This window comes from Cannabis sativa, chromosome 7, assembly GCF_029168945.1.
Source record: "Cannabis sativa cultivar Pink pepper isolate KNU-18-1 chromosome 7, ASM2916894v1, whole genome shotgun sequence".
NCBI classification, from domain to species: domain Eukaryota; kingdom Viridiplantae; phylum Streptophyta; class Magnoliopsida; order Rosales; family Cannabaceae; genus Cannabis; species Cannabis sativa.
This window is the reverse complement of record NC_083607.1, coordinates 60,313,758-60,457,936: the sequence shown is the minus strand read 5'-3', so window position 1 is coordinate 60,457,936 and position 144,179 is coordinate 60,313,758. Positions and strand designations below refer to the sequence as shown.

General features: G+C 31.4%; 15 protein-coding genes, 1 long non-coding RNA gene, 1 other non-coding gene and 1 pseudogene across 22 annotated transcripts in view; 13 read left to right on the top strand and 5 right to left on the bottom strand.

The window, feature by feature from the left end:
• The window catches only part of LOC115697120 (WRKY transcription factor 71), a 2,538-nt gene extending 1,970 nt beyond the window's left edge, over positions 1-568 (top strand). The window contains exon 3 of the mRNA XM_030624026.2: positions 1-568. This exon is cut by the window's left edge and continues 62 nt beyond it. Coding sequence (XP_030479886.2) covers positions 1-356 — 356 coding nt within the window. The 3' untranslated portion in view covers positions 357-568.
• Positions 569-11,896: 11,328 nt separating this feature from the next.
• Positions 11,897-18,035, top strand: LOC115697492 (protein REDUCED WALL ACETYLATION 3). Of its 2 annotated transcripts, none has more exons than XM_030624519.2 (17): positions 11,897-12,217; positions 12,386-12,450; positions 13,571-13,662; positions 14,215-14,352; positions 14,452-14,508; positions 14,617-14,689; positions 15,110-15,268; positions 15,510-15,659; positions 15,790-16,045; positions 16,157-16,272; positions 16,358-16,444; positions 16,535-16,623; positions 16,736-16,798; positions 16,898-16,954; positions 17,051-17,147; positions 17,247-17,406; positions 17,491-18,035. In XM_030624519.2, the coding sequence occupies exons 2-16, from the start codon at positions 12,418-12,420 to the stop codon at positions 17,400-17,402; spliced, it is 1,623 nt and encodes a 540-aa protein (XP_030480379.1). In that variant the 5' UTR covers positions 11,897-12,217; positions 12,386-12,417; the 3' UTR covers positions 17,403-17,406; positions 17,491-18,035. The 2 variants fall into 2 exon arrangements, with proteins under 2 accessions (XP_030480379.1, XP_060957597.1); XM_061101614.1 differs by having other exon boundaries at positions 11,907-12,217; positions 17,574-17,961.
• A 112-nt stretch (positions 18,036-18,147) lies between these two features.
• Positions 18,148-19,757, top strand: LOC115697493 (probable purine permease 10). The gene is made up of 2 exons (XM_030624520.2): positions 18,148-18,366; positions 18,448-19,757. The coding sequence occupies exons 1-2, from the start codon at positions 18,324-18,326 to the stop codon at positions 19,638-19,640; spliced, it is 1,236 nt and encodes a 411-aa protein (XP_030480380.2). The 5' UTR covers positions 18,148-18,323; the 3' UTR covers positions 19,641-19,757.
• A 5,518-nt stretch (positions 19,758-25,275) lies between these two features.
• Positions 25,276-27,047, top strand: LOC115697142 (purine permease 21). The gene is given in 3 exon segments (XM_030624055.2): positions 25,276-25,534; positions 25,710-26,221; positions 26,223-27,047. Coding segments are annotated over 3 exon segments (1,128 nt in total). The 5' UTR covers positions 25,276-25,494; the 3' UTR covers positions 26,799-27,047.
• A 2,484-nt stretch (positions 27,048-29,531) lies between these two features.
• Positions 29,532-57,419, top strand: LOC115698261 (purine permease 21). Of its 3 annotated transcripts, none has more exons than XM_061101613.1 (2): positions 29,532-29,777; positions 56,058-57,419. In XM_061101613.1, exons 1-2 carry the CDS (start codon positions 29,735-29,737, stop codon positions 57,170-57,172), a joined length of 1,158 nt encoding a protein of 385 aa, XP_060957596.1. In that variant the 5' UTR covers positions 29,532-29,734; the 3' UTR covers positions 57,173-57,419. The 3 variants fall into 3 exon arrangements, with proteins under 3 accessions (XP_060957596.1, XP_030479682.2, XP_030481326.2); XM_030623822.2 differs by lacking the exon at positions 56,058-57,419 and adding an exon at positions 29,972-31,162 and having other exon boundaries at positions 29,534-29,777; XM_030625466.2 differs by lacking the exon at positions 29,532-29,777 and adding an exon at positions 55,519-55,918.
• On the top strand, positions 46,503-50,935 carry LOC115698265 (purine permease 21-like; annotated as a pseudogene).
• A 6,193-nt stretch (positions 57,420-63,612) lies between the features above and the next one.
• On the top strand, positions 63,613-65,585 carry LOC115698264 (probable purine permease 10). Its single transcript, XM_030625469.2, has 2 exons — positions 63,613-63,720; positions 64,246-65,585. The coding sequence occupies exons 1-2, from the start codon at positions 63,678-63,680 to the stop codon at positions 65,361-65,363; spliced, it is 1,161 nt and encodes a 386-aa protein (XP_030481329.2). The 5' UTR covers positions 63,613-63,677; the 3' UTR covers positions 65,364-65,585.
• On the bottom strand, positions 64,240-78,640 carry LOC133029136 (uncharacterized). Its single transcript, XR_009683335.1, has 2 exons — positions 78,499-78,640; positions 64,240-67,720 (listed from the first exon to the last, which is right to left on the bottom strand). It is a non-coding gene; the product is annotated as an uncharacterized LOC133029136 (long non-coding RNA).
• On the top strand, positions 69,282-70,996 carry LOC115698263 (purine permease 21). The gene is made up of 2 exons (XM_030625468.2): positions 69,282-69,454; positions 69,704-70,996. The coding sequence occupies exons 1-2, from the start codon at positions 69,412-69,414 to the stop codon at positions 70,825-70,827; spliced, it is 1,167 nt and encodes a 388-aa protein (XP_030481328.1). The 5' UTR covers positions 69,282-69,411; the 3' UTR covers positions 70,828-70,996.
• LOC115698262 (purine permease 21) lies at positions 77,871-79,539 on the top strand. The gene is given in 3 exon segments (XM_030625467.2): positions 77,871-78,010; positions 78,165-78,497; positions 78,500-79,539. Coding segments are annotated over 3 exon segments (1,182 nt in total). The 5' UTR covers positions 77,871-77,973; the 3' UTR covers positions 79,312-79,539.
• Positions 78,950-84,103, bottom strand: LOC115698266 (uncharacterized). Of its 2 annotated transcripts, XM_030625472.2 has the most exons (7): positions 83,928-84,102; positions 83,737-83,826; positions 82,941-83,081; positions 82,694-82,833; positions 81,811-81,957; positions 81,656-81,715; positions 78,950-81,540 (listed from the first exon to the last, which is right to left on the bottom strand). In XM_030625472.2, exons 3-7 carry the CDS (start codon positions 83,077-83,079, stop codon positions 81,364-81,366), a joined length of 663 nt encoding a protein of 220 aa, XP_030481332.2. In that variant the 5' UTR covers positions 83,080-83,081; positions 83,737-83,826; positions 83,928-84,102; the 3' UTR covers positions 78,950-81,363. The 2 variants fall into 2 exon arrangements, with proteins under 2 accessions (XP_030481332.2, XP_030481331.2); XM_030625471.2 differs by lacking the exon at positions 83,737-83,826 and having other exon boundaries at positions 83,928-84,103.
• Positions 84,104-100,961: 16,858 nt separating this feature from the next.
• On the top strand, positions 100,962-102,573 carry LOC115696779 (probable purine permease 10). Its single transcript, XM_061118743.1, has 2 exons — positions 100,962-100,998; positions 101,220-102,573. Exons 1-2 carry the CDS (start codon positions 100,962-100,964, stop codon positions 102,347-102,349), a joined length of 1,167 nt encoding a protein of 388 aa, XP_060974726.1. The 3' UTR covers positions 102,350-102,573.
• A 1,702-nt stretch (positions 102,574-104,275) lies between these two features.
• On the top strand, positions 104,276-113,345 carry LOC115697501 (probable starch synthase 4, chloroplastic/amyloplastic). 2 transcript variants are annotated; one of them, XM_061101612.1, is made up of 19 exons: positions 104,351-104,579; positions 106,374-106,590; positions 106,751-106,799; positions 106,833-106,852; positions 107,015-107,116; positions 107,544-107,625; positions 107,744-108,809; positions 108,889-108,940; positions 109,508-109,630; positions 109,724-109,799; positions 109,875-110,059; positions 110,161-110,355; positions 110,458-110,529; positions 110,620-110,829; positions 111,344-111,469; positions 111,730-111,879; positions 112,016-112,077; positions 112,546-112,621; positions 112,765-113,345. In XM_061101612.1, the coding sequence occupies exons 1-19, from the start codon at positions 104,440-104,442 to the stop codon at positions 112,942-112,944; spliced, it is 3,183 nt and encodes a 1,060-aa protein (XP_060957595.1). In that variant the 5' UTR covers positions 104,351-104,439; the 3' UTR covers positions 112,945-113,345. The 2 variants fall into 2 exon arrangements, with proteins under 2 accessions (XP_030480389.2, XP_060957595.1); XM_030624529.2 differs by having other exon boundaries at positions 104,276-104,579; positions 106,751-106,852.
• A 1,544-nt stretch (positions 113,346-114,889) lies between these two features.
• Positions 114,890-116,048, bottom strand: LOC115696924 (chlorophyll a-b binding protein of LHCII type 1). The gene has a single exon (XM_030623821.2). It carries the CDS (start codon positions 115,838-115,840, stop codon positions 115,040-115,042), a length of 801 nt encoding a protein of 266 aa, XP_030479681.1. The 5' UTR covers positions 115,841-116,048; the 3' UTR covers positions 114,890-115,039.
• Positions 116,049-118,166: 2,118 nt separating this feature from the next.
• Positions 118,167-119,502, top strand: LOC115696993 (chlorophyll a-b binding protein of LHCII type 1). The gene has a single exon (XM_030623889.2). The coding sequence runs from the start codon at positions 118,558-118,560 to the stop codon at positions 119,353-119,355; it is 798 nt and encodes a 265-aa protein (XP_030479749.1). The 5' UTR covers positions 118,167-118,557; the 3' UTR covers positions 119,356-119,502.
• A 1,619-nt stretch (positions 119,503-121,121) lies between these two features.
• Positions 121,122-122,249, top strand: LOC115696945 (uncharacterized). Its single transcript, XM_030623844.2, has 2 exons — positions 121,122-121,298; positions 121,392-122,249. Exons 1-2 carry the CDS (start codon positions 121,248-121,250, stop codon positions 121,998-122,000), a joined length of 660 nt encoding a protein of 219 aa, XP_030479704.2. The 5' UTR covers positions 121,122-121,247; the 3' UTR covers positions 122,001-122,249.
• Positions 122,250-122,641: 392 nt separating this feature from the next.
• Positions 122,642-141,427, bottom strand: LOC115698164 (LRR receptor-like serine/threonine-protein kinase FLS2). Its single transcript, XM_030625344.2, has 2 exons — positions 138,227-141,427; positions 122,642-123,172 (listed from the first exon to the last, which is right to left on the bottom strand). Exons 1-2 carry the CDS (start codon positions 141,396-141,398, stop codon positions 122,844-122,846), a joined length of 3,501 nt encoding a protein of 1,166 aa, XP_030481204.2. The 5' UTR covers positions 141,399-141,427; the 3' UTR covers positions 122,642-122,843.
• A 1,591-nt stretch (positions 141,428-143,018) lies between these two features.
• On the bottom strand, positions 143,019-143,098 carry TRNAL-UAG (transfer RNA leucine (anticodon UAG)). The gene has a single exon. It is a non-coding gene; the product is annotated as a tRNA-Leu (tRNA).
• Positions 143,099-144,179: the final 1,081 nt, after the last annotated feature.

Sequence of the window (144,179 nt, the reverse complement as noted above, 5' to 3'; positions counted from 1 at the left end):
AAGACCCATCAACCGTTATAACAACCTATGAAGGCACTCACAACCACCCACTACCCTCCTCCTTACGTGGCACAGCCGCGGCCGCAGCCGCCATGTTCCCGCCTTCCATGTCATCGCTAATAGGCGGCGCTGCCACCGCCACCGGAATATTCCCTCATCAAGATCAGTACAATACTAATAATAATAATAATAGTCTGTTTGGACAAATGCCTAATTATATAATTAATAATAATAATGTATCATCATCAACAACAACAACAACATCAACGGCTGGGATTTTATCTCATCATCATGATGATTTTGGACTTCTTCAAGATATGGTTTCTGGCTCCATGTTCCTTAAACAAGAGCCATGATATCATGAGTTTTTATATTATTATTATTATTATTAGTTATATTATAAGATCAGAATAGCTATTGTAAATATATATTATGTATAATAATTAATTAGAGAGAGATATTATGGATATTAATTGTGACACAGTAAAGTACGTACGTACGTACTTTACTTAATTATATTAGACATATTTTTATAGAGATAATACATTTTTCTTTCTTTATATATTTAGATTCTATCTCTGGTTTCTTATATATTATAAGTTTATTATTATATAGTTTCATTAATTAATTAGGTTGTTTATATACATAAGTATATATGTAATGTATGTAAAGATTATTAGTACTTGTAGTACATATTAATTATAAGTTATATATATTTGCAGTATTAATATTGTAGCTAGGCCTTTTTATATTGTGGATTGAAAAGTATGAAAGATTATATATAAAATAATAATTAAGTTATTCTTGAAGGAATTAATTAATTATTTATATCAGAATTTGAGGGGATGAGAAACTTATAAATTTGTGAATTGTTAATATTATATATATGTAGTTCAAACTATGTTGATTAATTAATTAGTAATAATATATTATTCTTTAATTATATATAGATAATTAATTATAGATTAATACAAATGGTATTCTTTTCTAGTTAGTTTAACATTTATATATATAATTAATTAGATTTAATTGATTAGAACTATATATATGTATAAATATATTTGATCGCTATAGAAATCATATATGTGCAATATCCTAGTTAAGCCATCTACATTATAATTTATGTATATTATACAATATCCTATTATATATTAATACAAATATATATAATCAATTAATGATATAATCCTTTTTTTTTTTCCATATCGTACCATTCATATTAATATTATAAATATAAAGATAGGGTATAAGTATATGTTACTTTTAATGCTTGGAGAACTTGCATTCCAAGTTTCAATAATAACCAGAGGTATATATATACATATATATACATGTATATATGCAAGAATTAAAATATCACTTTTACCAGCACAGTTCGTTACTGCGTTGATAAAAGTAATTTTACCAGCATATTTCGCAAATTACGCTGGCAAAGAGGTTAAAATTTTACCAGCGTATATTTGTAGTGACTAAAATCTAACATTTACCAGCGCATTTACGCGCTGAAAAAATCATTTTTACCAGTATTTTTTATTTTATGCTGGTAAAAATTCTAATACCAACATTGATTTACCAACCCCCTTTTACCAACACATCACAAGTAAATTTTATTTTACCAGCGTAATACCAACTTTCGCCAACACAAAAATGTGCTGATAAAAGTGACATTTCTTGTAGTGTTAAGAATATAAAATCAAATTATCATTATAACTAATTATATTAACTTCAATTAATACCTAATTAAGTATAAGATTTAAGTATTGTTATTATGCACTAGAGCACAGTAATGTGATAGCCAATATATCATGAGGTGATGTTTTACAAATAATTAGTGATATTTAATAGTTATTAAATTAAATGTAATATGTGGATCAAATACTTAATGTGACAGTCAGTAGTCCCGTGATCCGTAAGGGGATATACTGGGTAAGCTGTGCAATCCCACACCGCCTGGGGAAGGTCAAGTGGGATGATTCAGAGACTGTGTAGGTATGGGACTACACAGTTGAAGAGAGCTTAAATGGATTGATTGGTACTACCTATATCAACAAGGTGCATCTTGTTTTTCGGTAGCCCATCTCGAAAGAACTCCACAATTAAGGGTGCTTGACCTGGGGCAATTTCAGGATAGGTGACCTCCTGGGAAGTTTTCCCAAGAAGCGTGTGAGTGAGGACAAAACACACTGGAAACACTCGTGTTGGTCTGTAGGGTCAGTCATGAGTCCATGAAGCAACCAGAGTGACGTACTAGTGTATAAGAGCCATTCATTCCGTGGGTGTAAGGACCCAATGGAGGCTTGAAGCGGAGACATTACACTTAATTGCACCAATAACACTAATAACGATATAACACACTAAACACCACATATGCCTTTTAACATTTTTGATAAGATTTTAATACAAGATCTCAAAACACTTTGGTTAGGGTGTGTTGGCTTGTGTAATTGGAATCATGTGTAATTCAGACTAATTAAAAGATTTGACATGTTCATTTAATTAGGTAATTACACAGTAAACTATGTAATTTGATGTAATTGAGAGGTCTTAATTACACTTTCTAATTCTCATGACATATGTATAATTACAAATTTGGGCCAAGTGCCAAAAATATCTATTACATGTGTAGCTTTTTTTTATCATATAAATTACTACAAGAAAAATCACTTTTACCAACACATTTTGCAAACTGCGTTGGCAAAAAGGTTAAAGTTTTACCAGTGCACATTTGTAGTGGCTAAAATCTAACTTTAACCAGCGCATTTACGCGTTGGGAAAAGTTATTTTTATCAGTGCTTTTCATTTTATGCTCGTAAAAGTTCTAATACTAACGTTGATTTGCCAACATATCAGAAGTAAATTCCATTTTACCAGTGCAATACTAAACTTTTGCCAACACAAAAATGTGCTGGCAAAAGTGATATTTCTTGTAGTAAATTTTATTTTTGGACGAGTATTATTACTATTGGGTACTTGGTGGTTAGTGATATTTCTTAAAAATTATTGCCTTATATGAAACTCAATACTTAATTATACTAATACTAAACATAATAATTTACACCAAATCGAAATTCAAAGAGTTATGCGATTGCTTAGGCATGACGATCAGCATATGTCGTCGCCACTCCATCAAAGTTACCAGAAACTATAACTTGAAAAATAGAAAAGAGATGTTACATTTTGGTTACCAAAAGGTTACCAACTTGTAACCTTAAAATTAGAAGAGAAAAGTTACACTTAGGTTTCTAAGTTTATTGGTTATATATTAGAGGAGGATCCAAATAAGTATAAAAGCTAAATTGATGGCAACAATAATGTTTGATACAAAAAAAAACTATCTGGTCAAATTATGTAAAACAAAAATGGTATAAATCTACAATTCTAAATTTTAATATGATATTTCTAAAATTAACTCCACTAGACCATTTTTCTAGAAGAGATAATTACACAAGGCACTATTTTTTTGTAAAAAAATTACATTTTAAAGAATTTTTCTTTTTTTACATTTTTATGGTTTTCCATAGAAATAACTTGAAAATAACAAAAAAAATCATAAAAAATAACATCAATATAATAACAAAAAATAACATACATATAACAAAAAATCAACAACAAATTAACAAGATAACAACATAAAAAGACCGTATTTTTTGTAAATAAAATTAAAAAAATCGTAAAAATATTTAAAATTCCGTGAAACAGTATTTTTATAATTTTTTATTGTTATTTTTGTGTATTTGTGAAATTATCCCATTCATAGAATGAATTTTGTGTGACAAATCAAATTTGTGCCACATAGTCGTGTGACTGTGGGCTTGTCAACTTAGGCCCAACTAGCTATGGGGCCCATTTGGTTATGTTGACTTGATCTTCAGGATGGGCCTAAACTGAAGTGAGGTGATGCATATTTTTCCCTTTTTGGAAAATTTACAAAAAATACTAGAATTTGGGTTAACTTTTACAAAAATACTGCCACACGGAATTTTTTTCAAAAATACTGTGTTTTTATAAAACACCAGTAAAACACAAAGCAGAAAAACTCAAAACAACAGTAGAACACTAGTAAAACACCAGTAGAACACCAGTGAAAACTTAACACAGTATACTGCAGTATGAAACTTATAAAAAAACACAGTAAAAAAGTAAAAAATACCGTCTGGCAGTATTTTTATAAAAAAATGGCAAAAATTAGTATACCATGTAAATTTCTCTTATTTTTTTCAGCAAAATATTATTTTAAAAATAATAATAATATTATGAATGCTTCAATGATTTTGAGTTGGGCAATTTTATGATAATTAGCTACAGGCCCAAAATCTACATGTAAACAACTAAGATTTCTCCCTCTCCACGAGTTACTCATTAGTTAGTAAAATTAAATGTGAATGTTACTATTTGTTGGGAAAGCAGTATTACTGGCTTTGAGACTGGTTCATAATTCGTATGGCTTTCCATTAGAATATTTTGCTAAATCTTTGGCTAGTTTTTTCTCTCTTAAAAAAGTTGAAGCATTAGTAATCTCGTATGCTTTAAAATAGTATTTGCAATTAGAGTTTTTCGTTTCTTTTGTGGAGATTGATGCTAAAATTATTATCGGTTCATCCAATTCTCTCTCTGAGGGGGTCTCCAATAAATTAGAAATACCGCTTAGGGTATCTACACATTTAGCCCATGACACTTTAATACCCAATGACCCACAATTATTAAAATGATCACTTTATTTTGGGCCAAGCTTCAAATAGCAATACACTAATATACATATGAGTCCATATTGAGGATTTTAATCCCACAATTAGATCTATTAAGTTATTGTTATCTATATTTCTGGGTGTATGTCTTCAACATATAATGTGAAATGGTAATATTACAACATATGGGTCAATAAAATATGCACTCCATATGAAAAACTAGATTTCTTGGTTGAAAGAAATTCTTCCTAATTATCTAATGACCAATATATTATTTAACTCTCAGCAATATTAGTTATAATAGTAAGAATAATAATTTTTTCATAAATTTTGACAGGTATCAAATTGTGTTATTGATTGGTTGTTAAAAAAAATTTAATTAACTTATTTTTTTAAAAAAAATATATATATATTTTTCAAATTTCTCATTACTATTATGAATTAACTCCTTGACACTTAAGACCGACAATTTCTAAAAAAGAAAAGACTATTTGTATTTGGTGAAATCTCACACGTACGACATACATAAATTTATTAATTATATATGTATCTTGCTTCTAAAAGAAATAATATACATTAATTATTGTTGGCCAAAAACAATTTAATAATTATTGAGGAAAACATCATACGAACGAACCATGTTTTCCATACTCTCAAAGTCAAAAATCATAAATTTTCATAAATATGTACATAATCTTATAATTATATATGCCAAGAAAAATATGTTCTCCATTCATCTATTTCTAAACATAAACTATTATGCAATTTAAATCACAAATATTATACATATTTATATATTGCTCGATCGAGGAAAATGTTATTTGAAATTACAGAAACGTTAGAGATTAAGGTACTGAAAATGAAAGACTTTCAAAAGATTTGGGTGGAGACAAATAACCTTATTGCGCGGTATGAAATTGTTCTATGCCTTTTGTTTAGTGATTTAGGATTGTAAGAGTTTGTTGAAATCTTTGACTAATATTTCTTTACATTTTGTAAAATGTTTCTTTTGTTAATCGAGCTACACATCATATTGTACGCCAATCTTATTTATTTGCTGAGTGTATATTTACAAAGGATAATATACTTTCAGAATTTCAGAGCTTTTAGTTGTTCTTTTGAGAGACAAATGAAGTTAATTTTTATTAAAAGAAAAATACATTGACTTAAGGTGATTTTTTGTAAATTAATAATTTTTTTATTATAGAAAATCTAATGGCTCAGTGTTGGGATGAAAATATATAGAATGAGATTACACCATTAACAATATATACAAATAAATATCCATTAACAATAAATTTATTTAGTAACCATTCATGAGTAATATTCATTAAGAAGTGTTCCATACAAATAAATACCAAAATTACACAAGATAGTGGAAGAAAGATCAAACATTTATTTCAAAAGAAGAAAGAACAACTCGAAAGTTTATTAATCAATTAAGTCACGAACTGCTTTTACATTTACTTAATTCGTTTTCTTGTTGTAATTTTATTTTTGCTAAAAGAGACGTTCTTGCTCATGTTGATAAACTTGCTAAGGATGCTAGATATTTTCATAGTGGTTTTCCCAACTGCAAAGGAGAGGGATTCCCCCTATGAATCCCAATCTCTTTTGGAGTTAATCTATCCCGAACTGAGATTTTTTCAAAAAAACAAAAAATTAAGTCACAAAAGAATTTTATCAAGTCATATATTCTAACCCCCACTAATGCTCTTTTATAATAAAAGTAAAGTTTCTTTGTGAACAAATTGGATAATGTACATTAGGAACAAAGTTGTAAGATGTGTTAGGGGAAAGTTATTGTCCTATATCATTAGCCTCTATCGTAGGTTAATTATGTGAGAACATAAAAAAAGGTTGGACTTTTTTTAGAGCATTGATATTAAGTATTAATGGTGCTTTATATTACCTAGAGGTGACGCTTAGTGATTAATTAGTAATATGTAATAAAATTTATTATATTTTTCTTTGATAAATTTCAAACTCATCAATTATCTCTTAGGCAATTACAAGATTTTAATTTGGTAAAAGAGAATTTTTAAGATGCATTTGAAAGTAATTGTGTAATTAATAAGGTAGTTCTTAAGTACATTGAGGGTCGCCTTTGAATTTTAGTGGCCCGTAGGAAAAAGAATTGGGCCTTTATTTAAAAGGATATGTGGTATTTTTAAAATAAATATAAAAATTATGTGTATTTTTAAATGGGAATTTTTTGGGCTCATGTGTTAGGTGGGCCTACGCACAGGCTTAGCCTATTTATGCTCAAGACTGGGCGTGAGTACACTCTATTTTAAAATACAAGATGTGTTTGAATATGAGATAGTAATTACTTATGAATATTATTAAAGGTGGCATGACCTGTAAAAAAAATATGGGTGGTGCCTAGCCCAACCCATACTTTGAGGTCAGGTTAGTAGGAACCATAAGTACGAATTGTTTGTGTTGGGTTCGTATTTGTGTCATGCTTTAATGAGTTAATCCGTTTATATTAAATAGCCTGACCCGTTTTTGTTAAAGCCATAGTATGGCTGTGACAGTTAGTAATCCCGTGATCTATAAGGGAAAAAATACCGAGTAAACTGTGCAATCCCACATTGCCTAGGGAAGGTCAAGTGTGATGATTCTTAGACTGTGTAGGTATGTGACTACATAATTGAAAATAGCTTAAATGGATTGATTGATACTACCTATATCAACAAGGTGCATCTTGTTTTTTGGTAGCCCATTACGAAAGAACTCCACAGTTAAGCGTGCTTGACCTGGAGGTAATTTCAGGATGGGTGACATCTTGAGAAGTTTTTTCAAAAAGCGTGCGAGTGAGGACAAAGCACGCTGAAAATACTCGTGTTGGTCTGTAGGGCCAGTCATCAGTTCAAGAAGCAGCCAGAGTGGCGTACTCGTGTATAAGAGTCAGGACCTAATAAAGACTTGAAGCGGGGACGTTACAATAGCCTTATTGTAAAATTGGTACCTTTTCTTTCCTATTTTTCAAACCAGTTTCAAATTTATTAAGCATAAATGATAATATTATTGTAATTTTATATTTTAAAATAATTTAAATTTTTCGAAATGATATTTATATAATTTCAAAATAACTCTTTTTTTCTTGGAAGAATATATATGGATTACTAATTAAATTTTTTATATTCATAACTTTAGCTTGTACTTTTATTTCATGTTTTTGCTTTCATGATAATATATTTATGTTTTAATGTGGTGTTTTCAAAATTGTCATGTCGTGCTTAAATTTATAATTTTTGTGTTGTATTCAAAATTCATAATATATTTATTCGTGTTTTGTTAGACTCAAATCTATACTTTCTCCTAACATGATATGATGTGCTCGTGCCACCCAAACTCATGTCGTGTCAAGAAAAGTCGGGCCCAAATATATAACTCTAAATATTATGATATATATATATTTTATTTATAAAGAGAGGAAGAAAAAACTAATCTACTTATAATTGGACTGTCTACTTCTAATAACTAATTCTTAAATCATATAATAATTATTCACCCAAAAAGAAATAAAAAACAATGTTGAGCCTTTTGCAAGCAAAGTGAAAAAGGGTTTAATAATTATATAAATGAATGGATTATGCTAATCATTAATGTGTTACCTTAATTTATACTTCTTAGACAACAACATTGATAGTACTTGTACTTTATACACATCCACAATTTAATTAATTAATTATGTGCGAAATTATTACTCAATAAATCTATAAATATATGTATAATTGTATTGATATTTGTGTGTTAATACTCCCTTAAAGAAATGAAATAAAATAAGTATGAGATAGTATTTATTGACTTAGATGAATAGAAATTAAAGTGAATTGGCTTCAAAATAAGAAAATTATAAGTCTACTCTTAAGTCTTAACTTGTTTGTTGGGGACAAATTTCATCCTATACAAAAACAAATTTAGTTTGGTGAAAACTAGACTAATAGAGAAAGAGAGTCAATGTTCATTTTGTATTTTTTTTAAACCCAAGAAAACATCATTTTAAGAGCACTCACATGAGATGCTCTAAAATAGAGATTCTTTAAAATATTTAAGGAATTAAATTAAAAGCACGCTACATCAGATGTTCTTAAATTTCTTTATTTTAAAGTTTTTTTTGTTTTTGTTTAAAATTCAAGATTCATGCTCTACATAAAACACTATTTATTGCTTTAAATATATTTTATTAATTGTTTGAGATTTTAATTTTGCTTTTTATATAAGAGTATGTGTAAAATTAATAAAATATATTTAAAGCAATAAATAGTGTTCTATAAATGAGATTTTGATTCACAAACAATTTAAACCCAAGAAAATATCATTTTAAGAGCACTCACATGAGATGCTCTAAAATAGAGATTCTTTAAAATATTTAAGGAATTAAATTAAAAGCACGCTACATCAGATGTTCTTTAAATTTCTTTAATTTAAAGTTTTTTTTTGTTTTTGTTTAAAATTTAAGATTCATGCTCTACATAAAACACTATTTATTGCTTTAAATATATTTTATTAATTGTTTGAGATTTTAATTTTACTTTTTATATAAGAGTATGTGTAAAATTAATAAAATATATTTAAAGCAATAAATAGTGTTCTATAAATAAGATTTTGATTCACAAACAATTTAACAAAAAATAACGACACATTACTAAGAGTACTAATTAGGGATGCACACAAAGCGAAGAATTTACAGGAAGTGCTCCCCCCCGGGTCTGGTCCGGTCCGGTCCCCACCCTCGATAGTCGATCTCCACCATGACATCACCTCACCCTTTCTTATTCTTCAGCTGCCCTTCTCATCTACTTAATTTGATATTTAAATAAAATAAAATAATTATAAATTGATTTTGGCTTGTACATGTTTGGTGGTACTAAAAAAAATACTTCCTACTTACTCCAACAACTTTGATATGTCTCAATCTTAAGGGACTTGTTACCAATATATTAATGAATGTTTCAACAAACTTCTCTATAATAACATGTTATAATAATTAATTAAATTATTGTTAAAATTATATTTATACATTTTATTTTATTATTATGTCCCACAACATATTAATATACCTTTATTCAATCTCTTTCTTTCTTTCTAAAACCTATAATTATGTACTTAGTTTCACACTAAACACACTCTAAATAGTAAATAAAATTTAATGCTCTTCAATTTTGATTATATATGTATAAAAGTACAATGCTATGAATACACTAAATTTGTAGTCAAAATTAATACACCATAATATTGTTTTTTTTTTTTTTTAAAAAAACCAATTATAAATTTGTGTGGCTTGAATCTTAATCATGGGTTATAATTATCAACTTATATTAATTTCTAGCTAAAAATGAAAAAAAAAGTCTCTCATTTTTGCTTATGAGAGAAGATGAACATTTATTATTCAATAAATCAAGTCAAAAAGGAAGTTATAGGGTCTAAAAAGAAGTAAGCCTAAAAAGAATTTCATTTAATTGTTTATGTTTAGGCCTATAAACCTAATTTTAATAAATGAAATTTTTCTAAATATTCATTTATTTTTTTTCTTAAAAAAACATTTTATTGAAGGATTCCATTTTTTTCTTTTTAGAGAAAGGATTCCAAACATTGATTTAGATAATATCCATATCAATATTTTCTTTTTCCAAAATTAAATCTTATATAACAATCCAACAATAGCTTTCCAATTAAATATTAAAAAAAAAACTAAAAACAAAAGTTTGTTTCAACAATTATTGATGATTTTGTTTCAACCATTATTATTAATTCCGTCAAAGTTTGTTTGTTTCTTTATTTTTTTTTAGTTAATTATTACCCAAATGAAAACAAAAGCCCAACTACAACCCCATATAAAAATAAAAAAGAAAAGTTTTATTTACATCATATAAAATGATAAGTATACTTTAATATTTTAAAAAAATTAATTTAAAATAATTTTTAAAATTAATCTTAATATTTTTTCAAAAAAAAAAAAAATTGTCACATTTTTTTGTGTTAATTTCAATATTTATTTTCATAATTTTATTTTTATTTTTTTTCTAATAAAATTTTGCATAATTTTTAAATTTTTTTATTTTTTGTTATAATATTTAATTTATAATTTATTTTTGTTTGATAAGTATATTTTTTTAAGAATATGAATTATGTTAAAAAAATTAAAAAAAAACTAATATAATTAATGATATATGTTTTATGTAAAATAAAAATTATTAAAGTGAAGTGCACTTATAAAATTTTGGGTACAAATATTAACATAAGGGTTTATAATAAATAAAAAAAAATAGGTTTTGTAGTTCCTAAATTTATAGCTATCAAAGGTTGTCTTTTTTTTTTTTTTTCTGGTGAGGCCCGTCGGCTTTATTTGGGTTGCAGCTTGGTCAGGATTGTATTTTGCTATAACAATTCGATTTTTGCTATTAGTCTTGTCTGTGACATACTTTTGACTTTTGAGTGTTTTAGTCTTGTCTCTATGACATGATTTTGAGCATTTTAGTCTTATCTATATGACATAGTTTTATTTTATTTTTTTTCGTCGTTGATTCTTCTTTGTTCTTTAATGGTTCGCCATCAAATTATTATTAGTAGTTGGGAATAACAAGTTTTTCACGATTGAAGAGGCTGTTAGTAGTGTAGTTACATAATAGTTGAGTGCTCAAGCTACGAGGTTGAATGAACCTGTTGCAACAGTTTCTACTGTTGTGTCTCCTAAACGGTGGATAAAATAGAATATATGTATCCTTAAGGTTAATTGTAATGTCAAAATCTTTTTATCTGATTTTATTTTAATTCTTTTGTCAAACAATCTAGAAATTAGACGGATGATTATTTGGTTCGTTTTTCTAATTCTATTCTAGTTGTGTCTCAAACGTGGAAAATTTTCCGATGGGATTGTAAACTATTATTTTAGTGAGTATTGCTATTAGGCAACATTGGTGCCCAACACCTTTTATAGATTACACTATACGATTGGTTATCAATATTCCTTAAATACAATTTTTTAAGTTATATAAGACTCTATATTTAATTACACCAATAACGCTATGACACTAAGAAATTTGCTATTTTAATTGATTTTCATTAAATAAAATTTCATGATTTATTTTAAAAAAATTTATATTTTTATGTAAAATAAAAATTATTAAAATGAAAATTTAATAATTTATAAATTGTAAAAATAAAAAAAAAAAGAAAGAGAGAAAGAAAGATAGTAACAACAACCATAATCAACCGCTACAGAAAGAGAAACTTAGAGAGAGAAACAAAGCTAGAGAGAGAAAGACTTTAGAGAGAGAAATCTAGAGAGAGAAACTGAGAGAGAGAGAGTGAGAAGGACGTACCTTCCGACATTTTTCTTTATTCTTTAAGCAAAAGCTTGAATTGAACAACCTCAATCTTCTTCTTCTTCTTCTACTACTACTACTTCATCTCGATCTTCATTCTCCTGCTAGGGTTTCATTTGTTTTTACTTTCTGCTATTTATGTTCTCAATGTTCTGTTGATTTGACCTCTCTACTAATCAATCAATCCTTCTCCAGGTACTCACTTACTATATTCTCATTCTGTTGTTTTTTTTTTTTTTTTTGGATCTACGATTTGAGATATGGATAATGAGAATGGTTGTCGTGGAGTTTGTAGTTGTAGTAGTAATAGCAGTGAGTTTAATTCTATTGTATTGATCTCGAATCGTTGTTTTCTTTTGGCAGCTTTGAATTAGTTTTCGAAGGAAGGATCGACAATGGTGGATTCTGAACCAATTACGCCTGGGCAGGTGTGTGTTTGAAAATAATACTAATAAAAAAAACAGATTTAGAAATTGAAAATTTTGAATGTGGTGAGGTTTGATTTGCAATTTTGGTTGAAGATCTCGTTTACTTGATTGATTGAGATATTTCTTAATGATTTGAAACTTATTGGTGTTGTCACCATTGTTTTCTATTGGCTTGGTTTGAAATTTAAATTTAGTTTCCGTAAAAATGGACTTGTATGCATCTATGGAGTATAGTGTGAAGATTTAAAGTTTGTTTGTTTAGTAGATTTATTTTATGTAGATGAACATGATCTTTGAATGGCTTTCCATCACCACTCCATCATTCTTTTTCAGTTTATTTTTGTATTTTTTTAAGCTAAGTAGCATGAATTGTGAAATGAGAACACTCAGTTTTGTTGGGGAGGACAAAAGCAAAACAATTTCTATACCTGTAGTTTGATCATGCATGTTTTATTGCCATTCAAACTATTTCGATTGCTCACAAGCTAGAATCTTAACTGTGAACCATATTACAAGCATTATGTTTGACATGCAAATATGATTGGTATATATAAACTTAGAGCTGCATGATCTCTCATTTATGGTACAAACTTCTTTTTTTACAATTCATGGTGAATTGGTGGAGGTTTAAGCTGGAGTGGGTAATAAAAACGATTCATATTTTACCATCTAATTTGGTTCTGAATCAGAGTGTTACAGAGGCTTTAACATTAGAAAAAAACAGAGTCCAACTTGTATAAAAGTTTCTTTATTTGCTTGAGTATTGAAACTTTGAATCTGCCACTCCTTTTGACTGGTTATTCAAAACCAGTTTTTGATTTGGGTTTCTTGAATTTCAGTTCCTTATTCTGATATTAATTTTTATAGAGCAAGTATTAATTGGAGATCTCATTAAATCTTTTTATAGTCAGAATTGATTAGAGTGGCGTGACTCATAATTAACCTTAAATTCTACAAGCAATATAAATACACATGCTTAGTCACTATTAAAAATTCAATGTCACTTAGACAGTTCTAAACATTCTTCTCTGCCTTTGACCACTGCTTATTCTTCTTGACTCTTTTATCTTCTGCATAAACATTTTACCGTTTATAATGGAGATTCCGTTAATGTTCCCAGGTGTCATTTTTGCTGGGAATCATCCCGATATTTGTTGGATGGATATATGCAGAGTACTTGGAATATAAGAAATCTTCATCTCCTTACAAAGTGTAAGTCTCTTCTTCTTACTTTATACGGCGGGCGTTGGACTCTATAGCTTGGTGATTGTTTAAGTCTATCTTATCTCTTTTATCCATTTTGGGATTATTAAACCATAGATTTTTTTTTGTTCACTTATTTTGCTTTTCCCATTAGATGAGACTACTTAGCATGATGGAACTGTAAAAATGAGAGAAATGGTAAATGCATCTTTAGCTTTTATCATTATCTTGACTGATGGAGGAACAAGTTATACTTGGATTATTTCGGTCGTTGGTATATTTTGTCTGTATTTGGTATATATATTGAATTGGTTTCCCATTCATCAAATTGTTTTCTGTTTTTACCAGAAATAGTGCACTCCAGGCTTCATTTAGAGTTTGTTTTATGAGTTCTATTGGTTCTCTGTTATGCATTTTGGTTATTATGATATTGAGATCTCAACATAAAACAAGCAAATTATTGGTGTTTATTCTACTAGAAATTCAAAATTTTCACTATTAAAACCAAAATGTCGTGATTCCTGCGTAGTAAAAAATGCTGATGCTTCTCCTGTATTACAGTCATTCAGATACTAATCTAGTTGAACTAGGAGGGGAGGCCATCAAAGAAGATGATCGTGCCGTTTTGTTAGAAGGAGGTCTTGCAAGATCAGCATCTTCAAAGTTTTATAGTTCATCCATCAAAGCAAATTTAATTAGGTTATATTACACATTAAATGTTACCTCTTTATTGAATTTCTTCAAGATAGTGTTATTAAAGGTCGTTCTAAGTTTTTTCCCCTTTGCATGAACTTCTAGGTTTTTGACTTTGGAGGACTCTTTCTTACTAGAGAATAGAGCAACACTTAGAGCAATGTAAGCTGTTTTGTCTCTCTTCTTTAAATTTAGTATTGAACTTGAAGAATAATAATACAAATTTTGAGAACGTGTGATTTTTCCTAATCAAGATTGAGATTTCATCAGGTCTGAGTTTGGAGCAATTCTACTCTATTTCTACATATCTGACCGCACAAGTTTATTGGGCGAGTCTACAAAGGTAATTTTTCCTACTTTTTGGTTTTCATGTGTCTGAATTTCTTTGTTTGTGTTATTATTTAAATGCATGTGCAGCATATTTGATGGATACCTTCTCTTCTCTATAAAATTCTTCTGTCAAGTATATATAAAGTTAATTTTCTGAAATTGGCTTCTTGATTGGATACCATCTCGATAAAGTTAGTTATTTATATGACTGTCAAAACTTTATTTTATGACCACTTCAAATTCTCAGTATGAATTATGATAGTATATATTACCGATAACACCTAGTCTAGAAGTGGCAAGCCTTCTATATTTCTATAGTAATTCCTTCATTAAATGCGGATAATGATTATTCATAAGATGATGAGCTCAGAAGCATTTTGTTGATATATTGATATTGATCACTTTTTTTCTCTGGTTTCTCTCTCTTTGACAGAATTACAACCGCGACCTTTTTATCTTCCTCTACCTTCTTCTCATCATAGTTTCAGCAATGACTTCTTTGAAGAAACATGTTGATAGATCGGCATTCTCTGGTAAATCCATACTGTACCTTAACCGTCATCAAACTGAGGAATGGAAGGGGTGGATGCAGGTAAGAAATCTTGTTAAATTCACTAACTATAAATTTTTAATGAAAAAATCAGATCCTATAATTTTATTTGAACTATAAAATATTCAGTTCTGCTGAGAACTGAGCCCGCAAACCTAGGTTGCTCGGATTTATTGAATTCCTATCTTGAAAGTTTCTCTGTTTTCAGTCACCAATTACATTTTTCCTTTTCTTATTTATATTTTATTTCATGGCCGTGACATTTTTTTTACTCCGTTAACAGGTCCTGTTTTTGATGTATCATTACTTCGCTGCAACTGAAATATATAACGCGATTCGTGTCTTTATTGCCGCATATGTCTGGATGACTGGTTTTGGCAACTTTTCCTACTATTACATCAGAAAAGATTTTAGTCTTGCACGGTTCACACAGGTAATTTATTTTTTTCGTTTCCATTTAATATGTCAAGTCACCTGTTCTAACAATAAAAATTTTATCGCCGAAAATAAAGGGTAGACAAAAACTATTAGCAATCTCATTTATTAATTCTTCACTTGTGCAGATGATGTGGAGACTAAACTTTTTTGTGGCATTTTGCTGTATTGTTCTCAACAATGATTACATGCTGTACTATATATGTCCAATGCACACATTATTTACTCTAATGGTGTATGGAGCCCTTGGAATTTTTCACAAGTATAATGAAATAAGATCAGTGATCATTGCAAAGATTCTCGTTTGCTTTCTCGTGGTTATCTTGGTATGGGAAATTCCTGGGGTCTTCGAGATTCTCTGGAGTCCACTTGCATTCCTTCTAGGTGAGTAATTTGTTCGGCCTTTTAGTTTCAATTCCTAGATTTCGGAATACTGTTGCCTTCCATCTTCTTTATCTCATTCTTGACATATATACTAAATGATAATTATTGCAGGTTATACTGATCCTGCAAAGCCAGATCTCTCTCGGTTGCATGAATGGCATTTCAGATCTGGACTTGATCGTTATATATGGATTATCGGAATGATATATGCATATTGTCATCCCAATGTAATTATCTAATGTTCATGCTCACATGTCTTATAATTCTTTCGCCTTTCGGTTTCTTTACCTGAACAAGATTGTTTTATCTTAGGTTGAGAAATGGATGGAAAAATTGGAGGAATCAGAAACCAAGAAGAGAGTTTCAATCAAAGGAGCCATAGTTGCTGTTTCTGTATTTGTGAGTATTCGAACAACAAGTTTAACATCACGAGCTTTTATGGTTATTTTTTATATTCTTTCTCAAATTCATTTATGATCTTCTGTGTAGGTTGGTTATTTATGGTTCGAGTACATTTACAAGCTAGACAAAGTTTCGTATAACAAGCTCCACCCCTACACCTCATGGATCCCTATAACGTGAGTTTTAAACACGAGCAATAATTTAATAACTTCGATGGCATAAATCAATTTGCATAGATTCACAGGACACTCTTTCAGACTTTAATTTCTCTTCTTTTCTCTTTACCAGGGTTTATATATGTTTGCGGAACTTCACCCAGCAGTTCCGAAATTTCTCCATGACTCTCTTTGCGTATGTGATTATTATACCTCAACAAAAAATTTATTAACCCTTGTTAAGGCTCATTCTTCTAATGTTTTTTAACATATATTTCTGACAATTTATCTGTAGATGGCTAGGCAAGGTTACTCTCGAAACCTACATTTCTCAGTTCCACATATGGTTGAGGTTTGTGCTCTTGATCTTTTCGTTTTGTTTATAATTCTAGGCGCATGTCGTTTTTATTCTCGGTTGCCATTCTAACTTTTCTATGTCTGTCTGCAGATCAAACATCCCCAATGGACAGCCTAAGTGGCTTCTCTGCTTGATCCCGGAATACCCTATGCTCAACTTCATGCTCGTAACTGCCATTTATATTTTGGTAACAAGATAATTAACCCTTCTTTTACAAGCACGAAAACAGTCTTTGCTCGGAGAAATATTTGCACTAATGTCATCACTTTGCCAATTTTTTTTTCAGGTATCACACCGGCTTTTTGAGTTGACCAATACACTTAAAACCGTCTTCATACCGACAAAAGACAATCAAAAGCTATTGCATAATTGTATAGCCGGATTCGTAGTTTTCCTCGCTATTTACTGTTTCTCAGTCATTCTTCTTCTGATCCCTCATTAACTGGGTAAGTATGACTCGCTAATCTTCTTAGCCGTGTCGTTGGTTTTCCACCTAATACTGAATAATAAACGCGTTTAATTTCTTACAGGCTTGACAATTCAAGACCCCTAAGGAGAATTAAATTAGGTTTTTCTGTTGGATTTGCAAATATATATATATATATATATACAGAATAAGAGGATAAAAATCGAAATTCTTGGATAATGTTCGCTTTCAAGTCTACCTTCATGAAGCTAGTAAAATTCCAACAGTTTTCAAGGATAAAGCGCCCCCACACAACACCAGGGCGAAAAAAGCCGAGGAAGACAAAGACAATAGATCGGGGAAGGAATTCGATATATTTTTTTTTTTCGTTTTGGATGGTAATATTGCGCATTGCAAGTTATCCCTTTCTTTATTTTATCTTCTTTTAGCCATTTTGATTCAATCATCAAAGAAAAATGTAGTAGTTAACTGTGACATAGATTTTGTCTACCGTGATCAATCTTCGATATCGGTAACTATTCTGTAATCTGTTTTTCCCACGAAATCGATTCGAAAAGTGAAGCATAAACAAAAACCCTTGTATATTCATTTGAAAATTTTCATTCATGTCATTATTAATCTTTCAAAAAAAAATAAGTGTTGGGACAATATTTTGAGTTTGTTTAGCTATCTTTTTTATTTAATTTTTTTCACGAATATATGGTGTGAAAAATGAGTTAAGAGAACTAAGAATTCTCCTACAAAAGATTACATGCTTTATGAGAAGTTCTTCTCTCTTTGCGTGTTAGGTAATTGATAATATCTACATGCAAATTGCATGTAAATTTAAAGAAAAGAAAATCAAGAAAGAAAAGAAATAAAAGATTTTGCTAATATTATTTGAGTCTTTCTCTTTCTCATTCTCAATCTACTTTTCTGGTTCCTTCAAATTTGGACATGGAAGAAGAAGAAGACCAAAAGCTTAACCTTAATGTCTTTGGTAAGTAACTACTTTTTCATACCTTTACTTCATATATTATCAATGCAATGATTTGTGTATTATCTTTGGTTTTGTTAACAGTTCAGGAAGCTAATGAAGCCAATTCATCAAATTTCTCAAACCAAACTCAAACCAGAGACCATAATTGGTGGATTAGAGTCTCTGTCTACTCGGTTTTCGTCCTCTGTGGCGAATCGGTTGCAACATTATTGGGAAGACTTTACTATGACAGAGGTGGTAATAGCAAATGGATGGCTGCACTAGTCCAAATTGTAGGCTTCCCAATACTCCTTCCATACTATGCAATTACATTACCAAAAAACAACACTAAAACCCCATCAAAAAACAACAATATTGTGTTTTCGAAATCACCCTTGACTGTTTTATCAATTTACATTTCTCTTGGACTTTTGAATGGAGCTGTATGTCTTTTCCACTCCATTGGCCTTTTCCACCTTCCTGTCTCAACTTACTCTCTAATTTGTGCAACTCAATTGTCCTTTAGTGCTTTATTTTCATTCTTTCTCAACTCACAAAAATTCACTCCTTACATAATCAACTCTCTTGTACTTTTGACAATCTCTTCTGTCCTTTTACTATTCCAAGCCGATTTTTCAGACCAATCATCGAAAGTTTCGGGGAGGAAATATCCACTCGGGTTCATCTTTACCATCTTGGCGTCTGCAGGGTACGGTTTAGTACTTTCGTTGACACAATTTTCACTCGAAAAAGTCTTGAAAAGGGAAACATTTTCAGCCATAATGGACATGACAGTTTACCAATCACTTGTGGCAACATTAGCTACTTTGTTGGGACTTTTCATTAGTGGTGATTGGAAGGTTTTGAGTAAAGAGATTGAAGAGTTTGGATTAGGGAGAATTTCATATGTAATGACATTAACATGGGCAGCTATTTCATGGCAACTTTTCAATATTGGAGCAATTGGATTAATTCTTGAAGTGTCTTCACTCTTCTCAAATGTTATAAGTGTGTTGAGTTTGCCTGTGGTGCCTGTTTTAGCTGTCATATTTTTCCATGACAAAATTGATGGTGTTAAAGTCATAGCACTTGTTTTGGCCATATGGGGTTTGATGTCTTATGTTTATCAACACTATCTTGAGAGTAAGAAATCAAAGAATGAGAAAAATATTGATGATGATGGAAAAACAACAACTACTTCAATGGAAGAGATGAGTAGTAATAGTGATCATGGTGATGGATTAGATGGGGTCTCTTTGGTTCAATTTGAGACTGGTTTCTTAAAACAAGTGTGATTTTTATCACTAAAGGTCAATGTGTAATGACTTTGATATTGCTCTTAGAATTTTGTGTACCTCATAAAAGGAGTTTCATTTTTGATACTCTCAACATAACTAGTACATATTATGGTACCTTGCCTTTGTTTTGATCATATAATTATTTCACTCTCTTTGGTATAAAGAAAATAAAATAAAAGAGAGAGAAAATTGGGAGAGAATGAAAAATATTTCTTTCTAAGTTGTTTAAGGTATGATGAAGAAAGAAAATTAATTCATTATAAAATAACTATGTTATCTTAAGGTATGATGAAGAAAGAAAATTAATTCAATATATAATTAAGGGTCATTAATTTTTTAACAAGTTAAAAATTACTATGTATCATTGAAGAAATATTTCTTTCTTCATCATATAATTAAGGGCCATAATTAACAAGTAAAAAAATTAAGGGAGCACACAATGATATTATTATTAGAGCATTTTTTATTTTTACACTTCAAAACAATTTTTTGTTTTTGCATTTTTACGGAATTAGGCATAGAAATCCTTATTGCAACTAGCGCTGCAACCTAAATTGCAACAAAAAATCGTACAGAAACCCCTATTACAACTAGCGTTGTAACCACTTTAGAAACTCAAACTGTAAATTTGAAAAAAAAAAGTTAAAAAAAAAGTATATGGGGTAATTCTCCTTATTATTAAAGGAATAATAAGATAATATATATAATCACAACTTAAATAAGATAAATGCTTAAATACTATTTAGGATTTTTGAATCCTGAACTATGACTTATATATTATTGTGCTAATTTTATTGGTCAAATTTGAATTATCTTATAACAATAAGAGATGTATTTATATATAGTTGTTTAGAATATTTAAAAGGGTATTTTACAATTTTGTATACATTATTTTAATTAATTATAAAATATGCGCCAAAAAACTTATTACTATTTTCTCATACTTTTTTTATACCATTATAAACTTTTTTTTTTTTTTAATTTTTTATAATATATATGGTAATAATTATTGACTATTTTATATCTTTTTTTAGATTACATTATTCTTGTTAAATTAACATAAATACATAATTATTGTATGTATATATATGTTTATTTTATTTTTTATAAATCAAACATACTAATTTAATAAACAAAATAACAATATTCGCATATGTTGACCGAGATTTTCGGCAACTAATAAAATATTATAATATTATTGAGCTGTAAGAAAGTGAGAGAATGATTTTTACGTGGTTGGGGCGTTAATGAGCCTTAGTCCACGAGTCTTTGTTATTTATGGATGTATTTAATACAGAATTTATATTTGGGAGAATGTCACCCTTATAAATACAGAGAATGTTCTTGGTGAGTATTTACTCTTCTTCGATCCCATTTAATGAGCTTTGAGGGGGTATTTATAGTGTTTTTGGTGGGGTAATCCCTAGAATTGTTCTTACAAGTGTATCTGTAAGTATCCATAAAGTTGGGTATTCCCAATGAATATACCATGAGTAAGGCATGGTCAAATCCCTAGGTGCTGTAGGGTATTTATGTGGAATGTCCTTTTTGCCTTTTGATTGACGTGACTCTTCACAGTGTAGCCGTCGCTAGACTTAAATGATCATTACTGTGGCGCTGCTGGTTGGAGGTTGTGCCGTCAGACTTTATTGCGTGTTGCAGTCCCAACACGCTTCCTCCCATGCGGCATTTAATGCGACTTGATTTCTCAGGAGAGGCCTGACACCTCGCGGAGATGCCTTAGTGTTGTGTGAGCCTCCGGGAGCACCTTAAACTCCGGGTGCCTTCTCCGGGGCCTACGTCCGGGATGTTTCCTTATGGCATAAAAGACTTAGCAAATATTATGAATTGCTTGATCCACGTGTCCCTGTCCGGTTGGTCCACGTATATTGGGCGAAAATCAGGGGCAACAGCATAAGTTTATTATATCACTCTATATGTCTCATTTTTTTTTAGAAATTTTTTAAAAAATAAATAATATATATAAAAAATTGTTTATCTTTTACTTTTTCTTTCTTTATTGTGTCATGTTTATTTATTTTAATTAAATAATATTTAGAGTTTATAAAATTATGTTTGTTTATTTATTTTTTGATGTAAGAATTATATTATATTCTTATTTATTTTAATTTTATTTTTAAAGTATGAACAATTCTCGTACTAAGAATAATGGATGCTACAAAAAAAAAAAAAAAGAGCCCTAGTTACTTCTATTACCAATTCAATTAAGAGTAAATTTAACAAAGTAAATTTCTATACTATCTATAAAATAAATAATTATTTAGGAAAAAAACACAAAAATAATTGCAAAATATTACAAAAATATAATTTTATAGAGTTTTTATGATTTTATTTACATAAAATATGATTTTTTGATATATTTTTTTTTATGTTATTGATTTTTTTATTATTTATATATTACTTTTTATATTGTTTTAATATATTTTTCTTACTACTTTCATTTAGTTTTTTTTGTGTCTTTATAGAATACCGTAAAAATATATATAAAAAAATTTTAAAAGTAAAAATGTAAATTTTTTATGTAATTTTTTCTAAAATAAATGGTGCTTAACATATAACATTCTACACCCTCTCTTGCACAATGTGACATTGTCAGATTGGGCCAAAAACACCAATAATGGCCATAGGATCTTTTTTGATACCCTACTATAAAATCTTCCTAATTATTAATTGAAATTAAAAAAAGGGTAAATACCATTTTGGACCCTGTGTTTTGCAAAAGTTACAGATTGGACCCTGTATTTTGTTAAATGACAAAATGGACCATGTATTTTCTAAAATAGTAAAAATAGGATCCCGAGCTTAATTTTTGACAACTTTTTTTTTAATACAACCAACTTGAAGACAATGCTTAATACGAACAGATACAAAAAATGTAAACAGTTTTGTCATAGTACTTTTAGATCGGATTATAATTAAACTTTATTTTGACAAAAAATCAATTCAGGGTCCTATTTGTACTATTTTAGAAAATACAGGGTCCATTTTGTCATTTAACAAAATACAGGGTCCAATTGGTAACTTTTGTAAAACAGAGGGTCCAAAATGGTATTTACCCTTAAAAAAATAAGAATTAAATATATAGTTTGATAAAAAAAACATAAATTATATGAATAAATATTTAGTATTAATAATATTATATTTATAATTTAATAAAATAATTATTATAATTAAATATATAATCAAGTTTGATATTCTGCGGTAGCATGGCACTCTAGTTGTATTTGAACATGTTAGTTCTTTTTAATTTTTTTACATCGAGAGAGGAGAATTCGAATTTAGGATATCTTTTTTATGAAAAGAAGTGTGAAACTACTAAAATATACCTATGATCATAACTTATTGGTTCTTTGAATTAGACAAACACATTTAATGATATTTCATTATTTTTTAAAAAAATAAAAATTACAAAAAAAATTATATGTAATACAACATATATAATAAAATAATCCCACATTGTCCAAAAATAAAAAATCTTAAAAATTTATATATATTTAATAATTAATGAACTAACCATTTGATTCATAAGAAATATTCTAAATTTAACTACAATTGTCCTTGATTAATATGATAACTAAGGTTATGATAAACGTAAGTTCAAATATTGTTTGAACTTGATTAATATTGCTAGTTTGATTTGAATATAACGTCGTTGATTTAAAATTTGAAGGAATTTGTTGACGAAATCGATAAGGTAGAAATTTGTTAGATTTTAACTCTTTTGTGAGTAACTGTATAAAAGTCCCACATTGTTTGTAAATGAAAATTAAACTCATACTTAAGTCTATGAATATGAACCCATTTTACTAGTTATAATCATTTCAAAATTTGTATCTATTATCATAAATAGTGGTTGTTTACTCAATCTTAATCTTGCTTAAATTCTAATTTTGAAGTTCATCCAATATTGAAGTGATTAGCGACGCTTGAGAATGTAGGTAACTTTTGTGTACCGAACTTCGGTAAATTTCTAAAGTTTTGTTTGTTTTTATATTTTGTTTTAGCATTTTATTTCAATAGCATTATTTTTGTAGCTAGCTTAAACTTTTATTCATTAAATTATGAATGGGAACTATTTAGATTAATTTTAGTAATATTTTAAGTGCAATTTATTATTTATGTATGCATATAAAAATAATTGTGTATGCATGTATGACAAATGTTGAAGATTAGTTTCAAATTGTTTGCATGTATGCCATATCATTGTTTTTGTTTCTATATCAAATGTCCCTACTAATGGACACATGGAATTCTTGGATTTGGAATAACTCTTAAAAGTCTAAAACAAAATAAGTACGACCAAAAGAGTATTGTTATTGAGTATTAGTAGTCTTTAGTATCGTCTAAATATGTTGTTTTACGATTAGCTAGCGATACGTTCTAAATATTATTATATTAAATTATATGATACTCGATATTTAGTTAGACTAATAACAATATTAATATATTAAAAAGTACTAAATACCACTAATATCTTTTAATATATATTTTTTTTTTTCAAAATTCACTAGCCCTCTTTAATATCATTGCACATTGAAGTGTGTGAAAATAAACAAATAAAAAATGATTGGAAAGTAATAATGGGTCAATAATTATAATATTGAATTGACTAGTATTATACTCAATAATATATTATAAGTAATTTAAGTACTATTGATTTTTCCATTAAAAAAAAAAGTATTATTGTTTTGTCTTTAAGTAATTCATGTACTATTGATTTTGTCTTTAGGTTCCTAACACACTCTTGGTTTCTATTTCATATTAAAACATTAAACATTTGTCTCTACCAACAAACACAATCTTCTATAGAGTAATTATAATTTTTTATATTGTATAAATTGTAGTTATAGTTAATACTTTATAAAATTTAAGTTTTTATTTTTTTTTTTTGAAAAATTTAAAATAATGAATGCACAATTAAAAACACAGAATGAGAGAAAAAAAAAAGAGATCAATAATTGAATTTATGAACTAAAAGAGTAGATGGGTTGTTGTTATACATTCTAAAAATGCCTCTTTGGTTTAGACATAATTGTGATAGTGGCTCTATTTAGGCTCAAATAATTGTTTGGTAGGGCCTAAGTGTGTCTTTAGAGCTATTCCTATTCAACATGTCAACTTGGTTTCTAATTGTTAATAGGGTTAATTTCACAAATGCACAAAAACAACAAAAAAACAACAAAAATACGGTTTCACGGAATTTTAAATATTTTTACGATTTTTTTGATTTTATTTACATAAAATACGGTCTTTTTATGTTGAAATTTTGTTCATTTGTTGTTAATTTTTTGTTATATGTATGTTATTTTTTGTTATTTTTTTGTTGTTATTTTGATGTTATTTTGATGTTACTTTTATGTTGTTTTCTTGTTGATTTTATGTTGTTTTCGTGTTATTTTTTGAAAAACCGTAAAAATGTAAAAAAATATTCTTTGAACGTGAAAATGTAAATATTTTACAAAAAATAGTGCCTTACGTAATTATTTTATTATTGGCCTTTTGGTCCAATCCAAAATTCAAAATATATAAAAATGTTGAACACTTTTTAATGAATATGGGTACTAAAATAAATCAACTATAAATATTTGAATATTAAATTTTAATCTATAATAAAAAAATTTGAGTATATATACTTAATTTAACTATTTAATTAAAATGAATATAAAAAAATATATCTTTTTCATTTCAATGATGAAAATGACATGTTGATAGTATTTAATGCAATCTAAATCTGCAGTTCTACTTACTACCGAATTCAATTAAAGCCTCTCTCTGTCTCTCTATCTCATTTCACCATTATTGTTTGTGAGAGATTTGTTCATCTTTTGACATGGGAGGTGTTGAAGAACTTCAACTCAGCATCATTAGAGGTAAGTCTTCTTCCTTTTAACTTTTAACTAATTAAGTTACCTCTTTTCAAGAAAACTAAATGAAATGGTTACTAGTAACCAATTTTTTTGGTACTAAAAGAACTCAATTGAATAATTCTTTTCATAAATACCATTTATGTATATGCTAATTATGTATCTAATCTGTTATCTTCAGCAAATGAATCCAACAACAACCAGCCAATAACTTGTTCTTCTCATCAACACAGAAAACTTACAATTTCAATTCGAATCGGAATCTATTCATTCTTTGTTCTTTGTGGACAAGCAGTAGCAACCTTATTAGGAAGATTGTATTATGAAAAAGGTGGAAAGAGTAAATGGATGGCTACACTTGTTCAATTAGTAGGATTTCCTATTTTTCTTCCTTACTATTTCATACCAAATAAAAATCATAAGTTACTAGTTACCAAAACCAAAACAAATAAGTTACTAGTTACCACAATTTACTTTGTTCTTGGCCTACTCATAGCAGCAAATTGTTACCTTTACTCAGTTGGACTTATGTACCTTCAAGTATCAACTTACTCAATCATATTATCATCTCAATTAGCTTTCAATGCTTTCTTCTCATTCTTTCTCAACTCACAAAAATTCACTCCTTACATAATAAACTCCCTAGTACTTCTCACCATCTCCTCTCTTTTGCTAGTTTTCGAACCCTGAATCACAAGACTCTTCTTCTTCTTCTTCTAAAATCTCAAAAGGGAAGTATGCAATTGGGTTTATTTGCACATTGGGTGCCTCAGCAGGGTCTGGTTTGAACCTAAACTTAACTCAATTTTTCATGAAAAAAGTTCTTAAAAATGAGAGCTTTTCAGTTATCATTGATGTTATAGTGTTTCAATCACTTGGGGCAACTATTGTAACACTTGTGGGACTTTTTGCAAGTAGTGAGTGGTCAACTTTGAGGGAAGAAATGAATGAGTTTCAACTTGGGAAAGTTTCATATGTCATGACATTATTATGGATCACTATAACATGGCAAATTTACTTCATTGGAGTAGTGGGTTTAGTACTAGAAGTCTCTTCACTCTTCTCTAATGTCATAAGTGTTTTGGGTTCACCTATTGTCCCAATTATGGCTGTGTTTTTCTTCCATGAAAATATGGATGGGGTCAAAGCTATGGCTATGGTTTTGGCTATTTGGGGTTTTGTTTCTTATGCTTATCAAAACTATCTTGACAATTGTAGTTCCAAGAATGATAATCCAATAAGGAATGGTCAAACCAATGTTACATGCTAATATCGTGCCTATTCAAGTTTAAAATAGTTTGTTTTACTTGAGACAGCTTAAGTTTAATTGGATGGTCTCATGTTGTTTTGTTTAAATTTTCGGAGTAATTAGACATTTTGTTTTTAGTCACTCATATTCTAATTTTGTATGTTTTTAGCTAAGCAATTAATAACTTATTTGGTTTTAGTTAACCTCTGTTCATTTGACTTGTAAACAAAGTTTAATTATGTAATTATTTTATGTACTATTTTTTATAAATTTATGGTTTGAATTGTTTTAATGGTTTTTATGTAGACTGCTGTGTAAATTTTGGTTACGATTTAGATTGTTCCGTTAATTACTATGTGAATTGTTATATGAATTTTCGTAAAAAAAAAAATGCTCTCCCATATACCATTACAATGGTGCATATAAAAGTGTGCATGATACTTGTCTTTGGTCTCATATGTCATCTAGTTATTTTGTTTAAGTTTTAAGTGAATAAGTTAAGAGTTGGAATTAGTCTAGGATTTCTTGTTGTTTTTTAGTGGTACATGGCTTATAAAGATGTGCATATTGTTATGTAGAACTTTTATATATGCTCATTCAATAAAGGCAAAAGACAGGAGTCGAGTATTTCTTAAAAATAAATTTTTAACTATGATGCGTTCACTTTTAAGAAAATATTGTGAATAAAAGTTCTAGATCTTTCTTTCGCTTTCCAAAACATCTTGAATCGTCCAATTCCGAGTAATATTGAAAGAGTTATGACCAAAACATTATCAATCTCGCACCAGGAAGCTCACTACCCGAAAACTTCCTTCAAGAGCTGCGACATGGAAGGCCAATGTCGCGGCCTACTATGATATTTTGACAAAAGTCATGGCTTTTAAACCCTAATTTCGATATTAAAATGGTACATTTGTCACTTTTGAGAACAACACTTTGAGAGACGAAAATTAGAGGCAGAAGGTGGCTCTAGAGATTTTCAACTTTATTTTTTCGACGAGTTCTTTCTTATAATTTATTTTTCATGTTCTTAATTATTAGTCTTAATCAATTGTTCACAATAATCCGAACACTTGTCCCGGATCGACTTTCAAATAATAATTGCTCTAGTGAATAACTAAAGAAAATAGATAGATGGAAAATAGAAGACAAAAAACAACGTCTAAATATCTCTCAAAGATTCACTAATTACTTAATTATTGGCGGGTCTCTTTGTATATGCTTTCCAGAAAGAGGAGGACTTAATAATTATTCGTTCACCGGAATCAAAAGTGAAAATTTTGGTAGATAGGGATCCCATAAAAACTTCTTTTGGGGAATGGGCCAGATCGAGTCATTTCCAGTTAAACTTTCAATTAGGGTTGAAAATGGAGATTGTTTGACACTTTATTTTGATTTTAATGTGATTTAGTTCTTTTCCAATTTTCTATGTGCATCTATTTGTACTTATTTTTTTTTTAATTTTCTGATCACCAATTAACTGTTTTATGATTTCAATACAAAATTTGAGAAGTTATGCTATAGTAAAATAGACACAGATTTCGATATAAGAGTACTTATATGGTCTGTGTAACATTTAAGATTTTTATGTTTGATGCCTTATATTTATTTAAATTTATCACGAGAGTAAAAAATTTACATATAGGTTGAGATTTATATACCCTAACTCGAAAATAAATTTCTTTAGTAAATCTTTTATCACATAAAAATTAGAATTCGTGATTAATTGAATTATACTAAACCATATAAAGTAGATTTGATTCAAATTAATCACCTTAGGCTTGAATCATTGTTAAATTACACTTTAATTTATTTTTGTTTTCTTTTTCAATAATTTTTAATTTTTTTTCACTTATTATTATCACCAAATAGAATTTAAAAATTTAATTATTTGTTAATTAATTACTATTCTTGTAGGATCAACTTTACTCTTGTGAATCTATTATTATAAACGATACGTGGACTTGCATACTAGAAAATCCATAACAGATACATCTATATATATATATCTATATTTATATATATTTCCTCATCATGTATTTTGACAACACATAAATAATATTAACTAATATTGTTAAGAACATATGGAAAAGAAGTTAAAAGAACTCAAGTTCAACTCAGCATTAGAGAAGTCTTGTTTAATTTATGTTTGGCTTACAACATAACTAATTAATCTCTTCATGAGAAATGACACTAAACAATGATTACTAAAACGGCACAAGGCAAGATTCACCATAATTCAAACTCCTCAAACAAGAATATACATTCCAAAAACAAATGCTTTAAAGCATATTAATGCACCAACAAGGGGAAATATCAAGATAAGGATGCCTTGTTTGCACTTAATCATTCACATTCACTTTTCCTAACCACCCAAAGGCTTTGATGACTTTGTTCTCAACTTCCAATATCATTACAAGTGCAAACAATAAAAGAAGTAGCCCATCTACTTTATATATTATAGCTGGATCAATTTTGGATAGCTCGATCACAAGGTACTTTGGATTCACAATGGATCACAAGGGACTCTTTTATGGCTTGTCTTTTTGGACCGACAACGACTCTTTTGGCTCATCTTTTTAGACAGGTGGCACTTTGAATCGGATACTCATTAGAGTTTAATTTGGATCTGATACTATGTTGGAATTTAGGAAATGTGTGATTAAAGTGCATGGGGTTTTATCTCAAAATTATTTGACAATCAGAAGAATAACCCATTTAATATATAAGATATCTAGCTACCATTTTAAAATGGCTACCCAATCATATTACCAATGAGTGAGCATTATTTTTGGTAAAAGATTTTGGATGATTCTATATAAATTTCATTTTCCACATGATACAAACACACACTCAATTCCAACCCATTATCTATAAAATATTACCTAATACAGTTGAGAGCATGGCTCCATCTCTCTTCTCCAACCATTGTTTGTGAAGTTTGTTCACCTATTGACATGGAAAAAGTTCAAGAAATTCAACTTCAACTCAGCATTAGAGGTAACTCTTCCTTGTTTGCCTTACAGATATATATATTTATATATATAAATATATATATATATACATATATGTGAGTGTGTAATACAACTTAACTAAGTGAGCAAGTTCATAAATGAAGCAATTATAGTAAAACATTCTTATTAAAGAAGTACTTATTGATATATATGATGGTGTGTATCTGTCATCTTAACCAGCTGAGGAAGCTAATGAAGGAGATTCTCATGGCTATGCAAATGAATCCAACCAACCAACTACTGCTCAAACCAGAAAACTTGGACTTTGGATTCGAATCGGGTTTTATTCATTCCTTGTTCTCTCAGGCCAGACTGCAGCAACCTTATTAGGGAGATTATATTATGAGAAAGGTGGAAAGAGTAAATGGATGGGATCATTTGTTCAACTAGGTGGCTTTCCAATCCTTCTTCCTTACTATCTCTTCCAAAAAATGAAGTGTAAAACCAAAAACAATCACAACATGAATACTAACACACTTCCTCTTCAATCAAAAAAACCATCTATGTTAATTGTTGCCTCAGTTTACTTGGTTCTTGGCCTAATTGCAGCAGCGATTTGTTATCTATACTCGGTTGGTCTGATGTACCTTCCAGTGTCAACTTACTCAATCATTTTAGCATCACAATTGGCCTTCAATGCTTTCTTCTCATTCTTTCTAAACTCACATAAGTTCACTCCTTACATAATCAACTCCCTAGTTCTTCTCACCATCTCTTCTGTTCTGCTCGTATTAGAACCCGGTTCTCAAAAATCTTCTAAAGTCTCAAAAGGGAAGTATGCAATTGGCTTTGTTTGCACTGTGAGTGGCTCTGCAGCATATGGATTGTCTCTCTCTTTAATGCAGTTTTTCATGAATAAAGTTCTTAAGAAGGAGAGCTTTTCAGTGATCATTGATGTCATAGTGTATCAATCACTTGTGGCAACAATTGTAGTTCTTGTTGGACTTTTTGCAAGTAGTGAATGGAGAAGTTTGAGGGAAGAAATGAATGAGTTTGAACTTGGGAAAGTTTCATATGTCATGACATTATCATGGATAGCCATAACATGGCAAGTTTATTCTATTGGATTATTGGGTTTAATGCTACAAGTTTCTTCTGTCTTCTCCAATGTTATAAGTGTTTTGGGTTTGTCTATTGTCCCAATTATGGCTGTGTTTTTCTTCCATGAAAAGATGGATGGGATCAAAGCTATGGCTATGGTTTTGGCTATTTGGGGCTTTGTTTCATATGCTTATCAGAACTATCTTGACAATCCAATTAGCAATAGTTGAAATTATGAACTAGCTTTGCTTGTTTTCTAAGATCTACATGTAAAAGAATAGGAGAGAATAGTATTTAATAAAATAAAAGATTGTATCTTTTGTTACTCAAGCTAAAATCTCTTTTTTGTAATAGTATGTGATATTTATTGTCCTAATGTTTCTATTTATTCTCATATAATTGTTTTGTAGAGACCAAAGGTGATTTTTTGAGCAATGCACCTATTTTTCATCTTTTTATATTTAAAATTATTAATTTTGTAAAAGTGCCTTTATATCAATTTTGGAAAATAAATTAATATATTAATGCTAGTCATCAACTACCATTATCAATCATTAAAGAAAATGTGGTTATAAGTATGTTTTTGGCAGGAGAATTGCTATTGGGTACCAGTTGTAAATAATGCCTTATGATTGGTTAGTCATATTTTCTAAAAGTTATTTTTTAAATTATATAGGGCTTGATATTTAATTACACCAATTGGTATGACATTGAGGAGGTGCTAGGTACCAGTGATACATTTTAGCAATTCTCTTTTGCCAGCTCTAACATGATCCAATAAGATATTTCTTATTTGTGGAGGTTCATTGAAAGCATTGATATATTGACAGTATTTAATGCAATTTGTTAGAGGGAAGAAATGAATGAGTTTCAACTTGGGAAAGTAGTCATGACATTATTATGGATCACTATAACATGGCAAGTTTACTTCATTGGAGTAGTGGGTCTAGTACTAGAAGTCTCTTCACTCTTCTCTAATGTCATAACTCATAAGTGTTTTGGGTTCACCTATTGTCCCAATTATGGCTGTGTTTTTCTTCCATGAAAATATGGATGGGATCAAAGCTATGGCTATGATTTTGGCTATTTGGGGCTTTGTTTCATATGCGTATCAAAAGAAAAATGCTAGAAGGCATCAATGGTGTTTAGCACTCTCCTACGTGTCAATATCGATATTGGTCAAATTAAGTATCGGTCTCATATAGTTTAATGTAATAACTTTTAGAGAGTATCGCTAGTCAATTACAAAGCGACACAGCTAGAAGGTCTTAGACACCACTGATACCCAATAACAATGCTCTTATCAAAACTATCTTGACAATTGTTATCCCAAGAATGACAATCCAATAAGGAATGGTCAAACCAATGTTACATGCTAAAGTCTATTTTAGTGTGCCTATTCAAGTTTATATAGTTACCTACATATAAAGTAGTTGTCTTTACTCAAGACAGTTTTTTTTTTTTTTTGAATAAATACAGTAGATTCATTAATTAATAATAATATCGTTTATAACAATGATCGCACTTTAGCGGAACAGTCCTCCAACTGAAGCACACGACCTGAAGAGAAACAAGAGTCTCTTACCAAGCAATGAGTCAACTTATTTGCGGATCGTTTTACAAAACAAAAATCAATATAAATGTAAGACGAAAAAAAATGGCGCACATCTTGAACGAGAAGACCAAATTGAGAAGACATAGAAATTTTACTTTGGATAGCTTGGAAGCAGACCAAGTTATTAGTCTCCAACAAAACGTGCCCCAAGAATTGCAAGCAATCCAACTTAAAGCTTCTTTTATGCCTATAATTTCTGCAATTTTAGGTTGGACTAGTCCAATCTTTCCCGTTGTAAAGGCTTCAAGCAGATTACCACAGTGGTCACGAGCTACATAACCCACACCAAACCGACCCTCATGCTCAAACAAAGCTCCATCAACATTAACCTTCAATATTAACAACTTAATTTGGTCATCTTAGGTTGTTTTCATTTAAATTTTTGGAATAATTATTTGATCTTATATTGACATTTTAATTTTACTAATTCATAATCTAAATTTGTGTATTTTTAATTAGACAATTAACTTGTTAGTTGTAGTTATTTAGTTTCTGTATTTTTATGTGATATATATTTTTTTTATTAACAAATTTTTGGTTATGTTTCAAATGTTATAATGTGTTATTGGTATAGTGTAAGACCTAATAAATGGCACAACATAAACAAAAGTTGGCACAAAACAAACTACCAAAACTTGGCTATTAAGACTAATCAATATTTTTTTTGTAAGGAAACTAATCAACTTAAAATTGAACAAACTATGGAAATAAATTTTTTTAGAAAACAATATATAGTTAAATTATTGTTTTATTGGATGTTCTTAAAAAAAATCAAGAATATGTGAAGTTGAAAAAATATGACTTTATATAAATATTTTATGTAATAAAAATATTATTTCAATGCAAAAGAATAAAAATCATAAATGAGTACAATCATTTCAAACTTAAATATTTATAACTGTTAATAATTTAATTGAAAGCAAATTTAAATAATTTGAAGAGATATTTGCAGTGAAACTCTTTTAGCATTTATAGTTGTTATACATATAATTTTAATAAAAAAAAAGTGGTTGTAAAGTATTTTACTTTACGATTTTATTGCAGCCGTATCATTAAAAACCAACTAAACCCATTAAATACCAATTCAGAAACACATGATAACATATATTGGACCATGTATTAAATAAATAAAAAAACTTTTATATTTTTCTCTATAAAAAACTTTTTTTTTTAATTAATTATTGAAAAATTGATTTAATTTTTTATTTAAATTTGTATATTTTTAATTAAAAGATAAAATAAATAATAATTATTTAATATGTGATCTAATATTATGTCATCCTGTATTTTTGAGTTGACACTTAATAAATTTAAGTTGGTACTTAAGGGTATAACTGTAATTAAAAAATTATACTTTTGCTACTATTTTTTATTAGGATCACTGTAAATATTAATGTGGTTTCAAGTTATATTAGACACTATTAATGCTCAGTATTTTGCTACTATTATTTATAAATTGTTATTAGACACTATTAATGCTCAGTATTTTTTATAAGTGATGGTCCTCGATTGATTAGCGATATTTTTTAAAAATTATTTATTTTTTTTCATTTAGGATTCGTTTGGTATTGACTTCTATGAGCACATAAATATATAATATTTTAGTATAAATTAAAGTTTAATATAATATTATATGAAAATATGATATATAATCTAATTTAATATAATACAATGTGACTTAGTAAACGTAAACGAGCTATTAAGCATTTATATATTATAATAATGCATAACTTAGGACTCGAACCTAGGACTTCCAACACACGCTCACCCTTCTATGGCCACATGAGCTAGTCTCAAGTGGTTAAAAGCTATTTTTTTTAAATTATATGAAATTTGATACTAAATTACACTAATAGCAGTATGACACCGAGGAGGATGTTAAATACCAATAATGTTTTTTAGCAATTTTCTTTTTATAAAAGATGAAAGAATTAAATTGTTTATAATAAGATTTGAATTCTTAAGCATTTAACTCTATGAAGAGATTTTTGTAATTTGATAAAAACTATATTAAAAAAAAATCTAATTCTTTACCTCTCACACCTCATAAATCTTCTCAATTACCTAAACTAGTTCATTACAATGCTGAGTGTCACGGGCTCACCTCTTCAGGAACCGGAACACCCGTGCGGCACCTTGACTTTTCTAAGCCAAGGTCAACCTTCCAACCATCCGAGTAATAATGGGCTCATTTTTCGCGCGACCGTGTGCCTCGTGCACACTTCCGTCTCTCGAACAACTCCCGCCAAGTCATGCTCGCAAGCATCCATGAGTGCTTCCATGCATCGAGGCTCTCTAGCCAAGATACTCGCACTGTCCATAGGTTCCCACCATGGTAAGACAAATCCCAACACCGACGCTCACCTTGTCACACGTGACCAAGGTAGCATGTGTGGCAAGATGTCAACACCAAGCTAACGTGCCAACGCTTCTATCATGCCCCATTCGATACTGTCTGAATAGTCTCCCTCGTCGCCCAAGGACTCCCATACGTCCATGGACCAATCCTCAAGGCGCCATGCCTCCACGCATGTTGGCAAGCCCTTAAGACAAGCCACCAACTAGTTGCATACATTAGACCTCTGTCCCTTTTCAACATGGTGCATCCGTCCCATGCGTGCATGCAAACTAGCCCACGAATGACTACCCGTGTCATCTCATGTTGAGACTTGTGGCCAAGGCGTACCACAACGTCTCTTGGAGGATCTAGGCCACGTCCCATGCAAGCGGCATACCGGCAAGCCAAGGGAAACGTACCAGTGAACCTCTGGCAGCTTTCTTCGACGCACTACCGGGTCAGCCCGATAATGTCCATGAGTACTCCAACTCATGAAGACATATGAGTCCCCTCGTGATCCTCATATGCCCGCCCTACTAGCCCCACTGACTAGTAGTAGCTCACTTAGCACCAAGGTGCAAGGGGTGGTGGAGAGCTGACACCAGGGTACCCCCTTAAAGAGCATTCTGAGCTTTTAGCCTTCTACCAGGAACATAGATGATTTTTGCTCTGTAGACATATGGCAAGAACCATATACCAAATCACCTAGTTTCGCCAAATCGATTGCACCATTCTATTTGTAGACCCAAATAAATGGTGAATACCAAGTCCCATCCCGATCCGGATAATATTGAAGATATTTACGAAAATGCCACTGCATACAAACTAAGTATCAGCATGCCACCAGCATGCACCACAACATACGCCACCACTTGACCACTACTTGGCCAACTTGTGGGCATCACTTAGCTTGTAACGTGCTATATTGGACCGCACGTAACACTGAGGGTGGAAGTGTGGTTTAAAAAGTAAGATGAAATAAAGTATACAGTAAAAAATATGAGATTTTATTTCAAAATAAATTGGTAGTGAGTAAGTAATCCATGGTATTATTAATGTTAAGTTTATATGAATGTGAAACTATCTAACAAATATAAGGTATCTCAAAACCAAACATTTATCAAATATATGTACACAACACCACACATACACATATAGCAGCCTTCATGTCCCCCACTCACAAGAGATATTATTAAACAAAACTAAAAATAGAAATAAAGCATAAAAAAACAAGACACACTTTAATTTTGATGAGAGCAACACTACATTTTATTATACACATACATGAAAGACTATAACAATGCAATAAGATATGACTTCAATTTTCTTTTTTGTTTTTCTTTGTTTTTTTTTTAATAAATCATGCAATATTTTTTTTTTTTTGAATAATGATGAAATTTTATTAAATCAAATCATTCAAAACTAAAGATGCATAATCCATGGGTTAACGCATCCCCAAAATAAGTACAATCAGCCTCAACAAGAGAAGATCGCGCAATAGCATGCGCAACCTTATTAGCAGATCGCTTAACAAAATTAAAAGAAACATCATCAACACCCGAACACAAAGTCATACAATCAGAAAGTATATGGCCATAAGGAGAAGCCATATGTTTAAACTTTTATAAATCCCTGATGACTCTCAAACAATCCGACTCCACCACCACATTCGTCCATCTGTTGTCTTTAATCCAACTCAAAGCCTCCTTTATGCCAATTGCTTCCACCACGTGAGGCTTCAACACACCCTCTTTGAGTAAACTCTTAGCTTGTAAGACAACCCCAGCCGCTGTCCTTGCTACCAAACTAATGCCAAAACGCCTCTCATTAGAGAAGATTGCACCATCAACATTAACTTTAATCATAGGAAATTGAGGGGCGGTCCAATGCTCTAGAACTTCAATATCCGAACCATTAACATCATGAGTAGGAACGGTGTTCTTATGAGCATTATACCAATCAATAAAGTTCAACTTAGCTAATGTCACAACCTCACTAACCTCGGGTCTTTTGGAGTTCCAAACTAACTCATTTCGATGCTTCCAATGGCCCAAACTATCATAGAAGCCTCAAGCTTCTAGGACACAGTCCACGCCCGAAGGCCCTCTTCAAACCAGGCTGCAAATGTCATGGCAGCAGCAGCCACGGTAGGAACATGAGACAAACTCCAACAACCTTGTGCAAAAGAGCATCGAACAAGGACATGGAGAGAGGTTTCTGGAGCCGAGTTACAAAAAGGACAATGGGTATCGATGGGCACATGTTTGGTTGAAAGCTGAAATCTCGTTGGAAGACAATTAGAGGTTACTCGCCATAGGAAATCTAGCACCTTTGGAGGAAGTTTCAGTTGCCATAATTCTTTCCAAAAGCCCGAATTAGCCTCCATAGTGTTGCTTCCTTTGATTACTTGTTGCAAAGCGTAAGCACTTTTAACTGTGAACAAGCCATTGTCTTCCTTCATCCAATACCAAGTATCATTGCCAACATTCCTTGTAAGAGGAATTTGCCAAACCAAAGCTTGATCTCTTTCATTTAGAACATCCGAAACAACTTCTCCATCCCATTCCAATGAGTCAATTTTCATCAAAGAGCTAACCATATTTCCCACAAGGGCTGGGTGCCGAGACTCAATGTATGGATTCAAATCATTGGCTAGCCATGGATCATTCAATATGTTCGTTGTAGACCCATCCCCTACCAACTTTCGAACCCCTACCCGAACCAAATCTTTGGCTTCTAACACACTCCTCCAAATATAACTTGGATTGGAGCAAGGTGTAGCCGAAAGGAAAGAACCCGGAGGGAAGTATCGGGCTTTAAAGATTCTTCCCATCAAACTCTCGCCACAAGTGAGAAGCCTCCACCCTTGCTTAGCCAACAAAGCAAGATTGAAATCTCTGAAATCCCGAAATCCCATGCCACCATTAGCTTTGTGAGCCGAAAGCTTATCCCACCTCATCCAATGAATCCCCTTGTTAGAAGTAGATCTCTACCAGAATTGACTAATGGCACGCTCAATATCATTGCAGATTCCAACAGGGATAAGGAAAACATTCATGGTGTAAGCAGGCAAAGCTTGAACAACTGATTTGATGAGCACTTCTTTACCAGCTCTAGAAAGAAACTTGTTGTCCCAAGTCTGAATTCGCTTATGCACCTTGTCCTTCACATAACCAAAGAAAGAATTTTTATTTCTTCCTACCGTACTAGGAAGACCCAGATACTTTCTATGCTCATCCGCCTCCGGAATACCCATCCTAGCACAAATGATTTGTCTTGTTGCTGAAGCCGTATTTGTACTAAAAAACACTGAAGACTTCTCAAAGTTCACTTGCTGACCAGTAGCCATAGAAAAAAAGTTGAAGAAGTTGCAACACACGGGTTACTTCACCATTCGTAGCTTTACAATAAAGGAAGCTATCATCAGCAAATAACATATGAGACACAACCGGAGCACCATTAGCAACTTTGATTCTATGAATCCACTTCTTCTCTTCAAATCTTCGAATGACAGCAGAAAAGCATTCAGCACAAACAAGAAATAGGTAAGGAGATATGGGATCTCCCTGTCGAAGTCCTCTACTTGGCACAATCGGCCCCAAAGTATGGCCAGTTGTCACTATCTGATATTGCACCGATGAAAGACACCCGAAAATAAGTCGAACCCATTTATCAGCAAAGCCCATTTGTCTCAACATAGCACACAAGAAATGCCAATCCACTCTGTCATAAGCTTTACTCAAGTCCAACTTAAGCGCCATGTACCCATCCTTGCCACTTGCTTTCTCTTTAAATAATGCAGAACTGCAAAGCTAACCATGATATTATCAGTGATTAATCTCCCAGGAATGAAAGCACTTTGATTTAAGGAAATAATCTCAGATAATAAGTCCTTCATTCTATTAGCAAGAACTTTGGTTATTATCTTAGCAATAACATTACAAAGAGAGATAGGACGCAACTCACTCATTCGATCCGGCTTCTTCTTCTTAGGAATGAGAACAATATTAGTATCATTCATCCCATTCGGCATTACCTCATTGCAAAAAAAAAATTCTAACAGTATTGATCACATCATTACCAACAATTGACCAATATTTTTGAAAGAATTTAGGATTCATACCATCAGGTCTCGGAGATTTATCAGGGTGCATTTGAAAAACTGCATCTTTGACCTCCTCCTCCCCAACCGACCGAAGCAAGAATTCATTGTGTTCCTCCCGAACTGAAGGACTGACACAATCCAGCACATCCTCCCATCTAGTAGGCTCAGCAGTAAAAAGCTTAGAATAGAAATCAACAATGACATTATCTAATCCACTATCCCATTGGCGCAGAATTCCATCATCATCTTTCAAACAAAAAATCTTATTGTTGCGTTTCCTGGTACTAGCTTTAGAATGAAAGAACTTACTATTTTGGTCTCCTTCTTTCAACCAAAGTTGTTTAGATCTTTGAGATACGATGAAGATAATTTATTAAAATAATAGTATGCAATTTAATACATTTTTTCTTGGAGATACGATGAAGATTATAATTAAAAAAATGAGTTAAATAATCATCCACTTAATTCTCTAATATTTTTTGACAAAAAAAAAACTAAAAATAAAATCAGATTAAAAAGATTACAGCATCACAGTCAGTCTTAGGAACACCTATATTCAGTTTCATCTACCGCTCAGAAGACACAACAGTAAAAACTGTTACAATAGGTTCGTTTAACCACGAAGCTTGAGCACCCAATTATTGTGCAAGGTACGTAACTGCACTACATACTAACAACTCCTTCAGTCGCAGAGAATTTTTTATTTCCAACCACTAACAACGATTTGATGACAAGCAATCTAAGAACAAAGAAGAACTAACTACAAAATCATATCACACAAACAAAACTAAAACACTCAAAACTATTTCACAAAGACAAGACTAAAACACTCAAAATCATGTCACATAGACAAGACTAATCGTAGTAACAAAAATCTAATCGCAATAGCAATACACAACCTCAACCAAGCCATACCTGTTACAGTCAGTAGTCCCATGATCCGTAAGGGAAAATACCGGGTAAGCTGTGCAATCCCACACCGCCTGGGAAAGGTCAAGTGTGATGATTCTGAGACTGTGCATGTATGGGACTACACAATTAAAGAGAGCTTAAATGGATTGATTGGTACTACCTATATTAACAAGGTACTTCTTGTTTTCAGTAGCCCATCACGAAAGAACTCTACGGTTAAACGTGCTTGACCTGGGTAATTTCAAGATGGGTGACCTCCTGGGAAGTTTTCCCAGGATGCGTGCAAGTGAGGACAAAGCATGCTGGAAACACTCATGTTGTTATGTAGGGCCAGTTGTAAGTCCATGAAGCAGCCAGAGTGACGTACTCGTGTATAAGAGCTATCATTCCATAGGTATACGGGCCCAATGAAAACTTGAAGTGGGGACGTTACAATACCTATGCCCAAAGAAGAACAACAGGTATGGCCAAAGAAAAAAAACAACTTCCTGTAGCGTTTTTTTTTACATAAGTGTTTATTATAATCACAGTGAACTTCCGTCAATTTTCCTTTTTTAAATAATAACTTAGGGTGACAAAACATGATTTTAAACTCCCAATATCATTACAAGTGCAAATATTCAATATTCTTAATCATTTAAAATTTTCTAAAAACATGGGAAAAATTATTTTCAGTATCCTATATATTTTTAATAAACATTTCCCCAGCTATCACTTTAAAATGGCTACTCAATCATATTAAAATAACTAGATATAAATATGAGTAAGCATTATTTTTGGCTAAAAGATCTTGCATGATTATATATATACAGTATATATTAAAAATATATTTCCACATGATACATTTGGACAATATTTAATGGCATCTCTAGTATTGACTAATACAAATAAGAACTAGCTCTCCCTCTCGCACAAACACACATTCAATCCCATCCATATCTATATATTATTAGTTAATATAGTTGAGAACATATGGCTCAATCTCTCTTCTCCAACCATTGTTTGTGAAGTTTTGTTCATCTATTGACATGGAAAAAGTTGAAGAAATTCAAGTTCAACTCAGCATTAGGAGTAAGTCTTTCTTGTTTGGCTTATATATATGTATATAAATATATATATATATATATGTTGTTGCCCTTAATTTTGTCCAAAATATGTGGGCCAATGCGACTGCGACACGTGGATTTGAGGAGTATGGCTCTAATATAATTTGACCAAGTCTTTTTAAATCAAGAGGATCAGCCAGAAAAATACCTCCCGGAGAAGGTATGAAGGGTCCACGTACTCTCGGAGAGCAAAGCTATAGCAAAGCACTTCCGGGAGGTATCAGACCCCATCTGAACAGCCATCTCACATTTAATGTCGCATGGGAAAAGGCGTATTGGAACTGCCATAAGTATTAAGTCTGACGGCGTAACCCCCCTTTTGCAGCTATTATGCTATGATTAATAAGCCTAGTGACAGCTACTTTATGAGGGATCACATCATTCAAGAAGGAACAAAGGATTACATCTACCTAACCCCTAAGATACTTAGGGTGTAGAGCATGGATTTCCTACTTTACACTTATTGGGAATGCGTGTCGTTACTGACAAATACAGAAAGATATGTAGCTCGGTTCTAGGGATCACCCTAAAAAACACTATAAATACCCCCCAAACACATTAAGGCAGGGGTCAAGAATTCTGGATTCCATAAGAACAGTAGAGAGAAAAACTACCAAGAACATCCTCTGTAATAAATACTCTCATAAATAAAAAAGACTCGTGGACTAAGGCTCATTAATGCCCCAACCACGTAAAAATCTCATGCATTAAACTTCCTAAAGCTTTCTCATATATTATTATATTGGTTGCCGAAAACCTCGGTCAACATGTGTAAACAATGAATACTAGATTGAATTATTTTCATATATGTAACTTCAAAGTTCATAAATGAAGCAACTATAGTCCTACTGATCTATATATCTAAGGGGATGTTTGGTATGAGATTTAGATTTGATGGGAATGAAAATGTCAAACTAAATTAAATTTTAATGACTAAAGGAGTTTGTGTTTTTAAGTGGATCCTGATTTTTAATTAATCCCCTCTAATACTTGAGTTTTATATTCCCTCAAAGTATATTTTCTCTAACTCAAACTCACATAATAAACTGTTGGGTTTTATACCCTAAATAAAACTCATTTCAATATAATCAGATTTACTTATTAATATAGATCAGAAATAACATTTAATGTTGCATGGTTCACGTGATTTATTTCATGATTATTTACATAATGTATGAATTCTATTTAAGTCCAGAACATATCAATTTGTTAATGATTATAGTGTTGTCAACACAGTGGAATATAATCTTAATTATATGTTCGAAAGTTTATTCCCTGATTTGTCAGTTCACTGGATTTAGACTGACATGATAATCAGCGATAGGTATTCTTACATCTTGGATAAGTGTTATGTCCTTTCCAGGGGATTGGTAAAGTTTACCAACATCGGATGTATGGAGTATACATCGGAAGGGACCGATATTGAACTTTGATTAGATTTGTTAAAATTTATCGTAATATCTATTCAATTCAATATCACATGTTGATCCTAGATCAAATGATTTTAATCCTGATATGTTTAGGTTCGATCTCAAGAGTATTATACATGTTCTTTGATTTGTTAGTTAAGCCTACTTTTGGGTCAGGGTGATACGTACATTTTGGGAACATGATAGTATAATTGAGTGGGAGCGCTAACATAAATATGGAATCTATAACTTCTATAGGAATTTAGAAGTGAAACGATGATATCCTTCGAGCTTGGCTAAACAGAGATAAATGGTGGAGATCTCATTTCACTTCGCTGAAATATCATTTATACATTGAAGGTGTAACGGTAACTTAGTGCCTATTCAATGTAGATCATCTATTAGAGGGTCATCAATCAAATTAAGATTATAACAATGGATAACTAATGACGTATCTATATCGTGGAACATATAGAGTGTTCTATATACTGAGAGTGCAATTCTAAGTTCTATGCGTGGATTCAACGAAGAATTAATAAGTCAGTGAATTTAAGATATAAATTCTTGATCTGCTTATTGGAAGCTCGGTTATATTGACCCATGGTCCCCATACTAGTTGAGACCATACTACTTGTAAGGCTCAGTTAATTGATTTTGATTAATCAATTATAATTCTAAAGTTAAACTATGTCTACTTTGTGAATTTTCACTAAGCAAGGGTGAAATTGTAAAGAAAAGAGATTCTAGGTTTATTCATTAATTATGAAACTTTATATGTCTAATTAATAAATATACTAAATGACAATATTATTTAATAATTAATTTTTAGTTATTAAATAATTAGAATTGACATTTAAATGATTGAATTTAGAAAATTGGCATTTTTGAGAAAAAAGAGATGGAAGAATGATAAAACAGCAAAATTGCATAAGTGAGGCCCATTATCCAAATCCCATGGCCGGCCACACTTATAGGGTTTTATCATTTATTTTTTCATTATTTTAATGCAAAATAATTCTAACCTAAACCTAGGTGGTTACCTATAAATAGATAGTGATGGCTCTTATTCACACTTAACTTTGTCAGATGAAATTGAGCCTCCTATTCTCTATAGCCGAAACCACATTCTCTTTTCTTTTCTTCTCTAAATTTCGAAATCCTTGAGTGAATGAGTGAGTGCCCACACACATCAAGTGGTATCTCAATCATAGTGTGTACGACTGTGGAAAATCAACCAACAAGAAGGAGAATCAACATCAAAGGAAGGAGAGAAAGAGATCCAGGTTTAGATCTTGGTGATGCTCTGCTACAAAAAGGAATCAAGGGCTAGAGATCTGAACGGAAGGAGTCATTATATTCCGCTGCACCCAATGTAAGGTATTCTTAAACTCTTATGTGTTTATTTCATTATTTTAGAATTCATATTAGGATGTTAATGAAACATACTTGTTAGTAAATCTAGATCCTGGTAAAATAATATCCAACATAAACACCCCATTAGGTGGCGTTTGGTTGGAATGGAAACCAAACAAAAGAATGGAATAAAAATTGTTTCCTTTCCATTCCATTTCTATTTCATTACCTCCAAACAAACGCCACCTAACTGTCATATGTATTGATAGAAAACAGTAAAACATTCTAATTAAAGAAGTACTTACTGATATATATGTATACTAGATAGATGTTACGTGCCAAGTCACGTATGTTAATTTTATTTTAGTTTTTAATTTTTTTTAATAACATAAATTTAAAATTAAAAATATTCAATATAATGATAATCATTGATGAGAATATTCTGATATATATATATATATTGGGATGGAACAAGAGAGAGAAGATATGAGATATAAATGGGTTTTGGGTTAATGAGAGTGGAAGTCCTTCTCAGCTAGCTCTTATATAAATTAGAATGAGAATGTCTAAATTGTAATAGGAAAAGGAATACAATAAATAATTAAAGAAAATCAATCGTAGATGTACAAATTGTATTGTATTATATTGTATTAGTATTATTTAATTCGAGTCTCGGTCCGGGGTCTAGTCCAAGTCTAGATTTGGATTCGAGTCGGGGTCGAGGTCGGGGTCGGGGTCTGGATTTGGGGTTCGGGATCAGGTCTGGGTCTGGGTCGGGGTCTAGGTCCGGGTCAGGTTCGGATCAGGGTCGGGGTCCGGGGTCTGGGGGCTGGGTTTTGGGTCCTGGGTCCATCCGGGGTCCGGGTCGGAGTCTGAGTTCCGCGGTCCGGAGTCTAGGATCTGGGTCAGGAGCCTGTTTTCGGGGCCAGGGCCGGGTCCAGGTTTAGTGTCCGGGTCGGGATCCGATTCCAGATTTGGGTCCCAAGTCCAGATTAGAGATTGGTGTTGACCCCAAATCCTTTGTAAATATTATAATACAACCTAATACGAACTATTTGTTATGTATTAAATAATGAATGCACAATTAAAAAGCAATGCTTCACCATACAGATGTAAGAAAGAAGAAAAAAAAGAAAGAGATCAATAATTGAATTTATGAACTAAAAAGATGGGTTGTCATTATGCATTCTAAAAATGCCTCGGTTTAGACATAAGACCATGTTTGGTTGATTGGAATCAAGATTGTAATGGAATCAAAGTCACCATTACATTGTTTGATTTGTGTTTCTAACCTTTGTAATGAAATTCTATTATAATAGATATTACACTAATTGTATGAATTCTCATTATACTCTTACACCTCATGAATGAGGATTAAAATGACAACTAAATAACAGTTTTACCCTTCATCTTTCTCACTTTGAAATATAAATAAATAAATAAAGTAAGAATATTTTTGTCAATTCAATTCTAATTACAATATTCATTACAAAATAAATCAAATATGGTAATAATATTCTCATTACAATTACCATTACATTCTATTAGTAAATCAAACACCACCTAATTATGATAGTGGCTCTATTTAGGCTCAAATAAATGTTGGGTAGGGCCTAAGTGTGTCTTTAGAGCTATTCCTATTCAACATGCATGTCAACTTGGTTTCTAATTGTTAATATTATTGGCCTTTGGTCCAATCCAAATTCAAAATAGTAAGATTTGAATAAAAACTGAACTCAATGATACAAACTACTCAAAATATATATAAGAATATTGATGGTTACTAAAATAAATCAACTATAAATATCAAAATATTAAAATTTTTTTTAATGATAAATAATAAAAAAAGTTTTGAGTATGTATGTTTAATTTAACTATTTAATTAAAATAAATATAAAAAGATATATATTTTTTTGCACTATATTAAAAGTAGATAACCCAAGTTCAATTTTTTTTTTGTCTCTTTCTTGATTGAATACTTTTTTTTGTTTTTTTTTAATTTTTCCAGTCAATGAACTCAGCTTATATGATGTAAAATGTGAGATTTTTTTTTTTAATTAGATAGTAAAACTAAATATAAAAATTCATTTTTTTTTTTAATAATATACATTCATGAGTAATATCTATTAAGAATTCAACATATAAATATATTCATATATGTGTAGGTGAATCTCATTTGACCCACAATGGCTAAACTAATCATATATGTGTTAATTATTAAATCTTATGATTTTTATTAAAAAAAATAATCATATATGTGTTAATCACTTATATATTAGAAACTTAATTTTTATTTATAAAGTTAAAAGATTATAACTATTAGATAAAATTAAGTTGATTTAACGGTTGGAAATCAAATAAAACAAATCGAGTGTAGAGTATATTTTACATTAAATAAAACTTAGGGATAAGTTGAAAAATATTTTTATTTTGTGTCCATTAATCAAAAATACTCTTATATTATATTTCATTGAAATATACCCACAATTATGAGTGAATTGTTAAATATACTCCCACCTTCCACTTAAGTCTAGCATATAATTTATATTAACTTAAGGGGTATAATAAAGACATCATCTATAAAAGTAGGTATATCTTAAAGAAAATAAAAATAGAAGTAAAAATCAAAATAAATAAAGTAAAGTGGGTATACAATGTAATTTCCTCTAAAACTTAGATGAAGTTCTGTTTTTTAATAATAAAGGGACCAAATTCATAGCCAATATATGTATATGTATATCTTTGTTGTTTTTGGCTTTATATCTATTAGATATTTCTTTCTAACAATTCAATGATGAAAATGACATGTTGATAGTATTTAATGAAAAAATTAAATCTGCAGTGCTACTTATTACTACCCAATTCAATTAAAGCCTCTCTCTTTCTCTCTATCTCATTCACCATTATTGTTTGTGAGAGATTTGTTCATCTTTTGACATGGGAGGTGTTGAAGAACTTCAACTCAGCATCATCAGAGGTAAGTCTTCTTCCTTTTAACTTTTAACTAATTAAGTTACCTCTTTTCAAGAAAACTAAATGAAATGGTTACTAGTAACCAATTTTTTGGTACTAAAAGAACTCAATTGAATAATTCTTTTCATAAATACCATTTATGTATATGCTAATTATGTATCTAATCTGTTATCTTCAGCAAATGAATCCAACAACAACCAGCCAATAACTTGTTCTTCTCATCAACACAGAAAACTTACAATTTCGATTCGAATCGGAATCTATTCGTTCTTTGTTCTTTGTGGACAAGCAATAGCAACCTTATTAGGAAGATTGTATTATGAAAAAGGTGGAAAGAGTAAATGGATGGCTACACTTGTTCAATTAGTAGGATTTCCTATTTTTCTTCCTTACTATTTCATACCAAATAAAAATCATAAGTTACTAGTTACCAAAACCAAAACAAATAAGTTACTAGTTACCACAATTTACTTTGTACTTGGCCTACTCATAGCAGCAAATTGTTACCTTTACTCAATTGGACTTATGTACCTTCAAGTATCAACTTACTCAATCATATTATCATCTCAATTAGCTTTCAATGCTTTCTTCTCATTCTTTCTCAACTCACAAAAATTCACTCCTTACATAATAAACTCCCTAGTACTTCTCACCATCTCCTCTCTTTTGCTAGTTTTCGAACCCGAATCACAAGACTCTTCTTCTTCTTCTTCTAAAATCTCAAAAGGGAAGTATGCAATTGGGTTTATTTGCACATTGGGTGCCTCAGCAGGGTCTGGTTTGAACCTAAACTTAACTCAATTTTTCATGAAAAAAGTTCTTAAAAATGAGAGCTTTTCAGTTATCATTGATGTTATAGTGTTTCAATCACTTGTGGCAACTATTGTAACACTTGTGGGACTTTTTGCAAGTTTACTTCATTGGAGTAGTGGGTTTAGTACTAGAAGTCTCTTCACTCTTCTCTAATGTCATAAGTGTTTTGGGTTCACCTATTGTCCCAATTATGGCTGTGTTTTTCTTCCATGAAAATATGGATGGGGTCAAGGCTATGGCTATGGTTTTGGCTATTTGGGGCTTTGTTTCATATGCTTATCAAAACTATCTTGACAATTGTAGTTCCAAGAATGATAATCCAATAAGGAATGGTCAAACCAATGTTACATGCTAATATCTATATAATTAGTGTGCCTATTTAACTTTAAAATAGTTTTACTCGAGTAATCTCATGTTGTTTTGTTTAAATTTTGGGGGTAATTAGATATTGTAAAGTCAATTTTTTGGCAAGTTAGTTGACAAAATATTTTTTCTTTTATGGTAAGATTCTTGTGCATTCATAACCGATTTCTTACCTTGTTTATTCGGTTTGTAGTTGCTCTTTTCCTTGTTAGGAAAGTTGCACTTTTCAGCTGAACTTTCCTTTGTTTGGAAACTTCTTAAAAGAGAAGCAATTCTCTTTCGGAACGTTGTCTTTTTGAGGGAAACTTTGATTATTGCCTTTTTCTTATTGATTTCGATTGTATCTTGATATAATCAGAATATCTAATCTGTTTTTGGCAGGAATCAAGCATTAATAGAGGATCGGACCCGATTATAGCACGTTTCCTGTTTCTTGTCTGATCTGCTGCGTCAGCATCCGAATCTGATGCTGTAGATCGTGTTTTCTTAGGAAAGTTTTTGTACAGCTGTAGATTCGATCGTGCGACTGTCTCTAAGGTTTCTATGTTCTATAAATAGAGCCTAGAGAGCAGTTATTCGAATTATCTCTTCTATTATTCATTTTTTGCACTTATCTTATTTGAGAGAAGAGAGTTTCCTTGTTTTGTGAGAGCCTAGCTGTTCATCTAGGTTCTAGTTGTTTATTTCTGTTCTTGCTCTGTACTATTTTCATAGCAAATGATTCTTTTCTCAGAAGAAATATGAGATTCCATGGGATTTCCCTGATAGCGAGCCCAAACACCAACCCTATAACAAATGTCAGAACGATAAAGCAATCTACCCATCATACTTTGATACAAAGTAGGATCTATCATTACTCATTGTTTATCTTTAGATAATTTCAAGATTGTGCTCTTAGGAGTATTATCATGTTTGGCTCTCTCAAGACCAAACTTCTTCACCAAGTTCTTTGTATAATTACTTTGAAAAACAACTACACCCATGCTCATTTTAAACTCTTGTTGCATTTTTTGGACAAAGTCCTGCATTTCAGAGTTAAAAGTAGATTTAAAAACAAGATCATCATCATATGAAAAAATAATATCAAATTGAATATGTGTGATGAACTGTGTTTTAATAACATTTCCTTTTCTATAATCATGAGAGTGTAAAAACTCAGATAGACGCTCATACCAAGCACGGGGTGCTTGTTCCAATCCATACAAAGCCTCGTCTAAAACATGATCAAGAAGGTGGAAATCCTCAACCACTCCATTTTGTTGTGGAGTTTTAGGAGCAGAAAAATTATGAAAAATACCATAAGATTTACAAAATTTACCATACACAGTATTTTCAAAATTTTTTCCATGATTACTCTTACCACGAACTATCTTACCAATGTTGCAATCTTTTTGAACTTTTAATTTCAAGCAAAAATGCTTAAAAACATCAAAAGTGTCAAATTTTTCTCTAAAAAGTTCTACCCATGAAAAGCAAGAGAAATCATCTATACACACAAAAAAAAAATCTTTTACCATTCAAACTTTCAACCTGAATTGGACCCTTTAAGTCCATGTGTAAGAGTTCGAGAACTCTGGAAGTATTCACATCAGGAACACTTTTGTGAGAGTTTTTCAGTTGCTTACTGAGATGACATGGTCCACATTTTCCTTCAACTTCTTTACCCAATTTAGGTAATCCTCGAACAATCCCTGCAATGGATAATTCTTTCAGTTTTTTGTAATGAATGTGTTTAAGTTTTTCATGCCATAAATCAGTGGTGTTATCAATAACAGAGTGACAAGTAGCATAGGTAGTGATGGTGTAACATTTATCATTAGATTTGAACCCTTGCAAGACAATTTCATCAAGAATATTATACACATAACAATGATTACTATCAAAGCTCACAGTATAACCCTGATCACAAACTTGACTAATGCTAAGAAGATTAGCTTTTAGTCCATCAACCAACATGACATTCTTCAGTCTAGGAAGCCCTTCGAAATTGAGAGTTCCTATCCCTATGACTTTTCCAACAAGACCGTTACCAAAAGTAACTTCTTCACATTGCATTGGTCTAATGTTCTCAAGATATTCTTTTTCACCTGTCATGTGTCTAGAACACCCACTATCAAAGTACCACATGTTAGAAGCAATAGTTTTAAAACAAGAAGAACCTACCAAGCATTTATTTTTGACAACCCATTTTTGTTTTTGTAAAACATGTTTATTTCCAAGGTAATTAGATTTAAACATGTTTTGCATATTAATGCATTTAGGTCGAATGTGACCTTTTATTCCACAAAAATGGCAAATAGGGATGAAACGTCTTCCATTCCTTTTGGAATTGTCAAACTTACCGTGCTGCTTCTTTTCTGTAACAGCAGAGTGCTTCCCTGAAGTGACAGAATCCTGCGAGATAGAAACAGTTCTTCCAGAAATAAAAATATCAGATTTAACAAAAGTGGTATTGAAATCAGATTGAGTAGGACCATAACCTAGACCAGTATGATTAGTTTTGCCAGATTTTTGAATCTTTGCAAAAATGTTAGAACCTGGATTTAACATTTTGATATTCTTTTTAATGTTTTCAGGTTCCTTAGTCAAACAAATAATTTCAGACTCTTTTAAAGACAGTTCAGATTCTCAACATTTAATTTTTTCTTCCAGATCATTAATGTTGTTACACAAGTCTTTATTATCTTTAACCAGGGAACGATAGCACATATTTCCAACCACTTACCAAACATTACTTTGTAAGATTCAGCCATAGAGTTCTTATCAATTTCTGACTCATCTGATTCGGATCCAGCTTCCTCCTTGTTGTCATCGATCAAGGTATTATTCAAGCAAATGATTTTTCTTTTATCCTGCAAATTTCTTGACAAAACACTTGTTAAAGCAACATTTTTATTTTCACTATCTTCAGAATCATCATCACTCCAAGTAACATTAAAACCTTTTTTATTCTTTTTTAAGGTATTGGCACATTCAGATTGAATATGACCGTACCCTTCGCATTCCATGTATTGAATACCTGTTAGGCTATTTTTAGCCTAAGTTTTGGATCACATTTTATAGTTATTTTTCTTCTTTATTATTGTTTTTGGAATAGAATTACGCTTGTTTTCTTTGGTTTCAGGTTTCAACACTTGGAATGTATAAATTGGACAAATTTCGGAAAACAGTGATCTATAAAATAGAGAAAATTTTGAAAGAGAATAAAGCTGAAACTTCAAGCCTAAATTCGACTATGTTTTGATCATATTTTGGAAAAAGTCAAAACATAAAAGTTTTAGATCTCTTTCTTATCTTTCCAACGCATCTTGAATCAGCCCATTTGGAGTTTGTATGAGAAAGTTATGCCCATTTTACTAAAAGATGTCGAAGCTGAAAATTCCATCTCGCCGCGGCGAGAATTCCATGGCCGCGGCTAGAAAGTCTGGGCAGAAACGTAGTTTTTTGATGCACTTTTGGCCGCGGCGAGACCACTTTTGGCCGCGGCGAGCGTCCGTACGGTCAGGGGTATTTTTGTCCGACGAACCCTAAAAGTTAGATATAAATAGAAAACTGCGATTGGAAGTCAAGGGAAGCGATTTGGAACCCTAAAACACAGCAGAAAGAGGCAAGAAGAGCAGAGGAAATCAAAGTGAAGATCCAGAGTCAATCCACCAACAGTTTCTTTCTCTATTCCTCTTTAATTTATTTATGTTGAATATTGCTATAGGAATGGTTATGGATTTGTTTCTGAACTAAATTTCCCATTTAGGGAGGATGATGATTGTTGTTTAATGTTTTGCCTAGTTAATGTTTAATTACCATTCCTCAATTCTTGTGTGTGAAATTATCTTAATTTGTTCTTAATTTCATGTTTAAGATTGATCACCTTGTGCATGTTCTATGATCTCAATTCAAAATCTGAAAAGTGAGAATTGAGAATGCTAAAATTAAGATAATCAATGTTCTATGTGAAACGAAAGTATTTGCATGACTTATGTGACGAGTAGATTATTGCTTAATGCTGATTTCATGTTAGTTTAATTAAGGAATTAATTAGATAACATGTGATTTAGAATCTAGAAGATCTGAAAGGAGCTAGGTTATTTCATAATCTGTCATTCACTCTAAGAATAGGATAGTAATTAAGCATTAACGATTTGGGTAAACAACAACAGGATTCTCCTCCCTATTGTCTCATCTTGCTCAACTTTAAATTGTGTTATTAAGTTTTCTGAATTTCTTTCATATTTTACTGTTTTTAAATCATAATTGCTTTCGATTTACCGAATAGAATCATAAGTATAATTTAGTGGTACTTAATCCAATTCCCTGTGGGATCGACCTCACCTGTGTGAGATTTACTACTTGATTGCGTATACTTGCGTAGTGTTTAAAATTATAGCAACAATACCCTTTTGGTTATTGGGAACAAAAGATTTAGATGCATCGTTACCTTTTGGAGTATTTGAGAAATTCTTTTTATTTCTAATATTTTTCATGTACTTTTGAAAATTTCTTGTTAACAAAGCCATTTCATCATCACTCTCATTATCGGAAAAACATTTTCAAAAACATTAAATGCAATACCTTTGCTTTTCTCACTCAAGAAATTTTGCTTACCCTTTTTCTTGATTTGTTGATTTAACTCAAAAGCTCTTAAAGAACCCATGAGTCCCTCAACCTTCATTTTGCCAAAATCTTTTGCCTCTTCCATTGCTAGCAGTTTTGTGTCAGGAAGCACACGAACAATTTTCCGAACCAAGACAGAGTCATCTAATTTTTCTCCCAAGGCAAAAAACTCATTAAAAATATCAGATAATCTTTCATAAAAATCAGACAAAGTTTCAGTTTCTAACATTCTCAATTCATCAAATCTAGTTTGCAACATGGTAAAACGTGATCTTTTCACATCAGCGGTACCTTCAAACTGAGTTTGAAGGATTTCCCACGCTTCCTTTGTAGATTCACAAGATGAAATTAATTTAATAAAGCCTTCACCAACACCATTAAAAATAGCATGTAAAGCCTTATTATTATACCCAGACAATTTTTCATCTTCAATAGTCCAATTGAGTTCAGGTTTTACCTTAGTATTACCTTCATCATCACTTTTAGTAGGTTGTGACCAGCCTGTAAGTATAGCTCTCCATGCCTTCTCATCTTGTGATTTGATAAATGCTCTCATCCTGACCTTCCAATAAGGATAATTCGACTCATTCAACAGAGGTGGTCGAGAGATAGAGCTTCCTTCTGCAAACAAAGACATCTCACACAAAATAAATTAAACGGAATAACCTCAAGATCTCACTAAGAAATTAGTGACTTGCTCAGATACTAATTGAAATTCTGTATTTTAATATTTCCAGTTTAATTTTTGAATTAAGTGATTAATAAAATGCAGAATAATGAAACTGGTACTGAAAACAGTTTTTCCGTAGTTACAGAATACAACTCTGTAACTCCAGAAGAAACCAGAAAAACAAACAGTGCATAAAAGTAAGAACACACAAGGTTTTTGTACGTGGTTTCAACAATCCTTTCAGATTGTTACTAGTCCACGGGGCCACGCTCAGAGATAAGATTCATTAGATCGGTATCAAAAATACAAAGTAATTGACTTATGCATAAATAGACTCCCTCTATTGTATGCCACAAGCTTGATGTATTCCACCTACTAGCCAAATCTTGATAAAACTCCAAGAGCTCGAAATCCCTTCGATCACCTTGAAGAGTGCTTGAATCCTCCTGATGTAAGACTTAAAAAGTAATCTCTCGAAAGCTTTGTAAAACCTTCTCCCGAAGGTTAAGTGCTTGGATCCTCTTGATGCAAGACTTGAAAAGCAATCTCCCGAAAGCTTTGTAAAACCTTCTCCCAAAGGTTGAGTGCTTGAATCCTCCCGATGCAAGACTTGAAAAGCAATCTCCCGAAAGCTTTGAAAAACCTTCTCCCGAAGGTTGCACTGATGTTCTTCTTCATTGTAGACTTGAATACAAACTCAAGACAATACAAACTACAAATAAACAGAGTAAGAGTCGAACAGCTCTTCTCTACATAACAAAGACACTCTTTCCTTAAGATATGTATACAAATTTAAGTGTATGAAAGAGATACAAAACCTAGCTGCTATAAGGTGTACTTATAATCAATATACACCTTATTGACAGCTTACACACGGTCTGAACAAGACTCCAGCCCACTAGAAACTTCCTTAAAATAATTCTTCAATCAGCTCAGGAATTTCTATTTCTGTACCTACAGAATCGTGGGCAGTAAGTACAACTTTCGTTTTACAGAAAAGGAAAGTTTAGCTCTGGTTTTCTCTTCAAGAAATCTGATCTAAGAAAATGAGAAACTCACACAAGATCAGAATATATAGCTGGTTAGATAAGAATTAATTGTGTAATCAAACTTACCATTTTTACCACAATTTCCATAAATAGGAAAGCTAGACAGCTTTTTTTCCAAGTTTGGATACACAAAATAAGGTAACCAAATTAAACACACCAGCTGAAATTAATAAAAAATAATAAAATATTTTTGTCAATTAAATATGTCAAAAATAGAATTAACAAATAGTTTTTAAACTCCTTTTTCTCAATCATTATTGTCACCAAATAGAATTTAGAAATTTAATTGTTTAGTAATTAAGTACTGTTCTTGTAGGATCGATCTTACTCTTGTGAGTCTATTACTTATAAACGATACCTCATCATGTATTTTGACAACACATCAATAATATTAACTAATATTGTTGAGAACATATGGCTCTATCTCTCCTCCCCAACCATTGTTTGTGAAGTTTGTTCATGTATTGACATGGAAAAGAAGTTAAAAGGAACTCAAGTTCAACTCAGCATTAGAGGTAAGTCTTGTTTAATTTATGTTTGGCTTACAACTTAACAAAGTGATCTCTTCATGAAAAATGACACTAAACAATGATCACTAAAACGGCACAAGGCAAGACCCACCATAATTCAAATTCCTCAAACAAGAATATAACACATTCCAAAAACAAATGCTTTACAGCAAATTAACGCAACAACATGGGAATCACAAGCCTTTGACTTTTGTAATAATGCATTTTATCATTCACATTCACTTTTCCTAACCACCCAATAGCCTTTGATTTTTGTAGGAATAATATAGCGTGACAAGTTAGGGTTCTAAACTTTCAATATCATTATTACAAGTGCAAACAATAAAAGGAGCAGTCCATCCACCTTATACATTATAGCTCGATCAATCTTAGACAGCTCGATCACAAGGTATTTTGAGCTCACAACGGATCACAATGAACTCTTTTATGGTTCGTCTTTTTAGACTAGTAGCATTTTGAATCGGCTACTCATTAGAGTTTAGTTTGGCTCTGATTCCATGTTGGAATTTGGGAAGTGTGCGGTTAAAGTGCATGAGATTTTATCTCAAAACTAATTGACATTTGACAATGAGAGGAGTAACTCATTTACCTTATGATATCCAGCTACCATTTTAAAATGGCTACTCAATCATATTACCAATAAGTGAGCATTATTTTTGGCTAGAAGATTTTGGATGATTGTATATAAATTTAATTTTCCACATGATACATTTAGTATTAACTAGGGTAAATAGCGGCATAAGTACTCAAAGTTTAAAGTTTGTAAGTGGCATAATCCCAATGTTTATTTTTAGCGGCATAAGTACCCAATGTTTATAAAACTGTAATTTTTCTCTAATTTTGTCAGTACAAACTCTATTATTTTCTTAAATAGGCCACATATAAGGTCCAGATTCTAGATCATTGGGTCTAGACAGAAATATATAGTATCGGTTACTTCCAAATATTCCTTTAATAAATTCAAATCAAAGTCTGTACTGACAAAACTGGAAGAAAATTACAGTTTTATAAACATTGGATACTTATGCCGCTATTTACCCTATTAACTAATACAAATAAGAACTATTTCTCTTTCTGACACAAACACACACTCAATCCCAATCATTATCTATAAAATATTACCTAATACAGTTGAGAACATATGACTCAATCTCTCTTCTCCAACCATTGTTTGTGAAGTTTGTTCATCTATTGACATGGAAAAAGTTCAAGAATTTCAACTTCAGCTCTGCATTAGAGGTAACTCTTCCTTGTTTGCTATATACATGTATGTGTGTAATACAACTTAACTAAGTGATCTCTTCATAGATGTAAAACATTCATATTAAAGAAGTACTTACTGATATATATGATGGTGTGTATCTGTCATGTTAACCAGATGAGGAAGCTAATGAAGGAGATTCTCATGGCCATGCAAATGAATCCAACCAACCAACTACTCCTCAAACCAGAAAACTTGGACTTTGGATTCGAATCGGGTTTTATTCATTCCTTGTTCTCTCAGGCCAGACTGCAGCAACCTTATTAGGGAGATTATATTATGAGAAAGGTGGAAAGAGTAAATGGATGGGATCATTTGTTCAACTAGCTGGCTTTCCAATCCTTCTTCCTTACTATCTCTTCCGAAAAATGAAGTGTAAAACCAAAAACAATCACAACATGAATACTAATTACACTCTTCCTCTTCAATCAAAAAAGCCATCTATGTTAGTTGTTGCCTCAGTTTACTTGATTCTTGGCCTAATTGCAGCAGCGATTTGTTATCTATACTCGGTTGGTCTGATGTACCTTCCAGTGTCAACTTACTCAATCATATTAGCATCCCAATTAGCCTTCAATGCTTTCTTCTCATTCTTTCTAAACTCACATAAGTTCACTCCTTACATAATCAACTCCCTAGTTCTTCTCACCATCTCTTCTGTTCTGCTCGTATTAGAACCCGGTTCTCAAAAATCTTCTAAAGTCTCAAAAGGGAAGTATGCAATTGGCTTTGTTTGCACTGTGGCTGGCTCTGCAGCATATGGATTGTTTCTCTCTTTAATGCAGTTTTTCATGAACAAAGTTGTTAAGAAGGAGAGCTTTTCAGTGATCATTGATGTCATAGTGTATCAATCACTTGTGGCAACAGTTGTAATTCTTGTGGGACTTTTTGCAAGCAATGAATGGAGAAGTTTGAGGGAAGAAATGAATGAGTTTGAACTTGGGAAAGTTTCATATGTCATGACATTATCATGGATAGCCATAACATGGCAAGTTGTTTCTATTGGATTATTGGGTTTAATGCTACAAGTTTCTTCTGTCTTCTCCAATGTTATAAGTGTTTTGGGTTTGTCTATTGTCCCAATTATGGCTGTGTTTTTCTTCCATGAAAAGATGGATGGGATCAAAGCTATGGCTATGGTTTTGGCTATTTGGGGCTTTGTTTCATATGCTTATCAGAACCATCTTGACAATCAAAGTTCTAAGAATGACAATCCAATTAGCAATAGTTGAAATTATGAACTAGCTTTGCTTGTTTTCTAAGATCTACATGTAAAAGAAAAGGAGAATAGTACTTAATAAAATAAAAGATTGTATTTTTTGTTACCCAAGCTAAAATCTCTCTTTAGTATGTAATATTTTTTGTCCTAATGTTTCTATGTATGCTCATATAATTGTTTTGTAGAGACCATTGGTTTTTTTGAGCAATGCACCTATTTCTTTTTCTCATTTTATATCAAAATGTATTACTTTTTTAAAAGTGACTTTTTATCAGTTTTGGAAAATAAATTAATATATATTAATGCTAGTCTTCAACTACCATTATCAATCACTAAACACAAGTAATTGTTTTTTACCAGGAGTATTATTATTGGGCATTAGTTATACATAGCGTCATATAATTGGTTAGCGATATTCTCTAAAATTTATTTTTTAAATTATATAAAACTCCATATTTAATTAAACTAATAATAATATAACATCGAGAAAGATGTTAAATATAAGTAGTGCCTTTTAGCGATTTTCTTTTGTTGAACTCTAAAAAAATCCCATATAAGATATCATATTTCTATTTGTAGAGGTTCAATGAAGACATTGATATATTGACAGTATTTAATGTAATTTGTTAGAGGGAAGAAATAAAGTTTCATATGTCATGACATTATTATGGATCACTATAACATGACAAGTTTACTTCATTGGAGTAGTGGGTCTACTTCTAGTAGTCTCTTCACTCTTCTCTAATGTCATAAGTGTTTTGGGTTCACCTATTGTCCCAATTATGGCAAATTATGGCAGTGTTTTTCTTCCATGAAAAGATGGATGGGATCAAAGATATGGCTATGGTTTTAACTATTTGGGGTTTGTTTCATATGCTTATCAAAACTATCTTGACAATTGTAGTTCCAAGAGTGATAATCTAATAAGGAATGGTTAAACCAATGTTACATGCTAAAATCTATTTGTGTGCATGTTCAAGTTTATATAGTTATCTACATGTATAGAGAAATGTTAGAAGGTACCAGTGGTATCTAGCACCTTCATATGTGTTAATATCGCTATTGATTTAAATAAGTATCGGGTCCTGTATAGTTTAATATAATAACTTTTAAAAAGTATCGCTAGTCAATCGCAAGACAACATATCTAGAAGGTACCAATAGTACCTAACACCTTCATATGTGTCTAAATTTTTGTATCTTTAAATAGATAATTAACTTGTTGTAGTTATTTAGTTTTTGCTTTTTTATGTGTTGATATATATTTTTTTATTAACAAATTTTGGGTTATGTTTCAAATGTTATAATGTGTTATTGGTATAGTGTAAGACCTATATGACACAACATAAACAAAAGTTGGCACAAAACAAGGCAAATGAAAATTCGCACAAAATAAACCATCAAAAATTTGCTATTAAGAATAATTAATATTTTTTTTGTTTTATTAAGCGGTCAGCTAATAGAGTCGCTTATGAGTTCGCAAGAGCGTCTTTATTTTACCCTGATTGTACTTTCAGTATGGAAAATATTCCAACTGAATTATTGTCTATTTTGGTGACTGAATTTCAAGATTAATAAGTTCGATTATCCTTTCAAAAAAAAAACTTTAAAGTTGAACAAACTATGGAAAGAAAATTTGTAGAAAACAATATATAGTGATCAAATTATTGTTTTATTGAATGTTCTTAAATAAATTAAAATCAAGAATATGTGAAGTTGACAAAGAAATGAATTTATATAAATATTTTATGTAATAAAAAATATTATTTCAATGCAAAAGAATAAAAATCACAAATGAGTACAATCATTTCAAACTTAAATATTTATAACTTATAATAAATTTTTTTGACCTATAACTCATAGTAATTTAGTTGAAAGCAAATTTAAATAATTTGAAGGAATATTTGCAGTGAAACTCTTTTAATATTTGTAATTGTTACACATATAACTCTAATAAAAAAGTGACAGTAAAAATATCTTATCTTTCGATTTTGTTACAGCTGTACTCTTAAGTGCTAACTAAACATATTAAGGACCAACTCAAAAATACATAATAATATATATTGAACCACGTATTAAATAAAAAAAAAATAAAAAAATAAAAAAAAAAACCTTTATATTTTTTCTATAAAAACTTTTATTTATTTAATTTAAAAAAAAATTGTATATTTTTAATTATAAGATAAAATAAATAATAATTATTTAATACGTAATTTTTGAATAAAATGTATATAGATAAAAATTAAATATTGTTCCAAATAAATGAAACACTAATACGTAGTCTAATAATATATCAGTTAATATAATATTTTTGCTACCATTTTTTTTTATTAGGATGGTATACCACTGCTAACATTTATTATTTTAGAGTGCCTATTCAAATTTATATAACTATCTAAGTAGTTTGTTTTATTTACACATGTCAATTGGGTGATCACAAATTATTTTATTTAAACTTTAAGAAAACTCATTATGATTTTGTATATCTAATCAATCAATGAGCTTGTTGGTAGTAATCATTTTGCTTTTTTTACTTTATGTCATTTCACTTGTAAAGAAAAGAAAATTATAAAAATATTTATATACAAAATCTCATTTGTGTTAAATATTAACTAAAGTTATTTCAGATTTTTTATTGAGAACATTGCTGTTAATATCTCAAATATTATATTTATATGGTGCTTTATGATTAATTAGTAGTTTTTTATATTATTTATTAAATTAAATTATGTGAAATTTAGTATTAATTTATACTAATAATAATATATCACTAACTATTTTTTATAATACTAAAAAAAATATTATAAAAAGCTTACTATAATATTTTATAATGCATTGAAGAAAGTTGTGTTATCATAGATCACGCCACTTTTTGTAACAGTTTTTCTCACTTTTATTAAAGTATTATCAAAAGCTCTATCATAACACAATTTTACTATTATTTTGATATGTTTAAATGAACTAAGGGTGAGCATAAAATCTAGAAAATTAAAAAAAATCGTTCAAACTGACCTACCGAATACCGGTGGAACTGAAATCGAAAACTAAAAAAACTGCTAACGGTTAAAACCGCCATTGAACGGTCGGTTTTTTTTGGATAATAAATCGACCGAAAAAATCGAAACCGACCGTTATACATATATATATATTAATTTATTAAAAAAAAAATTGCATGTATTATAGTTACTAATAATATATAAAAATAATATATTATTTTTTTTATTAATATTAAAGTTAAAAGAATAAGATAATTAGTTTTTAAACAATTAATTTGTATGTTTGTAGTTGTAAAATATAGAATAATGTATTTATAGAATAAATTGGATCATATTTTTTTTTTAGAAAAAAAAAAAATTTAGAAAAAAAAAAGTTCGGTTTGGGCAGTTTAAACTGACCAAACTGAGATTCAAAACAGTCGATTTTAAGATAGGTTCTGGATTGGTCGGTCGGTTTTTCGATTGCACCAATCCAAACCGAAAACCGAATTTTAGATTTTTATATAGAAAAAAATTGACCAAACAGACCGATGCTATCTTTATTAATTTTCATAACTAATACAATTTTACTATTATTTTAACACGATCTTGTGATGCTAGACACCAAAAGGTGTCCTTTTTTAGCTTATTCTTTTATTTTAGTGTTTTATGTAAGTTTTCTATACAAGACTGTAATGTTCCTACTTTAAGCTTTCATTGGATCTTTACACTCACGGAAAGAATGACTCTTATACACGAGTACGTTACTCTGGCTAATTCATGGACTAACGAGTGACCCTACAGACCAACACGAGTGTTTTCAGCATGTTTTGTCCTCACTCGCATGCTTCCTGGGAAAACTTTCCAGGAGGTCACCCATCCTGAAATTGCTCCAGGTTAAGCACGCTTAACTGTGGAGTTCCTTCGTGATGGGCTACCGAAAAACAAGATGCACCTTGTTGATATAGGTAGTACCAATCAATCTATTTATGCTCTCTTTAACTGTATAGTCTCATACTTACACAGTCTTAGAATCATCCCACTTGACCTTCCTTAGGCGATGTGGGATTGAACAGCTTACCCGATATTTCTCCTTACGGATCACGGGACTACTGACTGTCACAAAGACTTATGAAATTCTAATCTCTCTTTTTCCCTCTCCCATCTTTTATTCTTTTCTATTATTCTCAAATAATTATCAAAATTAGAAGTAGTGTGTAAGAATAAAATCACGTGTTTATTATGCATAATTGTGTTTCTAAATTTAGTTTCCATTACAACCTCAAAATATATATATATATATATATATTATATATAGTTTCTGTCATGTTCTCCAACTTTAATGGGAATTCTCTCTGCCTCACCCATATTAGGTAGGTAAGGCTAGTAGAAGGGTTTGAAATTGAATGTGGGAAGCAAGTGGGGATAACTCAATAATGAATATTATATTCTGTGTGAACATGGTTCATTCTAATTGACTTTTTGATGGGACATATGATGAAATTTTTAAATTATTATTGGGCACCACTTTGGTGCTTATTTTTTGTAACTAGGGTTTCACGATTGATTAATAATATTCTTTAAAAGTTATTTTTTTGTATTTAAGCATTTATGTATTATAACGATGCATAATTTAGGACTCGCATTCAAGACCTCCGACATACACGTACCCTTCTATGGCCACTTGAGCTAACCTCAAGTGGTTAAAAGCTATTTTCTTAAGTTATATGAAACCTGATATTTAATTGTATCAATAGCAATGTGAAAGGTACTAAACACCAGTAATACTTTTTAACAATTTCCTTTTTATAAAAAATGAAAGAATTAAATTTTTTATAATAAGATTAGAATTCTTAAGCCTTTAAATTCATGATAAAATTTTAGTAATTTGATAAAAATTATATTTAGTGTGATTTTATGAAAAGAAAAAAAAAATATTTGAATTATACCTTTTACAGATCAGAAATCTTTTCAACTACTAGCTCATTACAATGCTCGGAACTGTGGTTTAGAAAGCAAGAAGAAATAAAATATATGGTAAAAAGTATGAATTTCATTTCAAAATCAATTTGGTAGTAAGTAATCCATGGTATTATTAATGTTAAGTTTCTATAAATTATGAATGTGAAACTATCTAACAAATATTATCTCAAAACCAAACATTTATCAAATAGAAATAAACAAAACTAAAAATAGAAATAAAGCATAAACAAACAAGACAATAGCACTTTAATTTTGATGAGAGCAACACTACATTTTATTATACATATACATGAAAGACTATAACAATGCAATAAGATATGACCAATTTTGTTTTTTATTTTTGTTTGTTTTTTTCCTAATAAATCATATCATTTTTCTAATAGTAATTAATTAAAATAATAATATGCAATCTAATTAAAATATTTTTTCGTTGAAAACATAATTAGGATTAAAATTAAAAAAACAAATCAAATAATCAATTACCTAATTTTTAAATCATTTGACACAAAAATTAAAAATAAAATCAAATTAAAAAAATTACAGCATCACAGTTAACTTTAAAAACACTTATATTTAGTTTCATCTACCGCTCAGAAGACACAACAGTAAAAACTGTTACAGTAAATTCGTTCAACCTCGTAGCTTGAGCACCCAACTATTGTGCAAGGTACGTAACTGCACTACGTACTAATAACCTCTTCAGTCGCAGAGAACTTGTTATTCCCAACCACTAACAGCAATTTAATGACGAGTTATCCACGAATAAAAAACTAACAACGAAACTAAACAAAACAAAACAAAATTATATCACACACACAAGATTAAAACACTCAAAACTATGTTATAGAGACAAGACTATAAAACACTAAAAATCATATCACATAGACAAGACTAATCGTAAAAGTAAAAATTAAATTGCAATAACAAAACATAACCCCGACCAAACCGTACCTATACCCAAAGAAAAGCAACGAGCTTGACAGTAGGAAAAAAAACAAATTCCTGTATCTATTTTTTTTTTTTTTTTTACATAAGTGTTCATTATAATTACAATGAACCTCCTTCGATTTTCCTTTTTTAAATAAAAATTTAGGGTGACAAAACAAAGATCTAAACTCCCAATATCATTATAAGTGCAAATAATCAATATTCTTAATTATTTAAAATTTTCTAAAGACATGGGAAAAAAATTGTTTTCAGTATCCTATATATTTTAATAAACATTTCTCCAGCTACCATTTTGAAATGGCTACTCAATCATATTAAAATAACTAGATATAAATATGAGTAAGCATTATTTTTGGGCTAAAAGATCTTGCTTGATTATATATATATATATATAAATATATATATATATATATAAATATATATTTCCACATGATACATTTGGACAATATTTAATGCCATCTCTAGTATTGACTAATACAAATAAGAACTAGCTCTCTCCCTCTCACACAAACACACATTCAATCCCTTCCATATATATATATATAAGTTGAGAACATATGGCTCAATCTCTCTTCTCCAACCATTGTTTGTGAAGTTTTGTTCATCTATTGACATGGAAAAAGTTGAAGAAATTCAAGTTCAACTCAGCATTAGGGGTAAGTCTTTCATGTTTAGCTTACATATATATATGTGTGTAAACAATAAATGCTAGAGGTTTTGAACAACAAGATTGAATTATTTTCATATATGTAACTTCAAAGTTTATAAATGAAGCAACTATAGTCCTACTCTATATATTGGGAATGTTTGGTATGAGGTTTAGACCTGATGAGAATAGAAATGTCAAATTAAATTAAATTTTAATGACTAAAGGAGTTTGTGTTTTTAAGTGGATCCTGATTTTTAAATTAATCTCCTCCAATACTTGGGTTTTATATTCCCTCAAACTACTCTCTCTAACTCAAACTCACATAACAAAACACCTCATTAGGTGGCGTTTGGTTGGAAGGGAAACCAAACAAAAGATTGGAAGAAAAGTTGTTTCTTTTCTATTCCGTTCTATTTTATTAACTCCAAACAAACTCCACCTAACTGTCATGTATTGATAGGAAAACAGTGAAACATTCATGTTAAAGTACTTACTGATATATATGTTAGTGTGTATCTGTCATCTTAACCAGCTGAGGAAGCTAATGAAGGAGATTCCCATGGCCATGTAAATGAATCCAACCAATCAACTAGTCACCAAACCAGAAAACAAGTATTTTGGATTCGAATCGGGTTTTATTCATTCCTTGTTCTCTCTGGCCAGGCAGCAGCAACCTTATTAGGGAGATTGTATTATGAGAAAGGTGGAAAGAGTAAATGGATGGGATCACTTGTACAGCTAGCTGGCTTTCCAATTCTTCTTCCTTACTATCTCTTCCGAAAAAAGAAGTATAAAATCGAAAACAATCACAACAGTTACATGAATACTAATACTCTTCCTCTTCAATCAAAAAAGCCTTCTATGTTAACTGTTGCCTCGGTTTACTTGGTTCTTGGCCTAATCGCAGCAGCGATTTGTTATCTATACTCTGTTGGTCTGATGTACCTTCCAGTGTCAACTTACTCAATCATATTAGCATCCCAATTGGCCTTCAATGCTTTCTTCTCATTCTTTCTAAACTCACATAAGTTCACTCCTTACATAATCAACTCCCTAGTTCTTCTCACCATCTCTTCTGTTCTGCTGGTATTAGAGCCCAGTTCTCAAATATCTTCTAAAGTCTCAAAAGGGAAGTATGCAATTGGTTTTGTTTGCACTGTGGCTGGCTCTGCAGCTTATGGATTGGGTCTCTCTTTAATGCAGTATTTCATGAATAAAGTTCTTAAGAAGGAAAGCTTTTCAGTAATCATTGATGTCATAGTGTATCAATCAGTTGTGGCAACAGTTATAATTCTTGTGGGACTTTTTGCAAGCAGTGAGTGGTCAACTTTGAGGGAAGAAATGAATGAGTTTCAACTTGGGAAAGTTTCATATGTCATGACATTATCATGGATAGCCATAACATGGCAAGTTTTCTCTATTGGATTATTGGGTTTAATACTAGAAGTCTCTTCCCTCTTCTCAAATGTCATAAGTGTTTTGGGTTTGCCTATTGTCCCAATTATGGCTGTGTTTTTATTCCATGAAAAGATGAATGGGATCAAGGCTATGTCTATGGTTATGGCTGTTTGGGGCTTTGTTTCATATGTTTATCAAAACTATCTTGACAATAAAAGTTCCAAGAATGACAATCCAATAACCAATGGTTGAATTTATGAACTAGTTTAGCTTGTTTCCTAAGAGGGCTATACATGTAAATGTAAAAGAATAAATTAAAATGAAAGATTGTATCTAGTTACTCACAAGGTAAAATCACTCTTTAGTATACAATATTTATTGTCTTAGGGCTCATTTAGTACGCCGTATTGTATTCTATTGTATTGTGTTGAATTGTATTTTATTGTATTATAATAGTATTATTTAATACAACATTATGTTTGGTATTGACTTGTATTAATAAACTGTGTTGTATTATATTATATTAGTATTATTTAATTCGAGTCTCGGTCCGGGGTCCGAGTTCGGGTCCAAGTTCAGATTTGGATTCGGGTCGGGGTCGGAGTCCGGGTCGAGGTCCGGATCTAGGGTTCGGGATCGGGTCTGGGTCTGGGTCGGGGTCCAGGTCCGGGTCGGGTTCGGATCAAGGTCAGGGTCTGGGTTCGGGTCCAGGTCCGGGGTCTGGGGCCGAGTCTTGGGTCCTGGGTCCATCCAGGGTCCGGGTCGGAGTCCGAGGTCCGGGGTCCGGGTCGGAGTCTGATGTCCGCGGTCCGGGGTCTAGGATCTGGGTCCGGGGCCTGGTTTCGGGGCCGGAGCCGGGTCCAGGTCCAGTGTCCGGGTCGGGGTCCGGTTCCAAATTTGGGTCCCAAGTCTAGATTAGAGATTGGTGTTGACTCCGAATCCTTTATAAATATTATAATACAAGCTAATACGGACTATATATTAAATAATACAACATACATTGTATTAAAAATTTTGGTCGTAATAATTAATACAATACATTGTTTTATCCAAACATAATATTATTTATTATTTAATACAATACGACCCTTACTAAATGAGGCCTTAATGTTTCATTTATGCTCATATAATCACCTCTATTCTCCTCAACATATCAACTAATGTAATGAACTTTGCAGGTTGGTCCAATCAAAATTCATAGTGCATATCATTTATGTACAAAACACTATTAAGCTAAAAGAGAATGTTTGACTTGCAAATGATGCATTATTAGAAAGATATATGATATAATAACTTACGTAAATATAAAAAAATATAATCTAAGTGGATTACTTTTTTATTAATTTTTATGAATGACTTTTCATATGTTTTAGAGAATAAATTAATATGTTAATGCAAATCTTCAACTACCATCATCAATCATTGAATAGTCAATCGTTATTAAATACCAAGACAACAAAATGTGGTTATAATTGTTTTTTGCCAGCTCTAGCATGATCCCATGAGATATTTCTTATTTGTAATGCAATATTTAATGCAGTCTACATCTATAACAGTGCCTAGTACCTGAATACAATTAAGGCTTCTTTCTCTCCATGTTCCAATCCAACCATTGTTTGTAAAAGTTTGTTCATCTTTTGACATGGGAGAAGCTCAACAAGTGAAACTCAGCATCAGGGGTAAGTGACCTGTTTGGTTTTGTACTACAAACTCAATTGAATTGATTTCATAAATATGTGTATATATTAATTAGCATTTTTGTTTCTTAATTTTTTACACTACCAAGATGTACCTCTTATAGTACACAGCTTGTTAATAATACCCTTCAAAATATAACCTTTAAAGTAATGCAGTTCTACCATTACATTTTATTCAATTTTATTGTAAAATGAGTGAAGTGGTGGATGGTAGTTGATAAATTTATCTAAATTAAATACCATTCTCACTTTTTACGTTAATGAATAATAGAATAAAAGACTTTTTCTTTTTATAACAGTTTATATTGTTATTTTTAGTTTTTGGATCATTAAAGTAGAACGAGTGAAATATATTTAATTAGTATTCATTTATTAACTATCATTCACCACATCACTTGTTTCACAATATAATTGAATGGAATATGATAGAAGGAGTGAAGGACCACATTACTGTAAAAATTATATTTCGAGGGATATTATTACCGAGCCGTATAGCGGCACAACTTAATAATGTAAAAAGTTTAGGAGGCAAAAATGCTAATTATTCATATATTAATTACTAAAGAAGTACTTACTAAAGTAAAGTATATGTATCTTCACCAGCTGAGGAAGCTAATGAAGGAGATTCTCATGGCTTTGCAAATGAATCCAACCACTCAACTGGTACTCAAACCAGAAAACTTACAGTTTGGATTCGAATTGGGATTTATTCATTCCTTGGTCTCTGTGGCTAGGCAGTAGAAATTTTATTACTATGAAAGAGGTGGAAAAAAGCAAATGGAAGACTACACTAGTTCAGCTAGCTAGCTTTCCAATCAAAACACTACTAATAACAATACAAAACCAATAACAACACTACTAATAGTACTACCCATCACTCATTATGTCCAATCAGAAAAACCATCTACCTTACTTATCACCTAAATTTACTTGGTTCTTGGCCAAATCACAGCAGCAGATTGTCATCATAGGTACATCCCAATTGGCCTTTCTCCTTCTTTCTCAACTCATAGAAGTTCATCCTTACGTAATTAACTCCCTAGTGTTTCTCACCAGCAGATTGTTTGTTTTTCATGAGAAAAGTTTCTTAAGAAGGAGAGTTTCTCAGTGATCATGGATGTTATAGTGTTTCAATCACTTGTGGCAACCATTGCAATTCTTGTGGGAATTTTTACAAGCAATGAGTTGTCGACTTTGAGGGAAGAGATGAATGAGTTTGAACTTGGGAAAGTTTCATGTCATGACATGGCAATGAGTTTGAACATGGCAAGTTTTCTTCATTGGAGTAGTGAGTTTAATACTAGAAGTCTCTTCCCTCTTCTCTAATAGTCTAATGTCATATAAGTGTTTCAGGTTCAACTATTGTCCCAATTATGGCTGTGTTTTCCTCAGCTCAATTTTGACAATAAGGAATGGCCAAAATAATGGTTCACTACCACACATAAGATTACATCTACATATAATCACTCTAACAACTATTTTAGTGTGCCTATTCAAGTTTATATAATTATCCCAAATTGATTGGGTGGTCTCAAATTGTTTTTCAATTTAAAATTTTGAAATAGCTTGGTTTTATGTTCATCGTTTTGTTTTTAACGAATCATATTTTGATTTTGTATATCTTTAATCGGACAATTAGCTTCTACTTCTATAAAAATTATTTTAGTGTCAAAGATAAATATTTTATACGAAATCTCATTCAAAGGAGTGTGTGAAAGAAAATCACATGTTTCTTATTTCAAATTTTATTTTTTGTTACAACCTTAATATAATGTATATTATGTTGTCTTTATTTCAACTAATTATCTTGTAGTTTTGGCTTTTGTCATGTTGTCCAACTCTTCACTTCAAATGGATTCTCTCTTTCTACCATCTCCCTCACCCATATTAGGTAGGGATAGAAGAATGACATTTGAATGGGATGTAGGGCACAGATAAGGATGATAAATCCCGCGAACATGGTTGTCTCGATCGGCTTTTAAGAGGGCCATATGACAAAATTCAAAATTTAAATATAAAGAACTTAATTGTTTGAGTGAGAATAAGGTGATGTGTATAGTAAGAAGTATGAAGTTTTATCTCAAAACTAATTCGTGATGAGTAAAGTACAATAGTACTAATGCTTCATCCTTTTTTTTTTCTTTCCAATATGTCAACATAATTTTTACTTGTGAAGGAACTCAATCTCATTATTCCTTTAATAGTAAGTAGCATGGGGTCCAACCCAAATTCAACTTAGTGAGATTTAGACAAAAGTTAAGTAATGCTTGAAAACTAATACATAAATATATATATTAATGATTTCTCCAGCTATCATTTAAAATGGCTACTCAATCATATTAAATAGCTAGAAAACAAAATGGGTGATCATTATTTTTGGCTAAACCTTGCATGATTCTATATGGACATTATTTCCACATCACATATTTTCACAATATTTAAGGCCATCAATATCAACAGAATTACCTAATACAATTAAGAAATAACTCTCTCATTCTCACTCAATCCCATCCATATATATAAAGTACTACCTAATACAGTTGAGAATATGGCTCTATCTCTCTTCTCCAACCATTATTTGTGAAGTTTGTTCATCTATTGACATGGAAGAAGTTCAAGAAACTCAAGTTCAACTCAGCATTAGGGGTAAGTCTTGTTTGTTTGGCTTATATACATATGTGTGTGTGTGTGTGTGTGTAATACAACTTAACTAAGTGATATCATCATGCAAAATGACAGTATACAATGATTACTAGAGATTTTGAACTAATCTAAACACACTCAAAAGTTCATAAATGAAGTCATGTATTGATTGATAGGAAAACAGTAAAACATTCTTACTAAAGAAGTACTTACTGATATATATGATGTTGTGTATCTTGTCATCTTAACCAGCTGAGGAAGCTAATGAAGGAGATTCTCATAGCTATGCAAATGAATCCAACCAATCAACTAGTCCTCAAACCAGAAAACTTGGACTTTGGATTCGAATTGGGATTTATTCATTCCTTCTTCTCTCTGGCCAGGCAACAGCAACTTTATTGGGGAGACTGTATTATGAGAAAGGTGGAAAGAGTAAATGGATGGGATCACTTGTTCAGCTAGTAGGCTTTCCAATTCTTCTTCCTTACTATCTCTTCCGAAAAAAGAAGATTAAAACCGAAAACAATCAAAACACTACTACTAATACTAATACTCTTCCCATTCAATCAAAAAAGCCATCTATGCTAATTGTTGCCTCATTTTACTTGGTTTTCGGCCTAATCATAGCAGCAATTTGTTATCTATACTCGGTTGGTCTGATGTACCTTCCAGTGTCAACTTACTCAATCATATTAGCATCCCAATTGGCCTTCAATGCTTTCTTCTCATTCTTTCTAAACTCACATAAGTTCACTCCTTACATAATCAACTCCCTAGTTCTTCTCACCATCTCTTCTGTTCTGCTCGTATTAGAACCCGGTTCTCAAAAATCTTCTAAAGTCTCAAAAGGGAAGTATGCAATTGGTTTTGTTTGCACTGTGGGTGGCTCTGCAGGGTATGGATTGGTTCTCTCCTTAACTCAGTTTTTCATGAACAAAGTTATTAAGAAGGAGAGCTTTTCAGTGGTAGTGGATGTCTTATTGTTTCAATCACTTGTGGCAACAGTTGTAATTCTTGTGGGACTTTTTGCAAGTAGTGAGTGGTCAACTTTGAGAATAGAAATGAATGAGTTTGAACTTGGGAAAGTTTCATATGTCATGACATTATCATGGACAGCTATAACATGGCAAGTTTTCTCAATTGGATTATTGGGTTTAATACTAGAAGTCTCTTCCCTCTTCTCCAATGTCATAGGTGTTTTGGGTTTGCCTATTGTCCCAATTATGGCTGTGTTTTTCTTCCATGAAAAGATGAATGCGATCAAGGTTATGTCTATGGTTATGGCTGTTTGGGGCTTTGTTTCATATGCTTATCAGAACTATCTTGACAATCAAAGTTCCAAGAATGACAATCCAATAACCAATAGTTCACCTTAGGAAAAAATCAATGGTTGAATTTATGAACTAGCTTGTTTTCTAAAAGGGCTATACATGCACATGTAAAAAGAAGAGAGAAAAATATAATATAATAAAATAAAATAAAAGATTGTAATGTTTTATTCCTTGTCCTAATGTTTTTATTAATGCTCGAATAATTGTTTTGTAGAGACCAATGTTGGTTTTTTTGGAGCAATGCATCATCAGTTCTCCTCAACATATTCACTACGTTTCAAATGTTTTTAACTTTGCAGCTTGGTCCAATCAAAATTCATACTGAGATGTGATTAGAAGTTAAAACTAAATCGTACAAAGTTAAAAATTATTAGCTTTGGAGGTGTTTTAACTATATTTTAGTATTTCCTAACAGTGTGATCATCTTTACGTTAGTTTTATGATTGAAAGGGATTAAAATACATAATTGCATCTTCATGGAAGTGTAAATAGGTGGTGAAAAGCTAAAATATAGCTCATTTAACAAAAAGTATGCTCCAATGGTGTGCCAAAAAATGATCTAAATTTGGCACATAACAAATTTTGTGTCAAATTTAGCACAACATTTGTTATGATGTAAAATTTCTGAAGATTTTTGAATAATGGCTTGAATTATTTTATTCACCAAAGAATTACATATAAATAGATAGATTACAAAGCTATACAAATAACTTAGGTCCACTAATCTCCTAAAAATCAAGGATATACAATATATATTAAAGAATAAGATAATTCTAATTCCTAAATAATTGATACATAATAAATATAAAATATTTACATAATTCTACACTCCCCCTCAAGTTGGGTAATGTATATCAAACATTCCCAACTTGCACACTAATTCATCAAAGACAATTCTGGGAAGGGCTTTGGTAAGAACATCGGCTGTTTGCAGTCTTGATGGAGTATAGATAGTTTGAATTGTGGCATTTTCAATATTCTCAGTGATGAAATGTCTATCTATCTCAATATGTTTTGTCCTGTCATGATGAACAGGACTTTTAGCGATACTAATAGCACCTTGACTATCGCAAAGCATTTTAATGGACTCTCCTGCAAATAGTCGTAGTTCACTCAGTAATCGTTTTAGCCAAATCCCTTCACAAACACCTAGAGCAAGAGCTCTAAATTCTGCTTCAGCTGAACTTCTTGAAACCACTGATTGTTTCTTACTTCTCCAAGTCACTAGATTACCCCAAACATAAGAACAATATCCTGAAGTACTCCTCCTATTTGTTACGTCTCCTGCCCAGTCTGCATCAGTGTAGACTTTGATCTCTCTGCTATCACTTTTCTTAAATAGAAGACCTTTCCCAGGATTCATCTTGAGGTATCTTAAAATTCTAGTAACAGCTTCCATGTGTTCTTCAGTGGGATTGTTCATGTATTGACTGACAACACTAACTGAAAAACCAATGTCAGGTCTGGTATGAGATAGGTAGATGAGGCGTCCAACTAACCTTTGATATCTCCCCCTATCTACTGATGTCATGTCCTTTCCTAAACCCATTTTCTTGTTGGAATCCATTGGAGTTGGGGCAGGTTTGCATCCAAGCATTCCTGTTTCCTTCAATAAGTCTAGAACATACTTACGTTGAGAAACAAATATGCCATCTCTTGATCGAGCAATTTCCATGCCAAGAAAATATCTAAGATAACCAAGATCTTTAATCTCGAACTCCTTAGATAAGAACTCTTTCAATCTCTCCATTTCCTCCTTGTAGTCACCTGTAAGTATTATGTCATCCACATAGATAATTAGGATAGCTATCCTTTTATCTGACGAGAACCTAACAAACAAGGTGTGATCTGCTTGACACTGAGTATACCCAAACTGTATGATTGCTTTAGTGAATCTACCAAACCATGCCCGTGGAGATTGTTTGAGACCGTACAAAGATTTCTTGAGTTTGCACACTTTGTTCTGATTTGAGGAGTTCTCGAAGCCTGGTGGAATGTCCATATAAACTTCTTCTTCAATGTCGCCGTTTAGGAAAGCATTTTTCACATCAAGTTGATGGAGGGGCCAATCTTTATTTGCAGCAAGGGATAATAGAACACGTACAGTGTTAAGCTTGGCAACAGGCGCAAACGTTTCTTGATAATCGATTCCGTAAGTCTGAGTGAAGCCTTTAGCAACAAGGCGAGCTTTAAACCTCTCAACGCTCCCATCTGCTTTATATTTAACGGTGAAGACCCATTTGCAACCCACTGATCTCTTCCCAGGTGGTAGAATCGTGATTGTCCACGTATTATTTTTCATCAAAGCACTAATCTCATTTTCTTCTGCTTCTTTCCATCGAGGATCTATCAGAGCCTCTTGAATTGTTTGAGGAATCAGTATGTTATCAATAATAGAGACAAATGCTTGATAGGATGGTGATAATGCTTTGTAAGATACAAAATTACCAATTGGATGCTTTGTACATGCGCGAACTCTCTTTCTCAATGCAATTGGCAAATCTAAATCATCATTTATTTGCACAACCTTATCATGGTTAGAATTACTTAAACCTGAATGAGTTTCTGGGGAATGAGGATCCGGTTCCGATGCATGGTGGTCCTCCAGATGTGTTGTGTGCTCTATATCTTTACCAGATTTTTTCCTTCTTGTATAGACACGAATTTCTGGTTTTTTACAAGGTGCAAGAGCAATGGCTGGATTTGGACAATGTTCAATGATTTGGGAACCCATGAGTCTAGAGGAGGACGAAACTTGACTTTCTATGACTTGAGAGTCGGAAGAATTCTAATGGTGAACACTAGGAGATGAAGCATTATTAATACTCGGAATAGTGTCCCAAAGATGAGATTCACCTGCATTCTCCCCCTGAATCTCAGATTTGTAGTAAGCATGATTTTCAAAAAAGGTGACATCCATAGTGTTATACATTTTCCGAGTTATAGGAGAATAACATTTATAACCCTTTTGATGAGAGGAATAACCAAGAAAAATGCATTTGATAGATTTAGGGTCTAGCTTACTACGATTTTGAGAATGAAGATGAACGAAGGCGGTGCAACCAAAGATCTTAGGATCAAGAAGACTAATGAATTTTGTATGAGGGAATTCTTTCAAAACCGTGTGACATGGAGTTTGAAAGTTGAGTACTCGAGATGGCATTCTGTTGATTAGATAGGTGGCTGTAAGAACGGCTTCACCCCAGAAATGTTTGGGGACTTGAGTAGAAAACATGAGAGAACGAGCAACTTCTAAAATATGTCTATTTTTCCGTTCAGCAACCCCATTTTGTTGGGGAGTATCAACACATGAGCTTAAGTGTAGAATGCCTTGTTGTGTGAGATAAGGATCGAGAATAGAATTGAAGAAATCTTTGGCATTGTCAGTCTTAAGGATTTGAATTTTAGTAAGAAACTGAGTTTGAATCATAGAATGAAAGTTTTTAAAAATTTCACTTACTTCTGATTTTGATTTCATGAGAAACACCCAAGTTAATCTAGTATGATCATCGATAAAAGATACAAGCCATCTATGTCCAGTTATATTGTTTACGCGTGAGGGACCCCACACGTCACTATGGATCAATGAAAAAGGTTTGGAAGATTTATATGGTATTCTAGAATAGGTACTTCGAGTGTGTTTTGCAAATTGACAAATTTCACAACAAAAAAGTTTCGGATTTTTATTAGTAAATAAAGATGGAAACATTTTTGACAAATATAGAAAATTTGGATGACCAAGACGATAGTGCCACAACATAATATCACTATCTTTATTTGAAATAGATTGATTATTTAAAGAAAACAAACTGAATTTCGGAGTTATGCTAACGGAAGGAGTATAATCTTGTAGGATGTAGAGCCCAGAACACATCTTAGCACTGCCAATCATCTTCCTCGAATCCAATTCCTAAAACACACACAAATTTGAGTAGTCACACAATTTAGGTCACGAGTAAATTTACTAATTGATAGTAAATTACAATCCAGTTTAGGCACATAGAGAACAGAAGTGAGAGTTAGATTCTTATTTATGTTGACTGAACCCAAACCCTCAACCTTAGAGAACGTGCCATCTGCAATTTTCACTGTATGATGCTCTGGACTTGTGTGAAATTCAGACAAAATATTTGCATCTCCTGTCATATGATCTGATGCCCCCGAATCAAGAATCCAAGGGTTAGTAGTTCTTTTATTGACAACAAAAGCTACTGAAAGGTTACCTTGCATGGCCAAATGTCCTGTACCAGGTGTAGTATCAGGCTTTGCAGCGATGTGTGACTGACTTAGGAGTTTTTGAAGTGCCTCTAACTGCGCCTTAGTGAACGGTGATGAATCAGATGTGTCCCCATTTCCTACAACAGCAGCAGTATTTAGAGTGGCAGCGACGTTTCTGTGACTCTCTTTGTCTTTCCATGATTTCAGCTTCCAATCAGCAGGCTTTCCATGAAGTTTCCAGCAAGTATCTCTGACATGTCCGGGTTTACGACAGTGATCACACCATGGTCGACCCTTCTGCTGTCCTCTTGCAGCAAGAGCAGAGGATTCTTGAGTAGGAGGAAGAGAAGCGCCCATCATGACCTTCTTTCTGCTTTCTTCATGTCGAACCTCTGAGAATGCTTCTTTGACAGTTGGAAGTGGCTTGATACTCATGATTCTACTCCTGACAGCATCAAGTTCCTTGTTGAGACCATGAAGAAATTTGAAAGTTCTCCTTTTCTCTACAATACTCCTGTATAGAGCAGTATCATCTGCACACTTCCAAGAATAAGTTTCAAACAAATCTAATTGATGCCAAAAACGAGTAAGAGTGTTAAAATATTGTGACTGTAGTATCTTCTTGGCGGAGATCATAAAGAGCAGCTTCAATCTCAAATAATTCTGATGTATTATCAGAACTAGAATAAGAATCTTTGACAGCATCCCAAAGTTCCTTGGCTGTCGAATATAAGAGAAAATTTTCTCCTATATCATTATTCATTGAACTAACAAGCCAAGATTTGATCATGTGGTTATCTATTTTCCAATTTTTATACTTTGGACCGTCTGGTTTTGGAGTCTCAATCTCTCCTGTGAGATATTCTTCATTCCCCTTTCCACCGATATACATCATTACTGACTGTGACCATTGAAGATAATTATGGCCATTGAACTTGTGGCTGGTGACCAGAGAAACAGCATCATTGTGAGATGAAGAACCTGTTGATGCATGTGTATTAGAGAGGGTTGATGGATAGGAGGATGCATCTGAGTTTAGGCTGTCCTTTCCAGTAGCCATGAAGAATGTGATGTGTTGAAAAGATGAGAAGGGCTGGTGCGAATTTAGGGGCTGGTGCGATTTTAGGCTGGTTAAAAAAAAATGCGACTGAGATGGGACTGGTGCGATTAGGGGAGAGAAGAAAAGAAAAAAAAAATTAAGCGATTAGGGCATAGAAATTTTTAACCGGCTCTGATATCATGAAGATTTTTGAATAATGGCTTGAATTATTTTATTCACCAAAGAATTACATATAAATAGATAGATTACAAAGTTATACAAATAACTTAGGTCAATTAATCTCCTAAAAATCAGGGATATACAACATATATTAAAGAATAAGATAATTTTAATTCCTAAATAATTGATACACAATAAATATAAAATATTTATATAATTCTACAATTTCCACCATAATAAATGCACTACTTTTTTATTTACATTTACGTCATTTCTATTATTTTAATAATATATTTAACTATCACATTAAATTATGAAACCTTTATATTATTTTTTTATTGTCTTACATATTAAAATAATAATAAAATTGATTATAAAGTTATTAGATTTTTTTTATATATATAAAACATTAATTAGATATTAAATTTTACATCAAAATTTTGTAATTGTGCATTGGAGCACAAAGCTAAAATTTGGTGTAAATTTACCACAAAACTACTCTTTGTGCCAAATATAGCACAATTTTTATTATATCTCCCATTAGAGATGATCTAATGTAACGGTCATTACAATGCAAAGCATTTACCGAATTTTAAAAGTTAAACTAAACAATGTAATAGTAGTAATGATTCCATTACGATTGCCAAGCAAACATGACTTAAGGGTAGGTATGGCCCATATGGGGCTTCTTAGGAGGAGATAGGACGAAAGTAAGGAACATAAATAATAATTAACTTTTAATATAAATACTATAAAGAATATATATAATACAAATTAAATAAAATATATATAATCAAACTAAATAATTTTTTTTATATTATATATATAAATAAGAGTAATTTGTGGCGAAACCTCTTTATGTTTTAATTTTTATACACTTAACCCCCTTATTTTTTTTTGGTGGCAAAACTCCCTTATATTTTAGTTTTTATACACTTAACTCTTTTATTTTTCTTTTAGTAGCAAAACCCCTTTAAGTTTATTTTTCTTTGCAAATTTAAAGTTTTAGTTAGATATTACCGTTAAATACTAATTGGATTACTACTGTATCGACTTCAAGGTTTTACTGTTACATATACATAGGTGTATACAGTGGTCATCCAGTTGATATTTAACGTTAATATTTAACTGACGTGTCAAATTTGCAAAGAAAAATAAACATAAAGGGGTCTTGCCACAAAAAAAAAAAAAAGATAAGGGGGTTAGGTGTATAAAAATTAAAACAAAAGGAGGTTTTGCCACAAAAAAAAAAAAAAGATAAGAGGATTAAGTGTATAAAAATTAAAACATAAGGGGGTTTTGTCACAAAAAAAAAAATAAAAGAGTTAAGTGTATAAAAATTAAAACATAAGAGAGTACCAATAATTTTTAAGAATGATTATTTATCAGTTTTGGAAGATGAATTAATATGTTAATGCTAGTTTTCCACTACCATTAACATTCATAGAATAGTCAATTAAGATAGGACCACAAAAAGATGTGGTGATAATCATCTTTTGCCAGCTCTAGCATGCTCATATAAGATATTCTAATTGGTAGAAATTTAATGAAGAGACACTGATATGATGACAGTGCCTATTACGTAAATAAGTGTCATACTGTATTATAATTTGTGTAATTAAGTACTAGGTTCCTAGGATGCCATCAATAAAAGATGTTGAACACCACTGGTGTCCATTAGCAATGATTAAATATAATTAAGAGGCTTGTTTCTCTCAAAGCTCCAACCATTAAAAATTTGTTCATCTTTTCACATGGGAGAAGCTCAACAAGTTCAACTCAGCATCAGAGGTAAGTGACCAATTTTCATGAAACTATTGTTTTATAAAAGGTTTTGTACTACAAACTCAATTGAATTGATTTCATAAATATGTTTATATATATATATATATTAATTAATTACTAAAGAAGTACTTACTAACTAAAGTATATGTATCTTCACCAGCTGAGGAAGCTAATGAAGGAGATTCTCATGGCTTTGCAAATGAATCCCACCACTCAACTAGCCCTCAAACCAGAAAAGTTACGGTTTGGATTCGAATTGGGATTTATTCATTCCTTGTTCTATTTGGGCAGGCAGTAGCAACTTTATTAGGGAGATTATACTATGAAAGAGGTGGAAAAAGTAAATGGATGGCTACACTAGTTCAGCTAGCTGGCTTTCCAATTTTTCTTCCTTACTATATCTATTTCATCCCAACCAAAAAGTACAAAACCAATCACAACACTACTAATAATACTACCATTACTCATTCTGTCCAATCAGAAAAACCATCTACCTTGTGACCTCAATTTACTTGGTTCTTGGCCTACTCATAGCAGCAGATTGTTATCTTTACTCAGTTGGTCTTATGTACCTTCCAGTATCAACTTTTTCAATCATATGTGCATCCCAATTGGCTTTCAATGCTTTCTTCTCATTCTTTCTCAACTCACAGAAGTTCACTCCTTACATAATTAACTCCTTAGTGCTTCTCACTATCTCTTCTGTTTTGCTAGTTTTCGAACCCGATTCTGAAGAGTCTTCTAAAGTCTCAAAAGGGAAGTTTGCAACTGGGTTTGTTTGCACTGTGGGTGCATCAGCAGGGTATGGTTTGGTTCTCTCCTTAGCTCAATTTTTTATGAACAAAGTTCTTAAAAAGGAGAGTTTCTCAGTGATCGTGGATGTCATAGTGTTTCAATCACTTGTGGCAACCATTGCAATTCTTGTGGGACTTTTTGCAAGCAGTGAGTGGTCAACTTTGAGGGAAGAAATGAATGAGTTTGAACTTGGGAAAGTTTCATATGTCATGACATTATTATGGATAGCCATAACATGGCAAATTTTCTTAATTGGAACGGTGGGTTTAATACTAGAAGTCTCTTCTCTCTTCTCTAATGTCATAAGTGTTTTGGGTTTACCTATTGTCCCGGTTATGGCTGTCTTTTTCTTCCATGAAAAGATGGATGGGATCAAAGCTATGGCTATGGTTTTGGCTACTTGGGGCTTTGTTTCATATGCTTATCAGAACTATCTTGACAGTTACAGTTCCAAGAATGAAAATCCAATAAGCAATGGTTCACCACAGAGAGTGAAAGAGATCAATAGTTGAATTAATCAACTAGCTTGTTTTCTTATTAGTTTACATAAATACAAAAATATCAATATGTAAGATATTCCATTTGAATAAGTTTATAAAACAAAAATCAAATGTAATGGGCATTATAGTTTTGTCTTCTATTTGTCATGCAATAATAGTATGCTCATTTAGGTTTATATAAAATTGCTTTGCAGTGTAGAATATAAATATCAATATGACTATGATTATATTTTTGTCTTCTATATCATTCCACTTAAAGAATGAAAGCTTTGTCCGCAAGTCTTGTTTAGAGAAGATCTTCTTCCCGATATACTTCACTCCCAATCTCATCAGAATTTTTATATTATTATTATATATTGAGAACGAATGAATAATTTATTGTACTAAAGTTCTATGTAATATTATACTAATACTAAAAAATATACAATATAACATAAAATAATACTGGTACAAAAGCAATATTATACCACGTACCAATTGTGCCCCTAGAAGTAATCTTCTCCTCTCCTCATTTGCACTGAATTTCAATCACTTTGTACTGAATTTAAAGATTGAAAGAATTTAGGTGGCGTTTGGTTAGAGATAATGAAATGGAATGGAAATAAAACCATTTTATTTCCATTCATTTGTTTGGTTGCATTTTAAAGTATCGGAATGTTATTCTATTAGAATGGTTTTTCCATCATTTTTGTGGAATGACTATTTCATTTTGAAATGGAAGGAATAACCATTCCAATACAAGATAAAAAAAATAATAATTTTTTTATCAATTTTTTTTATACATATTAAGTTAGATTCTATTTTATTCTTATTCTTATTCTCATTCATATGCCTATATTTTCCTTCCTCTAAACCAAACGCTACCTAATTACAAGTTTATAACATAAATTTTGGTTGGTTGGGTGAGTTTCAAATTGGCAGATGCAACCCAACTATGGGATTGAATGGAGAAAGATCCTCCAACCAGCCTAACCCAACTAATGAACAGCACCAGATACACATTGAAGCATCAAAAAAAAAAACACAATTTTACCCCAAAATAGTTTTCCAATCTTATTTTGTTACAATTTTTTTAACAAGTCACAAGCTAGCTCAATAGTGAGTGAGGAATAAGCTTCGGTTCGTACCTAGAATTTTCTTGTTGTTTTTCTTCTGTTGGGCACCAAGTGTGCCGAACATATCATCCACCAAAAGATCTTTCTCCTTTCACCAGCTCAGTAAGCTGATGAAGAAAATCACCCTGGTCAAACAAATAAATACAGAAGCAAATTAGCAATACTATTGTATTAAGAAAAAGGAGGAAAGATAAAACTGAATGGGAGCATTATTGCAACTTGCTTCTCACTTACCAAGCTTGCTTCATTCCTTGGTACTTTAAAAAATGTTACTAAAATATGCAAAACTGTAACCAAGTAACCAAAGGTAGCTTAAACAATTAAAGCATGTGATTTGTTCCCACAAGATCTAATCTTCAAGTCTCTCTAGGTGAGGAGAGTAGTTTTTCATTTTTAATTTTTCAAGAAAGAAAAAAGACAAAATATATATATATATATATATTAATAAAAAAAAAATAAGTGGTACAATAAACGATACTGTTACATTTTTCAATGACACAAATGATTGGATCCATTAGACTTGTACAGAAAATATAAGAACAAACTACAGAAGATGATGAAAAAGTGTTTTACTGAAGAAACTACCAGAACATTACAGTAAGAAAATGGCTGGTGTTCAAGAGATCGCCGACTCTCCACAATGGCTTGTATTCGAGAGACAGCCAACTCTCCCAAGAAAAAATGCTTTAATTCTATCAACGAACTAGAGTTATTAAGACCCTTTTCTCTAATTCACCCATCAATTTCATAATGGTCCTCCTTTTCATATCTTAGCATAACACAGATAATTCTTTTGTTAATTTCTGTTGTACATACATACATGTCATAGTCTATTTGTATTTACTTCATGCGAGAAATAAATGCTTCTCAATGGGAGCCAAAAATCTTATGTGAGAGAAAGAACTTGAAAACCTTTGAGTAGCTTAGCAAACTCAAAATTTTGATCACACTACATTAGACATCCAACATAGTGAGCTCGGGGGTATTTTCTTTGCAACTGTGGCCATTGCACAAAGAACTGATCAGAAATGTTTAACTTGTAAAGAATCAAGCCACTAAGAGATAGCCTTTGCACTCTTGCTATACTTTCAACATAAAAAATAGATGACCATCTAATCCCAATAATCTGCACACAAGAGTTTTTAAATAAAAAGAAACTTTAATATCAACTCAATAGGTGAATTTCAAGGTTTACTGTGTATAATAAAGAAAGAAAAAGGTGAAAAAGAGTATCTCTAGACCTTGAATAAGTAGGCGATTACGCAAAGAGGAATGCAAGTCCCGGGACCATTGCAGAGGATCTATGATTACCAAAACGTTATTAGTGATTGGTTTAAGTTAGAATTGCAGTACTGAAAATTGTTGAGAAATTTCGAAGAGTGATTAGAAGTAGTACCACTTCAGGTCTAATCTTAATCATTAGCCAGAGTGCATGAACCATTGCTAGTAAAGTTGTCCAAATAGAAGTTATATATGATTGGCCGACTTCCCTACTTCGATAGATTTGCATAAACTGAGAAGTTTCTGCCACCTTATGTCTAGTCTGCAATAAATAAACAAGTCTCAGAAAAAACTTACACCAATAAACCAACAGATATAAAAGAAGCACAGCCACTCCAACTCTCAATGCCAGACAAATAAAGTGAAGCCCAAATATTTATGCACTTTACAAGAATATGCAAACCTCTATCAGATAAAAAAAAAAAAAAAGAAAAGAAATCACATCTCTATAACAAACAAAAAGACCGAAAGAATAAAGAACAAGAAAAGGAAAACCCAACTTCCCAGCTCTTAAGAGCAAGAATGATCCAGTTGTTAAACAAAGAATCATTACAATGATTAACAAACGAAAAACTTATCACCCACATAAAAGAAATTTAGTACCTAACATTGACACATTAAAGGGTAGAATCCTCAAATACGATTTCAATCCCTCCTGACAACTGATTCCGCTTCAAGCGAATAGGGAAAAGTTCTTTTTTAGATAGCATCACAGAACTTAACAATTGACCATAATACTAGTGTAGTACTGATCTACTGCTAATACTGCAGGTAAATATGACACACTATTAATAAGAAAACATTTCAATGACAGAGAAGCAGAAAAGGAGCACAGACATCCACAAGGATTCCTACCCACCTAGGCAAAGTTAAGGTCATATGTGCAGCAAACAGCAATAGTAAGCATTAGTATAAAAACTTTCCACAACCACACGAATGGTAAAGAAACAATCATACACCAAAATAAATTGTAAAGAATATAGTGTTTAGGAATCAACCTCGTTAACTAAGGAGGACTCAAATGAGCGAGCTTTTTGGAGACTCATATTGTCAGTAGCAGCCGCAATATAGTATCTTGGATAGAACCTTTCCTTTTGCAACACAGCTAACAGGTTCAGCATCTCAGCAGTGTGACCTCCTATGAAAAATAAAATCCCAAACTTTGATTGAATATCCCACATCCATGAAAGAAAGTTACCATTGTCAGAACCAGCTTTCAAAAAGACCAACTAATTTTGAGCTCACCTGAACCTAAGACAATCAGGGTACTGACTGGTTCACTGCGTTTTCCTTTCAAAGGCTTACCACTTTGGCATATCACGTAAATGACACGTATCAGCACAACACCGATCGTTAAAAGACTGATAACTACTACCAGCGACATGGCTGCAAAAGAATAAAAAGAACCTCAGTGTAATTTACCAAATTTAGAGGCCTAAAACAAAACATGGAAACTAGTCTAGCCCAAATATAATTCAAGAATGTTAGGGTGATAAAATTAACAAGGAGAAACTTGATTGTGCCTAGAATTTTCAACAACTAAAAGTAGTATAATCCAGACTCGAATACATTGGCCTTGATTTGATAAATGCAAATTGAACATTCTATTAACTGAGTCCCTAATGGCTAAGAACTTGATAGACAAAAAAAGAAAAAGAAATACCACTGACTAAATTGTTAACATTCGAATATTAATGCTAAAAAATAACAATGATTACTAACAGATAATTTGGAGAGAAAAAATTACAATTAATAATAATAAATAAAAATACAAATAAGCACATTAGAGGTTAATCCATTCCTAAAGGCTAGAACTCCATTTAAAACATGGAGGAATGAAAATTGGTTTATCAAAAAAGTTCACTCACTAATTAAGATGACAGATTATCATCAAAATTCAAACCACAACCTCAAATTAACAGCAACACAGATTCAAATTAATGAGTAACACTAATCAGAACATAACAATACTATTTCAAAAATTTCAGATTCAGCAATAATATAATGATTAACTGATTAATTAATAATCGAGAAAGCTAACCAGTGACAGAGCTATAACAGAGCCTAGACACCACAATAATGCCGTACCAAAACAGATTAGTTCGAAAAATTCCGAACAAAATTTCAGTCACTGGTAACAAACAGATTATAATTTCAGATCAAATTTTCAGTTATTAGTAATAAACATATTAAAAATTTCAGATCAAAATTTCACAACAAACGGATTATTACCGTGAGGTAGCTGCTGAGATTAAGAGCAAGGGACAGAGGAGCTGGCAGGTCGACGTCGACGTCGCGGCAGGCGTGCAGCTGAAAGTGTCGCCGTCGGCCGAGATCGGTGAGAGAGAGAGGAGTCGAGAGATGAGACGCTAGAAAGAGGTGAAGAAATGTTCGGAAAAATAATAATAATAACATCAATTCGTTTTTTTTTAATTCATAATTTCTAAAAAAAAAATAATAATGGGATTATGTATTTTAAATATTATATAGGCACAAATAATAATAAAGATGATAAAAATTGGGTTGTACGAAATTTTAAATTTTTTTATAATTTTTATGATTTTATTTAAAAAAAAAAATGATTTTTTGATGTATTTTTATATTATATTCTTACTAATTTGCTGTTGATGTTTTGTTTGTTTTTTTTTTTTTGAAAGATGTATATTCAATCAAAAACAACTACAAAAGTTTAGGCAAGTTCGCCATTATATTGGCAGACGCACAAGAAGGGTAATTCCCCAACCACAACTTATTACAATTAAGAGAGATAGCCAATTTGGCCAAGGAATGGGCAACCATGTTGCATTGCCTGCTGATGTGAGTCACTGCCAAGCAATGAGTGAACTCCGTAGCTTCACGAACTTCATCCAGCAAAGCCCCCCAATCTGATTTTGCTTTGAAGTTTCCTTTGATGTACTCAACCACCCGAAGACAGTCTGATTGAATGATGAAAGGGGTTGCTGCAATTTGGACAGCCAGAGAGATCCCCATTCGAAGAGCTAAAGCTTCAGCCAATTCAACCGAGAAAACACTTGATTTATACTGAGTTTTTGCAGCAACTACCTCGCCAGTATGGGCCCTTAAGACCACTCCCAGGCCGATTCTTGCCTCAGTACATAGCACACTTGCATCACTATTAATGCAGAAGCTATCCATGGGGGGAGGCTCCCAGCCGATATGCTGAATTGGAAGGGTGATCTTGCATCTGTCTACTGATAGATCATGGTGCATTAGGTAGTCAACTTCCATGTGAGCCCATTTTGTCCAAGACTCGTTTGAAGGGACATGGTGATTAAGTCGTTTCTTATTCCTTCGATTCCACAGCAGCCAAGACATAATTATGAAAAAACCAAAATCCTCATTCGCCACCTGCCGTTTAATGTGAATGAGGATATCAATAATGGTACCTTTGCTCTGTTTGATTATCTTCCAAATTGAATAATTCTTCGAGATCTGTTTTTGAAGAGGGGCAAAACCATAAGCAATGTTCAATGGTTTCTTCCTCTTGCCCACACCAGGAGCAATTGGTATTAATTTTCATTCCGCGATGCTGCAATATAGTGTTCACAGGGAGCCAGCCATTACACAATCTCCAAATGAAGTTTCGGATTTTGGGAGGGGCCTCGATCTTCCATATGCCAGTCCACCAGTTTTTTGTTGTTGCTTCTGAGGAGGGGCCTGCAATGCACTTATTTGCATCGGCTATCTTATAGCCACTACTTACATTATACATTCCATCCGGGGTGAAGTGTCACACAAAGTCATCATTGGAGTTTCTATTGCAAGGGGTCATTCCTAATATAATAGGAATATCATCATGATGGAAACAATCTTTAATTAGATCCTGATTCCATTCGCCATTCTCCTCCTTTAGTGTATCCACCGTTGTTCCATTGGGGACCTTTGCCGGAGTGCGCAATGTAAAAGTTAAAGGACGGGGAAGTCATTTGTCTTCATTTATTCGAATGTCTTTTCCTGATAGAACCCTCCATCGTATTCCTTTTTCTATGATTTGCCTTCCCCAAATTACGCTGCTCCAAACGAAAGATCCAAATCCTCCTATTTTAGCCTCCAAAAAACTAGAATTGGTGAAGTAGCAAGCCTTTAATACCCGAGCCATCATTGATTGGGGGTTATGTAGAATTTTCCAACCTTGTTTCGCCAATAAGGATTGGTTAAATTTTTCCAAGTTTTTGAATCCCATACCTCCTTTCTCTTTAGGCTTGCATAATTTGTGCCATTTCCCCCAATGGATTTTATGTTTTGAATCCGAGGATCCCCACCAAAACCTGGCCATCATTGCATGAATATCTTTTATTAATTCCTTTGGAAGGCGGAAACAACTCATGATATGAGTAGGGATCGCTTGGATTATTTCTTTGAGAAGAATTTCCCTTCCCGCTTGAGAGAATAGACTGGCTTTCCATCCTTGAAGTTTGGCTCTAATCTTAGAACGAATGTCCTCAAAAACTTCCTTTTTCTTTTTCCAATTGTCGCTGGCATCCCCAAGTACTTTGTGTGGCATTCCACAAGTTTGACTCCAATCACTGCCGCAAGATGCTTACCCTCTTCCTTTTTAATCTTGCAGCCAACACATAATTCTGACTTGGTGAAGTTAATTTTCTGACCCGAGAGCATGGAATACTCATCTAAGACAGCTTTAAAACTTCTTCCCTCCGAAGGTTTTGCATCTACAAATATGAAACTGTCGTCAGCGAAGAATAGATCGGATAATTTGATACCTTCTTTTCCAAACTTGAGCCCGTGAATCTTATCGGCTCTCTCCGCTTTTTGGATAAGGCAAGAAAGACCTTCCGCACATAGCAGAAACAAGTAAGGCGAGAGAGGGTCCCCTTGGCGAATCCCATAATTAGGTTGAATTTGGCAGCAAACTTCACCATTTATGAGAACTGAGAAGGAAACCGATGTGATGCAATTCATAACTTTGTTTACCCACTGCTGTTCATACCCCAAGCAAATCATCATCGCTTCAATGAACCGCCAACCCACTCTATCATACGCTTTTGACATATCCAGTTTGAGAGCCATCTTTTTCCCATTCCCAAATCTACCTTTTTTCATGCAGTGAAGACTTTCAAAACCCAAGATAGCATTGTCCTGAATTAGCCGACCTCGTATAAATGCACTTTGGTTTTCAGATATGACTTCTTTTAGACTGTCCTTCATTCGGTTGGCAAGGCACTTTGTAATTATTTTATAGCTGACATTGCAAAGGCTTATCAAGCGAAAATCAGCAACTTGTTTTGGGCTCTTTACTTTCGGAATTAGACATAGAAGTGTTTTGTTGATGTGCCTGCAGTCGATGTGGTTATTGAGAACATTCAGACATAGCCTAGTAATATCCTTCCCCACCACATCCCAATGGTGTTCATAAAAAAGTCTAGGCATTCCGTCAATTCCAGGAGCCTTCATGGCATTAATTTGGGACAAAGCACTTTTTATATCCGACTCAGTAAACTTAGAAAGTAGGAAATCATTTTGATTTCTACTAACTTTAAGTGGTACGAATCGTTGGAGATAGGCAATCATAACTCCCTCATAGTCTTTGGCTGAAAAAAGCTCTTGAAAGTGGTCACAAATGGTCATCTCTACCTCTTCCTTTGTGATTATCCACTTCATTTTTTTATCAAATATCCCACGGATTCTATTCTTTTTTCGCCTCGAGGATGCTTTTTGGTGGAAGTATTTGGTGTTTCTATCTCCATGGGCCAACCATATTGCTCTGCTTCGTTGTTTCCAAAAGATTTCCTCCTTTGCCAGGTACCCATTGATATCTCTTTCTTTCGCCTTGAGGCAAGAAAAGCCATGAGGAGTTTGGTCTCTGGATAACTTTTCTATATCTTTTTTCAATTCTTTTATTTTGGCTTGATTGTCCCTCCTCTGCTTATGATTCCATTGTTCCAGTAAGTTGCCACATAGCTGGATTCTCTCTCCAAACTCTGTAGCTGACCCACTAGTACATCCATGTTGCCAATTTTCTTTGATGATTTGTTTACATTCCTCCATGTCTGCCCAGACCTTTTCGTAGTGGAACCGTGAGCCCCATCTTTGTTTATTCTCCTCCTCATTCGCCATGGAATTAAAGGTGACCAATAGTGGGCAATGATCAGAACACCATCTACTTAAATGTTTCACTTTGGCTACTGCATATATCTTCCACCAATTGTTATTTACCATGACTCTGTCAAGACGCTCGAACACCATATTCGCTGCCCTTCCATTACACCAAGTGAAATTGCTGCCTTCCACATCTAGTTCTCGAAGAGCACATTTGTCAATGGTTGTATTAAAATTCTTCATTAGGTAACCCGGTTTCCCTCCTCCTCCAAGTTTCTCATTAATGCCTCTGATTTCGTTGAAGTCACCCCCACACATCCACAGCCCAAAGTTGTTTCTTGCAAGCCTTTTCAGAAGAGTCCATGAGTGTCTCCTTTGAGAAGGATCAGGATCCCCATAGAATCCCATAAAGCGCCAATTAAGATCGTCCTCCGTATTGATCCAAGCATCAATATGGTAGTCATTGAAGGACCTTAATTGAACCGAGAAAGGAGCCTTCCAAAGGAGGGCCAGCCCCCCACTTTTTCCTTTGGCATCCACACAAAAGCACCCCTCAAACCCCAACCAAATACGGATCGACTCCATGTAATGGCTTTTCGAACGTGTTTCGGAGAGGAAAACAATACCAGGATTAAAGTCTTTCACATGAGTGGCAAGAGCATTCACTGTCCAAGGGTTGCCAAGCCCTTGGACATTCCAAATAAGTGAATTCATTGTCCTCGGCGACCTTGCTCCGCAGAGTTCGCCGCTTCATTAATCTGCTCAGAGGTTGAATCATTTGGCATAGAAACTTCCCCTATTATAGCATCAAATCTGGTACCCCATTCTTTAGTCTCCGTTGCTTGAAACTTGGAACGAATCCCCGATTTTGGCACAAATTTTCTTCGCTTTTCCCGCTGCCTTTTCTGCTGAATGTTTTTCCCAGCATCAAAGGTCACGGGGACATCAAAGAGGATTCCGCTCGATCCCAACTCCACACTTTCGGCCTCACTGATTCTGGCCTTGCAAGATCTATTCATGTTTGGACTCATTGTTGCCTCATTTCCCATGGCTGCTCCCATTCTTTTCCTGATGGTCATTTCGGTCTGTTCCTGGTTGATATTCATGGCTTTTTGGATGTAATCCTCATCCCAAGTATTATAAGGAGGAATAGAGTTGATGGTTAGAATAGTTTCATCTTTGTGTGTAATAGATTGTTGATAATTATTAATGTAAGGAGTATGAAGGGGGTTACCTTTCATTTGGTTTGCTTGTTGAATTGAATCCTCTCCCTCTTTGGAATTTTGTTCTATCACCCGAAATGGTGGTATGTTGTTTATTCCTTGGCCATTGGTTTGATTCGTCTGATGTGTCTCTCTTTTGTTATTTGATTCTATTCTCCCCTTCATGTCTACTTTGAGCCACACACCATAAGCCAGAGCCACTTCTCCATTTTCCTTTGTCACAGTAGCTCGAATTTCAGAGCATTGGCGCAACTCATGCCCAATCTTCCCACAATTGAAGCACATATAGGGCAACCGATCATATTGGAATTGAAGCCATCTACGACGTCCTTCATGAGGAAACAAATATCCTGGGAACATTTTGGATTGAATGGAGTTCTTTACTATGAATTTAAAGAATCAATTAATTGTGATACGATTGATATCCGGTTCTTGTATGTCCATCACTTCTTCTGCCATACCGGCCAATCGGAGCATATTAGTTTTCGTGATTGCTTTGATTGGTAAGTTCAACACTCGCCCAGAGATGGTGAAAGAAGTCAATGTCGTCTCCCAATCCGTGGGTATTCCATTCATTCTTTCTAATATCAGGAACCCAGCATTCAAAACCCATGGAGTTCTTCCCAAGATCCTTTCTAACGTATTGTTCTGTTTGAAAGAGAGGATCAAGAACAGAGCTTTGTCTGTTATTTTCTTGATTTTCAGATCCCAGTCAAGTTCCCCCAAATTCCATAGCCTGCATAGTATGTTCTTTAGTAAAGAACGGGTGAATGGTTTCATAGTGCATAGTCGCCCATTGAGACACAATTTTCCTATATCCTGAGCCCCATCTTCATTGATTTCCCATCCTTCCTCATCTGTGACCGTTAGTTTGCTTGTTCGGGATAGCAGATCCTCCATTTGAGCCATGCTTTCAGAGCACCCCTCTGTTGAATAGGCTCTTCCGAAGAGAGCATGGGAAATCGCCAATCGCCATGTCCATATTTTTATTTTAATCATTTATGTATGCATTTTTTATTATTTTTATTTACGGTGAAAAGTTTAAGTTTGTGATGTATTTTGAAATTGAAAACTCACGTTTGAATGGTCATCTAAATTTGATTAATATAATTTTGAAAATATATTAAATGATTTCTAAATAAAACTCACGTTTGTTATTTTTTGTTAATTCTATGTATTTTTTTATTATTTTTGTGTTATTTTTATAAAATATTGTAAAAATATAAAAAAAAATATTTTTTTTAATCATGGGTTGTACTTTCATAATAATAATTTGTAAATGAAATCTCTCTTCATGTTTTTTAATTTCTTAATTTTATTTTTTGGTTTTGTTATAGTAATAAGAGAAAAAGGCAAATAAAGAAGAATGGTCGCAATTGCAAACCAACTTGTTTGTGCAAGTAAGATTAATTGTTTTTGTTCTTTTTAATTGTTTATATTTAATTTATAGTTCTTTTTAGGTTTTTTTTTTTTATTTTTATAATTTACAATTTAACTTAATTCATTTTTTTCATATAGGAATTGTGGATGCCATCGCGAACTCAAATTTTGCATCGACAATTGTTGTTGCAATCCTAATGTCCTAGATGGTTGTCGAAATCGGCCGGACATGAGACAGAACTACATGCTTCCAGTAATTACTTAACTATAATTTTTTTTGATTAAATTTTATTAACTCATAACATTGATTCAATTATCAAAATTTCAGGAGAGTTTTGTATTTGCGACGATGATTTGAATTGCTCTGACCAAACATGTCACTGGAGAGTTTTTACAACAAATAGAGTTTTATTGACAAGTGATTTCAATTTTGGAGAGTTGCTCACCAATGTGGTACAAGTTTTAATGTCTCCATAGACTTTTCATCTCATAGAACAAAAGTTTTTGGCTATGGACAACAATTAGAGTTTTTACCTTGAAATATTAGTGGATAATATTGCCTATTTTTGGTTTAATGATATTTAAAGAGTGAAATATGAAAATTTACCATTTTGGTTTCTTTTATCTATCAAGCTTGAACATAAGACTTTGAAAGCCTCCTTGAGCATATCGAAACTCCAAGATAACGAAAAGGCAATTGACTTCTAGTGAAACCCGAAGCATCCAACAATCTTTGTACTCCCCTTTGCATCATCCTGAAACAATAAATTATTGATTTTTCTTCACTCGGTTGTAGCCTTGATGTCTATGAAAATAATTTCAATCCTTGTAACAACCGGTAGGCTAATATAAAATCTCCATAGCAAAAAAGAAGAACATCATCGGTAAAACAAAGATAATTAAGCTTTAGACCCTGACATCTCTTATAATACTTGAAAGTTCCTTAGTCTCAATTTTGTCCATAATACGAGACATGTATTCCATACCAAGAATAAAGAGGAGAGGCGACATAAAATCACCTTGATGCAAACTCCTTTTAGATTCAAAATATTTATATGCAAAGTCTCGTTAATCATTAAACTAAACCTTCGAATTTTAATGCAAGCCATAAACAACAGTTGAATGAAATCATTGATAATGAAATTCAAAGGCTTTAAGTTCCTCCTCAATAAAATTTTATTCTATTGTGTCGTTGATGTTGGAAATATTTTACCAGGATCTAGATTTACTAACAAGTATGTTTCATTAACATCCTAATATGAATTCTAAAACAATGAAATAAACACATATAAAGTTTAGTAAACCTTACATTGGGTGCAGCGGAATATAATGACTCCTTCCGTTCAGATCTCTAGCCCTTGATTCCTTTCTGTAGCAGAGCATCACCAAGATCTGAACCTGGATCTCTTTCTCTCCTTCCTTTGATGCTGATTCTCCTTCTTGTTGTTTAGAATCTCCTACAGTCTTACACACTATGATTGAGATACCACTTGTTGTGTGTGGGCACTACTCTATCACTCAAGGATTTCGAAATTGAAGAAGAAAGAGAAGGGAAGTGGCGGCTATAGAGAAAGAATAGGAGACTCAAATTTCATCTGACAAAGTTAAGTGTGAATGAGAGCCATCACTATCTATTTATAGGTAACCACCTAGGTTTAAGTTAGAATTATTTAGCATTAAAATAATGAAAAAATAAATGATAAAATCCATTAAGTGTGGCCGGCCATGGGCTTTGGATAATGGGCCTCACTTATGCAATTTTGCTGTTTTATCATTTCTGCATCTCATTTTCTCAAAAACGCCAATTTTCAAATTTAACCACTTAAATGTCAATTCCTATTATTTAATAACTAAAAATTAATTATTAAATAATATTGTCATTTAATATATTTATTAATTAAACATATAAAGTCTCTTAATTAATAAATAAACCTAGAATCTCTTTTCTTTACAATTTCGCCCTTGCTTAGTGAAAATTTATAAACTAGACATAGTCTAACTTTAGAATTATAATTGATTAATCAAAATCAATTAACTGAGTCTTATAAGCAGTATGGTCTCAACTAGTATGGGGACCATGGGCCTATATTTCTGAGCTTCCAATAAGTCGAACCGAATTTACCAAGTAAATTTCCTAACTTATTAATTCCTTATTGAATCCACACTTAGAACTTGGAATTGCACTCTCAGTCATATAGAACGCTCTATATGTTCCACGATATAGATACGTCATTAGTTATCCATTGTTATAATCCTAATTTGATCAATGACCCTCTAATAGATGATCTACATTGAATAGGCACTAAATTACCGTTACACCTTCAATGTATTTTATCCTTAAAACACTTAGCTCCGTATAAATAATATTTTAGCAAAGTGAAATGAGATCTCCACCATTTATCTCTGTTTAGCCAAGCTCGAAGGATATCATCGTTTCACTTCTAAATTCCTATAGAAGTTATAGACTCCATATTTATGTTAGCGCTCCCATACTATCATGTTCCCAAAATGTACGTATCACCCTGACCCAAAAGTAGGCTTAACTAACAAATCAAAGAACATGTATAATACTCTTGAGATCGAACCTAACCATATCAGGATTAAGATTATTTGATCTAGGATCAACGGGTGATATTGAATTGAATAGCACATGCAGCCATTTTTATGGTAAGAGACTATGATCCAACCACTCGATACAATATTACGGTAAATTTTAATATATCTAATCAAAGTTCAATATCGGTCACTTCCGATGTATACTCCATACATCCGATACTGGTAAACTTTGTCAATGCCCTGGAAAGGACATACCACTTATCCAAGGTGTACAAATATCTATCGCTGATTATACGATGCCAGTCTAAATCCAGTGTTCTGACAAATCAGGGAATAAATTTTCGAACATATAATTAAGATTATATTCCACTGTGCTGATAACACTATAATCATTAATAAATTCATATGTTCTGGACTTAAATAGAATTCATACATGATATATATAATCATGAAATAAATCATGTGAACCATGCAACATAAAATGTTATATCTAATCTTTATTAATAAGTAAATCTGATTACATTGAAATGAGTTTTATTTAGGGCACAAAACCCAACAGTTGACCCTCCTTATATCCATCTTAATCATACAGTTAGGCCTAGAATTTGCTCGTCTATAGTACCTCACTAAGTCTTGACACACCATGATGTTGTAAGCAATGCATCTTCCTTCCACAAAACCACTCTGATTCTGTGATATGATATCCAGTAAAATAACTATTAAGCGGGAACAAATGAGCTTAATTTTAACTTTATAAATTACATTACAACAAGCTATTGCCTGGAATTCACTCACATTAGTTGGACACTTGTTCTTTGGTACCAAAGTTACTACACTAGCCTTTATTTCTTTCAACAACTTCCTTGTACGTAGGAAATCAAGTATATCACTACTTAAATCTTCACCCACCAACTCCTAGTTGTCTTGAAAGAAGGCACTACCAAAGCCGTCAGGACCTGGAGCTTTAATCCCCGTAATAGCAAAGGTTGCAGTTTTTACCTCTTCCATTGTGTATTATGCCATCAAAAGATGTTTGTGCTGGTCTGAGAGACTCGACCCTTAATCCTGGAATAACAACCTTCCTTGAAGTAATCTTGGTCTTCCCTTCATGTTTGTGATAGAATAAATTCTATTAATTGATCTCATAGTTCTGAGTGAAGCATGGAATATAGTAGTATTCTCATCTCTTTCCTTAAGCCAAAGTACTTTAGCTTTTTAGTGAAGAAAGAAGAGCAATGCTTTATGTGTAAATTTTCACCATTCAAAAGTACTTAGATAGAGATTTCCCAATTTTCACCTCGGGATAGATTGTTAAAATTCTAGGACTATGATCAAAGTTCCTTTCGGAAAGAAACACCACTTCAGCTAAAGTGTATTTTTGTAACCACATCGAATTTCCCATATTTATGAAAAAAATTATTTTTTTCGGAATTATTTCATAAATACTCAAAAATAGCAATAAAATTTACGTTTTTACAAAAATTTGATTTTTTTAATAATTGTACGAATTTTTTCTTTCTTACAAACTATTATTTTAAAAAAAAATCTTATTTACATATTATTTTTTGAGTAAAAACCATTTGGAACTCTGTGTTTTGCAAAAGTTACCGATTAGACTCTATGTTTTGTTAAATGACAAAATTGATCCTGTATTTTTTAAAATGGTAAAAATAGGACCCTGACTTAATTTTCAACAATTTTTTTTTTAATATAACCAACTTTAAGATAATTCCTAAGACGAACAGATACAAAAAATGTAAACAGTTTTGTCATAACAAATTTAGATCGGATTATTATTTAATTTTATTTTGACAAAAAATCAGTTTAGGGTCCTATCTTTACTATTTTAGAAAACACAGAGTTCATTTTGTTATTTAACAAAACAGAAGATCCAATCGATAATTATTACAAAACAAAAGGTCCAAAATAGTATTTACCCTTATTTTTTTTTCTTTTAGAGAATTTTAGTTTTTTAGGTTTCTAGGTTATATTGTTTGCAAAAATATGGTTTTTTTTTTTTTTGGAGAATTAATTTTAGTTTTCTAGGCTTCTAAGTTATATTGTTTGTAAAAATATGGTTTTTTAGGAGGTAAATAAAGATGATTATATTACTTCTCAGCCAATTATGTACATCATCGCTATTACAAGAACATAATTTAATTACTTTCGTCTACCCTAAGTACATCAATTACTACAAATTATATATGGTTATAGTTTACACATGAGATAAATGTTGTAAGTAGTGTTAAGTAGACTGCATCTAGGTTATTAAATTTTATTTTTTAAAAAAAAGATTACTTTAAATGTACTAATTTATTTAAACCGATAATTAAAGTTATGTATTTATGTCACAAATTACTCTCAAAACTTTAATAAATCCAAATTAATAATATATACTTTATATTTTTGGATATAGTCTTCGAGATCCTTTAACAACTTCCTTGACCAATTTTAATTAAAAAAATATATTATATTTTGATTATTTCTTTTATGCTATTTTTATTACCTTAAAATATCTAATCTAATCTCAACTTAATTTAGTTTAGAATTTAAAACAACAAAATGTAATTTTAAACCAACATTATTTCTTCTGTTCTGTTATAATTTTAATGGTTCTTTTTTTCGCCGAAAATGGCAGTGGTGGCTATGTTTTTTGTTATCCTTTTTTGTATTTTTGAGTTTAATATAGCAATTACTCTTCAAATAACCCTACAATAACTTGAAAATTATTTACATATATTTAATTTGGGATATATTTTGAATTTTTTATTTTATTTTTAGCCAAAAATTCAATAATAATAATGTATTGACTATTGAGTGTGTATTTTTTAAAATGTTGTTGAGATGTATATATTATGATTTATATTTAATAGAAATTTTTTAAAGTAAAGTAAGATTTGTTTTTCATCACATCCATTTTTTTTTTCTTTCCTTCTAATTTTGTAATTTTAGGTCAAAATAATAAATTTTGTTTTGTGTGTATTTGATTAAAATATTACTTATATAAATATATATTTCAAAATAGCTAGGTAGAATCTTAATTTGAAAAGTTTATCTTTTCTCAAACAATTGTATTTTTTAGATATATGTATATGATTTTTTTTAAGTGATATATAGTATATATTGTATTGATTAAATTTTTTCTTACACAATTGTGTAATAGTTATTTTAGTGTAATTTTTATTTTAAAAGTTTTTATTTTCTTAGTTTATTAGCTATGTAAATATGATATGATTTAGAAACTTTTTTTAATATTTTTTGTGTAGTGTAGGGTGAAACTATGGCTAATTTTTTAATAATTTATTTTCTAGTTATAGTAAATATAATTTGTTGATTAAACTTTATTTTTTTGTGTAATTTATCAGAATTGAGAAGTTTGAGCTTGGATATGCACATTAGTTGTTAAAATGAAAAGTTTGGTTTAAAAAGTTTAGAATGTATATTGCCTCAACAAAATTTTAATATACTTGATATTGTAGGTTGTGGATTTAATTAGCAAGGAACAACTTTACAAAATGAAATGAAATTTAATTTCTTGATGATTCACTTATTAGAGGTATGTAGAATCACTCATTTATTTGCAAGGAACAACTTTACAAAATATTTTTTTACAATATTAGCATCCTCTCTCTCTCACCCTCTCTTTTCTTCTTCTTCTTTGAAGAAGCAATTGATGGATATTGCTACGTCTGCTCCTCTACCTCCTTTTTTTTTTAAATTTTTTTTCTTCTTTTTTTCACATGATTTAGGTATTATATGCATGCATATCGTATTAATTATTATTTAATATATATATAGATAATTATATCTTGTAATTTAGATATTAAAATTATTTTTTTAAGTTGTAAGATTTCTTGTTTTTTATATATTTATTTTTATAAAAAATGCAGGATGGAAGGGGTTGTGATAACCACTGCTCACTTGTACTGGCTGCATTAATCCAAATGAGAGAAGACCATTTGACCTGAACTAAGAGCCAGTACAGTTTTGCATTTGTGACGACGCTTTAAATTATTTTATGATTTTTATTCAATGAGCTTTAATTTTGCAAAGCAAATATTAGAATTTAAAAAGTTTTGTTTTAATTTTTTTTTATACTTGCTCACCAATGTGGTATTCTCATTATAGTTTCTCAATGATTTTTCTCTCTAGCAAAGGAAAAAGAAAAAATGAAGTTTAAATCCAATTGGGATAAGGCTTGTTGATCATAAAATTAAGATATCTTCAATTACCATAATTAAGACGGCCAAGATTACATAATCAATAACGGAAGGCATGGCTTGTCGAGATTGCTAGCAACAATGGCAGACTTGGACCACCGAGATAGACCCATATTCAACCTCGGCACTCAAATTAACGACAGACATGGACTGTCGAGATAGAGCAATAACGAGGAATCGAGCCCGCTGTGATAAGCCTTTTTTTTTTTTTGTAGTTGCTATATTTTTGCCCCAAGTTGGACTAATCACAACATATGCATCACTCTTTCACCATATATCTCTCTTTTTTCTGTAAGTAAGTAAATTTTATTTCTATCAAACAAACAATACAGCCAACACCAAATTCCAGACAAAGAACCTGTACTAAAAAGGCAAAAGCCAACACCCAACTATACATGTAACTCCTCAACCCAATGTCTATCTACAACACTGATTTTGTTATCTGTATGTTATTTTTTGTTATTGTTTTGATATTTTTTTCTTGTTACTTTTATTTAGTTTTCTTGTTGTTTTTATGTTATTTTTATAGTAAAAGTGTAAAAAAAAAATTGAACGTAAAAATATAAAAAATCTTTTGATGTATTTTTATGTTGTACTCTTACTAATTTGTTGTTGATATTTGTTATCTGTATGTTATTTTTTGTTATTGTTTTGATGTTATTTTTCTGTTACTTTTATTTAATTTTCTTGTTGTTTTCGTATTATTTTTATAGTAAAAGTGTAAAAAAAAAAAAAATTGAACATAAAAATATAAAAAATTTACAAAAAAAAAATAGTATTTTATGTAATTATCTCAATAATAATTAGGAGTTATGCACTATTACTATTTCGGCATTAGCAAATTTTTAGGACCCATTTTGTAACGTCGTGCCTGTATTTAAAAATTTACTAAACTCAAAAGTTAATTTGATATACTATAATTATATAAACATATAGGTCGGGATCCCGAGTATCAAAATACATTTTTAAAAGTATTTTACTAATATAGAGTTTACTAGTATATACATATACATTTTTTTTATACAAATACGTGATCAGGCAACTCAAAACACGGACTCAAAATAGTAAAAGACCGAAACCCTCCAGGTTGCACTGCCGTGATATGTACAATCTTCGCCGAGCTCCATCTCACTGCTCCTCCAGCTTCACTTTTCCTTTACCTACACCAGGTAGCAAACTGATGAATTAACAGACTCAGTAAGATAAGCAGGACATGCATATACAAGTAATGCAGTGCCAGCTTTGTGTTTAAGCCGCCCTGAGCTCAATAATTGAGCTCACCAAATGAATAAGAACGTTCTTAAGGGAAGTACGACCTCTGTACCAAATGCACCATAGTACCAACTCTGTACTCGTGTTGGTAGAGTCATCAATGTACTCCCGGGAATTACTAAGTGTTGTACCACATGCACGACGTACCCCCTGGTACTCGTGTTGGTAACACCGTAATCACACTGATATCCTACACTATACTAACACTCTTAAAATCATATAAACAATTAGTGTTAGTAGTGTAGATAATTAACAACAAGCATGTATTCATATATATATATATACATTCTTATGCTATCTTACCTCGTTCCGTGCTCAAGTGTGTCGGTCAGCCTGAGTGGAAACGCAGCTCGACGCTTTACAGGGCCCTAAACCATAACAGTCAAAATTCGATGAGAGACACGCTAAAATTCTTATCGGGGATTTAAAATCAAAACTAGAGATAACCCTATCGATAAATAGGATGCTAACACCTTAAATAACACAAAAACAGGGAAAATTAGGGTTCGGGAAAAAAGCCCCAACCGGCAGATCGGTTCCCAACCGGAACCCCGGTTCCCGGGTACCAACCGGTCGACCGGTTCTGTGCTGGGAACCCTAAAACCGATCCCCCTAACTCCAATCAATCCCAAATCTTCCCAAAACTTCCAGAACACCTGCACATACCATAATGAACCAAAACTAAGCAGTAGAACTCAACAATTCACACCAAATTAAAATCCCCAAAAACAGCATAAAACAACTCAAGTAACCTCAATTAAACTTCAGAACTTCAATTCAAACAATAAACTCCAACACAGCCTCCCAATTACAAAATTCAAGAATTTATCTAACTTAAGCTTCAAAGAATCAAAAGGGGGTAGAGCTAAGGAACACTACCTTGGATCAAAGCTTCACCAACACTGCTAGAAACCCCAAAGAGCAAGCAAATCCAACCCTAGACTGGGTTCTTGATGCTTCGAAAATGAGAGAGAAAGAGAATAGGTGAGATGATGAATTTCTATGTTATTCTTATAAAAGAATAAACCTTCCTTCTTATAATATTAATGTTATTTTCAGCTAATAACATTCTCACAAAAGGACAAATTCCAATAACAAAAGACCTATATACCCCTAAAGTAATAAAAGTAACCATATGCATCATAGGCAAAATGGTCAAACCAAATTCCCGACAAAATTCCAACACCACCAATACCCAACAATGATACCCCGATAATAATATTCTAAACATATAAAATGTGACTCTCTAAAGGCCCAACGTCACATTCCACCGCTTCCGAGCACAAACACAGAAATTGAATAATTTACATAAAATAGCACAATAAACATATATGATATTAAATATATTTCCAAATATGCATTTTAACTAAAATCTCATACATAAACCCTAATTATTCAATAATCCATAATATTAATCTTAGGCGGTCTTTACACATTTGGTATAATTTTTGAAAAAACTAAAAACTACTTTTTAAAAAAATTGTGATAAAAAATATTAGATTATATATTTATGATTATAATAAACTAAATTATAACATTATCATTGTCATTATAATAGAATTTTAATAAGGCACTTTAAAATTTATAATTTACCAAATACTCAATTCGGTTTTTTCCACAATTCTACGTAACACTATTTTTTTCTCACAGCACAGCTACAACTATTTTTTCTCCACAACACAGTTATGCCAAACTAGTTCTTAGTCTATTTTTTGTATATACTCGTGTATGCTGTAGCTGACATCTTATAAAATTGTGAAAAAAAAAAATTTGAATTCATTTACCATTTAAAAAACAATGTTCAAATAGTCCATACAAAATAAAATAAGTATGCATGTAACAAACAGTTTAAATCGTATTTTCAGCTTGTTAAATTTTTTTAAATTTTTTAAATTTTTACAAAATGTTTTAAAATAACAAGAACGAACACGATCATATAAAAAAAGACTAAAAAATACTTTCGAATTTTCCATAATTATTAATTATAGTTTAGAAAAATACATGAGACTTAATAATTATTAATAAATTTGACTTAATTTAAAATATATGATACAGGTTCAATTTAAATATAATGTATATTTAATTATACCAAATGAATTGACATGTTTACACCCTATATATTGGCATCCTAATATTAAAAAAAAAAACTATATTAAATTAATTTTTAAAATTTACTTAATTATTTAATTTTCCACCAATAATTTTATATGTTTTCTTATTTTAATGTTTTTTCTTTAAAAATATATATAATATATATGTGATAATGATTTTATTAATAACTAATTCATGATACAAACTAAGATAATGCACCATCAAACATAATATTATAAGCTATTAAAGAAAAAGAAAAAACTTAAAATTGTAAGATCTTTCTTCAACTGCCGTTTAAACACTATTGAATCATATAAGAAGACAAGGAGTGAAAGTCACAAATGAGCATTATAACTATGTTTCCAAGAACTTAATCAACAACAATGCCAAAAATGTTAAATGGTTACATTACACATAAAAAAATTTCTCTTTAACTTAAGAAAAACATGGAAAAAGATGATCATCTCAAACTCAAAATCATGGGTAAGTCTCATAATCTCATATCTAATTTAGAGTTACACTTTTTTGTTGATATATTTTATTTGATTTCTTAAAGGAAATGTAGTTTTTTTTATACATAAATAAGAGTAATGATATGTGCACCAAAATATATTACATACAGTGATTTAGTTAAGATAATTTCATTATATACACGGGTACTCTTTCTGATTAACATGATACCATAAAATCTGCAATCTTTTCAGCTAAGGAAGTGAATTTTGTTGGCTCTAATAGTAACAACAAGTTCGAATCGATACCAAGTTCTAGAGGTAGGAAGTATTTTCAATGGCTTAGAGTGATTTGTTATGTTTTTCTTCTCATATCTGGCCAAGCATCAGCAGTGCTATTAGGAAGATTGTATTTTGCCAAAGGTGGAAATAGTAATTGGATGGCAACACTAGTTCAACTAGTTGGCTTTCCAATCCTCCTTCCTTACTATTGTTTCGCAGGGCGAAAGAGCGAATTAAGTACCACTTTTAGTAACTCATCACCAAAATCTCTTTTAATTCTTGTACTAGTTTCTATCTTTCTTGGAATAGTTTTAGTTGTGGATTGTTTCTTGTACTCCGTCGGCCTTTCTTACCTTCCAATCTCTACATACTCTCTCATTTCGGCCTCTCAATTGGCCTTCAATGCCTTTTTCTCCTTCTTTCTCAACTCGCAAAAGTTCACTCCTTTTATTGTCAATTCTCTCGTGTTGCTCACCATATCTTCTACTCTCGTTGCTTTTAATGATGATTCGGAAGAAGGTGCACATGATATCTCCTCCAAAAGAAAGTTTGTGATTGGATTCATTTGTACGGTGGCTGCATCCGCGTTGTACGGCTTGTTGCTTTCTGTGACACAATTTGTTATCGCAAAAGTACTAAAAAGAGAAACTTTCTCTGTTGTTATAGATATCACAATCTTGGAATCATTACTAGCAACAAGTATTTCTCTAGTGGGACTCATTGCGAGTGGAGAATGGAAAGATTTGAGTAATGAAATGTATGCATTTCGATTAGGGAAAGTGTCATATGTCATGACATTAGTTGGGACATCTATATCATGGCAAGCTTTTTTCCTTGGGACAATAGGATTGATTCTTGAGATGTCTTCACTCTTTTCTAATGCCATAAGTGTTTTGGGCTTGCCAATAGTACCAATCTTAGCTGTGTTTTTCTTCAAAGAGAAAATGTATGGAGTGAAGGTGATTTCATTATTGTTGGCTATTTGGGGTTTCATTTCATATGTTTATCAAGATTATCTTGACAGTTACAATTCAAAAACACACAATGAAAATGCAAATGGAGAAAATAGAGCTTCTCAAGAGGAAGACACAAGTAGTGCTTGACTTAATTTGGTTATGTATTGAAAACTTTCTTTGTCAATTTTAATTTTACATATAAAAAAAAACAATATTGGAAGCTTGCTACATGTTTGGCTCTTTTTAATTTCTTTGATTAGGTTGGACTTCTATACAAATTATCATTCATGTGTTTAATAGAATACTCAATTGGCCTTTTGTAATTAAATGATCACTAAATTTGATGTTTTATATAGTGATGAAATTGATATCACGTGTTAAATTTAAGTCAAATAATTTTTTAAATGTAATTAAATTTAAATTTATTATTGGACATATTAAAAATTAATTGTTTATTGTAGTTTATCTTTTTAGTCGGGTTTCTCAATTTATTCTGTAATATTCATTTCTTAATTGATTTGATTGTATAAAGAAAACTAAAATATTTTTTTTTTTTTAATAAAAGAAGAGTTACACTTATTGGTCACGATTTTATAGGTACAGAAATAAACTGATTAAAAATCTTTTTTAGGGAAGTTTCTTCTAAGTTATGGTCTTGTTTAAACTGTATATGAGTTGTCTATAATATGTATATTGATTATAAATACACGTTATAACAACTAAATTTTGAATCTCTTTCATATCTTTGTATTATACTCATATTTTATAAGAAAGAGAATCTTTGTTGCGTAGAGTAGAGTGTGTTTGTGTCTTCTTATGTGTTTATATATTTTGTATTGTCTTGAGTCTATAATCAAGTTTACAAAAGAAGAAGAACAACAGTGCTACCTTCAGGAGAAGGTTCTACAAGCTTTTGGGAGATAGCTTTTCAAGTCTTGCCTCGGGAGGAAGCCAACGTACTCTTCAAGGAGATCGAAGGAAGTTTGAGCACTTGAAGTTTTAGCAAGATTCAATTAGAATGTGGAATACATCAAGCTTGCGGCATACAATAAGATAGAGTTTATTTATGCATAAATCAATTACTTTGTAATTTTAAGACCTATCTAATGAAACTTATCTCTCGACATTAATTGTTGATACCACGTATAAATTTTTTGTATTTTTATTTTTCTGCACTGTTTGTTTTTTGATTTATCATGCAGTTACAAACTTGTGTGTTTATAGCTACAAAAGAAGTACCCATATTATTATTCCACAATTAATTAAATTAATTAATAATTTGGTAATATAATACACAAAATTTTAGAGCAAAAGCACATTTAACAACATTATGTGCCGTAAAATTACAAAATTTAGAAATAAAATAGAAAATATAACCCAAGAATAAATTAGAGAGTTTGTTACCAGTACCCCCAATTAAAACAAGTATTCCCTTCAGTGCTTTGATAATTGTCTCAGAATCACTCTCCATCATCACAAAGAGGTGCTTGAAAAAAGTTATCATCTCTATAGCTAACAGATAAGCCACAACTATGTCAATAAGGGGATTAGAAAAACTATAAGTGTGTTGGTAATCACCTACAAAACTGTTTTCAAATGATCTCTAGCCAACACACTACACACATAGTCTCACTCCCTACTTAATTAATCTTAATCCAAATTTCTGAGGGTGGGTACCAAAAGAGGGAAACACCAAATGGGAGATAGAAAATAAACATGACTTATAATCAGCATAACAATGAGTGATATAGTTTAATATAAAATTTGATGCTACCCAAATTATTATTATGTAGCTTATTGTTACATAAGAGCCTAAAATGATATTTTATTTAATTAATTAATTAATTAATTTTTAAATACCATTGCTTGGAGTGAAAGGTGGTGTTTGGGTTAAAGAATAGATTCTCACAGTCCCCAAAACCATTTTTATACTAAAAAAACCAAACAGACCTTAATCATCATCATCATGTGAACTTGATATCAGTCCACGAATTCTAGACCGTCCGATCTAGATAATTTAATTTTTAATTATTATTTTATTTTTTAAGGGACGTCGTACAGTTTCCACAAGATCATGCACTTTTTCTAATTTATTATTTATTTATTTATTTTTAATATAAATTTTTGAGATTTAATCGAAGATTCGTTTGTGGAGAGAAGAGAAGTAAGTTCAAAAAGAGCTTTCTCTCTCTATAATCTCTAGAGAGAGAGAGAGAGAGAGAGAGAGATTGGAAACAATGGCGGTGAGACTATCGACGTTGTTTCTGAACCAGGGATTGAGTGGACTCAGCTGCAACCATTCTAATGGCCGTCTTTCTTTCTCTTCTTCGTATCGTTTGTTTCCTGCTTCTTGTAAAATGCGACAACGTAATCTCAGGTAATCTCACTTTATTATTATTATTATTGATTTCATTTATTGATAGAGGTGATGATTTGGTTAGATTGTGATTATGATTCTAGAAAGTGAAAACTGGAATGATTGGTTCGACTTACTCGCTATAGAGTTGAATTAATGGTTTTGAATTTTGATTGGAATGAATGGCTCCACTTATTGTGTTATTGAACAGATTTTAATTCAATGAGTTGATTATTGGTTTTGTTGGATTGTGATTATGATTTTAGAAAGTGAAAACTGGAATGAATGGTTCTACTTGCTCGTTACAGAGTTGGATTGGATTAGTTGATTGATTGTTTTGTTAGATTGTGGTTATTGTGGTACTAGAATGTGAAAACTGGAATGAATGATTTCAATCACTGAGTTCTTCAACAGAGATAAAATGAATCGTATTGTAGTTATTTTGGTTGCATGTAGAGATTGAATAGTGGTTTTGTGAAAATGGAATGAATGGTTCCACTCATTGAGCTCTTGAACAGAGTTTGAATAAATTATACAGTAGCTATTTGGATTAATTGAAGAGATTGAAAAATGGTTTGTGTTAATCTTTTGAGTTTAATGGAACGGGTTGGTGGTTTTGCTCGATTATGATTATCATCCTTGAAGAAAGTGAAAATGGAATGAGTGGTTCCAATCACTGAGTTCTTGGACAGAGTTGTAATAAATCATATAGTTGTCGTTTGGGTTGCTTGAAGAGATTATGTTATGTCTCTAGAAGACAATATGAAGTGAAAGGATTGTGCTCATTAAGGCAATGCTAATGGTTATTTGGGTTGCTTGAAGCAAAGAAGAGTGGTTTTGGTTCAGTCTTGAAATGGCTGTCAGATTATGGTTTGATATAGAAAATCAAACTAGACAAATGGTTAAATACTAATAGTTATTGCTTGAAGAGGTACAAGAGTGACTTTGTTTTAATCTTTCATGGATAGAAAGTGAAATCAGAATGAATGGTTGCTTAAACTTATTAAGCTCTCTTGGGTTATTGGTCTTGGAAATTCAGATTTTCTGCAAATTTCGAAGTTTATACAATCGTTGCATCTTAAGCTTTGGATAAATTCCATTTGCCCTTTGTTTGTTTAGTTTCAGATGTCATGAAATCTGATTATTTAATGGTTTCTTTAATTATAGTGTGTGGCCTGAATGCTATCAGGATGAGATGAATTAGAAGGTGATGAAATGAAAACTCCCAATAATATTAAGGATCTTTAACGCCTATTGTTTGTGTAATTGGAAGGTCAAATTGTAAAAAAACAACTCAAGTTTTTTTTGCATTTAGGCCCGCTTGCATTGCTATTTGAATGTTTGCATTGACTTTATGCAGTGGTGATGATAATGGGACCAAGCATTTAAAATATATCATTAATGATGTTGTGTCAGGACATTTGCATTTGCATCTGCATCATCTGTGTGCCTAATCTTTGAGTCCAAATAATTATATCCCATTCGTCACCAGTTTGAAGTTTGTCTATGTTCTAGAGAAAACAAAAGTAATTGGCTCAAATTTTATTTTTTCTTCTTTTTATTAAGTTTTCTTGTATTCTAGCTATCATTTCCAATGTGTTTCTGTTTCTGAATGAAAACAGAAATGCCAAACATTGATTTTTTTTTTTTTAATTTTTTTGTCTTTTGGTAATAATTTTTGTGCTCTCTGATAACTACATTGGTGGATATTGATTGTGACTGGCTCACAACTTCTACAGTAGTTTGTGTAATAGGTGGCTCGAATGTTCTAGACATGATCTTTTATTAATTTGAGAAGTTTATTGGAATTTGCAGTTCCCCAAATAAGAGACAACAGTCAAAAAAAGCCTCTCATGAGCCTTTAATAAGTGGGGATTCTGACCTGGATGCTGACATTGCTTCAACGGCTAGTTCTCCAGTTTTGAATCAGGAAAGCATTTCTAATGATAGTGTACCCGATAGTATAGCCAGGAAGAATGGTGATGCAAAAGAGTTGAACAGTGTAAATGTCACTAATGAAACAAAATCTCCGGTAAACTACTTTACCCATATTTTACATTGTGAATACAAATTCGTATTCAGAATCACTTTTACTAGTTCTTTTAGTCTTTCATAGATTTTATTGTTTCTTTATTATTTATGTTCTTGTATGAAAGGTAATTAACAACATTGATTGTTAAATTTTGAATCAGGAAAGCATTTCTAATGATGATGTACCCAATAATTTAACCGTGAAGCATGATGATGCAAAAGATTTGAGTGATGTAATTGTCACTAATGAGACAAAATCTTTGGTATTCTGCTTAACCCCAAATTTTACAAGGAATACAAATCTGTATTCATAATCACTTTTAGTTTTTTTTTTAATTAGTCGATTTTGTTCGTCCTTCGTTTTTTATGATTTCATTCTCATATGAAAGGAAATTAAGTGCATTGATGATAAAATTTTGAATCAGGAAAGCACTATGAATGATGATGCAGCCAATAGCACAGTAGTGAAGCACGATGATTCAAAGGATTTGAGTGAAGAAATTGCTTCTGATGAATTAAAATCTATGGTATTACCTTTACCCTGATTTATACAATGTGGTTACAAATATGAATTTAGAATCACTTTTATTATGTGATGTATTCTACACATAGATATCTTTGTTTCTTAAACTTTGATTCTGATTTGTGGATTGTTATCTCCTTTTGATTTTGATTTTAGTACTTCTAGTGTGGCCATTTTAGTTTGAAGAGTCTTTTGCTTTTTGATCTATTGAGGGACTGGGAGTTTGTTATGTAATTTTGTGTCATCATCTTGAATGTGGGATTTATACTGGATTGTTCTTTAAAAGTGATGTGATATAGTTTATCAAAAAAAAAAAAAAAAGGAAAAAAAGTGATGTGATATAGGCTCCCAGCAGTTTCCTTTTTCTTTGATCAGAATAACATTTCTTTAAATTATTGTCTCCTTTCATTTGACTAGTCTTTGTCATCTAGGTTCTCAATGTGGATGCAGCAGAGACTGTTTCGGATGTTAAACTTGAAGATTTGATTGGAATGATAAAAAATGCAGAGAAAAGTATGATATACTTATGCTATTTTATGTAGCTTCTTTCTATATCTTTTTTTCAGCTTAATACTTTTCCATGAACATAACCTAGAAATGTTTTCATCATTTGTATTTGTTCTTGATATAGACATCCTTCTTCTCAACCAAGCTCGGATTCGAGCACTTGAAGAGCTTGAAAAAATTCTTGATGAGAAGACAGAGTTACAAGGACAGATCAATAACTTAGAACTGAGATTGGCGGAAACTGATGCACGAATTAAAGTAGCTACCCAGGAAAAGGTACATGTGGAACTCTTGGGGGACCAGTTACAGGAGCTTCGAGACTCACTCACTCGTAGGGATGGTGGTGAGAATCAGAATGATGGATTAAATGAAGTCTCTCTGCCATATGAAAGTAGCATAACCAATCTTACTGCTGAGCTTGATTCATTGAGGTTAGAAAATCTCTCTCTGAAGAATGATCTAGAAAAACTTACGGAAGAACTTGGTAATGTAAAGAGTACTAACGAACGGGTTATGATGCTGGAAACCGAACGTGCATCTTTGGAGTCTTCTCTGAAAGAGTTAGAGTCTAAATTGTCAGTTTCACAGGAAGATGTATCAAAGCTTTCTACTTTAAAAGTTGAATACGAGGACTTAGTGGAGAAAGTAGAAAACTTGCAAGTACTGCTTGATAAGGCAACCAAGCAAGCAGACCAGGCCATCACAGTATTACAGCAAAATCAGGAGCTTCGAAAGAAGGTTGATAAGTTAGAAGAATCACTTAAAGAAGCCAATGTTTATAAGCTTTCATCAGAAAAAATGCAGCAATATAATGAATTGATGCAACAAAAGATAATGATGATGGAGGATCGGCTTCAAAAGTCTGATGATGAGATACATTCTTATATTCAATTATATCAAGAATCTGTACAGGAATTTCAAGATACACTCAATAGTCTGAAAGAAGAAAGCAAGAAAAAGGCTCTTGATGAACCTGTTGATGATATGCCTTGGGAATTTTGGAGCCGCTTGTTGCTATTGATTGATGGTTGGTTGCTAGAAAAGAAAATATCATCAAATGATGCAAAGCTCTTGAGGGAAATGGTGTGGAAGAGGGAGGGCCGAATATGCAATGCATACATGGCTTGCAAGGAAAAGAATGAACGAGAAGCTCTGACTACATTTCTCAGGCTGACTTCATCACCAACAACGTATGTTATCATATTTTAGTAGTAAATTACATAGATATTTCACTTGCAGTTGTATAATCATTCATTTATTTTTCTTTAGTCCAGGATTACATGTCGTTCATATTGCAGCAGAGATGGCACCAGTAGCTAAGGTGAGTTCAGCTTAGCTTTTGTCTTCTCATCGTTTCTCTCTGGTTTACATTTTTATGCCTTGTCAATCTTCTTGCTTGTGCATGCTTCTCTATTCACAGTTTTTGCGTATGCACAAGAATGTTTTCATTGTCATGTGATAGGCTTCATTGACAGGTGTATGAATTTTGTGACATCTATTGTCTTAGTTTTACTCCTTGATTGCAACACTGTGATTTCCCTGGTCTTCAATTTCTTCTATTTTCATTTGTTATTCTCGCTTCATTCATGCACAGGGATTGGGTTGTATCCGCTTTCTCAGTTGAGTAATCTTCTTGTTCATTTACTTAATGTGGGATTTGAACATGCACAATAGTGGCATGTATTTAACTTTTAATTGCTCTATTGTTTGTTGTTTGTCATTTTCACTTGTATTAAAAGTTATTATAGACCTTACATGGGATATTTCTCTTATATTGCTTAAGACAACAAATGTACCTGCTTAATTATCAACTTCTCGACTTAAATATTTGATTTCAGTTTTCTTTCTTTATTTCATCTCTAATAAGCGAGTGTTATTTATTTTGCAGGTTGGTGGTTTGGGTGATGTTGTGGCTGGTCTTGGTAAATCACTGCAGAAGAAGGGGCACCTTGTGGAAATCGTTCTCCCCAAATATGATTGCGTAAAATATGAACTGATTCGTGACTTAAGAGTGAGTTTGTTATTTGATACTTCAAGCAAATATTGTGTCCGAACCTGGATTCATGAAATCATATTTATATTTAGAAACCATCAACTTGTACAGGAACTAGATACTGTGGTAGAATCATACTTTGATGGTCGACTATACAAAAACAAAGTTTGGGTTGGCACTGTTGAAGGTTAAGAAATTCAAAATTCAAGTTTTTACAGTATTTTTGATTTACGTCGCTCTTACTGTTGCTTTGTTTGTTTAGGTCTTCCTGTTTATTTCATTGACCCTCTTCATCCTGATAAATTCTTCTCAAGAGGACAATTTTATGGAGAACGGGATGATTTCAAACGTTTTTCCTTCTTCAGCCGAGCTGCACTTGAGTTGCTTTTTCAAGCGGGCAAAAAACCAGACATAATCCACTGCCACGATTGGCAGACAGCTTTTGTTGTACGGATTGTTTACATCTGCAATTTGGTCTCTCTAAAATTTGACATTTTTTTTTCCTTTCCTCTTAATGTAAGCAATTAACATCCTAACTTCTTTCTTAGGCTCCTTTATATTGGGATCTATATGCTCCAAAGGGGTTGAATTCAGCAAGAATATGTTTTACCTGCCACAACTTTGAGTACCAAGGGACTGCACCTGCTTCCGAATTGGCATCTTGTGGTCTTGATGTCCATCAGCTTAATAGGCCAGATAGAATGCAGGACTACTCATCACATGATAGGGTGAATCCTGTAAAGGTACAGCAAAATATGGATTTATATGTTATCAGTCACATTCATCTCGAAGCAAGTTTTTCCGAGCTTATTCGTTTTAAATTTTATAATGACCTCATTTTGCAGGGTGCAGTTGTGTTCTCTAACATTGTCACAACAGTATCACCTACCTATGCACAGGAGGTGAGGACTGCAGAGGTAAGATCTTTCAATGTAGATTACCTAAATCTAGTTTCACAACAAAATAAGAGAAAATGTCGTCTTAATAGTTTACAATATGATTTGCAGAGAGGTCATGGGTTACATTCAACACTTAATTTCCATACCAAAAAGTTCATCGGCATTCTTAATGGAATTGATACTGATGCATGGAATCCAGCTACTGATGATTTTATCAAAGTACAGTATAGTGTTAACGATATTCATGGAAAAGCAGAAAACAAAGAAGCTTTACGAAAGATGTTGGGTCTTTCTACGGCTGATCCCAGAAAGCCTTTGGTAATTATATTTTAGGCTATTTGCGTTATTGTTACTACTCTTTTCTCCTTTTTCATTTTCACTCATTCATTCATTTCCTTCACATGAAATATCTATTTTTCCTAACTTTCTCAAGTTGACATAAGTAACAATTGTATTAAAATAAATAGCAATTGATTTTCAAGCTTCTATGTGGTGGTTGTTGTTCTTTCTAACCTTACAAAAACAGCCTTGAATCCCTTATGGGGTGTTTGGTATAATTTTAGTGGAGAGCTTATGTTTAAGTGGGGCCCACTTTTAAGTTTATTTTTAGGTAATCTCAAACTCTCTATTTAAATACTTGATTTTGAGATTGCCTTAATCTCACCCCCTCTCAACTAAAACCCACCAAGTAAAACTCTTACACCAAACGCCCCCATTACAAATATGGTCTTTTTTTTATAATTTCATGGTTGTCAATAGTATTCATATTAAGTATAGTTGATGAGAGTTGTTAAATGATCTAAAACTCTACATTATATTTTTGATTATTTAGGTAGGTATCATTACAAGGTTGGTTCCTCAAAAAGGTGTACATCTTATCAGACATGCGATATACAGAACACTCGAGCTGGGAGGACAATTTGTACTTCTGGGTTCAAGCCCAGTGCCACATATTCAGGTACTTTCAAATAAACGACTATAACGCGGAATATTGTCAAGTAAATAGATTCTTTGTCAGAATATTTATTTAGTTAGTTTGCTATTTTAAATCCTTTATTTTGATTCAAAATCAGGACTCTGTCAAAAACAAAACAAAAAAATCACGTACAATGTCATTGCATCACTGAGTAAAGGGACACAACAAAAATCAGGACTCAGGACTCATAATCTGTTTTATATTTTTTGACAAGTTATTTTTTACCTTTTTTCTTTCTGTAGAGGGAATTTGAGGGCATTGCAAATCAGTTTCAAAATCATGATCATATTCGGTTGATACTAAAATATGATGAGGCCCTTTCACATTCCATATATGCCGCTTCTGACATGTTCGTTATCCCCTCTCTCTTTGAGCCTTGTGGCCTTACACAGGTAAAATATGCTTCCCTTCCCAATAAATAATTATTTCTATTTTCCTTCAACAACGACTTCATCAAAATTAGTTTGAATTAGTTTTGAAATTCTTCACAATTTTGTATATTTTTTTTTCATCAATGGCTTTGTGCAGATGATTTCAATGAGATATGGTTCTATACCTATTGTAAGAAAAACTGGTGGTCTATATGATAGGTTTGTACCCAATTTCCTTGACCTTCATATTTATATATAGGGTTAATACTATTTTAGACCCTGTATTTTGCAAAAGTTACTACTTGGATCCTTTATTTTGTTAAATGATAAAATAGATCTTGTATTTTTTAAAATTGTATAAATAAGACCCTGAACTAAGTTTTTGTCAAAATGAAACTTAATAATAATCTGATCTAGAGATATTATGATAAAACTGGTTACATTTTCTGTATCTGTTCATGTTAAAAATTATCTTAAAGTTAGTTATATTAAAAAATAAAATCGTTGAAAATTGAGCTCAGGTCTTATTTTTACCATTTTGGAAAATATAAGAATCATTTTGTTATAACAAAACAAAAGGTCCAATTAATAATTGTTATAAAACATAGGGTAGAAAATAGTATTTATCCTATATATAATAATACAATATATATAAATATATATTATTGATTTGAACTCATCCTGCAGTGTCTTTGATGTTGATGATGATACCATACCTCTCAGATTTCGAAATGGCTATACATTTTTGAATCCCGATGAGCAGGTAAAATCAACAGAATGATTCCGCTTGTATTATTATCATCCTAAACATACCTACAAAAATTTTCACATTTCTTCGAAATTCGATTCTCTCGAAATCCCTTAATCTGAAAACATTTTTCGTTTACTTCATCATTGTAACAACAGGGATTGAACAGTGCATTAGAGCGTGCATTAAATCACTACAACAACAACCGCGAAAGGTGGCAACAACTCGTTCAGAATGTCATGAACATGGATTTCAGCTGGGATTCTTCAGCATCTCAATACGAAGAACTCTATTCCAAGGCTGTTGCTAGAGCAAAGTCGACAACAAACCGCGCTTAAACTTATTCAGGAAAAGGAGACTCATTTGCCTCTATGAAAAAGTTAGAGCTGACAAACAAACAAACGTTTAAATCGTCGAGTTGATTCGGCTACTGAGCACAGAAACAGCTTCAGATGAAAGTTTTAAGGCTTGAAGCTGTGTTAATGATGTTCTCATTCTTTATAGACAAATTCATTTCGTTCACATAATTAGTACCACAGTTTTATATGAAAGGCTTTCTTTTTTTTTTTTATTTATTTATCCCTATTTTTTAGAGGCTTCTGAATGTTCTTTAGTATATTATATTTAGTTATTTACAATAACACATGTATATGTTTTGAGTCATACAGAAGAAGTCAGTGTAAAGAATCTTGTAATTGGTTAACAAATAAATTAGTGTATGGTTAAACTTATTAGCACATTTTTTTTTATGTCTAGTTGTTTCGTTTTGTTTTAATCATTGTATAGAATGAAAAATGGTCATTCCTAAGTGGATACAATGTTAGCGGCATAAATATTTAAGTTTATTGTTGGGGTTTTTTCATTAGTGTACAACAAAAATAATTATATTACAAAAAATGTGCAAAAAAATACAATTTTAAAAATATACACATTTGAAAATATATTTACAAAAATTCATACATATTTTTAATTAAATTATAATAGATATATTAATAATTCAACTTTCTATATTTAGATTTATATAACTATTTTTTATGACTAATTGATATGGTATTAATGAGTAAGCCTACTAATTAACAAAATTTATATATTAATAATTAAAAAACATAATAAGATTCTAATTATAAATAATAATATTTAAAATATACAGATGTAATATTTTAAATATAAGATAAAAAAATAATTAACGATTAAAAATAATAAACAGTTTTAAATTAATAATAAAAAGTGAAAAAAATACATTAAAAAAATAAACAAATACAACCCATCAAGTTTAACAAAAACATATATAAATTTAAAAAAAAAAAATACTAAAAACAAATAAACAATATTAAAAAAATATTACAACACGATACACAACAAAACATAATAAAAAAACCACAAAATAACAAAAGAAAAAAAATAACTAACAAAGATAAAAATACCAAAGAAAGGACATTTATAGATGGAGCATGAATAATTCTTCCACCAAAAAAATACATTAAAAAAATAAACAAAAACAACCCATCAAGATTAACAAAAACATATATAAATTTTTTTAAAAAAAAAACACTAAAAACAAATAAACAATATTAAAAAAATATTACAATGCGATACACAACAAAACATAATAAGAAACACCACAAAAAAAACAAAAACAAAAAAAAAAACAACTAACAAAGATAAAAATACAAAAAAAAAAAGGACCTCTATAGATGGAGCATGAATAATTCTTCCACCAAAAAAATACATTAAAAAAATAAACAAAAACAACCCATCAAGTTTAACAAAAACATATATAAATTTAAAAAAAACACTAAAAACATATAAGCAATATTAAAAAAATATTACAATACCATACACAACAAAACATAATAAGAAAATAGTTATACAAATCTAAATATAGAAAGTTGAATCATTAATATATCTATTATAATTTAATTAAGAATTTGTATGAAATTTTGTAAATATGTTTTCAAATATGTGCATTTTTAAAATTGTGTTTTTTTGCACATTTTTTGTAATTATATAAAAAAAATGTATACATTTATGTAAAATGCCCATTATTTTTTTACTTAAAGTATATTTAATTTTAACAAAAAATTTAATGACCTGAATTATCACATCACAATTTACATCACTTATTAAAAAAGTAAATTTAAGTATTTATGTGGTAATTTTTATTTTTCATTAATTATCTATTCTAAGTCTTTCATTAATAAAAAGTTCAATGATGACCACAAACCAAATACATAACAAATAAAGTGACATTAAAACGAGAAATTATATTAGCACACGACAAGATTCACAATATGATTTTTCATTCATTGATTCTCAACACATTTACATCATCACCAAACAAAGAAAAGATAAAACCCATAACATTACCAATATGAACAATACAAACTCTTCTCTTTCTCTCATTCTCTCTCTCTCTTTCTCTTCCTAAACTCTTCACTTTCCAGGGACAAAGTTGGTAGCATATGACCAAGCATTGTTGTTGACTGGGTCAGCAAGGTGGTCAGCCAAGTTTTCCAAAGGACCTTTACCAGTAACAATGGCTTGAACAAAGAATCCAAACATGGAAAACATAGCCAACCTACCATTTTTAAGTTCCTTAACTTTAAGCTCAGCAAAAGCTTCTGGGTCATCAGCAAGGCCCAATGGGTCAAAACTACCACCTGGGTAGATTGGGTCAGTGACCTCACCAAGAGGCCCACCAGCAATACGGTAACCCTCAACAGCTCCCATTAAGATCACTTGAGTGGCCCAAATAGCTAAGATGCTCTGAGCATGGACCAAACTTGGGTTACCCAAATAGTCAAGCCCACCTTCACTGAAGATTTGTGAGCCAGCCTTGAACCAAACAGCCTCACCAAACTTAACACCATTTCTTGACAATAGCTCTGGGAAAACACAGCCCAAAGCTCCAAGCATGGCCCATCTACTGTGGATCACTTCAAGCTCACGGTTCTTGGCAAAAGTTTCTGGGTCAGCTGAAAGCCCAGCAGTGTCCCAACCATAGTCACCAGGAAATTCACCAGTTAAGTAACTTGGTGGCTCACCTGAAAATGGGCCCAAGTACTTAACTCTGTCTGGGCCGTACCATGGGCTTCCTGAGGAAACTTGCTTTGAGGCAGTTTTCCTCATGTTGACTCGTCCGCCGTTCGACATTTTGTTGGCGGCGGGCGCCAGCTCGACGGCCTTACCGGCGAAAGCCGGGGAGGAAAGAGCCATGGTGGAAGAGGCAGACATGGTTGGTTGAGAATTTGAAAAAGAGAGGAAAAAAATTTAAGAGTTTCACCAAATGTGTTTTTTTTAGGGGGTTGGATATGTGAGAAAAATGTTGGAATGAGAAACTTTGGTTAAGTTTTGTCACATATTAATAGTAATTTTACTCTTATCTTATGGTATCTATATCTTCAATCTCATTGGATATCAAGATTTTTGGTTTTGTTTTTTGATGCCTATATGGCTTTCTCTCGTCCACCAACTTGTTGGGCCCACTTAATAGATTACAACCAATTAATGCTCTCCACGTGTATTTCTTTAGGATTACACTCATCTCATATTTATCTCTTTCTTTTACAATTTTTTCTTTTAAAAATAAGATTTTTCTTTCTTGCCTAGCTTTTATGTAACAACTATTCATTCAAGCATGATAAAATATCATAGTCATAACATGTAGTGTAGGGTTCAATTCAAACTATTTTTCCAAGGACAATATTACTCTTGATCTTATTTCTTTGTATGATTTTATTATTAATTTTATGAAAATTAATGAACAATGTGATTGATGTTTATGTGACACAAAACATGGAGACTATATGAAGAAATATATACATATACATATGTAATATATTTTGCACTCTGAGTACAAATACAATTATGCTTTTGGGAGAAAAATATTGAGATTCATAGAATAATTTAGTTATTTTATTTATATTTATTTATTTTTTTAACAAAATAATAGTTTTTGATTTTTTATATAAAGTTTTTCACTATAAAAAATTGTAAAAAAAAAATAAAAGAATGTATAAAACATAGCAAATTTTCAAATTTATATAATTATTCTGTTAAAAAAATTAACTGAAAAGAAAAACTTAATTATTGTTTATAATTTTGGTCTACATGTACCATCTCTCAAGTTAAGTTAATGGACACTTTACTCTTTAGCATGTCTCTTTTAGTTTTCACTTGTCTGATTTCGTTCAACTCCTTTCTCAACTCTAGTTTAATAATTCCGAACATCTAGTCAGACCTAGTATCAAAGTCGAGTGTTACCCTTGAGCTTTGAAGGCTTAATAGGCCCAAGTCTCAAAAAGTGTCACCTTCTCAAGTTAGAGAGAAGTTTTGAAGGACTCCATAAATCCATCATGGGAGTAGATTATCTCTAGACTCTCCATAATCAATGTCTTCATAATAGTTAAAAATTAAAAAAATAAAAAATAAATAACTAACAACTTATTTTAACCCTTCAATCATCTTCTTTATAACTTAGCTATAAATTTAGAGATGCATTTGTACAAACTCCAATAAAATGTATCTCTACATGTAGCTATGGAGAGAGTGAGCAAAATTTTTTTTATTAGTTTTATTACTTTATTAACTTTTTACAAATATATATAATGTATAATATAATATTTTGTTTATTTTATATATTAAAAATATATTTTAACGATGTAGATAAAAATATAGAGAAATTAACATATGGTGTAATGTAAATATGTGATGTAAAATAAAAAAAGTAAAATTTTAGTGAGTTATTTTATAAAATAAAATAGATAAGCTCATATGGATGCTAATGCTTATCAATATCATTATGAGATAAGATAGGGTAAATGCTAGTTACATACTCTACAGGCAATGGGTTTGAGAAAATTGCATTGTATACCCATATTATTTTATTTGTTTTAATTTTTACTTTTATTTTCTTATTTTTTAAGATATACACGCTTTTATAGATGATATCCCGTTATACCCCTTAAGTTAATGTAAATTATGTGCTAGACTTAAGTGAAAGGTGAGAGTATTTTGATTAATGGATATAAAAAAGAAATATTTCTCAACTTATCCCTAAAACTTTTAGTTAGGAAATTAGTTTATTTTAGCGGTGTAAATCCTTCAATAGTGAGGTTAATGGTGATTAACCTTTTATTGGGCTTGGTAAGTCTTGTAAATGTATTTTAATACAATTTAATATCGAATCTCATATATTTTAATTTGATAATTAATTGTATAGATAATGTTGAATACCCTAAAATGTCTAATATCAAGGTCAATTTTTAGCATATGCATTTTATAAATAATTTGAATACAATTTATATAGTTTTTGAAAGGTAATACAATTTATTAGTGTAGAGATGTAAACATATTGAAAACTCATTTTGTATTTGCATTTTTTTTCCAATATAATCAAAGTTGTCAATTCTCTATAGGTCATTAGGAGATATTTTAAGTGATCAACAAGTATTCATAACAAGTGTCTTGAAATTACTATCATAAAAATTGACATTCAATCTTGAATACAACTAACTATATATCAAAATATCCAAACAATTTTTAAATTTTTTTTTGTTGGGTTCTAACGTATCTATTTTTGCATAGAAAAATTTCCTCCACACATATAAGTGGTCCTACTAATATGTGGTTCTGTTTATTAACACAAAAAATAATAAATAATTTTTGTATTTATTCAATTTTTCCCAAGATAAATGTTATATATCCAAAGTAACAAGTGTCCAAATCCCATTGGCCAACCTATCAAGAAACATTGACACATAGACAATGAAAATCACACTAAAAAAATCTCACAACCAATGAGATTAAAGATATTAATCTCTTAAGATAAGGACCCTTTAATCTATTAATATGTGACAAAATTTAACCAAAGTTTCTCAACCAAACATTTTATCCTCACATATCCAACCCCCAAAAAAATACATTTGGTAAAAAATCAAAAAAAAAAAACCATGTCTTCTTCCACCATGGCTCTTTCTTCCCCGGCTTTCGCCGGTAAGGCCGTCGAGCTGGCGCCCGCCGCCAACAAAATGTCGAACGGCGGACGAGTCAACATGAGGAAAGCTGCCTCAAAGCAAGTTTCCTCAGGAAGCCCATGGTACGGCCCAGACAGAGTTAAGTATTTGGGCCCATTTTCAGGTGAGCCACCAAGTTACTTAACTGGTGAATTTCCTGGTGACTATGGTTGGGACACTGCTGGGCTTTCAGCTGACCCAGAAACTTTTGCCAAGAACCGTGAGCTTGAAGTGATCCACAGTAGATGGGCCATGCTTGGAGCTTTGGGCTGTGTTTTCCCAGAGCTATTGTCAAGAAATGGTGTTAAGTTTGGTGAGGCTGTTTGGTTCAAGGCTGGCTCACAAATCTTCAGTGAAGGTGGGCTTGACTATTTGGGTAACCCAAGTTTGGTCCATGCTCAGAGCATCTTGGCTATTTGGGCCACTCAAGTGATCTTAATGGGAGCTGTTGAGGGTTACCGTATTGCTGGTGGGCCTCTTGGTGAGGTTACTGACCCAATCTACCCAGGTGGTAGTTTTGACCCATTGGGCCTTGCTGATGACCCAGAAGCTTTTGCTGAGCTTAAAGTTAAGGAACTTAAGAATGGTAGGTTGGCTATGTTTTCCATGTTTGGATTCTTTGTTCAAGCCATTGTTACTGGTAAAGGTCCTTTGGAAAACTTGGCTGATCACCTTGCTGACCCAGTCAACAACAATGCTTGGTCATATGCCACCAACTTTGTCCCTGGAAAGTAAAGAGTTTCTTTCTTTTTTTGGGGGGGTTTAATAAATGTGTTTTAGTCATTGATTCAAGAAAAAAGAAAAAAAAAAAACTTAATGTGAATTACTTGTATGTTTATTGTTGATGTGACTAAAATGAAATTTCTCTTTCTTTTTTTCCAAGGTTTTGAAATCTTGTTTTGCATTTGGTGTTTTTGGTATTTTGTTTCTTGATGACATGATAAGGTTGTGTTTGATTTAAAAAAAATAGATAAATTAGTGAGTTTTGCGGTGTAAATATTATAATTTAACTTTTGTAGATAAACAGTTAAGTTTAATTTTTAACGGTAATAATATCTAAGCTATATTTCTAAAAAATTTATAGGTATCTGGCTATTAAGTGTCAAGTTATTATCTACATGTTATTTTTTTACTGGTCTATTTAAAATAAAAAAAAATTAATAAGGTGGACCAATCATGGGCTGCCATGTGGTCATTGACTTAAAATTAATAAGAAAATGACACGTGGATAATAACTTAATATTTAACATTTAGGTACCTACAGAGTTCTAAAAATATAACTTATAGGTATTATTACCGCTAAAAATTAAACTTTAAGTATTTATTTACAACCGAGAATTAAACTTACATATTTATGCAAATTACTCTTTTTTAAATTTACTCTCATATCCCCAAACCAATCAATGTTATTTCTGCAAAATTTTCTTAAAAAGACGGTAGTTTTACAAAAAATTACATATGGCTGAGGTTTTTCCTTTGGGATTATTTCACAAATACACAACAAATAAAAAAAAATTACAAAAATGCAATTGTACAAAATTTAAATAATTTTACTGTTTTTATTATTTTATTTACAAAAAATACTGTCTTTTGATATATTTTTATGTTATAATTTTGTCAATTTATTGTTATTGTTTCAATATTATTTTCCTGATACTTTTATGTAGTTTTTTTATTGTTTTCGTGTTGTTTTTATATATATAAAAAAAATCTGTAAGCGTAAAAATATAAAAAAAAAATTACAAAAGATAGTGTTGGAAAATTCTATAATGTACTTTCATAAAAGGGATGCATCGGTGCACGCCCATTTATTTCGTAATTCAAAAGAAATTTTTAGTCCAATTTTTTTTGTATTTGTGTATATTGTAATTATTTAAGACATTTTAAAATTTTTTGAGAAATTCTATTAAAATTTAACATATCGAAAATAGAATTCAAACAATCTGTTACACGCGTATTTTTTTTATTTTATACGCGTGTGAGATAAATTGTTTAAATACTATTTTCTATATTGTAAATTATATCACAATTTTCAAAATTTTACAAAATATTTTGAATAATTATAATGTACACAACTATAAAAAAAAAAATTATACTCAAAAGTTTTCTTAAATTAGGGGTTGCATTAATAATAGGGTAAATACCATTTTGGACTCTCTGTTTTGCAAAAGTTACCAATCGGACCCTGTGTTTTGTTAAATGACAAAATGGACCCTGTATTTTCTAAAATAGTACAAATAGGACCCTAAATTGATTTTTTATCAAAATAAAGTTTAATTATAATCCGATCTAAAAGTGCTATGACAAAACTCTTTACATTTTTTGTATCTGTTCGTATTAAGCATTGTCTTCAAGTTGGTTGTATTAAAAAAAAAGTTATCAAAAATTAAGCTCAGGTAACTATTTTTACTATTTTAGAAAATACAATGTCCATTTTGTCATTTAACAAAACACAGGGTCCAATCTATAACTTTTGCAAAACACAGGATATAAAATGGTATTTACCCTTAATAATACCCATTGTGTGTTTTATGTAAATATATTTATTTTAAGTTTTCTTCAAAGAAGAATAGAAAGAAAAATTATAGTGTTTTTCTCACTTCACAATTGGGGGAAATTGCCAAAATATGAGACCACATCCATCTCTACACTCCAATTTTTTCTCCTCCCTTAAACAGGTATATCAGATTTTGCTTTCTTCATTCTGTAATTTGTGTAAAGTTTTCTCCTTTATGTATTCTTCTTTTGATTTCAACCCTAATTAATTACAGGTTGAGAAGAGACTCAAGTTAGAAGAAGAACAACAATCACAATCACAATCACAATCACAATCATCACTAAGCTCACCTATATATCTCCACTTTGACCAATCAAATCACAACAATCAAAACTCATCAACACCCCAACAAAGCAGTGAACTTCCTCAACAATTTCTCTCATGTTCCCCTGATTTCCCACTTCCAAAACCAACCCAATCTGACTCAGTTTGTGATATTGAGAAGCTAATTCAACTTCTGGGTTTGTCTGAAAATTGTTCAAATGAGAGGCAAGAAGAAGAAATAGAAGAAGAAGAAGAAGTCTCTTCTTGCCATTGTGAAAATGGGTTTTACTCAAAAATTGCTCAAGTGAAAGGACCAAAATGTGGGAAGGAAGTTGAGAGGTTAGAGGGTTGGATTAGATATTTTTTGAATGGTGGTGGGAATGGTGGGAAGGTAAAGATTGAACCTTTTAGGTTGTCACTTTTGATTTTGGGAAAAGCTTCTTTTGTTTCTCAAGGTGGTGTTGATGATGATGATGATGATAGTGTTTTTGGTGGGTTAGAGTTCCCATCAACTATTGAGGAATTTTTGCTCAATGATCCTCCTCCAACAACAACTTAGGTTAGGGTTTGGTTTGGTGTAATGGAATGGTAATAGTAATAATAATTCAGGTGATTATTGGTTTCGTGGAATATAATGGAATAAGAGTAGTAATGAGAATCGATTACGATATTTAGTTTGTTAAATTGACAAAATTACTCTTACAATTTTTTAAAAAATTATATAAAGAGAGATTATTAGAATTATTTTAATTTACAATAGTGTGTTTAAGAATGTTATGATTAGAATTGAATCTAAAGTTTCTAGCCACATAGTGAGCTATACTAGTTTAAGATTCTTTTTTATAATTTTATTACATCACTTAAAACAAACATTATTTGGTTCTTTTTTTAAAAAAAATGAAAATGAGAATGGATAGTGTATTAACAAAAGTATCATTTTGATAATGGATGATATAGGGTATAAAATAAATTTTATTTTAAAATAAATGTTGTAAATTGTAATGGTGATTATATAAGTGTAAAGTTATAATCTTTATTCATATTAATGGTGATTACATTGTGGAATTATAATGATAATTTCATTATGATTATGCCAAAGCCAAACATGGACTTAGGCCTTACATGTCTCATGTATTATTATTATTGTATTCTGTGTTTTATGCTCTTCTATTTTCTCTTTGATGTATTAAATTTTGATTATTTTTCATTATTCATAAAGAGAAGAAATGATTGTCACAACCCACAATCTCTAATTCCCTAAATTTGAGCTAAAGAACACAAAGCTTGAATCTTGACCTCAAGAGAAGAACTATGTCATCAGATTACTCTTTAGAAATCTCAAGTTGAAAAGCAAAGAAAGACAACTTTTTTTTGAACTGATAAACATGATTTATTACACCCTTCATATCTTTGAAAGTATTGTCACAACATCTTTCATGTTGGGGCGATTTTCGGGGTTCGAGTTGGTGCAAAACAAGGCTAATTTCAACAACTCTTCTAGTGTTTCATTTTCCTTTTTGGAGATGTTCAAAACCAGCTCTGAATCTAAGATTTGAAGCACCTTATCTCTTCCATTTTCGAGCGCTCTCTCGACCAGTTGGCGCAGACTGATTGGTAGCCCGCTCTCTTCGATAAATCCTGTTGGTCTTTGCTTTGTTAAAAACTCCATTACTATTATACCAAAGCTGAACACATCCACCTTTGTTGTGACTTTGCTCATATATGCAAATTCTGAATAAAGACATGTTTTAGTCAATTCATATTGATGAAAGCAATGAACTACATTGATAAAAAGTTTACACATTGAAGAAATAAAAATAAATTCAAATAGAATAAATATGATTTTTATCCCCGAACTATGACACTGGTAAAATTTTGTCTCTAAATTATTTACTTTTTTTGTTAAAAATAATTGCATTTCATTCATTTTTTGAGATTATTTATTGATGTGACTAAAAATTACTTGGATAATTATAATATGAGAGCATATTTTGTTAGACATTTATATATATAAACTGAAATGTATATGTTTAAGTATTAAGTGCGGAATTAATCAAACATATATACACTATGAATAAGGATCGAAATACCTCCAGCCATTGAATCTTGAGCTTCAAACCCACATAAGCTTTGATCTGCAAAGGAAATTGACTACCATGGGTAATCGGGCTTCCTCGCTCTCTCAACTCTCTTTAGATGGAATTTGCTGTTATGAACAGAATGAGTGAGGAGCTCGGGGACCGAGACCCTATATTTATAGGTGAGATACTCCATCAGTATCTATGCCACATTAATTGTCAGAATATTTTGACAATTAATTCAGGAAATCAAATCAGGTAATGAATATAGAAATCTGACCATATATAGAATATTACGTAATTGATTCTGTCAAGATTCAATGAATATAAAATATTCATTTATCAGAATCAATAATATTATTTTATTTCCTTAATTAGAAATATTCTAATATTCTCCCACTTGGTCAGCATTTAAACTAAAACATTCAAACCCAAACGTTCCTCATTATATAATAAACATACGAATCATAGCGACATGTCCTCATTATAAGTCGAGTATTATCTTCCATGTATTACGATATATTTATTATATAACAATGTACTTTATGTGGCAATGTACTTAAGTGAATAAACCCTAACCCTTATGTTTATTCAGGTCCTCTTACGATAATTTTCTCAGATGAAATTAAGGTGCACATAAATATGAGAAAATATCGAAATTAGAGTTTCATTAAATAATTTTTGGTTGTACAAATAAAAAAACTGCATATGGGTTAACTGAATCCCATATTTACTTTATGATCCTTGAATTTGTGTTGCGGCATGCCTTTAGTCAAGGATCTATGCGATCACCCAATTCAGTTTGCGTGATTAATGACCACTTATCACGCCTTTTTTATGGCTAAATACTTAATGTCGATATGCTAGCTTCGACCAAGATCTCTTAGAGTTATTAGCCATAAATATTGTAGCCGAATTTATCGCAAAATTTTCTTAATGGCCTAATGAAACCGTAATTCGAACTCTGTGCCTACTATGAAACTCTATAATACATCATACGAGATGTATCCTCAAAACAATAAATGAATCTGACTTCTATAGTGAAATAACAATCAAGATTCTCTACAATATAACTTACTGGTAATCTTAAGGACGTAATAAAATATTGATTTACGTTAATAAATACAACCAGTGAAGTATGTTAGAATCTAATTGGTTAACTATATTTCCAGATGGTCAATTCATCTTAAAATATGTATGAATATAATTTTTAGTATCTTAAAGATACCTCATCACTTTGTATGAAAAATAAAGTGGTCTTAACTTTAGTTATTCTGATACTACTTAACGATCCTGAAACAAATGTAATGCAAAGTCTTATTCAGACTCTTAGGCATACATTAGGCTTCTAAAATAGAAGCAAATGAATGTTCTTAATTTATTCTCACTCCGCATCATTTTTCGTATGCCGGTTCGAGTTGAATTTATCACACTTAAAGATAAAAGTTATATCAGATGAATAATACATAATTTTATTTAATCAGAGATGCTGTGGCTACTCTCTAATTAATTAAAATTATATATATTATTTATATTCCTTATCTCAAAATAATAATTTGAGATATGAATTATTTCAACTTATATAGAAAACTTTTATTATCATTTGCAAGTAACATATTGTCTACGTATAAAACAAATATTACTCCCACTAACCTTCTGGTATATAATTATTTCCATAATTCTCTTTTCAAACCTAAAGGAAAAGATGATATAATACCAATTTGTGAGATGTTTGTTTTAATCTATAGGTAGACATCTTAAGCTTGCATATGTTCACCACTATTAGAGAAAAATCTTTATGGCAGCTGTATACCTTCTTCTCTAGTTCACTGTTTGGAATTGATTAATGAATTGAAACAAGCAACAAATGCCAAGGTCTATAATAGAATCTTTTATAAAAACAATTGAGAATGTAAATCTCCTTTGTTATTGATTCTTAGTTCAAAATGAACTTCTTAGCAATGAACATTCTTTTATATCTTTATGTTTCTCAATGTTGCCTAATGAATATTATTGGTGAAAAAACTTATGCTTAATTAATGTTCTCCACCCCATTAGGCAACTTTACTAAAGATAAACTTTATTGCTCTTTAAGATATTCATTTCTTCATTCATGGCATGTTGTACTACAACTTCAATTCTTTATCATTCTATAATTTAATTTGTGTCTCAAATTAATATTGTAGTTGAACTCTTGTTGTACAAAATGTAATCACTAGAAAACATTGATCTTATTATTCTAATAAATCATCTTAAGGATGGACCAACAAACTCTTAAAAGAGCAAATGGTTCAATATGCATGTTATTTTAGCAATTACTAAATAACATAACTTATTAGAATTTTATCAAGGACTTGTAGATTATTAATGATTAGTTATGAATTCTCAATAACCATTAACCTTAAGGGTTGTTGTGAATCATAATTAATCTAACACTTGAGGTGGAAGTTTGAGAAAATATGAATGATCTTTCTCAGAAACTAGGTTCCTAGATTGATCACTCCCACTGATCAAGTCAATTCTTAATTCCACAATTCTAGTATTGTGAGATGGATAATAAAATATGTAACCCTTAAACCTTATAGCTTTTCAAATGAAATATGCTCATTTATGGTTTAGGGCCCAGATCTTTTCTTTGACAATTGTACTCTAACTATATATGGGTATTTATAAAATGTGTACATGTCATCAAGTCGGTTTTCAACCTTATCACAACTCAAAATATGTTTGAGAAACAACTTTGGTTAGAACACGATTCGATATGTACACCCCATTGTTGAGTATCAATAGACAAAGATTTAGGAAAGATTGGAGTTTGCTATGTAGGCTCCACCCCATGTCCAAAAAATGCTTAGTTTCTTAAATCTGTTACACACTATAATTTGGGTGTACCAAGCATATGTATCGGGCAATGAACCCATGCTTTTAAAGAAACTTTACAAATACACTGGGAGTTTATCCATACTCACGAATTTTGATGTAGTATTCTCCATTTTATATTTGATCTCACTATCTTAATATGCAAAATGCACCATTTCTCTACTTAAGATTTAAATGTCTTTGAAACATATAAATCTATACTTTTGTAGAAAAATTATTTATGTGAGTAATCGTTAAAAAAGAGATGCAAAATTTGAGTCCATGTCTTCAAAATTAATTGACTTGTATGATTTCTAATGTGATAGAATTCTAGTATGCACCGATTTTGACTTGTTGGAATACATATTCTTAATGAAATTCACACAAGTTCTAAATAAAGTTAGTAAAATCTAGTGTAATGAAGATCCCCACCATTTACTAACATTTATTCTATTTATGGAGATATGTTCCATAATTTTTGGTGCTATAATGTAGAAGAATTCTTTATTAATAACACATTTCTTATTGTCAGATTGAACTTGCATATCTTTATGAGTGACATCATTTGTAGTAAAGACCTCTAAATGTGTCTAAATCAAGTTTCAATAGAATCTTGGAACATAAAGATCTTTGCCAATTTTAAAACAAAGTCACTACTATATTGCTTGTTCCTTAAACTTCTAAATGTGAGAAGTTATCTTGTCTGTGGATAAGATTTGCTCACGATTCTATCGACTTTCTTAGGTTTATTTGTAAACCTTGCAAGAAATTATGAATGTGGAATAACAATCTAAAATAATCCACTATGTGTTAATAATCACATTAACTATATTAGAATGAATTCATACACAATAAATTAAAATTTATTGGTGATAATAAAGTGTGATTTATTTTTCTTAATTATACAGTAAAAACTGTATATGCTAGATGAAATTATCAGAATAAATTTTGAAAATTTCTACTGTTATGGAAGGAATTTTCTACTAGTATGGAAGAAATTTATGAATAGTGATGTAATAAAATTACATATATAGTTTTGAGGTTTAAATGAATCATGTTTTTACCAATGAATAAACATGCTTAAATATGAAATCTTATTAAACAAAAATTGCCTGTGGGCTAAATTTTTAATTTAATAAGATTAGATTTAGATGTAGATTATGATAGATTTACACAATTTATGAAAAACTTAAAGTTTAATATTTCTATCTTAATGAAAGGTATGAAACACTTAATTATTTATAAATGTTTCAAAATTTTATACTTTATGATAAAATTATTAAATTAAATCTACATAATTTCCTGTGGGATAAATTAAGAGAATTCAATTTAACATATTAATCATGTGAATATAATAAGATTCCGTAGGGTAAGATTATTATGTTCACATAATTCATGTCCATTATGTGATCTTAATCCACTTAATATATATAATTTTATATAATTAAGGATGCTGTGGCTACTCCCTAATTATTTAAAATTATGTGGTTCACTAGACACCAAAGTATAAATCGAAGATTAAAATTTTACTAAATCCAAAATTGCCTCGTGGGCTAAATTTTAAATTTAATAAAATTAGATGAACTTTATGATAGATTTAATTAAACAATTAGTTTTGGAAAATGAAGGTTTATTATCTATCTTTAATTAAATTTGTGATAACACTATTAAATTAAATCCCCATAACTCCCTGTGGGGTAAATTAAGAGAATTTAATTTAACATATTATCCTAATTAATTATACAAATATAATAAAATCCCTGTGGGGTAAAATTATTATACCTATATAATTAATTACAAGTTATGTCCATTAAGGTGAATTTTAATTAATGTATAATTTTATACAAATAAGGATGCTGTGGCTACTCCCTAATTATATAAAATTATATTTTCACTTTGACATTAGGTATTGGGCTCTACCTAAAAGTAATTTCGTTATTAACATAGTAGACAATCACTGAGATTAGTGCTCCTAGTGTGGTCGTCCGAAGATCATTAAAAACCGTTCTAGATATGAGCATTTGTCCCAAGTTCATGTTTTCTTATGTCAAACCACAAAATTACTTACATTTTATTCATATTTTATTCATTTTAGGAAGTTTTATGAATATTTTATGAATAATTTTATGAAGTTTTATGAAACTTAATGTGCTATATAAAATATTCAACCTATCTTAATGTTTGAATATTTCTAAATATATCTAGCACTATAAAAGGAATTTATGTATAGCATTTAAATCATACAAATCTAAATTAATTGCATTAAACATAAATTTGCCAAATAAATACAAATTAATACAATTATTGTATGATAATAAATTAAATGCTTAATTCCATAATATATAATTAATTATGCATTTATGACCATATAATATCTTAAATATTTATACTAATAATTAATTTGTATAAATAAGGTAATTATACAAATTAGTACAATTAATTATATGGAATGAATTAAATGCAAAATTAAAGACTATACTTAATGGCAGATTTTTTTAAATTTTATTAATTTAAACAATAAATTACATAAATTTGGTAATAAATAATTAAATGCACAATTATACAAATTGCACAATTATTACATGCCTAAATAAATCATGTAATTAATTACCATATTAAAACAAATTTCCATTTTCAGTTTATACTAAATAACATATTAATTCTAAATATATGTATTAAATTAAAAATGGAAATTAATGAATGCAATTTATTGACTAAATTAACAATAGGAGAATAATTTATATTTCCAAATAAATAAAAAATATATAAAAAAAAAATCGAAATTTTTTTCCCTTTTTTTTTTTTTTTTGAAAAATACACTGCCATAAACGACATAATAAAATTTCCTTAAACTTCCAAAAATCATGAAATCAATTCCAAATGAATCTAAATGCAAAATTAAGACATTCATATAGATTTTATGCATCGAAAATACATAAAACAAAGACTTTAAAAATCACCAAAATTTTCTGAAAAATAATTTTGAGATTTCTTTGTTTTTTCAAAGTGGATTTTCATGCTTAGAACAATCTATATTAATATATGAATGTATTAATACATATACAATATATATATATATAAATATATATACAGAAAAATAAAAATACTGTATGTATATATATAAACATGAAATGTATATATGTATATATTTGTATATAGCATTTAGATATATAAATAATGTTAGACTATATATATAGTGTATGTAATATAGCATATACAATGATATGAAATGCGGAAAATAAACTGTAATCATATCTATAATATATGCAATGAAAGGATCGATGTACCTCCAGCCATTGATCTTTGAGCTTCAATCCCTGCGATAGCTTCGGTATTGGAGTTCGGGCTTCCTCGCTCTCTCAACTCTCTTTAGATGGAATTTGCTGAATGGATTCAGAATGAGTGAGGAGCTCGGGGACCGAGACCCTATATTTATAGGTGAGATACTCCATCAAGATTCGCGCCACATTAATTGTCAGAATATTTTGACAATTAATTCAGGAAATCAAATCAGGTAATGAATATAGAAATCTGACCATATATAGAATATTACATAATTGATTTTGTTCAGATTCAATGAATATAAAATATTCATTTATCAGAAAATCAATTATTTATTTATTTCCTTAAATAGAAAATCATTTCCTTAATTAGAAAATAATTTCCATATATAAAATATTCTAATATTCTCCCACTTGGTCAGCATTTAAACTAAAATATTCAAACCCAACGTTCCTCATTATATAATAAACATACGAATCATAGCGACATGTCCTCATTATGAATCGAGTATTATCTTCCATGTATTACAATACATTTATTATATAACAATGTACTTTATGTGGCAATGTACTTAAGTGAATAAACCCTAAACCTTATGTTTATTCAGGTCCTCTGAAATTTTTCTCAAATGTAAAATTAAGATGCGCATAAATATGAGAAAAATCAAAATAAGAGTTTCATTAATAATAACTTTATTTGTACAAATTACATAAGGGAACCAAGTCCCATGTTCTCTACATGATCCTTGAATTTATGAGGTGGCAAGCCTTTTGTCATAGGATCGGCAATCATCAATTCAGTGCTAATGTGTTGAATGACCACTTTATTTTCCTTAACACGTTCTCTAATAGCTAAGTACTTAATGTCGATGTGCTTGCTTCGACTTCCACTTTTGTTGTTCTTAGCCATGAAAACAAGAATTGAATTGTCACAGAACATCTTTAGCGGCCTTGCAATGGAATCAACCACTCTAAGGCCTGAAATGAAACTCTTTAGCCATACACCATGTGATGTAGCCTCAAAACAAGAAACGAACTCAGCCTCCATAGTAGAAGTAGCAGTCAAAGTTTGTTTGTTACTCCTCCAGGACACAGCTCCACCAACAAACATAAACACGTAACCAGATGTAGATTTACGTGAATCACCGCAACCAAATAAATCTCGAGTCCGAGTAGCCAACTACTTCTAGATTTTCGGTTCGTTTGAACATCGGTTTGTAATCCTTAGTACCACGAAGATACCTCATTACTTTCTTTGCGGCTTTCCGGTGGTCTATCCCCGGTTACTCCGAAATCTTCCTAACATTCCGAATGAGAATAAGCAATGTCGGGTCTTGTGCACACCTGAGCATACATTAGGCTTCCGATAGCAGAAGCATAAGGAATGTTCTTCATTTGTTCTCTTTCAAAATCATTCTTTGGGCACTGGCTCAAATTTAATTTATCACCCTTCATAATTGGAGCAACGCTCGGTGAACAATCTTTCATATGAAATCTTTCTAAAACTCTGTTGATGTAGGCTTCTTGAGATAAACCTAAGATACCTCGGTATCTATCTCTATGAATCTTAATGCCTATGACATAGGATGCTTCACCCATGTCTTTCATCTCAAAGTTCTTTGAAAGAAATTGTTTCACTTCACGTAGCAACCCTTTATCATTGGATGCAAGAAGAATATCGTCCACATATAAAACAAGAAAACAAATTTTACTCCCACTTTCCTTCAGGTATATGCATTGGTCCATGACATTCTCTTCAAATTCAAAGGAAGAGATGACATCATGAAATTTTAAATACCATTGGCGGGATGCTTGTTTTAATCCATAGATGGACTTCTTGAGCTTGCATACCAAATCCTGACCTTCACTAGAGGAGAATCCTTCTGGTTGTTTCATGTATACCTCCTCCTCTAGATCACCATTCAGAAAAGCAGTTTTTACATCCATCCGCTCCAACTCTAAATCAAACTGAGCAACTAATGCCAAGATGACTCTGAGGGAATTTTTTTTTGATATAGGAGAAAAGGTACTTTGTATAGTCAATTTCTTCTTGTTGAGTAAATCCTTTAGCAACAAGTCTCGCTTTGCATCTCTTAGTGTTACCTAATGAGTCCTTTTTAGTTTTATAGACCCATTTACGGCCAATGGCTCTCGCCCCATTAGGCAACTTTACAAGTTCCCGTACTCTGTTGCACCTCATAGAATTCATTTCATCATCCATAGCATTGTACCACAATTTTGATTCTCTACTGTTCATAGCTTGTAAAAACGTTTCTGGATCATTTCCAATTCCAATATCAGATTCTAATAAATACACAACATAGTCTTTGTAAATCTTTGGTTTGATAGATCTAGTAGAACTTCTTAAGACTTCACCAACAGGCTCTTGGGGAGCAGCAGCAGGTTCAGCAGGTTGTTCAACAGTTGCAGGCAACTCTTGAACATTTTGATCTACTGGATTATCATTACCAACTTGTGGATCTTCAGTGATTGGTAATGGTTGTTCAACATTCGTTTGAACTACAGGAGTGTTAACCATTATCAATCTTGCTTTTGAAGTGGAAGGTTCTGAAGGATCTTTCTCAGGACCTAAGTCCTTTGATTGATCACTCCCACTGATCAAGGCATTCTCAAGAAATTTTGCATTCCTTGATTCCACAATTCTTGTACTATGAGATGGACAATAAAACTTGTAACCTTTAGACTTTTCAGCGTACCCTATAAAGAATCCGCTTATGGTCCTTGGGTCCAATTTCTTCTCTTGTGGATTATATATTCTGACTTCAGATGGACATCCCCAAATGCGTACATGATTCAAACTTGGTTTCCAACCTTTCCATAATTCAAAAGGAGTTTTTGAGACTGCCTTTGTTGGAACTCGGTTTAATATGTACACGGATGTCTTTAATGCTTCAGTCCACAAGGATTTAGGAAGATTAGAGTTGCTACTAAGCATACTCCGCACCATGTCCATTAATGTTCGGTTTCTTCTTTCTGCAACACCATTTTGCTCGGGTGTACCGGGCAAGGTGTAATGGGCAACAATCCCATTTTCTTCAAGAAACTTCGCAAATGCACCGTGTGCTTGTCCATCTTCTCGTGTATCTACCATAATACTCACCTCCTCTATCCGATCTCACTATCTTAATTTGCTTGTTGCATTGTTTCTCTACTTCAGCCTTTAAATATCTTAAAGACATCTAATGCTTCACTTTTATTATGAATTAAGTAGATATACATGTAGCGTGAGTAATCATCTATGAATGAGATGAAGTATTTCGACCATGTGACTCCATATCCGGACTACATATATCGGTATGTATGATTTCTAATATTTCGTAACTCCTATGGACACCGCTTTGACAGACTTGGAGGTTTGCTTTCCCTTAATGCAATCCACACAAGTATCAAAGTCGATAAAATCTAAGGTATTGAGTACCCCATCTTTTACCAACCTTTTAATACTATCAATGGAGATATGTCCCAATCTCCGTGCCACAATGTACAGAATCCTCTTTCATAACACATCTTTTAGTGCCGGCGCGAACATGCATAACATTATTAGTGGTATTATTTTGTAAATTAAGGCAAGAAAGACCATCAGACAAAATACCATTTCCAACACATTCAGATTTATAATATAAATTAAAATATTTGTCTGAAAATGTAAAGAAAAAACCAAAGGGTATAAGTCTTGAAACTGAAATCAAGTTTCTAGAGAAACTTGGTACATAAAAGGTCTTTTCTAACTTTAAAATAAAACCATTACTTAAAACTAAATTGCATGTTCCAATAGCTTCCACATGTGAGCCCATCTTGTTTCCAGATAAGATGCTTTGCTCACTTGCCACTGGCTTCCTTAGATTTTGAATATCCTGCAAGGAATTTGTTATGTGAATTGTTGAACCTAATCAATCCACCATGTGTTAAGATTAACATTAGCCATATTAGATTCATAACATACTAAGGAAATTGGATTACCTTTGTCATCCATCCATTTCTTGAACTGGCTGCACTCCCTTTTGGCATGTCCCTTTTGTTTACAAAAGAAACATTTGATGGAATCTTTCTTTATGGCAGCCTTGGGAGCCATGGGCTTTTTCCCTTTGTTCTTCTTGAATGGCTTGCGTTTCTTAGGTTGAGTGGTCAGGTGAACACTTTCTCCTTGCTCCTGTAGGAGCCTGGCTTCCTCTTGAACACACATGGTCATCAATTCATTGATAGTCCATTTTTCTTTATGTGTGTTGTAGGAAATTTTGAAAGGCCCATACTGTGGAGGAAGATTGTGAAGGATGTAATGAACCAGGAAGGTATCAGGAATGATAACGTCGAGTTTCTTTAAATGAGCAGTGATGTCCCTCATTTTAGAAATGTGTTCTCGAACTCCTTTAACACCGGTGAGTTTTGTGGACGAGAACTCTTGGATGAGGTTGATGAACAAGGATTTATCTGAAGTGTCAAACTGCTCATCCATAACTTTGATAAAGTCTTTCACCTTCTCAGGTGGCTCCACCGATCCACGCATTCCCATAGGAATTCTGGACATAATGAACATGATGCAGAGACGATTAGATTGCTCCCACTTTTCACGCAAAGGCAATCTCGACGAAAGTGCTAGTATCGGTGATAGCACTCGGTTCATCTTTCCTTATTGCATAATCCATGTCAGTGCAAGCTAGGTGGAGAAGGACTCGTTCCTTCCAGATTTTGAAGTTGTCACTCCTAAGCTCAGGGATTTCACTAGTGATTTCAGCATATTTAGAGGTGGATGAAATAGCTGCTAGAATAGGATTACAAAAAATTTAGATGTTAAAAGAATTGAGGCTTTAATGAATTCATGTTTTACCAATGTAGAAACATGATGAAGATGAAAATTTTATTAAATCTAAAATTGCCTGTGGGCTAAATTTTAAATCTAATAAAATTAGATGAACTTTATGATAGATTTAATGAAGTATTTAATTTAGAAATAATGGAGGAATGAAATCTATCTTTAATTAAAATTTGTGATAACACTATTAATTCAAATCCTCATAACTCCCTGTGGGGTAAATTAAGAGAATTTAACTTAATATATTATCCTAATTAATTATAAAAATATAATAAAATCCCTGTGGGGTAAAATTATTATATCCAAATAATTAATTACAAGTTTTGTCCATTAAGGTGAATTTTAATTAATATATAATTTTATATAATTAAAGATGCTGTGGCTACTCCCTAATTATAAAAAATTATATTTTCACTTTAGACATTAGGTATTGGGCTCTACCTAAAAGTAATTTCGTTATTAACATAATAGACAATCACTGAGATTAGTGCTCCTAGTGTGGTCGTCCGAAGATCATTAAAAACCGTTCTAGATATGAGCATTTGTCCCAGGTTCATGTTTTCTTATGTCAAACCACAAAACTACTTATGTTTTATTCATATTTTATTCATTTTATAAAGTTTTATGAATATTTTATGAAGTTTTATGAAACTTAATTGCTAAATAAAATATTCAACCTATCTTAATGTTTGAATATTTCTAAATATATCTAGCACTATAAAAGGAATTTATGTATAGCATTTAAATCATACAAATCCAAATTAATTGCATTAAACATAAATTTGTCAAATAAATACAAAATAATACAATTAATGTATGATTATTAATTAAATGCTAATTCATTAATATGAAATTAATGGCAGATTTTTCAAAATTAATTTAGGCGATAAATTGCATAAATTTGGTAATATATAATTAAATGCACAAATTAGCACAATTTTTACATGCCTAAATAAATCATGTAATAAATTACCAAATTTAAACAAATTTCCATTTTCAATTTATACTATATATATGTATTAAACAAAAATGGAAAATTAACTAAATGCAATTTATTGACTAAATTAACACTGAAATGGGAAAATAATTAATATTCCAAATAAATAAAAATTTATAAAAAAAAAAAAATTCGAAATTTTTCCCTTTTTTTTTTTTTTTTTTTTTTGAAAAATCCATACTGCCAAACGACACGTCGTTTAACCAAAAAAATGAAGGGGCTGAAAATGCAGAAGAAAACGACACGTCGTTTTCCCTAACAGAAAAACGACACGTCGTTTTACTCAATGCAGGGCTGAGGCATAAAACTATAAACGACATGTCGTTTTCCACAATGTGAAAAACGACATGTCGTTTTTCAACAACGACAGCTAAACTGAAGGCTTTCAAACGACACGTCGTTTTTGACAAACGACACGTCGTTTTGGGCAAACGACACGTCGTTTTTTGGCAAACGACATGTCGTTTGCGTCGTCTTCTTCAGCCAAACCGGGTCGATTTTGACCCATTTTTCTGCACGCGGGTCCGTCGAACCCGACCCAAACCCGATCGAAAATTGCATTTCCGACGACCAAATTTCGTGTTTTCAAATCTAAATGGTTCTAAATCAAATAATAAAGAGATCCACATAGATTTTATGCACAAAAACACGAAAAAATATATACTTTAATATCACGAAATTAATCGGGTCCGAAAAAGTTTTAACTGAAAATTTTTTCCATCTTTAAGTTTTTCAATGGATTTTCAATGCTTAGATCGATCTATAATACTATACGAATATAGTAATGTATATAGAATTCGAAATAAACACCGAAAAATGAAAAAAAAAAAACAAAGGAAAAAACAAAACCATGGACCGATCGTGATTATATATACGCATGTATATATATATGCATGTATATATCACATAATAAAAATGAATATTATGATTATTATTATGTGATAAAACATATATATAATATACAATATATATAAACATATATATATACACGTAAATATACCAAAAACAAAATGAAAAATGTATGTTTACTGTATATACGTGTATGTATTATATATATATATAAATGAACGGTAGGAATAAAACTGTATATATATATGCGTATGAAAATATATATATATAAACGGGATTGTATGAATATGAGTATATACACCAACAACGAACCAAAATAAATATATATATATGAACAATATATGTATGTATATATATATATGAAACTCAAATAAAATCAAGGCAGAGATAAATCCGCTCTGATACCAACTGTTAGACTATATATATAGTGTATGTAATATAGCATATACAATGATATGAAATGCGGAAAATAAACTGTAATCATATCTATAATATATGCAATGAAAGGATCGATGTACCTCCAGCCATTGATCTTTGAGCTTCAATCCCTGCGATAGCTTCGGTATTGGAGTTCGGGCTTCCTCGCTCTCTCAACTCTCTTTAGATGGAATTTGCTGAATGGATTCAGAATGAGTGAGGAGCTCGGGGACCGAGACCCTATATTTATAGGTGAGATACTCCATCAGTATCTGCGCCACATTAATTGTCAGAATATTTTGACAATTAATTCAGGAAATCAAATCAGGTAATGAATATAGAAATCTGACCATATATAGAATATTACATAATTGATTTTGTTCAGATTCAATGAATATAAAATATTCATTTATCAGAAAATCAATTATTTATTTATTTCCTTAAATAGAAAATCATTTCCTTAATTAGAAAATAATTTCCATATATAAAATATTCTAATAAATAATATATATATATACAACATATATACGTAATGAAATGAAGAAAATATATATATATATATATATATATGAATATATATATATATGAACTGAATGAATAAACAAGTATATATGTATGAAAATATATATGTATATATATAATTGGGATTGAATGAATATGAATATATAAATATATACACAAACGAAAATAAATATATATATCAATACTGAATTAAATATATATATATATAAACACTGTATATACGAGTATATATATATATATATGAAACTCAAACTAAAATCAAGGCAGAGATAAAAACCGCTCTGATACCAACTGTTAGACATTTATATGTATAAACTGAAATATATGTATGTATATATAAAAATGCGGAATAAACAAATATATATACACTATGAATAAGGATCGAAATACCTCCAGCCATTGAATCTTGAGCTTCAAACCCACATAAGCTTTGATCTGCAAAGGAAATTGACTACCATGGGTAATCGGGCTTCCTCGCTCTCTCAACTCTCTTTAGATGGAATTTGCTGTTATGAACAGAATGAGTGAGGAGCTCGGGGACCGAGACCCTATATTTATAGGTGAGATACTCCATCAGTATCTATGCCACATTAATTGTCAGAATATTTTGACAATTAATTCAGGAAATCAAATCAGGTAATGAATATAGAAATCTGACCATATATAGAATATTACGTAATTGATTCTGTCAAGATTCAATGAATATAAAATATTCATTTATCAGAATCAATAATATTATTTTATTTCCTTAATTAGAAATATTCTAATATATTTAACTAACTTAAGCTAATTGGAATCAAATATAGTAGTTTTAAACATTCAAATATTAAAAAGTGAATTTGTAGTTATTTTTATAGTTAGAGGAGAATTTTTAACGAGCAAAATCTTATAAAAGTCATAGTTCGAAAGGTGAAAATCCTATTTATAATAGTTTGGTTGTGAAAGTGTTACCTGGTGCCATGTACCCAACAGTGCCTTCAAAAGCTGATGATGATGAAACACTTCCATTCTTCTGATGAACACCAAGAATTCGAGCTGTCCCGAAATCACTCACATGAACCACCCAATTCTCATCCAAGAGAATGTTAGAAGGTTTCAAATCACAATGCACAATGGGAAAATCATGACAAGAATGTAAGTATTCCAATGCATTAGCAATTGAAGTGAAAACATTCACTCTTTCTAGTAATGTCCATCTTGATTGATCATCAACTCTATTGCTATGAATAATCCTATCCAAGTCACCATTTTCCATGTATTCCAAAACTAAGGCCTTTAATCTTTCACTCTCCCAAGCATAGCCAAGTATCTTCACCAAATTCCTATGCCTTAGTTGGATTAAAGTCTTCATTTCTCTATAGAACCATTTATCTGATTCTATAGAAAATTGCTTCAAATTCAATCTCTTTATAGCTGCAACTTTTTGATCTTCCATTTGACCCTTATAGACAATGCTCAAATTGGTTGAACCTATCACATTGTCTTCACTAAAGAAATTTGTAGCAACTTCTATATCATTTCGATTGTACCTCTTAAGGGGCAACACTAATGTGTCATCTTCATTTGGATCTTCAACCTTTGTGGCCTTATGCATCTTTGTATGTCTAACAAGGAATAGAGCAACTAAGACTAGAATTAGAAGTAGAGAAACCGAGCCAAGTGCAGCGAGAATCGCCATAGTTTTCTTTGAAAACCGACGTGAAACTTTCATGCTGCAGTCTTTCAAAACTTTAGCTCCACAAAGATTTGAATTCCCTTCCAAACTTGATGCAGTTAAGCTCTTGAAAATTCCTGTTTCGGGGACATGTCCTGCGAGTTGGTTGTGAGACAGGTTTAAGTGTTTCAAGGAGGAAAATTTGGTGAAACTTGAAGGGATGTTTCCTTTGAATTGATTTTGAGAAAGGTCAAGAGATTTGAGGTGTTTTAAGGTTGCCAAATTTGAAGGTAGTTCACCATCTAACCGATTACTCGAAAGGTTCAAGTTGGTTAGTGTGTCTAACTTAGCAAAAGCTTCCCCTGGAATTGGACCTGTGAGATTGTTTCTTGACATGTCAAGTGAGAATAGATTCTTACATCCTTTGATGGATTTAGGAATGACCCCAAAAAGTTTGTTGTTTGAAATGTCAATTTCTTGCACCATTTCCATCATGCCAATCTCTTGTGGAACACTTCCTTGGAAGTGATTGAATGAAAGATTTAGATACACTTGCATTCCTTTAAGATTTGTGATTAGAGAACTCGGGATTGACCCCGAAAAATTGTTATGGGACAAATCCAAAACCGATAACCTACCATTACTTCCCAAGCTTCTTGGTATTGTTCCATTAAGCATGTTTTCATGCAGGTACAGTCCTGTAAGCCACTCGAGTCTCGAGATGGCTTCTGGGATCTGTCCTGTAAATTTGTTGCGCTGCAAAGCGAGCAATGTAAGCTGTTTCAGCTCAGAGAATTGCTCGGGTATGACTCCTTCTAAAGCATTGTCGCGTAGAGAGAGGCCTTGGAGTTGAGTGAGCTTGAAAAGCTCTTGTGGAATCTGTCCCGAAAATCTGTTATCAGCAAGTGTCATGGTGAAAAGTTTGGTCAAGTTACCAATCTGTGGTGGGATTTTTCCAGTGAAGGAATTGGAAGAAATATACAAGAGTTGAAGATTGAAGAGTTTGCCAACATTTGGTTTTAATGATCCACTAAAATTGTTACTTGACAAAGATAACTTGACAAGATTTGAGCAAGAAAAGAAGTCATTTGGGATTTCACCAACCATTTTGTTATTTTCCAAAATGAAAGCTAAGAGATTTTTCAACTGTCCTAAACCTTGTGGAATTTCACCACTCAAACTATTGTTTGCTAAATCTATGGAAACAAGTTGAGTACAATTAGCTATACTAGATGGAATTGGACCCTCAAGAAAATTGACAGGCAAGCTCAAGTTCTTTAGATTCTGCAACAATCCTAAACTCAATGGAATCTTCCCACTAAGGAAATTGTTTCCCATACTCAAGCAAGTTAGATTTTTCAACTTTGTTATTGAACTTGGTATTTCACCACTAAACTTGTTGTGTTGTAGTGTCAATACTTGTAAAGATCTTAGTTGTTCTAACTCAAATGGAATACTTCCACTCAACTCATTCTGCGATAATCCTAACTTAGACAGCGATTTTAATCGAAACAATGAGAGTGGTATGGTTGAATTCAATCTATTTTCATACAGCTGCAATTTCTGTAGATGAACTAACTCACCAAGCTCTGAAGGAATGGATCCACTTAAGTTATTAGTGTTTAGTTCAAGAAAAATAAGCTTCTTACAAAGGCCTATTTCGGGTGGTATTTCTCCATAGAAAGAATTCTCATAAAGCTCTAAGTACTCTAAATTTGACAACTTACCAATCTCTAATGGGATCACACCAGATAACTTGTTTGTGTTCAAACCAAGAGCTTGTAAAGCTCCTAATTCGCCTATAGAACGAGGAATCGAGCCTACTAAACTATTCGAATCAGCTACAAACATTTGAAGATTGATTAACTTTCCTATATTTGAAGGGATTGAGCCTGTGAGATTATTGGAACTAACACCAAAAGCTAACAAAGAAATACAGTTACAAATACTCTCAGGGATTTTCCCACTAAGAAAATTTGCACCTAAATCAACAATCTGCAGATTTACCAAGTTTCCTAGCTGTGTTGGGATATGACCCGAAAAAGCATTTGTGTAAAGAATTAGCTGAGAAAGTTGAGAACAAAGTCCTAACTCAGATGGTATAAAGCCAGTGAATGAGTTTTGAGTTAAGTCAAGAACCTGAAGACTTGAAAGGTTGCCAATGAAGGGTGTTAACTGACCTTTGAGCTGTTTATCAACCAGAGAAATCGAAACAACACTATTCGAAATGGGATCACAGACAATGCCAGACCAGTTGCAATGGTGAATCACATCTTTCCAATCTGATAAAGCTCCAATTGGGTCACTTTTGATTGAGGTTTTGAAGGCTTTTAAGGCTTCAAATTCAGTTTCCAAAAGTGTTTGAGTTGATAGAACAGAACTAACAACAAAAGTATTATAATAAAGTGTTATGATTAGTATCAAACTCATCACTCTTTGTAAAGAAATCATTGCCATTATTAGCTTCATAAGAATTTATCTATTATTTGTATATGTATATATGTCAATATATATAGAAAATATTGGCCAATTGGCAAGACTAAGACCCCACAAAGTCATTTGTGTTCATATTAAGATATTATATACATGTGAACTATTAAGAGTATATAGTTTTTAAATGCATTGAACAATGCAAGAATTTAAATTATTTGACTATTTTTGGGGTCATCCTTGATGACAAATTTTGCTTACAATAGAGATATATACAGATATACAAAAGCCTATATTTAATATATATAAAGGCATTAAAATCCAACAAAACCAACTTTTATATTTATATAATAAATTCATTCCCATAATTCCTTGGATTCAGTTATTCTAAAAATGAACTATTCTTGACACTATGTTATATTTTAATTTAAGATGAGTAGTGTGGAGTGTTTGTGTTAGTGAAGTTTGAATGATTGTACTTCACTAGTTTTGCAAACCAAACGCGGTTGCATTATGTAGTTAGTGTGCTCAACTACAAGTTGCATATTCTATATTAATTACAAGAAAAGCACAAGTTGCTATTTAATATATTATATGTGTGTTTGAGTACATTACATAATGCAACATGTATTAGTAGGGATAGAAATTGGGTAGGTAATAAACGAGTAATGTACATTTTAATTCTGTCTCCGTTTCCTATCATATTTCTTATTTTCGTCTTTGTCCCGCTTAATCCATAATAAGTTTAGAGTATAAAAATCTTCATTGAGTATGAATACTCATTGAATACTCATTAAAATTAGAACAATTTAATAAGAAAAAAAAAATAAAGTAATGTAATTCAAAATAAAAACTAAAAAACAAGATATTGATTGTACAATCAATAAATATTCTACTTATTAAAAAAAATTTATTACAGAGTAAGTTAGAAAAGATTAATAGTTAATTTTATAAGTATAATCAATAATATAATTAGATAAAAATTATATGAAAAGTTTGGAAAATATATATTTAGGTCGAATTTAGGGTGAGTAGTATTACCTCCGATCTTACCTTGCTTGAGGTATAAAAAATTGCACTCTACCCACTCTCTGTTACTCGTTAAAGTGTGTAATCATTCTGTACTGCATGAGTACCCATTCCCGAAAGTCAAATTTCTATCACTAGGTATTATGTTATCTTTGATATAATTTTTTCTTTTTATGAATAAGTTATTATTCACTTTACTTTTTTTTTTAATTTAATTTTTAAGTTGTATGAAATAGGAAAATTAAATAAATCATAATTAATTAAAAAAAAAAAACACAAGTTGCAAGTCACGGCTGAACTGAAATGAAAGATTCTTTCTTTATTTGTCCTAAATTTATTGTGATGGGCTTGCCAAAAAGGGTAATTGGACTTTGAAGATTGGATTCTGCCGACGTGTTAGGCCCACTATATCGTTAGGGCTGTTTGGATACATATCCATATTGGTTTCTGCCGACGTGTTAGGCCCACATCATGGCCCACTATTTCCTTAGGGGTGCTTGGATACATCCATATTGGATTCTGCCAACGTGTTAGGCCCACATCATGGCCCACTCTCTACTTCATTAGGGGTGTTTGGATACATGAATAGGTTTATCCATTGTTTGGTTATTAAAAAATAAATAAAAAAAATGACAGCTGTGGGATTTGAACCCACGCCCTTTCGGACCAGAGCCTAAATCTGGCGCCTTAGACCACTCGGCCAAACTGTCTTGTATGAAATTATTCATATAATATATTTATTATTGTTTAATATTATTATTTCTATAATTTTGTAGTGGTAATTAATGTTTTTTTAATTTGGAAAAAATGTTTTATACTCATGCAAAAAAATGGTATTTATCCTGTTTTATTTTTTTCTCTTGTAAAAAAAAATATATTAGAAGTGATGGGAAAATAATAATTTGAGTTTGTGGTCATGATAATTATGAAAAAATCTTTTAAATATTTGAATATGAATATATAGGAATTTAGGAAGGAAACAATAACTTTGCAACTTGTTTGGAATAAAACAAATAAATTAGATTTATTTTTAAACATCTAAGAAGAAGTATCACAATTATTACTAGTTAGCAAGTGGGAAATGAATCATCATTCTAGTCAAAATTTTGGACCTATTAATTTTGTAGCTTGAACTTAGTTAGCTATATGTATTATGTGTATTATATTTTGACTCATGATTAATTTGATCACTTTCTTTTAGTTCAAATTCAAGTAGTTTTTACTAAGACTTGAGATTTTCTTTGGCTTTGAAGACTAGATACATACTTATCCAATTATATGTGCAATCATAAATTTTATTAGGAAATTTGAGATTCTATGATTAGATACATACTTATCCAATTAATATATATTCTTATAATTCAAAAAAAAAAAAAAAAAAACTTCATAATCATTTTTTCTCTTAGTTGTTTGCCCTCTTTTTCTCTCATTTCCCCTTCATTTATTTTATATTTTAAGCTATCTATGAAGCCATGGAGAGTACAAAGAGAAAAAAAATGCCCTATAGATTTTGATTATTAAGAACTTCCACACACAATTTGATTATTATAAAGGATAATTTTTAAAAAAAAAAAAAAAACCCAAAAAAATAACAAACAAATTATATACAGTTTGTACTCTGTACAGAATTTTTAACATTTTTATAAGTTGTTAGATTTTTTTTACATAAAATACGGTCTTCTTAGCAATCCTCTAAAAACCATCTACACAAATCCTAATTCTGAAGAAAAGATGTTTGTAAAGTGCTTCTCCATCATTCTGATCCTCCAACAAACTATCACGGTAAATATC

Bases quoted from the DNA above. Each gene is read 5' to 3' on its own strand.
- LOC115698264 (XM_030625469.2), top strand. From the start codon at position 63,678: ATGGAAAAAGTTGAAGAAATTCAAGTTCAACTCAGCATTAGGG. The intron at 63,721-64,245 runs GTAAGTCTTTCA...CATCTTAACCAG, and splicing joins AGTTCAACTCAGCATTAGGG to CTGAGGAAGCTAATGAAGGA.
- LOC115696779 (XM_061118743.1), top strand. From the start codon at position 100,962: ATGGAAAAAGATGATCATCTCAAACTCAAAATCATGG. The intron at 100,999-101,219 runs GTAAGTCTCATA...CAATCTTTTCAG, and splicing joins TCTCAAACTCAAAATCATGG to CTAAGGAAGTGAATTTTGTT.
- LOC115696993 (XM_030623889.2), top strand. From the start codon at position 118,558: ATGTCTTCTTCCACCATGGCTCTTTCTTCCCCGGCTTTCGCCGGTAAG.
- LOC115696945 (XM_030623844.2), top strand. From the start codon at position 121,248: ATGAGACCACATCCATCTCTACACTCCAATTTTTTCTCCTCCCTTAAA. The intron at 121,299-121,391 runs GTATATCAGATT...AATTAATTACAG, and splicing joins TTTTCTCCTCCCTTAAACAG to GTTGAGAAGAGACTCAAGTT.
- LOC115698266 (XM_030625471.2), bottom strand. From the start codon at position 83,079: ATGTCGCTGGTAGTAGTTATCAGTCTTTTAACGATCGGTGTTGTGCTG. The intron at 81,716-81,810 runs GTACTACTTCTA...TGGTAATCATAG, and splicing joins TTAAGATTAGACCTGAAGTG to ATCCTCTGCAATGGTCCCGG. The intron at 81,541-81,655 runs GTCTAGAGATAC...TCTTGTGTGCAG, and splicing joins TAATCGCCTACTTATTCAAG to ATTATTGGGATTAGATGGTC.
- LOC115698263 (XM_030625468.2), top strand. From the start codon at position 69,412: ATGGAAGAAGTTCAAGAAACTCAAGTTCAACTCAGCATTAGGG. The intron at 69,455-69,703 runs GTAAGTCTTGTT...CATCTTAACCAG, and splicing joins AGTTCAACTCAGCATTAGGG to CTGAGGAAGCTAATGAAGGA.
- LOC115697501 (XM_030624529.2), top strand. From the start codon at position 104,440: ATGGCGGTGAGACTATCGACGTTGTTTCTGAACCAGGGATTGAGTGGA. The intron at 110,530-110,619 runs GTAAGATCTTTC...TATGATTTGCAG, and splicing joins AGGAGGTGAGGACTGCAGAG to AGAGGTCATGGGTTACATTC. The intron at 112,078-112,545 runs GTTTGTACCCAA...CTCATCCTGCAG, and splicing joins ACTGGTGGTCTATATGATAG to TGTCTTTGATGTTGATGATG.
- LOC115698164 (XM_030625344.2), bottom strand. From the start codon at position 141,398: ATGAAGCTAATAATGGCAATGATTTCTTTACAAAGAGTGATGAGTTTG. The intron at 123,173-138,226 runs GTAACACTTTCA...GTCTTTATTCAG, and splicing joins TGTTGGGTACATGGCACCAG to AATTTGCATATATGAGCAAA.
- LOC115698261 (XM_061101613.1), top strand. From the start codon at position 29,735: ATGGAAAAAGTTCAAGAAATTCAACTTCAACTCAGCATTAGAG. The intron at 29,778-56,057 runs GTAACTCTTCCT...CATGTTAACCAG, and splicing joins ACTTCAACTCAGCATTAGAG to ATGAGGAAGCTAATGAAGGA.
- LOC115697493 (XM_030624520.2), top strand. From the start codon at position 18,324: ATGGAAGAAGAAGAAGACCAAAAGCTTAACCTTAATGTCTTTG. The intron at 18,367-18,447 runs GTAAGTAACTAC...TTTTGTTAACAG, and splicing joins GCTTAACCTTAATGTCTTTG to TTCAGGAAGCTAATGAAGCC.
- LOC115697492 (XM_030624519.2), top strand. From the start codon at position 12,418: ATGGTGGATTCTGAACCAATTACGCCTGGGCAG. The intron at 14,509-14,616 runs GTAAGCTGTTTT...AGATTTCATCAG, and splicing joins AGAGCAACACTTAGAGCAAT to GTCTGAGTTTGGAGCAATTC. The intron at 16,955-17,050 runs GTTTGTGCTCTT...GTCTGTCTGCAG, and splicing joins CAGTTCCACATATGGTTGAG to ATCAAACATCCCCAATGGAC.
- LOC115696924 (XM_030623821.2), bottom strand. From the start codon at position 115,840: ATGTCTGCCTCTTCCACCATGGCTCTTTCCTCCCCGGCTTTCGCCGGT.